Raw genomic sequence first — 144,179 nt, 5'->3', positions numbered from 1 at the left:
ATCTGTAGTTCGTGTCAAAGGTCCGATCGTAAGTGGAAGAGGCTGTGATACTTCATTAACAATAGGTTTTCCTGAAAAACCAAGGGAAACATTTTGAGAGCCTGAGAGGGGTGCCCCTGGAACTTCACTACGTTTTATAGTTGTTCGACTTGCCCCTGTATCGAGTAAGAATTTTCTATCTTGACCTAATAATTCACTATGTACATAAGGTCCTTCTTGATCTACAGGAATCTCGATAAGCGGTAAGTCAACTTCCCTCTCTAGGCTGGTTCATGCGTAACGCTGATACTCAGGATATTCATACTGTGCAGTCTGATACATTTGTCGTGTGGTGGTTTGTGTGGCAGTAACAGGCAACGGTGGTGCAGCTGGCACAAACTGTATTGGCTGTTGTGCGGCTGGCATGGCCTGGGAATGTGGCATAGCTCCTTGTTCATTCTGATCTTGTCTGAGTGGCCGTGATCTTTCTTGTGTTTTACCTATGGCGATATTGTGTTTTAAAACTGGACAATCGTGTACGTAATGACCTGGCTTTTTGCAATAATTGCATGTCCCTTTTACCGGTCCTGCTGAATCGGACTGTGTCATACCCTTTTTATGTCCTTCAGCCGGTACTGTCTGAGACACTAGCATTTTCATTTTTGTATCTTTCATACGTCTTTGTTCGTGTTCTTGTTCATCTCTAATTCTATTGTGATGATACTGTAACATTTGTAGCATTTGTGACGGAGTGTTACTTTGCCAGGTACTCTCGAATTTCAATATTCTATTCTTTACTGGAGGTAATGCATTTTCTACTAATTTTGTCACAAATAAATGTGGATACGACTCACTACTTGTTTTTATACCACTATTTATTCCAAAACATTTTTCAAATCGGGCATAATAGTCACTTGTGTCTTCATCATGCTTTTGTTTACAGGCCGTGATTGCACCCCAATCTTCCTTTTTCGTAGTTAATAAACGTGGCAGTACTTGTACTAGTAAACCTGGTAATGCTTTGACTTTATCCCCGAGCCCTGAACCTGCAGCTCGGGCCTTTTCTTCCGTTTCTAATGCTGTCCAATCTATCTTTTGGTCTCCCACTTCCCACTCTTTTTCTTTCAGTTTTTCATAAATGCCAGCAGGTAAGAGCACCTTTAATATCGTCATAATATCAGGATAGGTATACTCTCCCATCAGCAACATGTCCTTAATTTCTCGGTGGAAACCCGCTGGGTCTTTGTCATGACTTGGTACTACTTTCTTCATTTCTAACAATTCAATTTTTGATATGGGTGTGTATACAAATACACGGTGAAACTCATTGTCTTCGCCTTTTATTGGGTGCACTTCTCGTAAGGGATTTTGTCTATCCATATAATACGGCGTTCTTTCTCTGCGGGGCAGCGAGAAAGAATCCGGACTTACAAAAAGGACATACTGTTTACGTGACACTAATATTTCTTTAATTAACTTGTTACTAGAACCTCTCCATCTGTTCGTGAGTAGTTCCGTTAATATATCAGGTAAAGGACCAGGGTCAGCATGTTGGCTCTTATATAGTATAAGGAGTTGCTGAATCATATAGATTCCAGCTAAACGTTGTTCATCTGCACTAAGGTTAAAAAACGTGTGTGCTACGGTCTCATCACCGTATTTTTCAGGACTGTCAATCCAGTGAACGGCTGATCTGGCCAATTCTTGCTCATCCATGGAATCGAGGAGGTGGTAACCCCTTCGTTCTCGTAGTAGTTTATCTGCGGCTTGGAACAAATGTTCAGGAGACTTTAAATTTATTACAGGCGTCGGATACGTTCTGCTATTATTTGGACATACAGAGTGTATGGGATCAGAAAAGCATCTAGTATTATCACAGGATCTTCCTCTGCCTACGTATGCTATGGTTTCTGACTGTCTTGCGGAATTCCCTGATTCGGAGACTTCATCTTGCTCGAACTCGTCTGTTTCCAATCTTTCTTCGTGAATACGTTCTATTTCCCTACGGATTTTTCGGCACATGGCTATTATACAGTTTTTCTTATCGTGTCTCCCTTCTGATATATTCTGGCTCCATCTTGTAAGAATAAGCATTGTATTCGGGTCTACCCCCGGACGGTCTTGATTTCTGATCACGCAGTTTATGAGGAAACGTAACAGTTCCCCCTGTATCTCTACTTTCTGGAATTCCATAGCTCTGTTAATACATTCTGGGTCTCGCCCTGTTTGGACAAAATGATATATGTTATCTAGATGCGTAGTCATTCCTGGTAACCTCGCTAAATACTCTGCGGCTCGTCTGATACGTAATGATGCCAGGACCATTTCGTCCTCTTTACCGACCACCGGGTCATATCTACAATCTATAAGGAGTTCCTTAAGCGTACGTTCACTTACGAATTTGGGTGTACGTGAATGCGCTGATTCTTGAAAAACAAGTTTATTTATTCTAGGTGGCGTAAAAGTATTGCTTGTACCTCCCGTGGCCCCTTCAGGGGCGTCGGGTGTGAATGGATTCGTCGAACGTGACACAGCAACTATAGGTGTCGATACCACTGTAGAATCGATTGCGGGGACAGATGCGGAAACAGATGTGCTTGCCGGAGCTCGTGTCGGGACTTGCTGTTGCACGGGGACAGATACCTGATCCTGACGTTGAACCCCTCCGCCAGACGGTCTATGTGGTGTGGGGTTAGCATACTCGGGAGCTGCGTCATCTAGATATGAGGAGAGAAAAACATCTTCTGCGGTTCTGGGATGCCCTTTTGGATGTACCTTAATTGGAAATAATGGGGGTGGCAAGTCTTTTGGCATCTCTGGAACAGCCTTAGGTAGTCCTTCGGCTAGGAGGGGATACATACCACTCATAAGAGCGTTTCTTTGTCTATCTACTTGTTCTGATTTCACTCGGATACCTTCCTCAATTAATATATTTTCTTGAACTTCCTTTAAACTCTCTTTACTCCTCTCTTCTTGTCTACGTGCTTTTTCTGTACGTCTATGAGATTCTTTACGCCATAACTCAACAGCGTCTTTCTGTGACTGTCTGACTTTTCTTTTCCATAACTCTTCCTCCACTTTCATGATGCACTCTGCATCCCAGGTTCCCGCTGCGGGCCACCTTTGACTTTCCGGCAATCCCTTGGTATAATCTACCCATAGATCAAGAAACAATATGGCATCTAAGCCATGCTTGTGATACATAAAATGCCCTGGGGTGTCCCTAGGAGGAATAGGAACTGCTTCTTCGAGCACCCCTTTTCTGGTAGTAATCTGTCTTAACTTCGAGAAGAGCGGCATCTTGACAACTGATCTGATACTTACTCTTGAATTCACTTAATACGAAAAACACAATAATGAACGGTGAACAATGAACAATCATTCATACCACAATATGCAAGACATTTGAACACTTTAAACATTTAAACATTTTTAAAAATGACCGACGATGATGACAGTCTGCATAACTAATCACCAAGCTGAATTCTTGACAATAACTGAATACTTCGGAATACTTGATATACTGCTAAACAGTACATATACACTGCTAAACAGTGCAGACCGGATTTGTGTACCCAAATCCGTCTTGACCGGCACAACCTATGTGCGCGTCAACACGCCTCCCCGGCGATGGTACTCACCGGGTAGCTCCTTGAAACGGAAGGCCTCGGAGAATGGACGGGACTCGATGACTGCGGACAGCGGACCCTCTGGACATCGGGATTTCGAAAACCTGGTGGGCCTCTGTATACCTCGGATCTTGCTCTCTCAGCTAGGCTCTGGTCGGGATACTTCGCACTTCTCACCGCCTCGTCTGGGTTGATCGCAGCCTCAGTCGCCCCCGCTTGACCGGAGGGAGCTTACAGGAAATCCTGCTGGTACGCGTTTATGGTCCGTCCAGCTGTGGCAGGAGACCGGGCCTGCAACGCACCGCCGGCGCGTGAGATGAGAAAGTGTCCCTGTTCGGGCGCCATTATGTGGTAAATATTCTTTTTACCTTGACTGAATTTCATACTGAATCTGAAATAAGGTAGAATAGCTCAAAATAACAAGAGGCAGAATCCGTGGTATAAGAGATTTTCTGAATGGGCTTTATTCCAAAATGGCCGACTCGAGTGGCGGCCTTCAGGTTCCGTCACCACGAGGGTTCAGGAAGTGAAGTACAACACTTTATTGACAAGAAGTAACTTTTATAGGTCATACATTACAATGAAATGAATGCAAAAGGCGTAACAATTGATAAGAGAAATGACATAGTGGTACGTAATCGAAACTAGGCGTAATAAGGAGCAGAAAGAAACATGATTGGCTCTGATTATCATGCATAGGTGGATCTATAAGATAATACTTAACATAGATGCGCGCGCAGCAGCATGACGTGTGATTGACGTGCAACTAGGGGGTGAAGGGGATTTGACATTTAGCTCTACATGTGGAGACGAGAAGTCTGGGGGGTCAAGTCAACCTAATCCCAAATCATATCTAACATCCTATGTTTAGAGAACTATGTTATCCACAAGAAAAGACTCTCGGACAGAATCTATTCTATACTGACTGTGTGTGCGTGTACAAGCGTCTAAGTGTCTATATGAGATGCGAGGGGCAGAAAACTTTCCATGGCAACAGGGCTATGAATTACTTGCAGGAGGACGGAAAGGCCGAGTCCTTTGCTTGTGAGCTAAAGGAAATGTTTACCTAAATCACTGGACAGGAATGCATCGGCTGAAGAGCAAAGTAGATAATTCGAAGGTGAAATACAGCTTCTTGGCAGGCAGGCAAAACTGGCCGAGGCAGGCACCGTTAGCTGCACAGGGAGTAGGACAAAGTTCATGGATACAGATGCGAGCTCAAGCTGAAGCTGTCAGAGACAGAGAGCAGGGAAGACTTTAAGGACAGAATCGGGCCTACTTGCCTGAACTGTAAAAATGGAGTAACTTAGCCATATAAAGTCGGTGGCCTTTCATACTTAGGAATCGAATATCCAGCCCATTGATGGCGGATCTGACAGAGAACATGTTGACGGTGGACGCACATATGTTTGCGTTTTGGAAACCGGAACTGGAGGGAACATACATGTACTTGTGACATGCACATAGAACCGTTGGGGTCCAAGATAGGGGACATAACTGATCAGGAAAATCCACATTTCCACACCCCACTTTACATCATGACTGCCATAGACTTCAATCGGGTGGTCCTGATGATGCAGGATGCTGAAAGATGCTCTGGGTGCTGTACGGTCGATGGGGGTGTCCTTGTGGTTATTCCTCTGTCCATGGGCAAGGTGGGACAACTTTGGCCACATGAGTCGGTGTCCGTGGAAGTCTTTTTTTCAACCAGTAGAAGGTCAGCTGCGGCTAGGCGACCGTTCTCCATACACAGTGAGTCCAGCTGTATCCTTTGGTGAAGGCTGGTGTCCCTCTTTGGTGACCAAGCTGTATTCAGACGGCACTCCCGGATCGAGCAGACTCTTGACAGCTTTTGGCCAGCAAGGATCGGTCTCATGGGTTGCCCAGCAGCTCTCAGTGGTGAATCGAAGAATGTGGCTACTGACTTGCTGGTGTGGGCTTCTTCAGCTTTGATGGCCCTGGTGCTGGTTTCAGGGAGGCAGTCAACTGACCCTTGAGTCACTGCTCTGGTCAGGCGCTGATTGGCCGAAAACGACATGGAGGTCAGGGCTGGATCATGGAAGAAGAGGAACGAGAGCGACGAGAGGAGAGTCGAGGTGGGAGACGTCGGAGGATGGGGGAGTGCAGACGGAGGCCGTAGTCGTGAATGCGTCAAGAGAGGAAGCTGGAGTCCTGACGACGAAGCAATGGAGACTAGAGAACAGATAAGTGGAGGACCAAGTGACTACCTGGTTCGTGAAGCAATGCTGAGCGACCCTGAGGGAAGGCGTTCTGGATGAGGCATGATGTGACTCCGGTCTGGAGTCACAGCCTCAGGCAAGTGCACTATATGTGTGTCTTGTGGGAGTGAGACTCGCACTGTGGGTCATTAGGGCTCTGTGGGAAAAAATACTTGCATGCTCGCTTCACGGGTCTTCAAATTGAAGAGTCAGCTGGGCTAAAAAGTGGCACGTCTGTATCCCTCTCTTCCAGCTTCTCCCACAGAAGTAGGGTGTTTCTTGGACTGTATCCTATGGCTGAATTGACTCAGTGTGATGACTTTTCTTTTTGTGACTCACAGGGTTCTTCCTACAGTGCACAGAGGGGTATGGTGGAAGTCAGTTTGAGATTCAAAGGCAAAAACTAATAGCCTTATATTTATGTTTCCCTGAGGGTGTCATAAAAGAGAGAAAATAGACTGGCTATAAGGAGAAGAATCAGAAACCCTCACCCATTGAAGGAGTGACTTTTAACTCTTCCTCCCAGTTATTGTTTAATAATCGATGTGGATTCATCCTCCAAATGAAAACTGAAGTGACAAAGCATATTTTAGTGGTTATCGACTTTCTTGTCTTGTCACATGACATCAGGTCAATCGGCCCGCAAGCCGCAAGGAAGCTAGACAATGGAACAGATGTTCCCTGGGTCACTCCCACTGTCTCTCAGTCCCAGCTTTCATTAACTACTGTATTAAAGTCACCCCCAAAACTAGTATTCCTGGGGTAACTGTAGTAAAAGGGAGCCTATCTCTGGGATGGAGAGTGCTTGCAATTTTGGTGGGATGTATGCTGAGCATAGGTTTATTTTAGGGCCTCTCCTATGTCTCGTTTATAATGCATATCTGTCTTGTTGGTCTAACCATGTCTGTTGAGGAACCGATGGGAGCAATCTTTAGGTTTCACCTAGACAGCACATGCGCTGTCTCTGCGAGATATGTTGTTTACATACAGTGAGTTTACAGCCCGCCCATAGTTTACCATTTGTTAGCTTCAGCTTCGCTCTTGTTTCCTTTGTCCCTGTTTGTCATGGCATGCAAGAATCATGTTCTTTTCTTGTGTTTGGCCCTCCCCTGGAGCATGGACTAAGTTCTTGTGTCTATCCACTGCTCCTGTTTCTGGAGGTACTTTTTTCTTTGTGTTCAAGCACTCTATGTGAGAGCTTGTGAACTCTACTCCACTCTGCTCTTCTCTGTACCATTTTACTCTACATCACTGCACTCTATGCCACTGCTCTCTACCCTTTGCCACTGCACTCTGCATCACTCTACTCTAGGCCACTGCACTCTATGCCCCACTACTCTGCACCACTCCACTCTACTATACTTTACCCAATGGCACTTTATGCCACTGGACTCTACCATACAACTCTTCACCACTCTACTCCACGCTACTGCACTCTAGGCCCCACCATTCTACTCTAGGCCACTCTACTCTGCAACACTCCACTCCAGTGCATGTTATGCCACTGCACTCTACGCCACTCTACTCTGCATGACTCCACGCCACTGCACTCTGCGCCACTCTACTCTGCACCACTATACTTTACACCATTGCAATCTACTCTGCACCACGGTACTCAATGCAACTGCACTCTATACCACTCTATTCTGCACCACTGCACTTATTGGTCTTTCTGGTATGTTCAAGGTGTGCAATCCCCTTGGATTAGGTTGTTTCATAACCTGTGCTTGGTCTTCCCAGTAAGTTGTCAGCGTTCGGAGGGGGACAGTGGCAAAAGCTACCCATAATATGTCCTTTTGCCCAATGCATCAGTGCTTTTAGGGAGTCTCTGCCAGCGGCAAGTTGATTTCTTCACTTCCTTGTCTAAATGGTTGGTCCAAACATCTCAGATGTGATCGATCTCGGTGATGGGTCTTCTCGATATGTCCACTGCAGTGAACATCATCTTGTATTTAACCTCATTGGCTTTTAGTGCCTTTTTAAGATCTTCAAAGATGCATTGTTGTTTCTGGCCATTTAGGGGCCGATAACTATGCGTCCGGTAAAGGCTTCTACCGACGGTTGGAACATTATGAGCCGCATCGTAATCGGCCGCTCGGTTTACTTTCTGACCTCCACATTACAATGCTGCTGGTCAGAAAGTAAACCGGCCGGTCATGCTGGCTTCTGATGGGATCATGGAGCCAGTCGGCCGGCTCGTAATCCCAAAGGGCGGGCCTTTCCACCCTTGGGATTACGATGCCTGGTTTCTGACATGGTTTCCATGCTGGCCTGTCCGACATGGAAACCATGTCGGAAAGCGTGTTTGGGGGCCCCCAGCAGGGCCCCCTGGTGCATGCTGCCTCTGGTTGGGGGCCAAGGGGTGCCCCCCTGTTGATCCCTGCACCTTGTGACAGGCACCTAGAGGTGCCTGCCACGGGGTGCAGGGATGAACAACAACTCCCATTTCTCAATAGGAGCTTGTGTTAGGGCCGGTTTATGGCATAACACGAGCTCCCATTGACAAATGGGAGTATTCAACCGAACAGTGTTCGGTCGCATTGTAATTAGCCGGTCGGGACCGCTGATCAGAGGTCGGTCAGTCCCAGGACCAAGACGGTGTCAGGCGCTATCGTTAATCAGGCCCAAAGTGTGAATACCGGAAAAAACCTGATTGTGACATTTTTGGATTTGATATTGTCTTTGAGGCGCACAACTTAAGTGTAGCCTCTCTGTTGTGATTGTTGAAAATGCAAGCAGTTATCGTTCTAGGTGGGGCACCTGGGCAGGGTGGTGGCACAGGGGCCCTGTGTGCTCTCCAGATGGTGAAGAACTTTGAGAGTCTTTTGGGTTTCAATGTTTGCTTAATGAGGTCATCCAATATTAATTTCACTCTGGGTCCCTCTGCCCTTTCTGGGACCCCCCACTATTCTAATGTTCCGTCTCGCTCTTCATAATTGTAGGAAAGTGGGTTTCTGTTGCAGTAACTCCCCCACTTTTTGCCAGACTACTGGTGCATTTTGACTTGATGAGCCCTGGGTCCCTGTCAATCAGGTTCCCAGGGCCTGTGTTCTTTCCCCAAAACTAACCCAATTGGCCTCTCTAGCCACAGGTCAGCCCCTGGTAAATGGTACCACAGGTACCCAGGGCACTGAGACCAGGGAAGACCACTAAGGGCTGCAGCACTATTGTGCCACCGTTAGAGGTCCTGTACCTTTACACACACACACTCCCTTTGCAGGCAGCATGTTTTGGTGCAGAACAAAGTGAAGAGTCGACATGGCACACATCCCTGTGCACCATGCCTACAACCCTGGCATAGGTCAGTCACCCCTCTAAATGGGTGCACTATACCTGTGGTGAGGGTACAGGTGCATGAGCCCTGTACCCCTACAGTGTCTAAGTCCATTCTTAGACATTGTAAGTGCAGTGCTGCCATTAAGAGTATATGGTGCTGGGAGTTTGTCATTACGAACTTCACAGCACCATAATAGCTACACTGAAAACTGAGAAGTTTGGTATCAAACTTCTCAGCACATTAAACCCACTCTGATGCCAGCTCCAACGCCAATGACATCCCGCAGTCGCAAGCCCTGTGCGACTCCCTCGCCACCTTCTTCAACCGCAAGATCGCCGACATCCACGACAGCTTAAACCCCCGGACAACCCTAGCAGGCCCCAACACGCCTCACCCACCACACCCCACCGACCACGACCCCCTGACAACCTGGGCCAAAGTGAGCATCGAAGACACAATCAAGACCATGGGCACAATCCACTCCGGCTCGCCGTCTGACCCTTTTCCACACCACATCTTCAACAAAGCCGGCAGCTCCATCGCACCCCACCTGCGCAACATCATCAACCTCTCCTTCGAGACCACGACCTTCCCTGAGAGCTGCAAACACGCAGAGATCAACGCCCTACTGAAGTAACCCAAGGTGGACCCGAGCGAACTCAAAAACTTCCGGCCCATCTCCCTGCTTCCGTTCCCAGCTAAGCTCATCGAGAAGATAGTCAATATCCAGCTCACCCGCTACATCGAAGACAACAGCATCCTGGACCCCTCCCAGTCAGGATTCCGCAGCAACCACAGCACCGAGACCACCCTCATCGCAGCCACAGATGACATCAGGATCCTACTGGACAACGGCGAGATGGTGGCATCCTTCTGGACCTCTCCGCCGCCTTCGACACCATCTGCCACCGCACACTACGCACACAACTCCACGACGCAGGGATCCGAGACAAGGCCCTGGACTGGACCTCCTCCTTCCTCTCCGGCAGAACCCAGAGAGTCCGCCTCCCCCGTTCCGATCCGAAGCCTCCGAGATCATCTGCGGCGTCCCGCAGGGATCCTCCCTAAGCCCGATGCTGTTCAACGTCTACATGGCGCCTCTCGCACGCATCGAATGACATCATGACCTCAACATAATCTCCTGTGCCGACGACACGCAACTGATCCTCTCGCTCACCAAGGCCCCCTCACCACCAAATCCAACCTCCACCAGGGAATGAAGGACGTCGCCGACAGGATGGAGAATAGCCGCCTCAAGCTGAACACAGGCAAGACGGAGATCCTCATCCTTGGCCCAACTCCTGAGCATGGGATGACTCCTGGTGGCCCGCGTTGCTGGGGACACCCCCCGCACCCACCAACCACGCACGGCAACCTGGGAGTCATCCTCGATTCGAAACTCACCATGACCAAACAAGTCAACGCTGTCTCCTCCACCTGCTTCAACACCCTCTGTATGCTCCGCAAGATCTACAGATGGATCCCGACAGACACAAGGAAAATAGTCACCCAGGCCCTAGTCAGCAGCAGACTCGACTACGGAAACGCCCTCTACGCCGGAGCCCCGACCAAGCTCATCAACAGACTGCAAAGAATCCAGAATGCCTCTGCACGCCTAATCCTCAACGTCCCGCGCCGCGACCACATCACCCCCCACCTGAGGAACCTGCACTGGCTCCCTGTCGTCAAAAGAATCTCCTTCAAGCTCCTGATCCACGCACACAAGGCACTCCACAAGACCGGCCCAGTTTATCTCAACAGTCGACTCTCCTTCTACGTACCCAACAGGAAACTCCGCTCCGCAGACCTCTCCCTGGCTACTGTCCCACGCATCCGTAGAACCACAGCCGGAGGCAGATCCTTCTCCCACCGCGCCGCCAAGACCTGGAACACCCTCCCCCTCATCCTACGACAAACCGAAGACCTTCTAAACTTCAGGAGACAACTCAAGACCTGGCTGTTCGACCAGTAGCAACAGCACCCCCCCCCCCCCCGCCCCCTCCCAACCCTCAGCGCCTTGAAACCCTTGCGGGTATGTAGTGCGCTTTACAAATTATTTGATTGATTGAGTGTGGATTTAATGAAAAATGCACACAGAGGGCATCTTAGAGACTTTGTCCGCCCGCCCGCCATCCCGATGTGAAGAGGGACCGCCCGCCATAAGGGCGGGGGTCCCATGGGGGCAATCAGGATGCGCTCGCCACAGTGGCAGGCGCATCCCGCATATTTAACATTGCGGCGGGCGGTTCTAAAACCACCGCCCCCTGCAATGCTAAAAATGCATGTCGCACATTCCAATGCACAATGTGTCAGGCACCGCACGGTACCTGCCACATTGTCTATTGAAATGCCGGGGGGTACCATAGGTACCCCCCAGGTGCACCCCCCCAGAGTCCCTGGGGGCCCGTAACAGGCCCCCGCAAGCAATTCCTGCATGCCTTTCCATGGCGGCAATGCCGCCACGGAAAGGCATGTTTCGGCGCGCCCATAGTAATATGGCTGGCGGTGTCTCACAGACACCGCCACCATATTAAACTCTTTTCCGCCCGGTCGACTTGTTGACCGGGCGGAAAAGCGGCAGACGGTCTTTCCGTCCACCGCGGTCCCCCCGCCATAGTAATATGGCGGGAGGGAATGGGGGGCCGGCCGGGACAGATCTCGGGTGGATCGCCACCGCCATGCGGTCGGTGGCGAACCGCCCGAGATCCTAATGGGCCCCTAAGTGTGGAGTTTGAGAAACTAAAGAGATTCTTTAAAATTGCATAATCTAACAAAAATGATTTTACTTACCCTTTTCAGGAAATGTTCCAGAGTAATATCTAGGTATACTACTTTGTGTAAGCCTAGTAATCTCAAAGTTACTTACATGCTATTTTACTAAAAAGCCTATTCAAGTCTATGTACTGCATTTACTAAGTATTGCATCGCTCTGCATACATACTGTCAATCAAACCAAAGTGCATATACAATTATCATTCAAATTGTATTTCAATTGCAGTACTACTGTAAAGTATTTATTGCTTACCTGTGCCAGGCTTGCTTGGTTCTTGAAAATAAAATAACTAAAAGAATATTTGTATACAAAAACAATTGGTCTGAAGTTCAGTCTTTGAGTGTGTGAATTCATTTGCTGACTGAGTGTGTACAACAAATGCTTAACACTGTCCTTTGATACTGCCTTACTGCTCGACCACACTACCGCAAATGGAGAGTAAGGTTCTATCTAACTTTACCTCTGCCTACCTTTGGGGTTCCACTGGACTCTGTGCACACTATACCTCACTTTGGTAAAGTATATACAGAGCCAGCTTCCTACAATAATCCTCCAATGTAGCCTTTATTTGCTCATTCATTTTGGAGAGTTGGGTTACAGTGGCCTGGAGTGATTTGGTATCATCTTGAAGGGTGCTTAGGGTATATTCCATGTGTGTCACCCTCTCATTGATCCTTTGTGGATCTGCTCACAAGAGAGTGACCTCAATGGTCACTGAGTCAAATTTAGGTTCTTTTGTGCCCTTCATATCTTGCTTTGCTGTCATAATTTCTTTTAGTGATGGTTTTAGGTCACTTCCTCACACTCTAGGCTCAATGTTGGGTGTATTCATCCTGGTATGCTGGACTGATTTGGCTGCAAGCATGGTTACCGTGTTTTCGTCCAGTTTAGTTTGTTGGGTCGCCTTCTTGCATTTGCCACCTGCCATGTCTTCTGGGCCTGCTTTCGTGCATTTTGTAGAATGGGCCACAGCCCTGGGGCCTGCTGGCAGCAGGAGGGGCCATGTGTCTCTGCACCTCAGCCTCTGTGATGTGTGGTACTACTCGCTAACTGACTGGGGACCTATGGTGGTTGGTTATTTCGGTCCCCAACAACCTTTGGGTTTTCCCACAAGAGTGCTTCATTACTGAGCCCTATGTTGTCTCCCAAAGGAGGTGAGGGTTTGGTTTGAGAGGGAAGGCGCCGCCACTGGGATTCTGTAGTTTTGCTTCTGCTTGAGCTGGTCGCCAAGGGAGTAGGAGCCCCCACAGGAGAGAGGTGTTCCGGCGTTGAGGTAGAAATGCTGAGTTCCCCAGCAGTCCCCCTCAGTTTTGTGTCCTGTGCCCTTCAGGGTTGCCCAAGCACCATTGGGTATTTCCCAAAAGCATTCTTATCTCACTTGGGGTAAAATACCCCATCTAGTTTGCTGGTGCCGGCAGCAGTGGATCTGACTGTCTTCTTCCTCCGAGTGCTCGGGGCTCCCCCGTCATGATGATCACTGATGACAGTCCACCCACTATGGAGTCCTTCTCTCACACAGCCCCCACATGTTGTTGCAACCCCTTCCCTCACTGGTAGTTTCAGAGTGGATCCTCCCCCACCCTATCTCTACAGGCACTGCCTCAGCTTCCATATCTGATTCCACTCTTCCACGCCAGCCAAGTCTGGTCTCTTCACTACTCTGCACCGGGGATTCGTACGTGGCCCTGGGATGTGGAAGATCTTGTCCCGCCTTAACTTTTGTTGAGCCAGATCCTTGCGTCCCAGGTGTCCCAGAGCTTTGCACCCTTGTCAGGCATTGCAGCAGAGGCAGTGGGGCGTCTGATATTTCTATGGATTGGGGGGATTGTGCTGCTAGGGTAGTGGATGTACGTTAGTGGATGGCAATGTTCTTTGGGCGGTCGGCCACCAGAAAATAACAATTTTAAGGTATTGGACAGCAGCTTTTCAGGTTGTACTAGAATAGATGTGTCAAATAATCTAAATAAAAATAGTAAAAGTGTTGCACTTTGGAGGGGTAAGGTGTCTCCAACCTGCGCTGCAGTAAGGAATATATTGGACTTTGGAGGGGTCAAATTTACTATTCCTACTCCAAGTTAAGCAACAGTAGAGAAAGTGTTAGACTGTGGAGGTATCACATTTATTATTCCTACTTGAACCTGAGCAACTGTAGGAAAGACAATGGACTTTGGAAGGGTAGGATGTTTAGAGGGCTCAGATTTACTATTTCTCTCCAAACTGATCAACAGTATGGAAAAGTGCTGGAATTTTGGACTTTGGAGGGGTCATGACTCCCGGGCCAACCGAAGCAACAGTAGGCAAAGTGTTGGACTTCGGAGAGGTTAGATTTACTATACCCACTCCAGTCCTTTCAACAGTAGGGAAGATGTTAAACTTTGGTTGGATGATACTTACTATTACCAATTCACAAAGAGCAGCAGAGGAAAATGATTTCACTTCTTATTCCCAATTCTAGATATGGGGGAAAAGTACAATTACATGAAACCCAGCTAACTAACTTTAAAAATGTATAAAAAATAAAACAAATACTACCAAAATGTTATCAGACACAATATAGTAATTATTAAATATATACATTAATTATTCATAATGAAACTGTACATTTTAATTCATACAATAAATAAATATCAATACAAACTACTTGCAAATTATATTAAAAATTATTCAAAAGATGGAAACGTGGAGTTAAAAATAATACTTAGTTAAAGATATAAATAAACTAACTATAACAACAATAAGAGAAATATATGAACTCAATATAAAATATTTAAACACATAATTCACAAAATGAATACATGATTTCTTCAAAGAATAATTTATTTATTTATTTATTTTATTTATTTTTTTGAAACCGTTTATTACATGTTAAAAAGGGTTACAAGTATGGGCCTACAACCATCCGGCCGGCCGCTAGAGTGGCAGAAGCATATGACATACCTACAGTAAGAGTCTCTTGGCGGCGCAGATCGGTAAAGCAGGAGATATCCATAGCGCAGGCCACATAACTCCAAGCCCACAATACGGTTTCCTTTTTTCAAAACAGAACAACACAAAAAACCACACCCGCAAGGCAACCCGCCATCCAAAGTGACGGCACGTGCTCCTTAAGTGGGGGATCCCAACCAGCAGCCAAACTCTGAAGAGGGGAATGGGAATAAATCAGGGACAGGGGAACCACATGCCCGCGGCTGGGGGAGGGGGTCGGCTAGGGGGACGGAGCTGGTGAGGCGGCCGGTAGCAGTGGCGGCTCACAAATACCCCCGCGATAGGCGTTCCAGGGGCCCCAGATTTTCACCCACGCCCCAGGCTTACCCCTCGCCACATACACTACCTTTTCACGAAACATACACCAATCCATATGTTCTTTCCAGGCCAACACCGCTGGGGGCCACCGGGATCCCCACAATTGAGCAATGTCGCGCTTAGCTATCATGTATCCCAGAGTCACCCACCGCGTCTGCGGGACCGAATAGTCATTTGGTTCCCACACATTCAGCAAGCATCTCCTCGCTTCAGGCAACAGCGCAACACGCGTCACCACACGCAGGACCTCATGCACACCACGCCAGAATCGCTCCACCTGTGGGCATTCCCACAGAATATGCATGAAAGTTGCCAAGGCACCACAGCCACGCTTACACAATCCGTCACCAACAAAGCCCATACGTAGAAGCCTTGGCCCCGTCACGTAAACCCGGTGGAGGATCTTAAGCTGGACGAAGCGAAGGCGAGCCGGGATGGCCACCTCCTTCGGAGAGGCCACCGCGGAAATCCAGTCCTCGTCGTCCAGTTCCAGCCCGTCGGCAACCCAGGCCTCGCGGAGACTAGTCAGCAGGCACGATCTGTCGTTGATCAGTTTTTTATATATAAGGGAGATCGTGCTGTCTGGGACATGGCCATCCAGCACTCTGTCTTCCAGAGGGGAAGACTCCGGAATGGACGCGACATCAGGGAAGACGGAGCCCAGCGCGTGGCGGACCTGTAAGTACCGAAAGTACTCACTGCCTTGCAGCTGAAATTCCGTCCGCAGCGTCTCAAAAGTTTTGAATCCACCCCTTGTCCAGAGGTCTCCCACTGTGCTGATTCCGATCGTGTCCCACTTCTCGAAGCCCTTCGATGTCCACAGGGAGCCCAACCTCTCAGACGCATATAGCGGTGTCGCCCGGGTCAAACGGTCCTTCCACCCCATCGCTGCATTAGCCGCGTGCCAGACACGCACCATGACACGCGTCGGTCCCGTCAGACGGGAGTCGGGCGCGCCAGAGTAGAGCGCTCGATTGTAGTCGCCACCGGGCAGGAGCATCTTGTCCATTTCAAATGCCGGGTTCAGGGCGGGCCCGTAAAGGCCATGATTAATCGCAGCTAGCTGGGAGGCCCAGTAATACCGTTTAATGTCCGGGAGGGCAACCCCCCCATCGTACCACGGGAGCGTCAATTTAGCCAGAGCAATACGCGGCCTCCCGTCCCAGAACAGGCGCCGCTGCAGGCTCTCCACCTCACGGAAGTAGCGCGCCGGAACCAAGTCCATAGTGTTCTGAAGCGCATACAGAAAGCGCGGCAAGGACATCATCTTAAACAAGGCCGCTCGGCCAAGCGGCGAAAGCGGAAGACGCCGCCAGCGCGCAACGTCCTCCCGCAAGCGCTGAAGGGGGGGTAGTAAGTTCCGCTCGTAGCGGGCCTCCGGGTCAAGAGTAATATATATACCCAGGTACCGGAACCCCTGGGAGGCAATCTGGATCGGGCAGTCCCGTGGTAGGGCCGGAGCCTCCCCGGAGAGCACATACACGCAGGATTTCGCCCAGTTGATGACAAGGCCTGAGTTACGACCGAAGGAGCGCAAAACATCAACCAGGACAATCAGCGAGTTACGCGGGGAGGCGAGATACAAAAGGATATCATCGGCGTAGAGGGACACGCGGTCCTCATGCTCGGGGGTCCAGCGGAGACCACGGATGGAGGGGTGCCACCGCAGCCACTCCGCCAAGGGCTCCAAGGCCAATGCAAACAGGAGCGGTGACAAGGGGCAACCCTGACGCGTGCCCCGCCCCAGCGCGAAGGGGGCCGAGACTCGCCCATTCACCACCACCTGCGCCAATGGGCCCGAATACAACAATTTGACCCAGCTAATGAATCCCGGTCCAAATCCAAATTTCGCCAGCATCGCCCAGATGTATGGCCATTCAAGCGTGTCAAACGCCATGGTGGCATCTAAGGACGCCAAGATGGCCGGCTCCCGCACAAACGGGACACGCGCGAGCACCCCATGCAAGCGTCGCAGATTAAGAGCCGTGTTGCGATGGGGTATAAAGCCAGATTGGTCTTGGTGGACCAAATCGCCCACCACGCCAACCAGCCGGTTGGCCAGTACCTTGGCGAGGATTTTGGGCTCCGCGTTCAAGAGCGAGATAGGCCTATAGGATGTAACCCGCTCACGGGGTCTCCCCTCCTTGTGGATCACCACGATTGTGGCCAGACGCTGGTCCGGCGGGAGGGAACCCCGCGAGTGGGCCGCCAGGAACATGGCGCGCAGGTGGGGCGCCAGTACATCCGGTCGCAGCTTGTAGAGCTCGATGGGGATACCATTGGGGCCCATGGCCTTGCCGGATGCAACCGAGCGAATAGCCAGGGCAATTTCGTCCGAGGTGGGAGGAGCGTCCAGCAAATCCCTGTCCTCCACCGTAAGGGAGGGCAGCGCGATGTCCCGAAGCAGGGCATGGGAATCTTCCTCCGAGCAGGGAGAAACCGGGGAGTACACCTCGCGGAAGTAATCCGCGAAGCAGGAGACAATGGCTTCCGGCTCGGTGACAGGCACACCATCCATCCCCTCAAGCAAAGGAACCACACGACTCGCTCTCTCCCTCTTGTCCAACCACGCAATCAATTTACCAGCCTTATCACCCACATCATACAGTCGCCCCTGTTGCTCTCTACTGAGGCCCCTGGCCGCCTCCGTGACGAGGGCCCTATAGGCCGCCTGCTTGAGGTGCAGAACATGCAACTTGGCGTCTGTTACCCCGCTCCCCAGGTCACCCTCTAGTTCCGCAATTTCGGCCTCCACCCGGGTTACCTCCTCAAAGAATAATTTATTAATACATTTTTAAATAATTAGAAATATATATATAAACATTACTAATCTTAATTCCTCACAACCATAGTACACCAAAAAAGAAATAATTATAGAAAATTGTCAAACATAATAAACACAGACATAATATAATTTAAAATATTTGTAAACAAAAATAACACATAATAAAAACATATTTATTTACGTTTTTAAAACAACCAAATATTCATAATGTTTAATCAAATAATTGAAATGTACTTATTTGATAAAAAAAACAATTATAAATGAATCAAATAATAAATTAAAAATCTATGTATTTAAAACACTTTCCACCCTGCTCCCCTAGAGACCTAGCAACCTCTCAAAAAAGTGTTAATTTATAATATATAAAAGGTCCAAAGATTACTTTAAAAAGTACCAAATAATAAAAAAGTATCAAATATGTTAACAATACAGAAAGATAACAATTTGAATAATTGATGATCTAACTAATTAAGAATACAAAAGTAATTAACAATGTATTAAATGGTGAGAAACAATGTCCCGAGCACACGTAATTAGGATAAAGTTCTGGTTTAAAGAGTCTCGTGTTGTAACAATATCTGCGGTCCACACCAGTGTGATGATTAAATGTTTTTAATGATGCAAAAGCGAAAAACAAATGGTTTAAAATATAGTTTAATACACTTACAGTCCTACATATCCAACAACCCACCCACAAAACAAATTAAATGAAATACTATTTAAATATATTACCAAACCAAACAAAAGTATACAAAGCAAATTACAAATGAACAACAATAAAAGAAAAAAAGAAAACGTTTTTTAAAACTCAGTGCAGTATTTTATTCAACAATGTGAAATAAAACTATAATAAATACTTTTTAATATTTTTTAAAGTATATTCATAACTACAATATTATGTCCCACAATATTCCGGACATCACAATATTTTTTGCAATGATATTAGAGACCAATGATATTTTTGGAAATCTATTACTGTCAAACACAAGTATCAATGTGTGTTTCAGGAAGTCTTTAATTACGTTATGCCGAAATCATTAAAAGGAAGCATCCATTATGTTAACACTTGAAGTATAGTGGATAGTAATTTTCCAGCTTGTTTAATTAATTGAGAAAATATACTGTACAAAAATGAAGACTTTGGGGTTGGGAAACATTAGCCTCAATATTACGGGTGAATTGGTGTCTTACAAACACTCACAATTAAATTTTTGTGCTGGGGTCCCAATTACAAGAGGTATAGAATATAAAAATCTGCGCTCCTTGAATTTCCTTCTGTTAAATTTTGTAGTTCAAACCTTCTGAATTTCAATGGATGAAAAAACCCAGGAAATCCTGGGACATGTAAATGTTTGGTACAGAAATCACTGAAGAGCCAGGTATCAGATTTTACCCAGTACAATAATGATCAACAACCCTTCCAGGGCATGCCTAATCACTGCTGTAGACAGTATCATCATAGTTATTTTTGGGACCCCTGACAAGAAGTATTTTGGGGCACCCCTTTTTGGAACAACTTTGAATTTATTCCCAATTTTATGCTACTTCAAGCTCTCTTGATGCCAAGCAGTAAATGTTCAATTTTAATGCTAAGTTCTCTGAAACTCATGCACCCAAAACACCCAAAAGTTCAAGTTGCCCGTTGTCTGCTAGCCGATTATCACCAATAAAGAATATTCATAAGCTTTGATGAAGCCAATTCTTTTGGTGCTTGGATCTAGATTTGTTTTAGTCTTGCAACAATATTTTATGAAGAATTTAGTATCTAACTAGCCTATTTCTCCTATTAAAGCAAATAGATGGTCAGAGTAACTGTAGATGTCTAGTGGAGTGGTGCATGACATTAAAAGAAGACACATGCCCAACGTGCTTGAAGTGTAGCTTTCAGTTACTGATAGCAAAAACTATAGGTAAATTCCCCTTCACAACGAGCATGCTTGTTGCAGCAGTGAAAAAGCTGAACTCTGTAGATTTTTGACATTCTGTCTGACAGGCTGTAATCTAATAATTATCTCTTTAATTCTCTTCCTCTGCCTTGTCTCTCCTCTGGTGAATGGTGACTAGAGGACATAATGTAAAGTGAGACAGGTGAAGAAGAGAATGAAGGGATAAGGTAGCGGGATCAAGACGTAAGGAGAGAAATAAGGTAAAGACAGTACGTGAGGTAGCCAGAAAGAAACATACAGTGGAAGAAAGAGGAAGAGGTAAGTAGAAAAAGAGAGTAAGAAATAGGGGTATGATGTTGAAGTGAGTTAGAGAGAGCTAGAGATGGGTAGAATGAAAATTAGAGAGAGGGAGATAGGTGGGCTCCAATGAGAGGTGAGATATAGGTAAGGAAGAAAGATGTGCAAATTAAAGAGAGGTAGTGGTAGAGAGGTGAGCTAGTGAGAGAAGTATTGATAAATAAAAAGTGAAATTGAGAAAGGGGCACAATGATGAGAGGTACAAAATGACAGGTCAGTTAAAAACTTCCGAGGTAGATAAAAAGGTACAGAGGTGAAGGGTAGATAGAGATGAGGTGTAGAAAGAAAAATTTTGAAGTAGAGAGACAGAAGTGAGGAAAAGAAAGAGGTGAGGTCAGGTTTACATAGAGGTTGGAGAGAGAGGTAGTGGCTTAGAGATAGAGAAGAGAAGTAGCTGTATTAGGAGATGTAAGGTGGAGAGTGTGGAGTGATCATAGAGATGGTATAGAGAGAGATTAGAGAAAAGGTACTGATAGAGAAAAAAGGGTAGCACTAGAAAAAGATAGTGAGAAAGCAGTAAGGTAGAGAGAAGTGGGTAGAGGGAAGAGAGGTAAACAGAGGAGGTTGGAAGGTGAGGAAGTAAACATAGCGAGGTACATCAGGAGGTTAGGTAGGGAGCGAGAGAAAGGTGGTTTACGGTGAGATGATTAGGTGAAAGATATGAGGTAAATGGAGAGAGGAGTTAGAGGGAGGTAGGTAGAGCGTGTGGACGTACAGTGGTGATGGAGGAGAGGGCTGAAAGGCAGGTAAGGTATGAAGAGATGGAGAGATAGAAAAATGAGTTTGAGAGAGGTGAAGTAGCAGGAGGAGTGATAGAAGGAGATAGACAGAACGGAGAAATGAGGTGCAGAGATAGGTGGTAGGTGAGCGGGTTAAGTCAAAAGAGGGGGCTAGTAAGGTAGAGCGGCAGAGCTGTAGCGGTGGACACAGTGCATCCTAGCGATAGAAGTGAGACTGTGAGACTGAGAGGTAGAGGCAGGTGTGGGTAAAAGAGGTTTATTGTGAGCTAGGTGAGTTAGAGAGAGGTGGGGCACGTTCAAAGAGATGTAAACATTGGTAGACAGAGGCAAAGAGGGGTGTCAAGTAGAAAGGGTGAAATAAGGAGGGAGAGACCGAAATAGATTTTTAAATTTAATTGCAACAAAGGGTTACGTTTGGACAGACCGGAGATGGTGAGCTGTCAAATTAAAATAGACTATGTTTTTATACAAATAATTATCAGTTACGTGGGGCGCCCCTGGGTAATTGCCCACTTTTCCCCATGGTGCTGGCCATAGAGGGGAAAAGGCCTGGCAGAACGTATTTGGGGAAGACACAGTTCTGACAACATGTAGCAAATGTGCAGGTAACTAGTGAATCATCTACTCCTATGGCAGAGATAGAACTTGACTCGCAGAAAAGTGTTTGATCATGTGAATGTGGGATTATCGATCTCAGCTATTGAAGTGTATCAGGCTGGGTGAAAGGTTTATATTCGGAATCAGTTTAATGTATGATGTTCATTCACAGGGGTTGTTACAGGGGATTTCCATGTCGAGTTTGGCTCTAAACACCGGTGTCCACTGTTATTTCTATCATTAGATGCAGCGTAATCTTAAGGATTTTGGGGGCCCTGGGCAACACATACTTTTGGACCCCTGTTCGGAACAACTTTGTATGTTATTACCCATTTTCTGATCAGTCACGCCCCCATGATGCCACACAAAGTTGAATAGTAGGATAAAGGTTGAGATGGAAACATAGACTGGTGTGTGATAGAGAGAAAGTTCACATTTTCAGGGGCCCCTTGGAAAGTGGGTTCTGTGGGCAATTGCCCACTTTCCCCATGGGCCACTCACTTTTTTTTTTCTTTGCGCTGCTGCATACTAAAAAAATGGCTGTCAGCCATGTTTGAAAGTTAGATTAAAAAAGCAAAATGGCCACCAGTGCATTATAATGCATGCACATGGATGCCAATGCATCAGCAGCTGTCTTGGAATGGTTTCATTCACATGCGTGCATCCAGATGTAGGCGTCAGGACAGATGCAAACACATCACTGGCTATATTGGTATGCTTTTTCTTTAATCGAAAACCCATTCCAAGATTGCCACCCGTGTATCAACAAGTGTGCGCCTGCATCCTGGTGGATAAGTGTGCATGCCCAGTTCTTACATTGTACCAGAATGAGTGCTGGTGCCCAGGTTCTGCTCAGAAGCCCATGGCCGACGCTATTAAATGTCGGTGCGCCAAATACCAAGTCTGCATAGCACTGAATCCACCTCATGCCTCATTAATCCTCTACCAGACACTCCCTGCCCCTTTATCTCACTCTTTCAGGTTCCGTCTTTCTCCCTTTTTGACGGTTTTCCCGTCTTTTTCTTCCCTCTTTCCTTTTTGGGTTATACCCACTCTTGCTCTGCGGAAATGTTTGATGAGAAAAAAGAATTTCTGGTCCACAAAAATGAGTGCTGTGGCCCCACCACCAACCATCGGCACCAAGTAAGCACTGCGCCTGCGTCGTGATGCTGTGGCCATGTGGCAGTAGCTAATGGCATTACCAAGTATTACTGGCAAAGCCAGTAGCTCGATCCTTTTACATGTGAGAAGGCTTTGCCAGTGTTTGTTTTAATTTTGATATTTACATCCGTCCAATTTTGCTGATGATTTAGGCTAATCTTAGAGCCACAACAGTGGAAGACTTTTTTTCAGATGGTTCTCTGCTTTGTTTGTTGAGGGTGAGAAGCTGGTGTTATTCATTAACATCTCGCACGACAGCCTGCAGCTCCCCTGCTCTAGGATATCAAAAACCTCCTCCATCACTTGTTGCCTAATTCTTTATTTTGTTCCAGGGTTCAATCTCTTTTTCTCTTGTGTCCTCCGTTAGTTTATTTATTTCTTGTTCCCTCATTCCCACTCTGTTGATCCCTCCTCAGCTCTCTCCTGATTCATCCATCGCTCTGGAGCTGCCTGTTGGAGGCACACACAAGAAATCGACATTAGATAGGTGGATATAATCTTACATCATGAGGTTACTTGAATTGATCACACATTGTGTACAGGGACGAGGGGTGTGCGCGCGCCCCGTTCTCTGGCAGACCCTGTATTCTGCTGGCTGGCACACACAGGGCAGAAGCAGCTTGTCTGAGAGCTGGAGGCGGGCGGGACTTTCAGCTGGGTTTACTTACACCATTCATGGCACTGACTCGAAGACCTTGAGGTGGGCATGGAGGGGACCAAGTGCCCAACATATGAGCCCCAGGGACGAAAATAGCAGCAATTAACACACGGCATTAGATGTCACTGTACAGTACCTCACTCACACTGCAGATGTTCAGTGCATGTAACTGAGTTGCTGAAAGTGCTGCAGAGACGTGTTGATGCCTAGCCGAAAGGAATATTGGGGGGTCTGGGTGAAATGTAGCCTAATAAGCAGGCTTTTTTACAGGACCCAGTTGAAGCTTTGCTAGGAGAAGCAAACTCATAAGGATTGTTTAAAAAAATGATATCAACTTGTGAGTTTTTTTTATGTGTGTACAATGACTGCTTCATATAATTCTGTGTGTCTAAATTAGCAAAACATACAGAGTGAGTATCCTTAGATAAAATTTGACCAGTTGAACAACACGCATATGACAATATTTTGACAGCAAATACTGAGAAGACGTTGCGGTGTTATATAGTTAAATCTATGTGTCTGCCCAATAGGAGGAACTTTGGACCATGAATGGCAGTCTTTGGCAAACAGCTACCTTATTTTTGTATTTTTAAAGGGCAAATGCTGTAATATTATATCCGCGAGGTTCACACAAAATACCACACTGACAGATATCGCTTGTTGCGTGCCTTTATGGCCCGCCTCTCTTTTCCGTACTTGTTTGAAGACTGAGCTGCAACAAGAAACGCCGCGAGCCCCACCCTCTGCGCGAGCCAGGCAGGACGATCCATCGACAGACGGGGGTTTCTAGGAGGTGGGCCCCGAGGTGTGTGTGGGAAGCGCGCGCAGGCTCCAGCAACGACTCTTTCAGCTTTATTGATGAGGAGAACCTGGAAAAAGACAATAAAAACAACAACAAATCCAACGGGATCACGCGTTAGGAAACTCATTTACGGAGGTTTCGCGATTCTGGCGCGCGGTGAGTCATGAACGGAAAGTACTATAACTTTCTTAAAAAGTTTGCCGCCCTGTGCCTGTTCCTTTACTCAAATCAATGTATATTGTATTTGGGAAACATGTTACGGTTCTAGGTCCTTTACATTTTCTGCATAACAAGTGAGAGTTTTCATCATGTGCTTTGGATTAAACTGTGTTTTTTATGTTTCTGAATCACGCAGTATATTAGACATTCTTTCCTTTCAGTATTCCAGCGAAAAATGGAAACGACAGTTCCGGACTTGAGCAGCTCGGCTGCGTTTTGTTCTCTGCTTGTTTTGAATGCTGTTTGGCGTCAGTAAAAGGGACACGTTGCCTCCAGTGCCTTGTGCATTAAATATACATGTATTTAGTAGCTCCTATATAATGTGACTGCAGAAATTAGCTACTAATGTGACTGCAGAAAGAAGCTACCTGGAGTTGGCTGCTTCTGAGGTTGCCCTGGAGCCTTAAAGCTGTTTGTAGGTTAGCATGCTCTTTCCAAAAGTGTGCATCTCTCTATTGCCCCTGACAAGCGGTTGGATACCAACTGGCTTTGGAGGCTGTACAGAAATTACTTACTTAAAATAGTATAACATAATAGCATAATACGGCATAATATAGCATAACAACGTAACAGACCATCATAGCTTCATATTTTAATTTAGCATAGCCTAGCCAAATACTGTATAATATGGCATGCAGATAATCAAAGCATGGCAAGAATAAGTAGTTACGTTAGGATAATATACGGTCACCTAACCTAATATAGTGTAGTGTACTAATATAAGACAACATAACATCTTAAAGCAGGATGGTATAACAGCTGAGAATGGTGTAACACCATGGCATGGCATAACTGCTTGCTAAAGGTAACATACAATGGTGCCCAATAGAGCATAGCATATCAATATAACGTAATACATCACCACATACCCAAACAGAGCCATTACATATTTCAGGTGGCTCAAGGGGTCTCAGAAATCACAAAACCTTTCTTCTACTCCTAGATTCAAAACATTGGCTGTTCAGAAATGGCATTTGACAGTTCTGACAGGGGCAGTGGGCGGTGCAAGCTGCAGTTACATCCTTAGCCATACCTTGGGCCCTAGCACTATTTTTTTTTTAAATTAAGCACTCTTTAACTCCCAATCCCAGAACGTTGACCCCCTCTTAATGTTTCACATTAAACTCAAGACTCGCCTTTTCTGACATTTCCTAGGCTAAGATCTTTAAAGCAACCTTTTGAACTTTCAAAGCACTCTTGCTCTGGCTGTGTATATTAACTTTTTAGGGGCATATTATCAAGACAGGCGATAAAATTATCGCCGCTTTAGCGGCAGAAAACTGGCGCTAAAACGGCGATAATGGGCTTGATAATATCCTCTATGGAATTCCAATTGAAGCTCACGTTAGATGTCCTTCACATCTAACATGGGCTTCAATTGGAATTCCATAGAGTTTTCTGCCGCTAAAGCGGCGATAATTTTTTCGCCTGTCTTGATAATATGCCCCTAAATTGTTTCAATCTTCTCCTTGGCTCGATGGAAAACCAACATTTTAATATATTTGTAGTGTGAAGCCTCCTGATATCAGCCGGTGCTGGCACGCTATATAAACGGATCAGTAAAATATTAATATGCTGTAACAGGGTAGGGCTCAACAACAAAGAATGACATCACAGCATAGTTTAACATCAAATGGTATAGCAAGGTAGCTCGGTTCAGCATACCAAAGCGTAATAGCATAACACGGTATGACGTGGCATGTCATAACTGTATATTTAGGCATTTCGCCGTATAACACGGCATGGCATACGAGCATAGTTTTACATAAAATGCCATAATATAGAATAATATGTAAGACAGTACGGCATGGACTAGTATAACAAAGTGGTCAAAAATAACACGGCATAACGTAACTTCTCCTGGCATAGCATAGCATGGCATTACCTGCCATGCACTTAGCCCCATGAAGTACAACTTCACAGCGTAGTTTACCGCGTGTCATGTCAAGGGCCCACATAAAACCCCGTCCTCTGCGTGTTAGCAGAGGCCGCTTGATCCTCTGCTGGCACCAGCGTGGGCAGCGGCTGCTCACACGCCCTGCGGCTGTCTGAGGTGTGCAGCGTCGCATTACACTCTTACTAATAAATAGCCTTTATACCTATTTCCTTCTCAGTATATTCCTGGAAATCCCTTAAAAGATTCCCTTCAGCTCTGTGCGGTTTGTAACTTTACTATGTGCATTTCAGCCAAGACGTGCTTTGTAAAACAATGCAGAGTATGTGCAGGTGTTGTGGTTTGATGTCTGTCTGTCTCCAGGCTCCTATAGACACTTCTCCGCCGTAAGCAGGTCTGCACAGGCCTCTAAGAGCCGCGACGGGGAGGGGAGTGAGAGCCAGAACAAGGAGGCAGGTGGGATCATAGCTGGAGGCAGTGCTCTGTGTCACAAGCAGGCCAGTCCTCTGGGGGTTGATGGGATCTTCAGACCTCATATTACATACACAGAAATGGTTTCTAGGACAGGCCTGAGATGTTCGTTACACTTATGTTCTTGTGCAACCTGATATCTTTGGCAACACTGATCTATTGTGGAATGCTTTCTTTAAAACCACCCAGTTCTATTAGAATGCATTTCCATTCTTCAGTCCATACTTTGAGACTATGTAAAAGTATTTTTGAGTTAATCTTACCCCTACATTTATAAGACTTAAGAAGTCGATCATTTTTAGGAATCGCCGGGTCACCCTTTTTAGGTCTCGCGACCTGCGTTGCACTGCGCAACAGTGCTCGCGCAGGCGATAGTCCTTTTGTCCGGTGTCCAGAAAACGACCCTGGAATCGAACACGCTCGTGCGTGTGCGATTCCTTTTCAGCTCCCCCATTGCCTTTGCGTGCGTCTTCTTCTAAAAGACTGCACGCAATTGGCCTGAGGCGCGCGCCTAGCTCCTCCCATGGCCTATTTGTGTCTATTACGCGCACCAAGTGCGTAATAGACACCAATAGGCCATGGGAGGAGCTGTGATCGTGCCCAGACACAGGCGTGACGCGCGCGCCACTTGTCTTATTTTGTCTGTGTTCCACGTCTTGGTCTCTGATTTCCGTCTTCTGCAGCCCACACACTCGGCGCTCACGTTCTTAAACTGCACTGTCTTCCCTTCCACCTTGTCCCCAATTCAAGTTTATCCTACACCCTTTTACATCATTGTGTATGTGCCCTGGGCCATTTTACCGAGGGTCACTGACCGGCGCAAAGGCATGTTTTGCGCCGCTGTCTAGCCCGCACGCTTTAACCGTGTGCATTTTCCTCTGCTCTGTCTTGCCATCTTACCTACGTTTGGGCCGTTCTTCGATTCTCACTGAAAGAAAGGTGGAGAACGGCTCGGGCCACCTGGACTTGGGTGATTGGGGGCGGGCCGCAACCCGCAAGGATTTATTTTCCCGGTGTTTCCCTCGACTGTTGATGCCTCCGGAAGTGCCTCTGGAAACACCGTTCATTTCCGTGTCTGCGCCGCACCGCGGAATTTCACTTCGCAGCAGATGCAAACGGTTCAAAAACAGAACCATTAGACTTGGGGACAACGGGTTCCCTTTTTTTCCCCCCGCACCAACAAAAGGAGAAAAGGGACGTAAACAATCAAAAACGCTTGCAAAAGCGCGGCAGTCTGCAACGGATGGTGTTTCGCGGCAAAGGCACTTGTGTTTTGGACCAATTGTGCTATTATCTGCCAAACATTTTTCAGGGTTTTGCACAGGTTTGTAAAAAAAATTCCCAGTTTTCCGGCCATGAACGATGCCATCTATTTCGAGAACCTCGGGTAGAAACGAACATTTATCCCTTAAACAGAAAAAAAAAGAAATGGTGTGAAGTAACATACATGCTAATAGACCCGATTCCGGCTGGAGACTCCCGTTTTAAAGAAGGCTAATTAGCTTTATTTTATCTGTCTTTCGCGTGCGCTTTAAAAGTGCTGTCTACTGGGAGGTGAACATTCTTTTAGTGGCACCTCGTAGCTGCCACACAGCAGTAACATCCCCAGGACTCAGCAAGAGGCGCTGGCCCTTTAAAACCAGCCGCGTGCCTAATGCAATGTTTACTTTTCATTTGGTGGATAGCATTAGAGCTCTGGAGAACTGCACTTCTGAGTGTGCCTTTGGAGGTCTGAGTTACTGTAACTTTATATAGATTTAGGCCCCTCCCATCAGAAACATGACCACATGGAGTGAGCGCGCGCTCTAGTTGGGGGACACGAGATGGGCCTTCGCCCAGGGCACCTGATATCAGAGGGGTGCACTGAGCAGGCCTAGCACTCCTGTTATTCAGTTTTCCAGCACCTGTCCAGTCAGCCCAGGCTCTCATTCCCTTGCATGCCGTCCCGCCTGGGGTCTCACTTCAAATCTGGCATCAGTGCAAAGGTGCTCAGGTGTGGCACAGGTGAGGCGAAGAGGTGGAAGGGTGTCCTGGGGCTGGTCACTGCTGTCAGGGGGGGTCACTCAGCGCGACCCGACCTGTGGACACGAGGGAGCCCCCCTCTGAGATCACAGCAGGAGCGAGGAGGAAGATGAGGGGGATGGCAGCGAAGGTCGAAGGAGGATAGGCCCCCGACACTTCCCCTTTTGTAACCCAGGAAAGGTGAGGATAACCCGAGGGCTCTCCGGCGCAGGAAGGTAAATCCCTGCATGTCTGGGCCATTGGTATATTTTTCCAGAACAAATCCACGCTTTAAGATTTTATTTTCAGGAAACAAACCTCACAAAAAGATAGTGTCAAAGATGGCATCTGCTCCTTACAGGCTCAGAGCTTCCAGAGGAGCCGTCACAGATCAGAGGTGTGAACTACAGACCCGTGCCTCAACCATTTCATACTGCAAGTCTACCCGCCCCAGTGTCCCCTGTCACCTCTGAAGTGTGTACGACATTAACACAACCAGAGGGGGTATGGTGTTTAACACACAGACAATCAATAACCCGTTTCAGACAGAAACAACCTGTGACTTCATGTGCTGACAGTAACAGAACCACACCAGGGCAAATCAGAGACAAGGTCTCGCATTTACGGGAGTTTCAGCTATTGGCATTGTAAATGACAATGCCTTTTGTTTATCTTTTGGAACATAAATAAAACGCATTGTCATTTACAATGCCAATAGCTTAACCCCTTCAGCGCGGCGGTAATTCCCCCGCGGTGCTGAAGGGTTCGAGCGCGGGCGGGGCCATGACGGAACGGTTCCGTCATGAGCACAGCGCAACCGATGCTCATGACGGAACCGTTCCGTCATGGGCATGGAAGGGGTTAAACTCGTATAAATGCGAGACCTATTGCATTGCAAATGCTTGTTATATAAGTGCTTGGTAATGGCCCCTTTCCAATTCAAATGGTAAACACTTGTCAATGTAAATGTTTATATGCCTCTGAAAAGAATTTAGCCCACCAATCATAATTTGTTTTTTGTTATTATTGCTGATAGATGATCAGGGCTTGCTGCTCGAGTGAGCCTGGTTTTGGTCAATATATCTTTAGTTGAGGAAACAGAAAAGAGAGCTAAAACATAATTTCCTATAGGTCTAATAAGCCGTGGAGCAGCAACATCCTTTCCCACATACAGAGTTTATTATAAACTCTACTCATGATTCCTCGGGTACCAAATAATCTTTACTTTTAACATCACCTTTAGTGACAAATCTTACAAGCCTCCACCATCTTTTGAACATCTTTTGCTCGAATTACGGACATCATTTCCTCCCAGTTTTCTTTCAAAAAGATTGCCTTATTGCGCTTAATTCTTGCTTTACACTCTTCTAACAGCGCGTAATAAACCGTACTATCTTTTACTGGCTCCTGAGAACACTATGTAAGTTCCTTAGCTTTTGTTTCAACAATAAACATTAAGTGTCAAACCACCCTTTTGTCATGAAAGGTTTTACTTCCATAGATTTCTTCGGCCAACCCTCAACCAAACAAGCAGCCACCGACCTGATAGTATTCACATACTTATTATTAACCGGCTCATCATTGTGTGATTGCTTGGAGCATGGATAAATATTATCTGACTAGTAACCCCTAATGTATTGGCGCAAACTTTGGTCTACGCCAGAATTGTCAACCTACAGAGCTGAGCTCCAGGAGATCATGCGACTTGCCAATCCTGTGCAAATTCCTTGGCTCCGATACATTAAACAAATGTATGAGTCATTAGGCAGACCGGAAATTTGGTCTGATCCTAAAAATAACTGTTCCAGAATTTCGCGTAAGTCTCTCTCTAAGGTTTACTATGAGCACTGTCTATGTGTTTTAATCAAAAACGCTCAAGAGAGGTCCCTAACGGGAAATTTTTTGGGGTCTAAAGATTCATATAACCTAGAGCTTGTATTTGATAATATAGGCCCTCCGCTTATAAGGAAACTTTTTATGCAATGGCGGTACAGTACCCTCCCTCTTAAAGCGCATACTGCTTGCTGGACAAATTCTGAGACTACACTACAATGTCCAGCTTGTGCTTACCCAAGAGAGACTGACTTACACATTATATTCTTTTGTCCAGCCTATAGAAGAGCAAGGAATTACTGGCTTGTTCCACTTCTTAAAAGTCTGGGCTTCAGACGGTATCTTCCCGCATTCAGGATTTTAAAAAAAAGATCTGTCAGCACCAATTGTATTTGTAGTCGCAAAATTCTTAACAGCAATGTGGTTCAGACGCATCCAATGTATTAAGTCAATTTTAACTGTATGAATTTGTTTTTTATTTTGGACAATTGTTCTGTAATTGATTGTTTCATTTCTTGTAATATCTTTATTCTGTAACTCTTTTATGGTCCAAGAGACCGAAATAAAGATTGAAGAAGAAGAAGTAAGGCACCTCGAAAATTCGATATTCAGTGGTAATACTACATTTCTTCGTGTCATTTTTAATACAAGCTTTTCGCTTAAAGGAAAATACGCTCATTTGATATGGAATAACTTTAAAATCCTCAAACAAGAGGAAATACCAAGCTTGGGTAAAGACGTAATCTTTCGACCCTTCCATATTCCCTTGACTGAAGGTCTGGTGGGTAGTATGTCCGAACCAAAGCGACCGATAAGGCAGACAACACTCCAGCTCTGCCAAAAATATAATTTGACCGATAATTTTGCCTTTTTACATCGGGGAACAGATGCAAGAAGTATTTTAAAAGCTTTCAGTAGGTCCCTAGCATTTGCTTCTTCTTAGTAAGGTTTAAACACATATAAAAATCTCCCAAAATTAATATCAAGCTGTTCTGATACAGTGCTAGAATATGACCTAGATCATCTTTCAGCAATGCATATTAGTCTGAATTGTATTTATTTTCTCTCCAATTTACATACGTTTACTATTACCATGCTCCCTCTTAATTCAGTGAGATTGAATAGATCTATTTTAGCAGCATGCAGCCACTTGCTTTTAAGAGGTACCTCCGTTCTGCGTTTAGCTATTTGCGTAGAGATCAGAATGACTAATCCATCTGTTTTGCACCCTGAAAGATTTGGCTAGCTTCAGTGGCAGCTGCTAGGGACCAGAAGTGATGAGGCAGTTGGGGGCGGGGGCCGTTTAGAAAATAAAAGATCACTTACCAGACCCTCCAGGATTTCGAGATTACGCGGTTTGCCGCGAAATCGGCACTTTTGTAAAAATGCCGCAATTTTTACATAAGTGCCCGCGAAAATTAATGAATGCAGGGAAAAGGTTTTTACATTTCTGATATTTCATCATAAGAAATGCAGGAAATCAGGGTTCACATAAAATTATGAAGCAAAATATTTATAGATGAAGGCACCAAGTGTACTGGTGGACTTCCATGATGCCATTTACATTTTGGTAGTACAGGATGTATAAATGTAAACAAAACCACCAGAGAAATGCGTATGTGGGGAAAGTGATGGAATACGTTGGTGTAAGAAATTGGTACCACTTCACATCTGGTAAATGTAGAAAAAAAAGGTACATCCAGTGCTGAGAAGGCTTAGAGGGAAGATGATACAGAGTTGCCCCATCAACAAAATAACACTAGTGTACAGGGCGCAAACTATCTAGATATTTTTTTCTAAAGTGAAACACATCTCTTTATTAAGCCACACTGAGAACTATGTTTATTCAAGTACTATACTTTGAAGATTCTACACGGAAAGCACACCAGTTCTGATAAGCTTTAATTCACTGCATATCAAAATAAAATGAGTAGATAATTCACATTTACTAACTCGACAGCCAAAACTGTATTGCTGTAAAACCATAAAACGATGGTCCAAGCCATTCACTAGCAAAGTCTAACGCAGGCTTCTCCAACAAGTAGCTCATGAGCTACCAGTAGCTCTACAGCTACCTGTAAGTAGCTTTCCTCTGTGCAATGCAACATACTAAATTAGAAGATTTGCTAGACTGAATTAAAATGCACATACCAAAACTGAAAAGTATGTATTTGAAACGAAAATATGTGTATTTTCATAGCTCATAAGCTGATGTTTTGAGAAATGGTTCAATTTGCAAAATATATTTATTGATTGATATATGTTCGATAACACATCAAGCATTAGGCAGAATTATTAATATTATCACTTTGTGCCAGGGGTATTGCATTTATGGCTGGTATGTGTTAAACATGTCAAGGAATTCCAAATTGGCAAAGCCTTGTTACATTACTGCTGGAAACCCCTCCTGAAGCACTGAGGCCGACAACTAACTGCTGATAATCATAAATGGTGTGGCCACTAAAATAATCTTGTCTGATGTAGTCAGTATAAAAAACACTAATAATGTTAGCAGCTCTGTATGATTTTCATTGCACGGAAGTAGGTCTGCTTACAGAGAAGGTTAGAGACCCCTGGTCTAACGCAGCCCCCACCATTAATAAGGGTTCGCCTGCTTTAAGGGGACGTGGGGCCGACACTGATGTATGTCTGCAGCAGGTAGTGTGGATGTCGGATGGGTAGCTTATAGCAATGCATGGCAACACATGCATACACAAAGGGCTGGCTGGTTGAGCACCGCGCAGCGGCCTGCACTTTTACGTCCAGGCGCTCCAGGGAATCCGAACGATGTTGGATCCTTTACAGTGGACAGAACGGAGCAGAAGAGAGAAATATACGTAAAAGCTAAAATAGAAAGCCCTTTTTAATAAACCTTTCAAATTCAGAAGTTGCTTTAATATAAAAAGTATGAGTTGTCTCAGCGCATCAAGATATATTTTAAATACGGGCACATTGGACATGGAAGGTGAGGGGGTAACATGGCCAACTAGAGCATGGGCATCAATTTACTAAAATGCTAGGGGTAGTGGAAGGGACATCACAGGAAATGACATCACGTCAGGGCCTATTTCAAAGTGGAATACTCTGCTAAACGTTTCCATTGTTTTAAAGCTGCAAAAAAATGATTGAGTAAAATAAAGTGCCGCAAAAATGCCGCTAAATTTCCATATTTGTGCCGCTACATTTCCATATTTGTGCCGCTAAATTTGCTAATCCATGCCGCAATATCCTGGGGGGTCTGACTTACCCGTGTACGGCTGCCACCACACCTCTGTCCTCTTCTGCTCTTGACTCCCGGCAGCACACAGTCTCCTACACTACGATAAGCCAATCATGACACTGCTGTCATGCTGGCAGTAGCATAACTGTGTGTGCTGCGGCAATAATTGATGGACGGAATGCTGAATAAATCAAATATTCTCCCCAGTCAAGAGATCTGGGTTAAATCCAACGTTCTTTTGCTCACTGCGCCACCCCAGTTTGGAGGCAGCTCTAATCAAAACAGTCGTGACCCTGTCCTTCATGGAAACAGTCCAGTCCGAACTGCCAAGCCGGGTCCTCCCTGGACCAGAAACAAGCATCCTGAGACCAATTTCGGGGTGTATCAGCCATCCTCAGCCAGGCTAGCTTGAATCCAGTGGCACAGCGAACAAGGGACCCACGTCTGGGCATACCCGTCCCACTTGGGGCCAAAAGTGCTGCGGCAACGAATGATGGACGGAATGCTGCATAAATCAAACATTCTCCCCCAGTCAAGAGATCGGGATTAAATCTATTTAACTCACTGCGCCACACAGTTTGGACCAAGCCATATGTAAATCAGTCTTGACCGTGCTCCTCATGGGAAAAGTAATAGTATTACCAACATAACAGCAGCGTCATGATTGGTCTGAGTGGCCTAGTTTGCCGCTCAGATAGTGCCTGGGACTGTTCTCCGCCCAGCTGGTGCCCACCACTGCTTCTCCCTGCTGGCCGCTGCTGTCCGAAAGGATAGCACTGCCCCCTCCCCCGACTCCGTTCTGAAAAATAAAATGATGATAACATTGTGTTATTATCATTTTATTTTTCGTTTTTGCACTCCTCCGAGAGCAGTGGGCCACGCTCATCCGCCTTAACGGAGGAGCTGCCCCTGCGTAGCTTCACAATAAACCTGAATGAACCCTGGGAAAGACAAGTCCCCCCCCCCCCCCGAAAGCCAAGTCTCTTGAAAGCACACGATTTTATATTCTTCCATAATTCTTCCCATTTGATCATATTCAAGAATGCGTCTCAGCCCATGCACATTCCATACCAACAAGGAGAGGCTGTCGGGGGACGTTTTATCCTAATCAATGTCACTCAGCTTCGAGTATTCCTGCCAAAACGACTCATCTGGGTTTTTTGGGTCACAACTATTGTATCTATTCACTGCCAGAGTCATCCACAGATTATCTCCATTATTCCCCTCTCTTCCTTTTGATTCATTGTTGATGCATTCATCTAAAACCAGATTTACCTGTCTTGCATCTAGACCTGCATGACATTTTAAAAATAATTATGTGTGTGGGATTTTACCTTCTGGGCAGGATACCAAATTAATCCCTTTTGAGACCATTTCCTCTCTAGCAGCCTCTATAGCTTTCCTAATTAGTGTAGAAAATAATGTGGCCACTGTTCTTTCATTTGAGGAGATGGCAAACATGAAACTCACTTGTTTAATGTCTCTAGAGATGATGTGCTTTAAGGCTGGACATGCATAAATACTTCTAGTAACTTTGACCTATTTAAAAGTTTAATCTAGCCAGCCCTCTTTTATTGCTTAATGACATAAAGATAAAGTAGTAAGCGTTACTCCTGTGTAAGTAATCCCTCTGGATAAACAGGGTCCTTATTTTTGTGAATTTTAACATTGATTACCCTATTTCCTTTCCCTTGACCTTCCTGATGCTGATAGCGATACCTAGAATGATGGTACTGGTAAGATGTTAAAACTAACTTTTGACTCGGAGCACCTTTATTAGTGAAATCGTCATTTCCCCCTCCAGCATCCGCACCAACACGAGGTTCAGAAACTGCATTAAACTTCGATGCATGAGGTAGTTTTTCTTATTCTACTGTCTAGTGGGGTGATTTCATGTTAGGGAAGTTCTGAGCGGTATCTTTCTTTTTATTGACAGTTATAACTTTTCCTCTTGTTTGCAAACTATTAGCCTTGGGTTTTGCTATCCTTTTGCTTTTATTCTTTTCCCCCCTTTGCACCAAAACCCTTCTTCTGTGGAATATATAATCACCCCTTTTTTAGGTCGCAGCCTACGGTTTGCTAAACACATCCTGGGTTTATTCCGAAAGTTGACCTAGGAATGCATTCTACCTGTTGCTTGCTATGTGGTTTGTAACTTACATTTCCCGGCTTTCTATTTGCTGGCTTTATTTGCTTTAGGCTCTCCAGCTCGTTTTCATCCCGCCCATTGTCCCACCATCTGTAGTCTTCTATGAACTCGGTGTCTGTAAACAGGCCTTTAAACCTTGTTCTTATCTTGTCACATTTGCTGTGCATTCAAACACAGGGGTCAAATATCAGGTTGTGTCTTTCAGGGAGCTTGGTGTTTACTTTTCTCTCTGTGACTTCATAGTGAAAGTATTTATGTGACAATCATGCTGGCTCCTAGCACACAACAAAATGTAAATGTATGTAAATTAACTGAGCTGACGATCAAATCAATACACTAGGTGATATTTCCTCACATTTTGTGTGCTGTATACTTTTTATCAGTAAAATTGTTTGCGAATGCAAATGTAATGGTCATTTCAATTGAAGATGTGTTGTCTGTATGCTACCATACCATGCATACTCCACGTTACACCACTCCATGCCACGGCAGTCTACTCTTCACTACTCCACACTACGCTACTCCTCTCCAATCTGCGTCACTGCTCTCTTCTCTTCTCTGCACCACTCCACTCTATGCTTCTATACTCTACACCACTCCACTCTACTCCATGCCAATGCACTCTACCCCTCACTATTCTACTATGCACCACTGAACTTTACACCACTCCGCGCCACTCCACTCTGTCACTCTACGCCAAGGTGCTCAACTCTGTACAACTCCACTGTATGCCAGTGCACTTTATGCCAATCCCTTCTGCAGCACTCTAATATACTCTGCACCACTGGACTCTACTGTGAAACAATCTACTCGACGCCACTGCACTTGGTTCCACTGCAAGCAGCACTACTGCATTCTACACTGCACCATTTTATGCCACTGCACTCTATGACAATGCACTCTACACCGCTCTGCTCAAACCCAATGCACTATACACCAATCTACTCTGCAGCACTGCACTCTCTGCCACTCTACTTTATGCCACTCTACTGTATGATACTCTACTTCATGCCACTGAACTCTACACAACTGAACTCTGCATCGCTCTACTCTAAGCCACTGCACTCTACACCAAACCACTTTAAGCCACACAAATCTACTCTGCCTTACTGCACTCTGTGTCACCCTATTCTATACCAATGTACTGTATGCCACTATACTCTACAACACTGCACTCTACTCTACAACATTGCACTCTACATCACTTTACTGTGCACCACTGCACTCTATGCCACCCTACTCTGCAGCACTGAACTCTGCACCACTCTATGCCACTGCATTCTACTCTGCACCACTCTGTGCCAATGCACTGTATGCCACTCTAATCTACTGTGCACCTCTGCACTCTGAAACTACACTCTACACTACTTTACTCTACACATCTCTACTCTACACCACTCTACTCTATGCCAGTACCCTCTACCCCACTATACTATGCACCAATTGCACTTTTCGCCAGTGCAGTCTACACCACTCCAGTCTAGGCGACTCTACTCAACGCCAGTCCACTCTGCAGCACTGCACTCTATGACAATGCACTCTAAACCTCTACTCTATACAACTCCACTCTACCCTGCACCAATGCACTCTAAGCCTCTTCTCTCTACTCTGAAACAATTTACTATAGGCCACTGAACTCTGTCACTGCAATTTACACCACTCTGCGCCACTCCTCTCTATGCCACTGCAGTCAGCGCTGTGCTACTCTACCCCACTTCACTCTACGGCACAGCCCTCTTCGCCACAACTCTATGCTACTGCACTCTACCCTGCACCACTCCACTCCACTCCAGTTCACTGTACTCTGAAACAATCTACTCTACGCCTCGGCACTCTGTGCCACTGCACTTTACTCCACTCTGCGCCACTCCACTCTACCCCACTCCACTCTACACTGTGCCACTCTACACCACTGCACTCTGCGCTACACCACTCTACTCTAAACCACTGCATTTTACACCTATTCACTCTACACCACTTTACTCAAAACCAATACACCCTACACCACTGTACATATGGCAACTACTTTGGACCACTGCACTTTACACCAGTATACTCTACAACATTCTACTCTATGCCACTGTACCACTCCACTCTATGCCACTGCACTCTACCATGCACTCCACTCTACGCCATTGTACTCTGTCACTAAACTCTACGACACTCTATTCTACTGTGCATCACTGCACTCTACTCTGCACCACTCTACTCTGTGCCACTGCACTATACGGCACTCTATTCTGTGCCACTGCGCTCAATGCTACTGTCCTCTGTGCTCTCTGACACTCTACTGTATGCCATTCTACAGTATGCTACTCTACTTCATGCCTCTAACTCTACACAACTGAACTCCTCTTCGCTCTACTCTAAGCCACTACACTCTACACCAATCTACTCTAATCTACTCTGCACCACTGCACTCTGTGACACTCTATTCTATACCAATGTACTGTATGCCACTATAATCTACTCTATGACACTGCACTCTACTCTACACCTTTGCACCTTAAGTCACTTTACTGTGCACCACCGCGCTCTATGCCACTCTACTCTGCAGCACTGAACTCTGCGCCACTCTATGCCACTGCACTCTACTCTGCACCACTCTATGCCAATGCACTGTATGCCACTCTAATCTACTGTGCACCTCTGCACTCTACACTACTTTACTCTACGCATCTCTACTCTACTCCACTCTGTCAGTACCCTCTACCCCACTCTACTATGCACCACTGCACGCTACGCAAATGCACACTACACCACTACTCTATACAACTCCACTCTACCTTGCACCAATCCACTTTCCTCCACTTCTCTCAACTCTGAAACAATCTACTATATTCCACTGCACTCTGTGTCACTGCACTTTACAGCACTCAGCGCCACTCCTCTCTAAGCCACTGCAGTCAGCCCTGCGCTACTCTACCCCACTCTACTCTATGGCACTGCCCTCTTTGCCACAACTCTGTGCTACTGCACTCTACCCTGTACCACTCCACTCCAGTTCACTGTACTCTGAAATAATCTTGTCTACGCCTTGACACTCCTTGCCACTGCACTTTTCTCCACTCTGCGTCACTCCACTCTACGTCAGTCCACTCTACCCCACTGCACTCTGCCCTACACCTCTTAATGCCAATTCACTCTACACCACTTTACTCAAAACCAATGCACCCTACACCACTGTACATATGGAAACTACTTTGGACCACTGCACTTTACGCCACTATACTCTACAACATTCAAATCTATACCACTGCGCCAAACTACTTTATGCCAATGCACTCTATGCAACTCTACTCTGCATCACTCCACTCTATGCCACAGGACTCTACCCTGCACCACTCCACTCTACTTCACTTAATGCCAATTTACTCTGTGTCACTCTACTCTACTTCACTCTACTCTGCAATACTGATCTCTCTGCCACTGAACTCTATGCCACTCTACATCTCTCCATTCTACGCCAATAAATTGTAAGCCACTCTAATCTACTCTGCACCTCTGCACTGTATGACACTCTACTCTATACCACTGCACTCTACGCCACTTCACGCCACTCTGAAACAATCTACTCTATGCCACTGCAGTCTGCACCACTCTATTCTACACCGCTCCACTCTATGCCACTGCAATCTACACTAATGCTCTCTACACCACTTTACTCAAAACCAATACACTCTACACCAATCTACTCTGCAGCACTGCACGCTGTCACTGAACTCTATGCCACTTTACTCAGCTTTCAACCACTGTACTGCACTCTACGTCAATGCACTCTATGCCACTCTGATCTACTGTGCACCACTGCATTCTGTGCCACTTCAATCTGCGCCCCTCTACTCTACTCTGCACCACTCTGCTTTATGCCAGTGCAGTCTACCATGCACCACTGTAGTCTTCACCACTGCATTCTACACCACCCCAGGCTAGGCCACTCCACTCTGCACCACTTCACTCTACGCCACTCCTCTTTGCAACACTGCGCTCTCTGCCAATGTACCCTGCACCACTACTTTATACCACTCCACTCTACCCTGAACTACTCGACTCTACTCTGAAACAATCTACTCTGCACCACTCCACTCTATACCGCTGCGCCACTACACCACTCTACTCTAGTCCACTGCGCTCTTTCCTGCACAACTATACTCTACCCTGCTCTACGCCTTTGCAGTCTACACTATGCCACTGTACTCTAAACCACTGCACAGTACGCCAATGCACTCTACACCACTTTACTCAAAACCAATGCACCCTGCACCACTGCAACTACACCAACTACTTTACACCACTATACTCTACAACATTCTGCTCTATGCCACTGCACACTATGTCACCCTATTCTACTCTGCACCATTTTAGTCTACATCACTGCTTTCTGCACAACTCTACAACTCTGCACTCTACGAACGTGCACTCTACAGTCCTTCACTCTTACACTCTGCTTCGCATGACTAGACTCTATGCCACTGCACTCTACTCTGCACCATTCAGCTACATGCCACTCTACACCACTGCACCCCTATGCCACTGCACTCTGTCACTGCACTGTACCCTGCACTACTCACCTCTACCCTGCCCCACTCCACTCTATGCCACTTTACTCTGTTCCACTTTACTCCACTCTGTGCCATTGCACTCTACACCACTGCAGTCCACTCTACTCTATGCCACTGCACTCTATGCTACTCTACGTCACTGCATTCTACACCAATCTATTCCGCACCACTGTACTTTGCGCTACTATATTCTAGGCCAGTCTACTCCACTCTACTGCACTCCACTCCACGATGCTCCACTCTATGATGCTCTACTCCATTAAACTCTACTCTACTGACACTCTACTCCACTCTATACTACTCCACTCTACATCACTCTACTCCACTCAATGCCACTACACTGTACAGCACTCTACGCCACTCAATGCCATTCTACAACACTACTCCACTCTACCACGCTCCACGCAACTCCCTCTATGCCACACCATGCCACTTTACTCCCCTCTACTCTATGACACACCACTCCACTCCATTCTATGACAATCTACTACGCTCTACGCCACTCTATTCTACGCCACTCTATTCTACGCCACTCCATTCCACTCTACGCAACGCCCTCTACGTCACTCTTCTCTACAACATTCCACAACACTTTATGCCACTCCACTCTATGACACTTTACTCAACTACACACTGTACTCCACTTATGCCACTCAATTCTACGCCCTTCTGCTCAACAACACTCTACTCCCTCCACAACACTCCATAACACTATGCTACTCCATAACACTCCACTTCACTCCTCTCCACATCATTTAACTCTACTGTACGGCACTCCACAACAATGCACTCCACTCTATTCCACCTTACAACAAGCCACGCCACTCTCCTTTACCCCACTAATTTTAGCCATGCTGAACAGCAGCCACGCTGGTGTAGAACATGGCTAAAACATATTGGCAAAGCCAATAGCTCTTGCACGGGCGAGTCCTATTGGCTTTGCCAGTGCTTGTTTTTTAACTAGAATTGAAACCAAAATATTTGGAGCAGAGTGCGCTCCTGTTTCATTTCTCGGGTGACCTATTCATATAATGTCTTCATTCATAGCCCCCACCGGTCGCACTAACGAGGACATAGACTCATTAATCACTTTCAGCTCCATTGAAATACAGTTCAGGAGACCAGTATGTTTTTTTGGATCCATCATTATTTACAACTGCTGCCTCGAGGATCCTGTGCAGAGGTGTCTGCATCAGTAGCAGTACCTCCTCTAGAGATCCCCCGGAGCGGCTGATATGTCAAGATTTGAGGAGAGAGTCTGATTTGACTGGTCAAACAGAGGATGGTTTTCGTTGCTGATGACTGCTTCCATATTTCCAGCCCTCTTTGCTTTTGATAATAACTGATCCTCCGGAGTCAGTGTTGCCCTGAATGGAGAATTTGTGCCTCCTCATAAATCTTCTCCACATTGAGGTGTGATGTACTTCCCTGCCTAATTCCTGGGGGAAGAGGAAAGCCTCAGTGCCATCAAATATGCTGAATCCACCTCTTGCTGGGAGAGCAGAGGGGCTGATGTACGACTGTTTTTTGCGGTCGCAAACAGGAATTCGGCCCGTTTGCAACCGCAAAAAAGGTTAGCCCCATGTACAAACCATATTTTGTGAGTTGCTAAACTATTAGTGACTCGCAAAATATGATTTGCGACCTGCTATTAGGAGGGGCATGCCAAGGGCGTCCCTTCCTAATAGCGAGTGCAAATGGCATGTACCATTGTTTTGCAAATGTGCAAAACACTCGCAGTTTACCACCCTTTACAAAAGGGTGGTAAACCATTTGCAAACGGGACAAGGTCCCCAGAAGACCCCATCCCATTTGTAAATGGGTGCGAAAATATTTTTTAAGAGCAGGCAGTGGTCCCAGGGACCAGTGCCTGCCCTTAAAAAAATGAAACTGAAAAGTTCTTTTTTTAAATGCATCCGGTTTTCCTTTAAGGAAAACCATAGCATTAAAAAAAAAAACTGCTTTAGTAAAAAAGCAGTCACCGACATGGTGGTCTGCTGACCCCAGCAGGCCACCATCCCTGTGAGAGTGAGCCACTCCCAATGGGGTCGCAAATTGCGACAGCCTCATGAATATTAATGAGGCATGCAATTTGCGACCCCATTGGGAATCGCAAACAGTATCTGAGACACTGTTGTACATTCATTATTGTGAGTCGCAATTTGCGTGTCTCACAAAATAAATGGCCGTCTAGCCCAGAGTGTTTTCCTCTAGACTGAGGTCGCTAATTGCGAATTCCATGCGCAAGTGCCCAAATGTTGCTTCTGGCAGGGAGTTGACACTCCCTTGGGTTATTTCTTAAAGTGCTTCCTTCCCCACAAAGTCTTTTATTTATAGGACCATCGGTGTTATGTCTCTGGAAAAAGGAGAAGGCAGATTGATATTTGCTGAAGGCGTTTATAGGCAGGGCACTGCCTGCTCATCACATCCCTCCACCTGCACATGGACAGCCATTGATGTCCCCTTTTCACTCAGGGCTTCCACCATTTTTCTTTTCACCGAAGGTGACTGGGGCTTCTTATATAGCTTCCGCCTTGCCCCAGGCATAGTGCCTTGAGGAGGGAGAGGGTAAGGAAATGAAGGTAAGAACAAATTTACTAATCATATCAGAAGAAAAAGGGGAGCTCATAGCTCTACTCACCACATTCCTGTCGAGTTGATGGGGGTCGCTTTTTCCCTCTGAACTGCTTAGATGTGCAATAAGAGATCCAGCTTCTCACCAGCCAAAGGTCCTCGCCTTGTACAAATTATACCCGCGGAAGGAACCCCGGCAAACACTCGCTGCCCTATTGCCAAGATCACCAAAACCACCCAGAGAGGTTTGAAGGGTCAGCACTATGTAACGAAAAAAAGGCAACAAGCTAAGCCAAATTAGGCCACGGTCAGGTAGAAAAGCTACTGATGCGCCATGCCGTTCTCCACTGCCCAGAAATACAATGCCCTGCTGGCCCGGCTGTGGTAGACCATTCGCTGGTAGGACCCGTTCACATGTTCATGTTCAGACACATGACTCCCTCCCTCGGGGTACACCCAGGACGGGGGATCTGGGAACCAAGAAGCAGCAAACCACCCACCAGAATAGAGTGTTGGGCGGCAGAGCGTTTTAAACCTGCGGCGCTGAAGACACACAAAGCCGCGTTTTGACGCAGCCGGCAAATGCAAGATTAGAATGAAATCCAGGTCCGTGAACCCCTACACCCTGTGCATATAGAAAAGCGGGACTGCACTGCACAGGCTGATCTCTGGGAGGAAGCACTCCACCCCATCAGAGAAACTAACTCTGAGCTGCCGTGCCGACGTCCAGACGTTCAGAGAGAGAGGCACCGGCCACACACACGTTGAAATCAATGCATTTTTAACAGGGTATAGCGAAGGATTTATTTTAAAATGGGCGTTATGCAAACATTTGAACAAAGCTTCAATATCTAATGAGACATAGGCATGGTCAAATAGAACACAAGATGTATGCTTGGATGTAGGTCACTTCATAGAATGCCACCACATTGAGTACCGCTTCTTAAAAGCCACTACATCGAACAGGCACATATAATTATCAACCAAATTGATATTACTGCTTCAACAGCACCTCTATATTGACCCTACACCTAACACTAGCCGTTAATCTAAGCCAGCTCTAACTCCATCTCTCACAATAAGGCTCATTTTAAATCTAGCATTAAGTCTAACAAGTACAAATTTGATATAGTTGAATTGCACAATTGAATCATATTCCTACTAGGTGAATAAAGAGAATGTTGGGTTGGTGACCACATTCTCTTTTTAAAATATTTTTCTTCATGTTTTAAAACTTTAGTTTCACTGCTGAAGTGAAGTCATGTTTGTATTGCAATATTCTCAGACTCGGACATATTTAATCTTTTTGCATGTTATAAGAACTATTCATTTCTTTATGTGCACTTTGTCAAATGCATTGAGGTCAGTGTATATTGCACATGCACAAAACCTGTGAATTGGCGCACAACGTTCAACAACAATTTTCCTTGTGTGTTTTCATTGCATATGTTTTGTTTTTGAATGGATGGTAAATGAATTTTAATGAGAATGTTTGGTTTTGCAGACACTTAAACATTCATTTTCTTTAAACATTTGTTTATTTGCATTTCCAAAATTATCATATACTCTGACAGAATATATGCATTGCAATTCCAACCTTTCAGTTATGCTTTTTACATTCCAAGTTTTGACTCTTTATTTACATCAGGGGTGTATTACTCTATTGCATTTTTACTCAGTGTCCGATAGGTTACACTTTTGTTTTTCTTTTAAACATAGTAGCTCTGTGCTTTTTCCCCTGGGAGTTTACATGCACATTTTTAGTTAACATCGTGTTTCTTCATTTTGTTCTCATTCTACGCTTGTGTTCATGCGTTCGCATTTTTAGTCTATGCCTGTTGCTAACTTAACTGAAAAACTTTGGGGCACATGTACATGGAGTTAACGCCCCCGTAGCGTCAATTTGCGATTTCCAGATCGTCAATTCTGTTAGCGGGACTTAACGAAAATTATATGCACAGTGGACGTTCCCATGAAAAAATTGCCGCTAAGCCCACTTCACAATATTTACAATTAATCCTCTGTCTGGTGATAGTCCCAAAAAAATGCAGCTAAGGCCAGTTAGCGGCTGGTTTTTAAGACCAGAAAAAAGCTGGTCTGAAAAATGGAGCTAAAAAAATAGAATATAAGGGAGACAAAGCCAGAGCCTCATTTGCACACCAAATGATGCCATGGAGGTACTACTCCTGCAGCTTTGAGCCCCAAGAAGACCACAACCACCACTGCCACCGCCACCAGGACCATCACAGAGGCAGTGCCAAAGAAGAGAGCGGGTCTCCTGCCAATGCATCACCGTGATAGATCTCTGGCCAGAGGACGTGATAGCACACTACAGGCTCAAGAGGAACTCCATCTTACGCATACCCACACAGATAGCACCAACACTGCAGGCAAGATACCAGCGCGGCACCAACATCCCTCCGCAGACAAAGCTACTTGCAGTGCTGCACATGTTGGCCTCTGGTACCTTCCAACCAACCACTGCCAGAGTAGGTGGAGTCTCACAGTCATCCTTCTCCAGGTTCCTACCCAAAGATTTGGATGCCATCATCAGCCTGACGCCAAATCATCTACACTTCCAAAACACTGCACTGGAAAATCTGGAGAACAAACAAGGCTTCTATGACATTGCTGGTTTTCTGCATGTGTTGGCGGCCATTGACTGCACCCATGTCCTACTTGTGCCTCCTGTGGACACTGCACACACATACAGGAACAGGAAGCACACACACTCCATCAACGTTCAGGCAATTGTGGACCACCTGGGCCTGTTCATCAGTGAAATTGCCAAGTTCCCTGGGAGTGTGCATGACTCATATATATTTCGCCAATCGGTCATCAACCAGCGGTTTGAGAATAGGACTTATGGAAATGGACTGTTTGGTAAGTATAAACTGAACACACCATGCACCTCAAGTACACAAGCCCGTAGCTCAAATATGAGACAATGCCAGGGCCGGACTGCCTACCGGGCGTTTTGGCATGCTGCCGAGCTGGGAGCTGATGTCACTGCGGTGGGGGCTAATTTCATTGATGGAGACCTGCGTGTGCTTCGAAATAAACAAAGCAAAACGAATTTCGTTCATCACACGCAAGTCCCCATCAACAAATTCAGTCCCCAGCTCGGCAGCATGCCAAAACGCCGGGTAGGCAGTCCGGCCCTGCACAATGCACATGTAGCAAATGTAATACGACATATCTTGGAACAGGTCGTACAATGCACGCAACCACACACTGCACATCAATCAAGACATGTGTAACACAGCCGAACAAGGGAAGAGCCATGAAAATATCACACAAACCACTATGGCATGCTTGAATCATAAACTTCGCAGAACACATCAGACACAAATTTCAATCATCCAATGCAGTACATGATACAGAACATATGATACTGCTGTGCCACATACATGTTGAATACAACAACATGCACCAGATGTACAAATAGATGACAGATCACCCTGCCCTCACTTGTGAAAGTGCACAATTTGGTGACATGCAAAAACACAGTCAGCCATGCCCCATGTAGTGGGTGTACATGCATCATGGCTCTGCAAGTAGTTACAAATTAAGGGAGCACCAACTGACCACAAATTAATCTAAAGTTGTTTTGTACATCAGTCTGTGTTGTAGCTGAATGGAGCATGCATAGGAAGAGCATACAAACTATCCAAATCACATCCTTAACATGTCATACACACACGTCTCCCCTTGTGAGGTGTAGCAATCTGATGGCCAAATTCCAATTCCAGAATGTGTGTTGTCTGTGAACAGACACACACATGTGTACATTGACATGTTGTACCACAACATGCATACATGCAGAGTCCAAGACAAACCATGCCCAAGTACATCAAGGCCAATTTATGTTGTCCATAATTGTCACAGTAAGTCAAGTGCACCATGTAGCAGTGCCACTGTCAACTACGCTCTGTCTCACATTAGTGGCAAGGTTGATGTAAAGAGAACCCAATAATTCAAATCTTAAGCAGACAAGATGTAGACTCTCAGGCACTCTCAGCACAATGACTAACAATGAGGTACCCTGATGATGTCCCAACATAGTAGTCATCCAAAACTCCAGGTTGATGCCTAACATGGCACATGTGCCAATGGTGCACCCTCCACAACATATGCACAGTAGATCCATGTTCATTTACATTGGCCCATACATCATGACACTCACAACATGGAGTCAATACACAGGATACGGACAATGGCAACATGGTGATGTATGGTCTCTCAAGTATAGGCAAGTCAATTCCAATTATGCTGGTAAAATGTAGCAAAATCAACCTGTCACACCAGAAAGTACAAACTTGCACAATGCACACACACCTAAGAAGGCACTCTGCAAAAACAGCACGCACATGTACTAATGTCCACATATCTCTTCAGTCTGTCTCAGGTGATCAAGGATATGCCCTCACTCCATGGCTGATGATGCCCCTCAGAGTGACACACACACAGCCCCAGAGAGACTACAACGTTGCACTGGGACGCACAAGGGCCATAGTTGAACGGACATTTGGAGTCCTCAAATCCAGGTTCCAGTGCCTTGATGTTTCGGGGGGCCGACTCCTGTATAGTCCTGAACTTGTGTGCAAGATCATAATAGCCTGTTGCTTACTACACAATATATGTGTACGCACAAACACACGATTGGATGAAGTGCAGGAGGATTACCACAACCCATCTGATGGCCAGGATGAAGAGGCAGATGCGAGACTCACACCAGCCTCTGCTGCTGGAACAGCAAAAAGAGAACAAATGATCTTGAATGTTTTTGCCTAATCACAGGACAAAATATCACATTACATGTATATTAATCCAAAATATTTAAACATTGTAACTCAGTACAATAAAATATCACCACACCAAAGTCCTGTATGCTTGTTTCATCATTTCACAAGTTCACATATCTGTCAAGTGAAAGTAAAATCATAATATGTGCAACACACCTATCACATATAGCACTGGATCCAACATCAATCACCCATGTGAATATGACATCTATCAAAGTGATCACCAACATGTGTTGATGATAGGATGCAACATATATCTGTCCTCTGAATGGCAACATCTGCAAGCAGATCAAATGGACAATGTTGTCATTTCTAAAATGTTAGGCACAAGTAGGCTTTTCCATGGATGAACTGCTGATACAACCTCTGGTCCTCCTATCACTCACTCACAACCATTACTAGCAACTCAATACTACAGCAGGGGTCAATATACAACACTCTCTCTGGTTCACTGACTAAGCAAGCAGAACCCTTTGTGAGCACAACTGAATAGAGGGTACAGCATGGAATGCAAACAATGCAATTAAAAATAACAGATGCAGGGGATGGGAGTGGGAATGGACACTCCAATTTGCCTCATCACATGTCCACAGCATCACAAGTCCAGCAGAGCCGATGTACCTCCTCCTCGACAGTGATGGTCTGTGCAACATACTCTTGCTTACATACGTTAAGAGCACATTCGAAGAGATCGGCTGGCTACCCTGCAACATCAGTGTACTCATGGTGTGTGTACTGCAATGTACACTAACATTTGTACACAACCAGTACCATCCCTCAATTATGAACACAAGTTGCAACATGCATACTTCACATGTGAGTGTTGTCAAAATTAGAACATGACAAGACTTGACATCAGGTAATGTTAATTGTACATGCAATAATTCCAAGGAAATGGGACCACCAGTCCACGTACAATGCAGGCAATGTCATATGTTTCAATCTGCTGTAAGTCAGCAGCATCTGTGTCTATGCACCAGGGTCTCATACAAAGGCACAGCATGATCCACAGGACATGTGGACAGTACGTGCTAACAGGCATTGTCACTTTTGCTTTTGCAAGTACTGTGACAAGCAACGTGCATCCATGACATTACAAAGTGACAATGACATGTAGGCCTGCAAAGACTAATGGATGCAACTGCTGAGTATTCTATACGGAACGAGCTTCAGATAAATAACAAAAAAACTAAAATCTTGGCGGTGCGTCCTGGTAGGCCCCGGAAGACGGCTTGGTTTTCAAACATGGAGAGAATTGAAGAAGCACCTTGTCAAAAATATTTAGGTGTCTTTTTTAACAACAACGGCGGCTACAAAACTCAGCTAGAAGAGCAAAAAAAGAAGGGAGTAGCACTTTCTTTTGCTCTCAGCTCCATCTATAAAAAACTGTTCGGACCAACTTTTACCCCTATTTTGCAGACAGCCCAGGCAAAAGTTATTCTCACCCTATCATATGGAAGCGAGGTTCTAAAGGGGCGGGACAGTGGCAACTTGAACACAATTATTGCAAAAATCTTTAGAACAGTGTTTAAGCTTCCAAAAAACACCTCATCAGCACAGATCAGGCTTGAATTGGGCATCAGCAATCAATCTCTGGCGAGACTAATGAGTTTTTTAATAATCTGTCATAAACTAAGGTCATCAAAAGCCGGGAGTCTGGTACAATATCTTTGGTCTAATATATCCACAAACCAATGGCATTCGGGGCATGCATACTGGGCCAAAGGCCTGGCAACTTTGAACTTAATTGAAGCATGGGATTTGCAAATCAGCCAAGTCCAATTTAAAAGATTGGCAAAAATAAGTATGAAAAAACTCTCTATAGTAGAGGACAAATCAAGCCTTGCAAAAAGGTCACACGGCTGGCTAACTCTCAACACGTTCTCCAATCTGTCTCCCCAGGGGTACCTATCTTTACCATTCTCTGCACATACCAAACTTCGTTTTCTAAGATTAAGACTGGGAGTGTCCAACCTGCTTTGTCATCTGCCGAAGTGGAAAAGAGACCAAACACAGCAGCTATGCCGCCTTTGTGGGAAACACAAAGAAGATATGATCCACATTCTCTGTTTATGTACAAGCCTGATGCAGGAAAGAAGGTCCCTCCTAATGAAAACTTGGAACAAAATGGAAATCAGATCCTGCAGAGCTGCAGTTTTAGCAAGTTTTAATTCACAATACCCGGAGTTAAATTATGCCTTAGTAAGGTTCATGGAGCAGGCCACCAAAAGAATAATGAAAGGGTCAAAAAAATTGAAATCATGATCATGGACCTAGTTGGTATGCTGCCCCTGAGTGGTGAGGTCAAACGTACTTTAAATCAGCCCATACCAAGACCTTGCAAAATTAATTTTATAGAAATTTGAAATTGTTTGAGCAAGAGCGAATGGAGAATGGACTCCTAACCTGATAGGCCGTACTTTTAAGCTACTCAATGCACTTTATTGGTTGTACAGAATGCCATTTTAGAACCTGTACTGTCTCATGGTAACATCGCAACTTTTTAACGTATTTAATCAAATCTTTTAAACAAAATGTGTTGCTTATCTACCTGGGTTTATGTCACTGTACAATGTAGTGGATTGCAAAGGTTTTTATTAAACTAAGCAATAAAGTTTACTTACTATGTACACATGTGCAGATGTGTCTGCAACATGCTTCCTCATGGCTCAGTGTGTCATGTAGAGCTATGCATAAATCTGAGGATGCTACTCCCTAATGTCATCTGTAACACACATCTAAGTATGCATAATCTGATCTGTGTCTGTAGGATTTTGTAGTCCATTGGGTACTATTGATATGTGTAGAGACAACACCAAAACTAACTTACAATGTCAACTGTGCACCCAATACATTTTGGAACATACTCAATAGCATCAGCTTGTTGCTGACATGCATGTATTTTCATGTGACGTTGTGTGCACAAGAACAGACCCACAACATATAATGTTTGGGCTAGCATTTCAGGTAATGTTGTCAATGGAGATGGCCATTGCACACTGAGCAGAGACCATGTAATGGCCAGCAATGCAGGAGAAGCATACACATATCTAGTCACAATGAATCTATGAGTGCCATACCGTAGACTGTCATCAGTGTCCCCCTTTGGGTCCACAGATATTCATACACTCCAATGTGAATGTTCAGCCATATATGTGCATTGCATGTGGATCTGCCAATTTTATAGACAAGTAGTGACTGCCTGTTGATCCAGTACATATGTGTAACAAGACCACCAGTCTTGGAACAAAAATCACAGCAATGCGTGATGTCAGAGGCTCACATGTAGTGACACATGCCACCAATGCCAACCGTAATGTGTGACACCCTGGCAAAAGGATCTACGTACACACATGTCCAATCCGGAACCGACACCAATGTGATAAAATAGTGCGTCATAATGACTCAGGACCACTAACAAATGTACAGAACAGATACACTGCACAAAATGAAAACACACAGATCACATCAGTAATACATAATGTACTGTTATTTCAGACTAAATGCATGAAATGTAACATATATTGTTCATGTGTACATTAGCGATCAAAAAATAAACGCTATTACGCCTTTGGGGCAATTTTTTCCATTTCCGGTACAAAAAATACTCGCACAATACACATATATACATGAACTATTTCCGCTCAGCACTTGGTGTTTGAAAAATCGTGGCATAATGAAAAAATGGGCCGCAAAATGACAGGAAATTATGTCAGTCTGCTTCCTGGCACATGGAGGTGTACAGTACACTTTCACTTTCTCTTTCAGCCACGCTGTTACTGTGTTTTGAGGGTTGTGGAGGTTTTTGAAGGTGTCTGCTGTTCTTGGTGTGTTTGAGAGAGTTTTGTGTGTTGTGTCCTGTCCATACGGTCCTAGTCAAGTCCTGTATCACTGTCCCTATGTGTTAATTTCAATTGTCTGATTGTTTTGTCGGGTGTACGTATCTGGGGTATTTTTGTATGGTTAAGTAGTTATTAGGTTTTCACTGTTGGAATTTATTTTGCTTACCTGGGGGAAGTATTGTATTGGGGTATGTTAGGGCAGGGTAGACAGGGCAGGATGTCAGTGGGGGCCTTCCTCTGGCTGGTAAAATGTTACCTGCCCAGGATGGTTGAGGCTGGGGGACCCATCCTCATGGGGTGTGATGTGAAGGTACGGAAGGTGAGATGGGAGCACATCCGTGAAAAGATGCTGGACAGGACTATCCAGCAGTGCAAGCACCAGTGGCAGGACTTTGTTGGACGTGAGGGTGACATATTGGATCATCTCGGACTGATCATCGGGATGCAAGGTGGTAAGTACATGAACAACATTGTATCACATTAGAGGATGAATGCCTAGGACACAAATTATGTCGTGCACAAGATAGACGCACACATCATGTGAATAGCCATTTGGCAAAATAGCTTGCCTGTCATGACATACTGTGCCACACTTAGAGCCTTGATAATTTTGTACACTTCACATGATCAACTGGCTGCAAATTAACACAAGATACATATTGTGGCTCACAACAAGTCCTGAGCATGTGACATACCTGTGTGAATCTAAATGACTGATTTGACCCTCAAATGTCACGCATATTGATGTGTGAGAGTAGATTTAACATCCATGTAGAATTGGGACAGGTTGTAGTCTGTTATGTCAATCAGATCATGGCATGGATGTCCATTATGGCACCAGTCTGACCCTGACATGTGTTGTGTGTAAGACCAGCTCAACAGATTGCAACATGTATGTAACGTGGCAACACACCTGACTATTCCAATGACTGTCTTTTTCCATGCATATATCAATGATCTAGTTATCTTGCAAAACATGATATTAATGGAATTAATTGTAACTTTAACATTTTTCCAACAGCAGGCAGACCCTTGATCACACAAGGAGACGTGGATGCATTTATGGACCCACATGCCACAGGTGAGTGTGTTGTCATTAGCTATAAATAATGTGTCGACATATGCAAGCAATGCCACAGGCCATGTATGTTGTAGTACACATTGTGTATGTGCATCACACGACAATCAGCTCTTGTGTGATGATGATGCATCAAGTCAAGTATTGCGCATCAGCATCATGTGATGCAGGAGGACATAATTGACATTTCTAACTTGGTGTTGCAACAGAGTCAGATGAGTTACAACACCGTATCTATGTCCAAGCACAGAATTCATGATATGGGTGATGTCAAAGCCATGTCATGGAGTCAATCACACAGCATCCCAAACCTCTATGTGCCCTGACATTATTGTGCAATGTTTCCAGATCTGCATACCCCAATTTAAAATGGAGTGAGTCATATATGATGATAATCTGTTACAACAAACATGTCACAACTGTTGTTGATCATTATAAAGTGATGTGTCATTCAGACATGAACTATTGACAGATGACCACATACAAACTTATTGAGAAATTACTAGAATGTACTACCGTCACCATATGGTATTTTCCCCCATGCCATCAACTGTCACCAATAGACAGTGTGGCATATGCACAATCCCCTATGGCCACCACAATGTAATTTTCTTCTACTCAGTGATGGCAATGGTGTGTGCATTATTTACAAGTCAGCATTAAGCCACTTAATGCATTGTATCTACTCGTATCAGTCTCCTTCCATGTGTGCTGCCTTGTGCAGCACACATGGAAAATGAAAATTGCCCTTCTTTCTCCATGTACAGGAAGGTGTCCATTACTTGGACATAAACACACTTTAATGTTTATGCCATTTTGTCACCTTCATGTGTGCTGCATGAAGCAGCACACATGAAAGTGATTTCATGGCATTCCAAGATTGTGTATGTGCATTTTGGTGCACCTTCCCACACATGAACAATACTTCACTGCAAGCAGCCCCCCAGCACCATGCCTGCATTGGCGCTAACTTGGTAAAGTTAGCCCCATTGCAGGGTTAAACACAAGGCTGCTCCACATTCTTCTCAATGTGGTGCAGGTTTGCATGTAAGATGTGATGGAGAGAGGCATTAAGCCAGGAATGACAACACATCTCTCAGCCACTTCCTTGTGCATATCCCTCCATGATTAAGTGTCACAGAGGGGTGAATGACATGATGGATCATCAACAAGTTTCGCAGGAACAGTCACAAGATGTGGAATATATTGTCGTTACATGAATCGGTCATATCAAATAGTTGTGTATTTGGAGGAGCCTAGCGTGCAACCAAGATGGCCGCGTAGGTGCGAGGCTCCCTAGGACCTCTGCAATCTCCTACGTTTATCCTGTCTTCATCCTGCATCGGTTGAGGGGACTGTGTCGGCGAGCCTGAGCCGAGGTGGTACCCGTTTCCCGTTTTCGAATCGGACCTCGGGTGCCGGAGTGAGCACCGATTGAAGTTTGCGGCCTACTTCTCTCCTGACCCCGGATTCGCGTTTGGGGGTGACCCAGTGGCAAAGTGAACAACAACGGCGGGCTGGGCCTGGCGAGTCGCGTGCCCCACACTTTCACTTTCACGCCCCCTTGCCGTTTTCGCAAGTGGGATCACGGCGCTCTTTGTGTTGGGGTGGCCTCGCTGGGAGACCCTGCCTGCCTGCCTGCTGTGGCCCGTTCTGCCGTCCTGGGGTGGCCCCCCGGAGCTCGTGGCCTTGATTGCTTGCTCTTCACTGCGTGACTGGTGCGGGTGTGAGACCCGCGACGATGGCCACGAAGCAGGATGGGGATCGGTTGAAGGCCAAGTCAACCCGGCGTGGCGCCGCACATCAGGCCAACATCACGGACCGCTGCACCCTCCCGAAGGGGTCTCCCGGCGGATCGCACAAGTCCTCTGAGTGCCCCCCGGATGCCCCGGACTTGCCCACGGATCTGTCTTTGCAAGACGTCATGAGCGCCATTGCTGAGATGAAGGCCTCGGTGGGCCAGCAGTTCGACACTTTAGCGCACAAAATCGACGCGGTCCTCATTGATGTCAACCTTGTGAGAGCTGATCTCTCTAAGACTAACGACCGGGTCGACTCTTTGGCCCACACCGCGTCGGGCCTCACGACTGAGGTGGCGGCCCTTCAAACGGAGGTGCACCGGCTCCGTCAGGCGAGTGCGCTCATGGATCGGCGCCTGGAGGACTCCGAGAGCCGGGCCCGGAGGAATAATATCCGCATCATCGGAGTGCCCGAGGGACGGGAGGAGTCGGCGGCGGATCTCTTCGTGGAGGACCTGATCACTACCCATCTCCAGCCTCGAGGGCTGAGTAAATTCTTTGCCGTGGAGAGGGCCCATAGAGTTCCCGGGGGCAGACCGAAGGTTGGAGCCCCTCCGCGGCCTCTTATTGCCCGTATCTTTAACTTTCGGGACAGGGATGCGATTTTGCAAGCTTCCAGACTGCAAGGGCCGATTAAGCTGGAGAACATGGAGGTGAACTTTTATCCTGACTTCACCCAAGCGGTCCAGAAGCAGAGACTGAGTTTCCTGGGCGTCAAGCGGCGGCTTCGAGGCATGAACTTAAAATACGCTATGCTCTTCCCGGCCAGGCTGCGGGTGGAGGTGGATGGTCGCACTCACTTTTTTGACCGTCCTGAAATGGCCGGGGACTGGCTGGACACTTTGTCTGGGGGTCATGATCGGGATGGCGGGGGGGGGGGGGGGGGCTGCGGGAGGAGATTGCCCACCGGACCGGGTCTGAGGTACTGATGCCGGGGCTCACTCCGGATGACGCGGCCACTTTCGGCCAAGCTTAGGGTCTTTTGTTTGTTGTACTTGTCTCCCCTCATTTGGAGGCTGTGCGGGGTCTTGAGGGGGTACTCTTTCCTCCTCTAGGGGGTCTAGCTAGTTCCACTTATATAGGGGCGACAGGCACACTGCAAGTTGGGGGGGCTGTCTGGGCTCATGCAGGGGTGCAGGGAGGGGGGAGTTTTGTTGGGGCGGTTGGGTTGGGGTGGGGTATTGTTCATTTGTACCACAAGGCAAAAGTATTGTTGTGCTATTCCTAAAGTGCTCTCGGGGGGACGATTGATCGCTTTCGGCTATGATGGGGGGTAGGGGACTGAGTCTTTTGTCCTGGAATGTTAATGGACTGGGGGACAGGATAAAACGGGGTGTGGTCCTGCAGTTTCTGAAACGAATTTCACCTGATATAGTTTTTCTGCAGGAGACGCACCTCATTGGCAACTCCTTTCGTGCTATGAATCGACGAGGCTACCGCCTTCTGGCCCATTTGGGCTTCACGTCTGGTTCCAGGGGTGTGGGCATCATGGCTAAAACCTCGCTCCCATTGGAAGTTGATGAGGTGCTCCATGATGACAGGGGACGTTATGCGGTTCTGGTGGGTAGAATGGAGGGCAGAGTGATTGTTTTTGTTTCTGTCTATGTCCCGCCAGGGCTGCAAACGACTACTTTTGCGGATCTGGGGCGCCTCCTCCTTGGCCTTCCGGAGGGGATTCTAGTGGTTGGGGGGGATTTCAACGCGGTGGTTTCCGGAACTGAGGACCGTCACCCCCCTAGGGATCTCCCCCGTGCCCAAGCGTGGTTATCTGGCCTCTTGGATACTTTGGGGTTGGTGGATTGTTGGCGTTTGAAACACCCTACGCAGAAACAGTATTCCTTTCATTCCGGGGCCCATGGCAGTCTCTCAAGGCTAGATTATGTCCTGGTGCCGGCGGCGCATGCGGGGACGATCGGGGAGGTGCGCCATTTGGCGCGGGGTATTTCAGACCACTCCCCGCTCCTGTCGCACTTCGACATTCTCCCGAGGGGGGAGGGTAGGGTGGTCCCGATTAATCCCTGGTACCTGCGTGACCCCACCATTCGCGCAGAGTTGGTTAAATCCCTTAAGCGATATTTTGACGATAATGTGGGGTCAGTGTCATCGGCGGTCTCCCTGTGGGAGGCTTTCAAGACGGTACTCCGGGGGGAGGCCCTGTCCCTTATTTCCCATTCCCGGAAGCGCGAGCGGGAGGAGGTGACCCGTGTTGAAACTGAGATAACCGAGTTGGAGGGTGACCTAGAATGTGGGGTGACGGATGACAAACTACATGTTCTCCGACTCAAGCAGGCGGCCTATAAGGCCCTCGTCACGGAGGCGGCCAGGGGCCTCAGTAGAGAGCAACAGGGGAGACTGTATGATGTGGGTGATAAGGCTGGGAAACTGATTGCGTGGCTGGATAAAAAGGAGAGAGAGAGTCGAGTTGTCCCGTCGATTGAGAAACTGGATGGTGTGTGTGTCACTGAACCGGAAGAAATTGTTGATTGCTTTGCAGAATATTTCCGTGGGGTGTATTCCCCGGTGTCCTCCCGCTCGGAAGATGATTCCCATGCCCTGCTCAGGGATATCGCGCTGCCTTCCCTTTCGGAGGAGGACAGGGTGTCGTTGGACGCCGCCCCAACATCTGAGGAAATTGCCCTCGCCATACGTTCGGTCGCTCCCGGCAAGGCCATGGGTCCTAATGGTCTTCCTATCGAATTGTACAAGCTGCGACCGGATACGCTGGCGCCGCATCTCCGTGCTATGTTCCTCGCGGCCCGTTCGGCGGGTTCCCTCCCGCTAGACCAGCGTCTGGCTACTATCGTGGTTATTCACAAGGAGGGGAGGCCGCGAGACCGGGTCACGTCCTACAGGCCCATTTCGCTACTTAATGCGGAACCCAAAATTCTCGCCAAGGTGTTGGCCAATCGGCTGGTTGGCGTGGTGTGCGATCTGATTCACCAGGATCAGTCCGGTTTTATCCCTCATCGCAACACTGCGCTCAACCTGCGGCGCTTGCATGGGGTGCTCGCGCGTGTCCCGTTCATACGGGAGCCGGCCATTTTGGCGTCCCTGGACGCCACTATGGCGTTTGACACACTTGAGTGGCCATATATTTGGGCGACGCTGGCGAAGTTTGGGTTTGGCCCGGGATTCATCGGCTGGGTGAAATTGTTGTATTCCGGACCGCTGGCGCAGGTGGCTGTAAACGGTAGAGTGTCGGCTCCGTTTGAGCTGGGCAGGGGCACGCGGCAGGGCTGCCCGTTATCGCTGCTCCTCTTGGCGCTTTTCTTGGAGCCCCTGGCGGAGTGGCTGCGGTGGCATCCTTCTATCCGTGGTCTCCGATGGACCCCCGAGTATGAGGACCGCGTATCTCTTTACGCTGATGATATTCTTTTGTACCTGGCTTCCCCGCGTAAATCGCTGATAGTGCTGGTTGATGTATTGCACTCATTTGGCCTCAACTCCGGCCTAGTCATCAATTGGGCAAAATCTTGTGTGTATGTCCTCTCTGGGGAGGCTCCTATCCTTCCGCGGGGTTGTCCTATCCAGATTGCCCCGCGGGGATTTAGGTACCTGGGTATCTTCATTACCCTGGACGCGGAGGCCCGGTATAAACAGAACTTGCTTCCCCCCCTCCAGCGCCTGAAGGACGATGTCGCGCGTTGGAGGCGCTTGCCGCTCTCGCCGCTCGGCCGGGCGGCATTGTTTAAGATGATGTCGCTGCCACGTTTCCTGTACGCCTTACAGAACACAATGGACGTTGTCCCGGCGCGCTACTTTCGCGAGGTGGAGAGTTTGCAGCGCCGCCTGTTCTGGGAGGGTAGACCGCGTATCGCCCTGGCGAAGCTGACGCTCCCGTGGTACGACGGGGGGGTTGCCCTCCCAGACATCAAGCGATATTACTGGGCCTCCCAGCTGGCTGCGATAAATCACGGCCTTTACGGGCCCGCTCTAAACCCGGCCTTTGAGATGGATAAAATGTTACTGCCGGGCGGCGACTATAATCGGGCGCTTTATTCTAGCTCGCTCGACGCACGTCTGACGGGCCCCACGCGGGTCATGGTGCGAGTGTGGCACGCGGCTAACTTGCCGATGGGGTGGAAGGACCGTTTGACCCGGGCGACGCCACTATACGCATCTGAGCGGCTGGGCTCCCTGTGGACCTCGAAGGGCTTTGAGAAGTGGGACATGATAGGCATCAGCAGGGTGGGCGATCTCTGGACGAGGGGGGGATTCAAAACGTTCGATGTGCTGCAGACGGAATTCCAGTTTCAGGACAGGGAGTACTTTCGATATATGCAGATCTGTCATGCGTTGTGCTCCGTATTCCCGGACGTTGCCTCCATCCCGGAGTACTCCCCTCTGGAGGATAGAGTGCTAGATGGGCATGTACCGGACGCCACGATTTCATTAATTTACAAAAAACTCATCAATGATCGCTCGGGACTGCTGACTGGCCTTCGTGAGGCGTGGGGGGCTGATGGATTGGAGCTGGATGACGAGGACTGGGTGTCTGCGGTGGCCTCCCCGAAAGAGGTGGCCATACCGGCTCGCTTCGCTTCGTCCAGCTCAAGATACTCCATAGGGTCTATGTTACGGGGCCGAGTCTGATGCGTATGGGCTATGCTGTGGACGGGTTGTGTAAGCGTGGGTGTGGTTCTTTGGGGACCTTTCTCCATATATTGTGGGAATGCCCGGAGGTGGCGCGATTCTGGCGTGGTGTGCACGAGGTCTTGCAGGCAGTTACACATGTGCCGCTGCTGCCCGAGGCGAGGAGATGTCACCTGAATGTGTGGGAGCCAACCGACTACTCAGTGCCGCAGACGTGGTGGGTGACTCTGGGATATATGGTGGCCAAGCGTGATATTGCGCAATTGTGGGGTTCCCAGAGGTCACCGACTGTCTCGGCGTGGAAGGACAACATGGATTGGTGTATGTTTCGGGAAAAGGTGGTGTATGTTGCGAGAGGTAAGCCTGGGAAATGGGTGAAAGTGTGGGGCCCCTGGAACGCCTACCGTGGGGAAATCTGTACCCCGCCGCTGATGCCTGATCCGTCACCGGCCCCGTCTCCTTAGCCTGCTTGTCTTCCTGGTTCTGGGCTTGAATTCACTTTGTCTCCGTCCCGACCTATCCCCCCCTTGATATTCCTGTGGACCGGTAGGGTCCCCCCCAGGGGAGCACATGCTATTGTTTCCGATTGTGGGTTGCCTTGTGGACTTGTTTTCTTCGTTATTTATATAAAAATGAAACCGTTGTGTGGGGTCCGGATGGTGTGGCTGCCAACGCTTCTTTCAACTCCTGTGATCTCTTTTCTGCCGCAGCGTGTGTTCTACTGTTTGTATTATATGCTTTTTCTGTCTGCTAGCGGCCGGCCTGAAGGTTGTAGGCCCATCTTTGTATATTTTTTGGATTCTGTAATAAACGGTTTAAAAAAAAAATTAAAAAAAAAAAATAGTTGTGTATTTGATGATGAATAAGGCCAATCAATTCAATGCTGAGTGATATAAGCAAGCCTCTGTAGCCAATAGGAAAGCTTGTACTCACAACATAGTCTTGGACAGACTAATGCAGAGTCCGTGTGGAAGCTTGCATTGTGAAATCAGGGTAGGACAATCTCAAAACAGGCATCCTTGCAGACCGCATTTACTTGATGATTGTTGGACATTGATACACTGCTTAGAGCAATCATCATGCCACATTCCCATTCACACATGGTCACCTACGACTCCGTGTAGTGACTGTTTCTCATACTATGTGCCTTTAATGTGGAAAACATGCTGTTGACGCTGACATACTCAACGCTTCTGCCATTTCACATGTTACAATTTGTCCATCTGGATGTGTCACACATAAAATACAGATCAGTTCACTGATGGACCAGGGGCATGTTGGGGATCCTTGCGTAACCTTGACTAACATGTGCTCAGACCAGACAACTGAGCACCTTTGGGCAAGGCAGTTTGCCTTGGCAATACCATAATTGTGTTCACACTGCCACTGTAATGTGAACAGTGCAGAAAAATGTGGGGGTCACATGCAGCATCTTTGCTGTCCCATTGGTTCATGGCACATACATGTTCAGAGATGGTTAATACTTGTATACACAGCTGCATGCAACATATGCCCTTTCTCCTTGCATACCTGTCAAACTTTTAAGCATTGTCCCACAAATTGACAATAACCGGTGTACATGACCTAATCTGGTTGTGTACCTGTGGTGACACCCCCAAGGGCTCACTCATACATTGTTTTGAAATTTGCTCTAATATATCACATGACTGGCACTGTTGTGAATAGTCACCAGACTTGATCACAAACTGTTTAGCCTACTGTAGTTGGTCAATTGTAATAACAGGGTCTGCTATGGGCCTGTAATACTACATACTTGCTGTACTCCCCCTATTGTACTTGATTGCTGTTAATTTACAAGGCCAAATTGCCAGCAGATATCTACAAATTGTTGTCACTGCACTCTGTGTCTGGCTTGTCCTAGCACATTACTAATGATGTTGTCATGACGGATAGGATACTTTACCCCGCATGCGTTACTCAGCAGTGCCATTGCCCTGCAGAATTTACCCCGCTAAATCTATTTACAACGCTGGTCTGTGCACCGCAAACTATTATAACACATTCCCCATTACAATACAATTTAGTTTTCAAACTCCAACGTTGCGTTGTAATGGGGAAAGCGTTGTAATAGTTTGAGGTGCACTGCTCTGCGTTGTAATATATTTAGCGTGGTAGAAACTGCAGGGCAATGGCACTGCGGAGTAACGCATGCGGGGTAAAGGATGTTTCCCTGTCAGGACCATCCAATTCGGAATACGGCTATGATGTGTTCATGATTCATCAGGTCATGTGTCTATGTGCATGTTGTTTTTGATGATGTTCACGTAATCTATTGCTAATTATTGATTGGTGTGTCAAATATGCTTTATGCCAGCATGGTATTGGAGTCAGGAAATATGACAATTATCATTTCATTTTTTCAGATAACATGTCCCCTGAGGAGCAGCGTCAGTTCCTCCTGCGAAAGGAACGTTATCAACATATCAGGCGTGTGGCTAAGGGGTACAGGTCAATGGCCAAGTGGTACCTGGGATGAATGGGCTGTAGGCAGATGGAAGTCGATCCCGGACAGTGCAATGATTTCTGGGAAAAAACAAACTACACTGCCTGCATCGTCAAACAGAGCAGAACCAGACCCAGCCAATCCCTAGACCATCGGCAACTCATCAGCCCACTCACAGGAGAAGGTCTGCTGTCCAGGCGGGATCAGGGGCTGCTCCCCATGCAGCTGCCACATCCTCACGCATGACTCTTCCCCGCTCACAGAGTGTTCAACCAGGGATATCCTCCAGAGCTCATTCCCACAGTGATAGGTCTGTCCTCACCAGAAGCGAGAGGAGGTTGATGTTCAGTCTGAACATAAGAGTTGCCCGACTTGAACGGGACGAGGATGACATTAAGGGCCCCCTCATGGACATTAGGGGCCCTGGGGCTCCCTTACTAATGGACGATGCACATTTTGTTTCCCACCCTGTCCATCCCACGTTTACCCCCTCCTATTTATCATCCTGTTGACATATTTAGTAGTTAGTTAGTGTAAGTGTAGATTTAGTGTGGGGATAATGTAGTGATAGGTTTAGGTAGCTTTTAAATATAGGATTTTATCTTCATAGTACTTTGGTTTAAGTTCCCGTTACCTTTGGGGGGGGGTGTTGATGTGTTGTTTGACTTGGTAATAAAAAATAAAAAAATATATATATATATATTTGTTTAGTATGTATATCTGGTAAGTTGATGTATAGGATAAGGTGTCTTTGTGCCGTCAACAATGTGCCATAAGGGGGGTGGTGGTGGGTTGATGTTTAAGATATGCTGTTCTGTGTATAGTCTTAGGTAAGCTAGTTTTTTTAGTGTAGTTAGATGTTAGTACAAGTTAGCTTAATGTAGTGTAGGCTTAGTTAGGATAATTTGTACTTTTATAAGAAGCTTTTTGTTACAAATACATTTGAAATGTTTGAAGCTTTGTGCTCCCATCATCTTATTGTGTGTTGACCGGTACTGTAGGCTTGGTAGTGGATCACGACAGATGCATCCCCCACAAATCATATTTTGCTGTCTACAATTGTGATTAGAGCTTCTTCAAGGGACAGGCCACCAACAAACCTCATTGGAAAATTGTTTTTGACAAACTTATTGATGTTTTGGTGAACAAAGTCCACATTGGAAAAGAGTCCTTGATTGGGCTGACAAATATTTAACCATATGTGGTGATTAAGCAAGGACAGATTTACACAGAATGCATGGTGGCCATTGTGCGAGGCACAGCATTGTATTAATGCTGTACGTATGGAGTCTGGACACTTTTTGGGATCTTTGGTTACATCTGTCTCCACAACAGCTTCGCTTTAAACGTGGGGCTGCAGGGGATGTATGCTTAGCATGAGTCACAGTTCCTTCTGATGCCTCATTAAAGGTTTCTGCACAGCCTTGTCAATTTAGAACAGTGTGAACAATTGGTAGAATGTTGTGGGAGGGATGCAGTGATGGGCGTTACAGCTAAACTTGGCACGTCTTGGACCCATTAGCAGATTCCGAGCTATGCTTTTCTACACCATTCCTCCTCTTCCTGCTTGATCGAATTATATTCCATATGTGACGTGTTAGGTGATGGGAATTTACATGTGTCATGCCATGACACACATCTTTTCACACATTGTCCAACAGATTGACTATGGATAGTTCTTCAGTGTATGTATTAATGAAGTATTGTTAGTAAACACTGCAGGCATATGTAAGAGTAGATGGCAGAGTGAGGCGTTAGCCGTCATGGATTAACAAATCACTCCGCCACTTCGGGTACACAGTGCTGCAACATGTATACAACATTATAGAGCAGCCTTGCGTTTCCCTCCTGTGCTGGTGCGCAGTGTAGCAGCAACGCAGGCACCCTTGCACCATAGTGCAAGGGTGTCTGTTTTTAGGGTATGATTGTTTATGTGTAGGAAGGTATCACTTCCTGAACATTGACAATCCTAAAATGTCTTTATCTCACTTTTATGTGTGCTGCTTCCTGCAACACACATGTTAGTCACTAAATGGCATTGTTTTTACATGGCATTTATGTTCAGGAAGGAACACCTTCCTATATATAAACAATCAATGCCAGATAGCTTTTTCCATGTGTGCTTCACAAGGCAGCACACATATGAGAAGCAGATAAGTGGCGGTAAGATGAATTTCAAATTTTTTTAGCCCTGTTTAGAGCAGGTTTACCATGATCAAAATGTATGCACTGCCTCCTATGTACGCTGCCCTTGTACACAGGGGGCTGAGTCAAAATGAATGGGTGTTGCACTGGAACGCCCACCACAACACACAATGACAATCCCTTTCACTCTAACCGTGGTGTGAAAGGGTGCCTTCTCAACAAGTTACCGTTAAGCCAGGTTAAGTGGCTTAACACTGCCTTGTAACTAAGTCCATTACCCTATCGCCCCCACAACGTCACAAATAGTGAGCTTGTGTTGGCAATATGGCCCTTCATGTGTCTGTACACTGACGTGAGCATTATTACAAACATGCATTGTTGACACATTTCAGACATGATTGGTCACAGGCAACACACATCTTCGTGACTCAACGATTTTTATTTACATGTGCAGTGACTGTTGTGGGAGGCAGGCCCAGTTATTTGTGCAACAACAAACATTTGTGAATGCGCGGGGGAGGGCAGACAGAGTCCAGGGGGAAACATGTGCAGAGACAAGTTGAGGAAGAGGCAGAGTACAGTCAGCAGGGTGATTGCGGTGTCATTGGGAACCACACAAATAATGGCAATCCATATTGTGTCCAAGATGAGTGTCATAGAGTGATTCAGGGGACAGTGGAAGCTGATGTTCTGGGGCATGATGCTATGCATAGATACAGACAGAAACAGTCCATTTGACAGAGATGACTGCTACTGCTGACTACTTCGAAAGATAGTTGATTCGTCCACATCTTCCTCCTCTGATGTGTCATGTGCCTCCCGTGTGCATGATGGAAGATTGTCTGGGGCACTGTGAAGCAGTGACACATCAGGGGGATGAGATGTGGCTGTTGAAGTTGCAGCAGCAGTCATCTGTGCCAAAGGTTGAGGGAGCACTGCTGTGATGCCATTGTGCACAGGTGTCTGAGTTGAGTTGAAGATTGTACATGTGCATGAAGGGGGAGCTTACTGCTCATACACATTCTTGCGCACAACTCAGACACCCCTGCACAATGGTGCATGTGTGCTGCCAACGGTGGCGGCATGCTAACTTCTGACCATCATCAGTCTCGTTCGTGCTGCATCATCATATTGTTGTCAAAGAGATGCAGCTCTGTGTAGACAATTTGTATGTTTGTAGTGTTGAGGCAAGGAGGTCAATGTGACACTCTGCCGCCTCTACAGTCAATGTGCCCCTTTGCTTGTTCATGTTGCCCTTATTTTGTAGTCTGAAGTAAATATTTATTTTTCTATATTTTTGATTACTTTTCTGTGCAGATTTTCAAGTCTGTGACACCACCAATATGTGTCTTGCAATATATTTCTTGACTTTGGTGATATGTGGCTATACCCCCAGGTACAATAGTATCTGGGACAAGATCTGCAGTCATTGTAGGTGCGCACTGAGTGATATTTATTTGGGCATGAGTGACAGTGGTCACATCCCCCCAGACCCTGTTGCTGATGAAGCTGGTCATTTTCAGGACTATCCTGTACCTGTACTCCAACCACCAACTCCTCGCAGGTGACTGCGGACACCTGTTCCTCCAGGGCATCGAGCTCCTCCTGTGGCGCTGGACTCCCACCTCCGGTCTGCAGTGCTGCCTGGCGATTGTTGGCCAGTTTCTGCTTGGTCTTGCGCTTCGCATCATACCAGCGCTTCTTCAGTCGGTCACTGTCCTCTTGACCTCTGCGACAGCATTCACATTGGCTACGATGAACTGCCATATTGCATTTTTGGTCCCCAATGACACAGTGGAGCTGACAAAAAGCTGGTGTTGTTTGTCTGTCACCTCCGCAATCAGGATCTAATTTTCCTGCTGACTGAACCTGGTTTTCCTCTTCTCCTGGGTCTCTGGCTGGGCCTCCTGGTTGTTGGTGATGTTGAGGGTGTTGTTCTCTCCTGCATTACTGGGTCCAGCTTCCTCCATGGTTCTGCAGGTATGTTTTTCTTTTGGTGGTGATTTGTGTACTTCGCGGACGTTTTGTTGTTGACCTTCCCGAGTAACGTGAAAAAAGTGGCGTCATGCCAGCCGCCACTTTTTTCACGTTAGCGGCACGATTTTTATCACCGTAAAGCAGAGGTTCATGTAGTAAATTACTTGTCTACTATTCTCCACAGTACTGCAGTAAATTACTTGTCTACTATTCTCCACAGTACTGCTCTATCAGAGTGTTCCATGACATCATAGAATGCCTGAGTGCCTCTCTGTGTTAGAGTGTCAGTTAGTCAACTCAGGCTGAGCTGTTAGGAACCTGCTCCTGGTGGGGCTGTCTTTGTACCATCTATCTTCTCCTAGTATCCTGATCTCCTATACTGGAACCAAGCTACTAATAAAGAAGTATCCTACATGTACAGATGGACCCTGTATCTTCCTTTACAACAATTTTGGCGACGATCTTAAGAACTCACGCGTGGAGTAAGGAGTAAAGACAACTAAGATCCAAGGAACTAAAAGAAAAAGAATCAAGAACATTGAAGACTTTCAAAACGTCAATTGAAACTCAAAGGTAACGCCCTGGCCAGCCCCACCAGTGTCCTGTACCATCTGGACAGCCTGCAGCCTGGGCGTTTGTCTTCACATTACTGAGGAGCCTGCTGTCACCTGTAAGACCTCAACAGTGAACCGTCCCTCTGCCAACAAGCCTGCGGTGTTCTCTGGCTTTCCCCATCAGTGTCCTGTACTATCTGGAGCCTGCAACCTGGGCGCTAGTTATCCTGTCACTAAAGACTCTGCTGTTATCTCTCCAGCAACAAACGTCCCTGAGGCACAACAGGTTTGCGCACCCTGCTGTGTTTCACTACCCTATCTGGGTCCTGCGTGGGAAGCGTCACAGTCTGACTGCAAGTTCTGTCTGTTTTCTCAGTGATTTGCCCATCTACCTGGTGGTGGAATTTGCTTTCGGCAGTGTCTGGCATTGTGTTTTGATCAGCGACCTCATCAACTGAGAGCGGGGTGTATTTTAGGGAAAACAAGGACTTTGTGTGACTTTCTTCACAGCGAGCACCTTTTATTGTTCATTTGGCGAGATGCTTTGACGGAGACAGTGACAGCTTTAACGGACTTGAGAAACTTTGCCAGAAGAACTGTCTGAGTGATTCATTGCATCAGGAGCACCTTTTTGCGTGAGTCCGTGTGTTTTCCAGTCTGTGGGTGTGCTTTATTTTTGGTGAATAGCTCCTAAAAGTGGACTCTCCACCTTGGCTAACAGTAGCGCATCGTTTAAATTCAAAGATCAAGCACGTGCATCTCACCGTTTTCTTAGCGTCGCGAGGAGGCAGGATGAATCCTTGGTGATGGTGATGTCTTTCTCTCTTCGATACCGAATGACGTTTTCTCTCTCTTCATGTCTCTCACCTGCCCAGTGACGCCCGCCTGCAGCAGCGCGCCGTGAGCCACCCGGCGTAGCATTAGAAACGTGCCGCCATCTTAAGCTTGGCTTTAGCACATTGTTTTGAAGGATTGCTTACAGTTCCTGTCTGCCAGCCTTGTTTTTATTTTGTGTTCACCGTGACTCTCGCTGCTGTGAACGCGCGCCGCGCAAACTTCCTATAGTTTATCAGCTGAGTACCGGAGATGTCCGCACTTAGTAACGCCGTCGAGCTGACCAACAATATGGTACGGGCTAGAGCATTCCTTGACCAGCACCAGGAGTATAAGGATGAAATCGATGCCCCTGATGATAACTTCATATCCGCTGAGGTGCTCGGACTGGCCGTCCTGGTCTTGCATGCTGCTGTTCACTACGCTCCTGACGAAGTCCACGAGGAGTTGCCTATCTAAGCAGGGGGCAAGAACAATGTTCCTGCAGCTGTGATGGTTGTGCGGACAGCAGAACAGACAATACATAGACCCGCAGCTCTTCTACCAGGACACAGAGCAAGTTCACATAATACATGTCCTGTTTGGTATATAGTCTATCCTGGCAGGGGCAAGTACTGCGCTCCTGGATATGTGGGACTGCGCAGACAACAATATGAAATATGCATTGACGTGTGGAGGTTTTAGTGGCACTCAATTCCCCTTTTATGTTAGCGCAGCGTGTACCCTTTTCTTTGGGGAAATTGTGGGTGTGTTGACTCCTCTAATTTAGTTTTAACTCAAGTGTGTTGTGAGACAGTGAGTGTTACGTACAGCTCACAATTGTAGTATGCCATTAGACGGTGTGTGTCCTGATTTTGTCTTCGTACATAGAGTGTACCCATTTCTTTGGGGAGGTTGTGGGGTTAGTCAATGCCTCTAATTTAGTTTTCAGTGTTCCAGGGTGAGTACCCTGCGATGTACCCTATTTAGGGGAGGTCGTAGTTTTTGTTTTCCAGGGTGAGTACCCTGTGGTGTACCCTACTTAGGGAAGGTTGTGTTATTTTCCAGAGTTATTACTCTGTGGTGTACCCTAGTTAGGGGAGGTGATGTTGTTTTCCAGGGTGTCTACCCTATGGTGTACCCTATCTAGGGGAGGTTTTCTTATTCCCAAGGGTTAGTACCCTGTGTTTTTGGTGGAGGTTGTTTGGTTAATTCCTAGCGTTACCAAGGGTTTTCCTTTCTTGTTGACACTATGCTCCGGTCGAAGTCCACCTGCATGGAACTCCTGGCCAAAGGTTTCACGCTTGTACGACTTTGAGTGAGAAGCTTCTCTCTAGTGTTTAGACCTCTTCCGTTACTCTTAACGGATTTTAAGTGTCAGCATGCTTTCTTCCAGGAGAACTTGCATTTTTTCCAGAGCGTTTTCTCTCTGGTGTATCTTTGTTGTTGAGGTTGCACTCTTCCTGTTATCTAGAGTGAATCTAACCCCTATTGTACCTATCTATTGGGGATGTTGGTTTCTCCCAAGGGTCAGTGTCTGCACCCACCTTTGTTTAACAGGGTGTCTACCCTGTGGTGTACCCGCTTATGGGGAGGTTGTGTGGGTGACCACCCTTCCCTGTTGCATTGTTTTTTTTTAAATCTAAGCCATGCATTGTTTTTCCCTAAGGGAGAGGGATGGGGCGTGTAGTAATGTTATTTGCAATTTTAATGTTTTCTCTTATTTTTGCATCTTAACACATTTCTGTTCATGCCAGTGGAATTTCCGATACCTCATGCAACACACCTGTGGATATGTGCATCTCATTGTTGTACCTTCTTGCTGATGATATATTGAGGTATCTTATTTGTCTTTATCTTTACTTCTGCTGTTGTTCCCTAAGGAAGGAGGATGTGTAGTAAATTACTTGTCTACTATTCTCCACAGTACTGCTCTATCAGAGTGTTCCATGACATCATAGAATGCCTGAGTGCCTCTCTGTGTTAGAGAGTCAGTTAGTCAACTCAGGCTGAGCTGTTAGGAACCTGCTCCTGGTGGGGCTGTCTTTGTACCATCTATCTTCTCCTACTATCCTGATATCCTATACTGGAACCAAGCTACTAATAAAGAAGTATCCTACATGTACAGATGGACCCTGTATCTTCCTTTACAACAGTTCACGTCGACAATTCCTCCTGCGATGAGAAACTATCGCCATGTAGTGACGTATTGTGAATACGTCAGTACCATGGTAATAGTTTTCAGCAGTACAGAGCGGTAGGAATATTGCCTCTAACTATAGCTAACGTTAGTTAGTGGCAATTCTTGTACATATACCCCTTTGTGCCTTACAACTTGTTATCGCATGTGGTCTCATCTTCGCTAATCAGTGCTGCGGGTGGTCAGGCAATGTATACAGGTTCTGAGCTGGGTGTGCTGAACCTGCTGTGTTAGTCTCTGCAGCAGTATCTCGGGATTCTAGGTAATACATGTCTGTCATTCCACGTGTGAGTGTTACGTATCTGGTTGGGCTCCCTCCCCTTCTTTATGTTGGGTCAGGTGCTCCATATTTCCGTCATTTTCTGCCTCGTCGTTTTCAATGTCTAGGGTTTGCCAGGCTTTCACCAGCTCCTTCCATTGGTCTCTAAGGAGTGCACTCGTCTCTGCCTCCTCCCAGCTCGTGAGATCCCTCTTCCAGTTATCTATTTGGGGTCCAGTGTTGGCTTTCCAGGTCATCGCTACTCGTCTCTTGGCAAGGGCCATAGGCAGGTCGACAAATCTGTTTCCCACCTTATACTTCCCCGGACGGGGAAAAAGGCCCAGGAGGCATGCCTCTCAAGACACTTAAACAATCATCTTGTACAGTATTTTGGTGTCATATTTATCTTGGATCATGCCATAACCTGAGATCATGCATATAGAAACACTTTACTCTGCTGCCATGTTTGGCTTAGTGATCTGATCATGGCATAAGATCCAGGTGGCACATTTATATTGACACATTCTGCCAGTATATTTATAATGGCAACATATATATTCAGATGGCACATTTGTCAAGGCACTTTACTCTAGGAATACATGGATAGAGGTGTGCAGTGCAGCGCTGGAAACCAATTTACCTTGATGAGATGTCTGCCTCGAAGAAGAAGGCACAATGAGAATTCACCAAAACGTAGGTTTAATATTCTTTTCAAAGATGATGCAAATGTTTTCAGGCAGTGCTTTTCATAGGTGGGGTCCTTGGATTGCACAGTCTACTGCCTCTTCATCTGCAGAGTTGTCAAGGTGTGTTAAGTAGGGTTTGGTTTGAATGTGGTAAGGGTTCACAAGAGTTGTATTTTTGCTGTATTTCCGACTTCCCGATGGGTGCATGCGTAAACTAGGTGTAAACTAGGTCCTGATGAATGCCACTGGATCTCTTTAGGGTGCCAAATACATGGCAGAAACATGTTGACCTACATCTAGGGATATAGGGATATATTTGTTCAAACCCTAGTCCTCACTCTTTTTACTGTGTCCTTGAGGCCACCCAATAAAGTTTTAGTGGACCCAAAGAGAAACTTTTAAATCAGTATTTCACCTTGTACTCTGCCCCTCATTCACCTCTTATCTATCGCTCATCTTGAGAAAAAGACTTCAGCTCCTCCCTTCAGGGAGTTGTAGCCCACACCTCGGTGTGAGGAGGGAACACAAAAATGAAGCATGTCACCTAACGGTGAGTGAGGGTTCTCGCCCTGAAAGGAATTTCTCCTTCTTGCTCTCATTTTCCTGACACTACACCTTCCTGTCCTATCCCCCTGATATACAGCCAGACATACTTTGTGTGATATATACACATATTTATAAGGCCATGAAAAGCCACGTAACATGGCTTTACGCAGCCTTATAAATATGCCAGTGGCACATTGCTCCACCAGAAGGTCAAAAAAGTGGCGTTCATGTGGCACAATAGTGGCGGTAGGGCGTCATAAAATAGGCCCATAGTTTCTTCCAAGATCATGGTATTTGGGCTGGTGCATGGGGTAGTTTCTACTCCTTTACACATGCGGTCATGCCAGAGGACAAAATGGAGCTCAGAAAGATGTAAAAAAGGAGGGCAACACTAGTTCCCCCACTTTAACAAAAGTTGGTGGAATCTGTTCTAACACACTGCTCAGCAGTAGAGCCAATAACGGGAAAGGAGGAAGGCTGATTTGTCTTTCTACAGCATGAATGCAGACCTGAGGCCACAAGCACTTCCCAGGACGGTTTGGTTCCTCTCCTGCGAATCCAGCACTGCACGATCCTCTCATCAGAGCAGTAGGTGGGAAGAATCACCTGAAAATTCCCGGATCCCAATAGCACGAAACAACAAACACAAGAATAGATATTGATTAAGAAGAACTGATGTTGCAAGGGATTGAGGCTTTCCTTTGCTATCCAGCCATACTGAAGGCTTAACAACCAGGCTCTACCTGGGATTTTTTTAAGAGTTCTGAAAAGGTTAAAGGGTCACAGGTGCCCCTCCCTTATGTAATGTTAGTTTTAATGAATAACCTATATGGTTTACCAAATATCCATCTACTCCTAACGTCTCAGAGGTTTCTGAGATAACCCATGGTTAACATTAGCGTTTACATTGTTCATATTGCTCTTTCACAAATATATGTGAGGTTATGTTCATTCTCCCTTCATCCCCCAATACCACACTTGCGTTGGGTCCTCCTCGCCCTGAGGAAGCGGATTAACTATAATTTTTTAGATGTGCTAATAATGTTGAATATGTTTCTTTTTCCAGAGGTTATATTGATTGGAAAATGTGGGAGTGGTGCCTTGTATTCTTTTGCTTGGAGGATCAGGCAATGCCAAGTGTATGATTGCAATAAATATTCTTTAAAACTAACAAAAAAAACAGCTTCTAGAGATATGTCTTCTGCGTAGACTACTGGCTCATAAAATTGAAAGTGTTTGCAGCAGGAGAATCTGCCGAAAAGGAGTAAATATGCAACAGTAGGAGTTTCAAAATAGTAAGGACTTTCCATCACAGTCCATGATAGACCTTCATGTTCTCTCTCAACGATCTTTAAAATCTGGTGTGTGCAATCTTGAACAAATAATCTGGCAGGTAGGTCAAGGTAATGTTATTATTGTAGTTTTTTTGTTGATTATATCATGAAAACCCCATATACAATTTAGGTCAGTTAAAACCTAATTATTACATGTTATTTATATAAATGAATAAATTAACTTAAGAAACTCGATCTATTAATTAAGTTAAAATGTAGTAACTAAACGGAACTTGGAGTAATTGGTTACCTCTTTAAAATATTTGCTAATATATTCACATCACTGATAAAACAATGCTTTGTACAATTTCCCAACAAAAGCAGCGCCATTGTGCATGCTTCGGAATTGCATACCATGGACCAATGGCTTCTAAGCACAAAATATGGCCAAATTTGATGCGCGTAATCATCTGCTTTGCTGGGTGATCCCTAATATTAGAGCTCCCATTACATATGGAATACTATGTAGATAGTTTGTTTTAGCTGACAGGAGTTCAGCTCTTATAGAGCATACCATCAATGTCTTCTTTATATTGTATTCAAACTTAAAGTAGTGGTTGTTTCTTAAAACAAGTGCTGAAGTACCAAACAAATAAGCCATGGAGTCTGAAACAAGCCATAAAGTGTAAAGGCACCCTTGTACGTCTTAGAGATTTCAACTTTTACTAATTCGGACCTTGTTCAGTAGAGAAACCCTCTATATGCAGTCTAAATCAAGAGTGCCATATGTAAGTCCAGGAGTGTTGGATCCTTGCCAGATATGTAGGCTAACAACTTACTATGGTGTTATTTTATTTTCACATTAGCTGAATTTAAATCCATCTTTTAAGAATAACCTGAAAATTTGCCATTGATCTGGCCTCTCTGAATTTGCGTTAGAGACCTGCTGTATTAAGAAGTTATTATTATATTTGGTACTAAAAGTATGTATACTTTGCTTTTCATAGTTTCTTTGCAAGATACATTTATACTGAATTATGCTGCCAAATAGTTACATATTTTTTATTTTGGCAAGGAAAGTTTCCCCTGCAGATAGGTACCTCCTGAACTCAGAATTTGGAAAGGTAATAATTTGACTTTTATCAAAATGTATCTTCTGTGTGTACTGGTTGACATGACTTGCAAGTGCGTTCGACACTCACCGTAAGTCTACTAAGACATGATCAATCGATTAATGATCACCTCTATAGCATCACAGTCAATAATATAGATGTTGAACAGATAAGTTGCCAGTACCAATTCTTGTTGGAGTCCCAATGCACATTGAATTCCTTTAGGAATGTGGCATTCTTTAAACAACTAACCATAGCACAAGGCCTGCATATAACTTTCTTGCCATACTTGACGGACAGCAAGGAGCACCCCAAATCAGCATTTCGTTCCACAGTAGAACACGGTCAATTCAAAGAAAGGCTATGAAGAAGTCAACGAATACACAATACAATGTAAGCACCCCAGGGCAGTTATAACTGCCAGTGCCATAGCATTATGCATCTTTGGCATACTTTGAGCTGGTGGAACACTTTCACTTCCAATGAGTTCAGCCATCATCAATCATTCCAATATATTGCAGGCTCAGCATGTGCATTTGACACTAAATAGATGGACTAAGTTTACCACGTTCTTTAGAACTGGGATTAATATTGCTCCTTTCTATAATTCTGAAATTTTCCATTCCTCCAATTATACGTTGATAGAAATAGGTGCAGCCACCATCAACCCTCTTGGTCTTCCACATCAGATGCCTCTTTCGGTTGCATATGCTTTAGGGAGATTACCTTACACCTAATGGCGGGGGCTTTTAAATGTACATGTCCATAGTGACTCGTTATGTAATTGACCATCTACCTTCATTTATGCTACTATGGATCCAGTCTTCTTTTTTTACGTATGAACCTTCATCCCACTAATGGCCAGATCTGCACCTCACTTTTTCGTGTGGATTTATCTATATGAATATATTCTTTAACGCTGTATATATATACGGCTAAAATATATTTCGAATGTGTCTGCTACCTGACATCTTCGCACCAGCCTTGCCAAAGTATGCCGCTGTCTGCTGTTATATCTTTTATCAACATGAAATTGCCTGAAGTGTAACCACTTTCCTCCTGTGCTGACTGTTTGTGATGGATATGGGTTTTACATCGGTGCTGCATTGTTTTGAATCTGCTTAAGGTGATTGCATGCGTCCTTCCTAATCGTTTTCTCTTGTCAAAATGACTCACTTATAGTGCAAAATACATGCATAGCTGAAAAATACTATAATTAGTTTCTTTGGCAATGGAATGCAAAGAGGAATGTATCCAGCAATCCATGGGCAGGTGTTTGGTTGATTTTGCAGCTCTGTGGAAAGTGATCACACTTCCATGACTTAAACGCATTGAACATGCACAGGTCACTAGATGTTTTGGTCACCCTACAGGAATCCCAAATAATTTTGGAGAGATCACCTAACCCACAACTTATTGTGGCTTGCTTCATCATAGGTGACTTTCACACTTTGGTAGGTAGGTACCATGGCGGACTCGACCATTGTTGGGAGTTCTTAAATAAGTAAACACTGGATTGTAGCAGGGATCCAGATAAAAGTTAAACAATATCTTGGTGTATACCCAAGAATTATCGTTTATTGTTGGGTACACCAGTTATGATTAAAATATTGTCAATTCGGATATCAGACGAGGTGTAATGGCTCATTCACCCGTATAATCATGCAACATGTTTCGACTTTGGGAAAGCTCATCCAGGTCTCCGGCGTTCGTCATAACTCTTATAATCCCGTGCCTTACTACACAGTCATACTATGCAGTTATAATAAGGCCTAATGCTGTCATCTTCATGGATCTATTCTGTAAGAGAGGGACCTGTAGAAATACATATTATAACAGGGGGAAACAGGGGGAACCATGAGATTACTTTAATCACGAAAGTAAGGCCTTCATCCAAAATGCTTAGACACTGCAGAACTCTCTTTTAACTCGTTGAATTATCATACGCAGCAGGATAACCAATCCAAGTCTCTGTTGAATTAACTTTGTGCAATTGAGAGTAAGGTGCAAGTTACTGCAAATACACTGCATAAACTTGTGAGCATGTTTGTGTTCATTCACATACAAGTCTGTGTTAACATTCAACTAACTTACCCTAAACTTAAGGTGGTTCAGGATTCTACAGGTCAGATCACAGAGACAGTCCCCTGTAGTCATCCATTTAAGGTTAGAGAGAAGAGAAAGTACAGATAAAGATATACAGTGATCTTTCTTGTTATCTTCTCATTGGGTAATATCCAGCGAGAAGTATACCACTGGTTATACCCAATACTCTGAAAAAAGTATTTTTTCTCTATTCAATAAAATATATCCCCATTTCAATCTGTTTAGTGCTCTGAGGCTTACTACATGTAAGCAAACATTTCGACATGTTACACAGACACGCAAGTTAGTACTCAGGGCACTTCTGTTGTTGAGACATCTTCTAAGAAATGCATATGATGGATACAAAGAATTGTCATGCTTTTCAGCCAGGAAATGAGATGAATCCTTTGTGAAAAGGTTAAAATCTTAGTACACTGGCCGCGTTGAGTACGGTTCTCAAGACATCCAATCCCCTGCTAACTTCATCATTGGGAACGGCCTGTGTGTCATTTTTTATATACAGTATAGCCGTGAGATTAATCCAGTGAGTGTGGCGTGCCTGACTTCAAAAGAGTGCCCGTAGTTCATCCAAGCAATCAGTGTTTCAGTGCCCCATCTGTCCTAACCAAACTGAAGCCACCTCGAATGAAACCCTCACATGGGACCCTTGTGTGATGAAGTAATGCAAGAGTTCTGTGGATCCACTCCAGCAGATACTGTGAGGAAGGGAGGGGTGGAAGCCACCCCTGCATTTTCTGAAGACCAGCAGCAATTAGAATTGCGCATGCCAAAATCAATGAACTGTATTTATGAAGGATGAATTTTGTTAACTGCAGCTGATGAAAGTACATAACTAAGGGCCTAATTTTTATGTTGGTGGTATGTATACTCTACCGCAACTGCGATGGAGTACACATACTGCCAATATAATGGTCTGCTCGCCCAATTTAGATGTTGGCAGAGCCATAGGTTTGACTTCGGTGGTGACTACTCCAGCACCGCCATAGCCAAACCTCTCCAGTGGTCGGATGGACTATGGCCATCAGACAAATAGCTATATGTCCACCTACCCAATTAGGATGGTGCGGACATATAGCCATTTTGGTACTGTCCATCACCACAAGGCAATCCCTGGCGGAGAGGAACAGTAAAATGGTAATAATGTTCCCCTTGCCATGGGAGCAGAATCCCGTTTGGCGATTTTGAAAATAAAAAAGAAAACTGTTTGGTGCAGGGCTTCGTTGGCATTTTTTAAATACATTTGTTGGGCTGTCCCTCCACCCGGGGGGTGGAGTAATTTACTATGTCCCCTTGGCGGAACAACAGGTCATTCATCCACAATTAAATTAGACTATAAGATTAATGGGTTTAGGCTTTTTCCAAACATGTTGTTTATGTTGAGCTTTAACTACATGAGTAAAATTCTGCATGTAGTTTAAATGAGCCTAACCATTAATTCTGTCGATTTAATTTAAATCATAGGTAACTTCATGTCATTTGTTGAAATAGAATGTGGTTAAGATAGTCTCTTTATTTAGCAAAATGCAGAAGTAAATTGTGTGTGCTGCTAATAATCCAAATATATCACTGGAGAAAAGGCAATCTACTGTTTGTTTTACAGTGTAAAGGAAATTGAAGCTACCTGTGCACTGAATGTGGACTGAAAATGGCTGCGTTGTTAGCAGAAAATTTCAAATTCCTGTCCTTGTTCTTCAAAAGCAAAGATGTGGTGATCTTCAACGGTTTGGTGGCTCTGGGGACTGTTTGCAGCCAGGAAGTGTTTTCGGTGGTCGCTTTTCACTGCCCCTGCTCTCCAGAGAGAAACTACCTTTACGGGTTGGCTGCTATCGGGGTACCTGCTCTGGTCCTCTTCCTTATTGGAGTGATCCTGAACAACTACACGTGGAACCTGGTGGCAGAGTGTCGGGGTCGCGGGGTGAAGAACTGCACAGCGCCAGCCACATACTTACTGTTTGGTAGCATTGTGGGAAGGGCTATCGTGGCTCCCATTACGTGGTCTGTTATTTCTCTTCTGCGCGGTGAGGCCTATGTTTGTGCCCGCAGTGAATTTATCAAACCTGAGAGCCTACCAGGCTTCCCATTTGAACATGGACCTCAGACATTGGCGCGGTTCCCATGCAAAGATACTCCAGTGGAAGTTTTGATGTTCAAGGACGAAGTCATCAGAAGATTGAAATATGAATCTCAGGTACTTCTTGCATTACATTTTGGAGGCATAATGTTGTTAGAGGGTATATTATTAATCCAGTTTTCCTAACCTATACTAACTAAATGCCGTTTAACACTAAAGTAATATGATCTTGATTAGGATAACTCAGATCTGTTTTTTGAATAAAAAATCAGTTTGGATGTCAAAATAATTTGCCATAGAGCTAGAGAGATAATGGAACATACAAAGGAGACACACACCTAGCCACTGCAACAAAATACACTCATTCCTGACCATTACCGGGGCACATATCTCTTTTCTGGAGTGCTCTTGATTCCAGGAATGGTGTCCCGGGCAGGTATACTCCAACGGCTACTCAGCCTATGACCGAAGAGCGGCTATATGGATCCCTGCAGGGGTCCAATTTATATCACACTCAACAGTCACAGAACCTGAGGGTGGATTTGTGTTCATGGAGCGCTCACTGGATGGCACATCTCTAGTTCTAGGAAGCATATATGCCAACATTTCGGACTTACTAGCTGTTCTCACTAGACTCTCTAGGTTCCTATCCTCCTGTGCCCATCTCTCTTGAATCCTGGGTGGGGACTTCAATGCAGTCTTAGACATAACCCTAGACTGATCATACCCCACATCGCCACAAACCCCCAACGACAACTAATACTCACTCTTTGATGGTCTAGCTGTACCATTGGAAAGTAACTGATATTTGGAGGCAACGTAATCATATCCGCTTATATTCTTACTGCTCACCTCCACAATAGCTTCATGTGCGGCTCGGCCATATTGTCTGCTCCTCACATCTCTGCCTGTCCTTTTCCCAATCTCATTACTTGGGTAGTCCTATATCAGACCACAGTTATCTTGTGTCTTCCCTGCATTGGGGGTGAAAGCTGTCTCCTATTCCAACTTGACGACTTGAGGGTAATACCATGAAAGACACCCCCCCCCCCACTTTCAAGGTCTCACTGGCTTCCTGCATAACTGACTACTTCAAGACAAATGCCAGGTCCACCATGTCTTGCTCCATAGAATGGCATCCCCTCGACGTGGTCCTCAGGGTCCACTACTTACATGAATTCTCCCATACTCGCACATTGACAGAGAAAGAACTCTCTAGCATAGAAGACACCACTAGAGCCCTGGAGAAGCAGTTCGTAGCAGAATCAGTATTCAGGGATGCACTCGCAGAGATGCAAACCCAAGAAGTGACCCTATGGGAAACACTCCGGCACTTCAATTACAGGCAATAGATTGCCCGTGTCCATGAGGAGGGTTACAGAACAGGGGGAATATTAAGCCTGGGTCATCTTATTAGAAACTTCCCAAACTCCTATCACCAAACTTAGGAAACCTGCTGGAACCTCCAGACATTAAAAGAATCCTGGCCATGTCAGTCTCCAAGAGGGAAGCAAAGATCTTTCTAATGAACAAAGTCCTACCATGATCAACTGTGGATCGAATGCATTGCTGTCAGTTAGCTTGCCTAGACCTTCTGGGTATTGAATCAGCTCTCTCCAGAATGATCCCAAGATGTATCCTAACAGACCTCTCCACTTATCAGGGAGTTATTTACTAGTGATCAGACAGATGCTCATGACCCATTACACCACTAATGTGTATAGCGGCAGACCTTACGAATTATATGTGAGTGAACTTATTCTTTACCTTCCTATACTCAATCGATCCATGTGTTATATTTGGATGGAATTGTTTTATTCATGTTATCAATTCATACATTTTATTTGTCTTATGATGCCTCCTTACCGTGTTTTGTGCAACTATAGACGCCTTGTAATTGTGAAGCGCTCTGATACCCAACAGGTAATATTTGTGCTATAGGAAACACTGAATAAACAAATAAATAAATAGCACTCAAGAACTCTCGGAAAGGAATTCTCAGAGGCTTACGAGACTTCTGCGCTGGTCTTTACACCGAACCAGCAGGCAACCTACCTCCACTTTTCTGTCAGAGCTGCAGCTTCCTCGTGAAGACTTATAAGAGCCAATCTCCTCCCAGGACATCCAAACCAATTCTATTTAACTGACCTCTGATAGCACTGGGAGTCTATAAGCATTCTAAAAATGATTAGGCAGATTCATGACTCGCTAACTTAGCTCAAATCCTTTCAAAGATAGCGGTCGCTTCACACTGGAAACCCAAAGTCAGCAGTGGCCCGGGCAGGTAAGAGTGATGGGGCCGGGGAAGCAGGGGGTAAGGGGGAAGGGATGATTTTGACAGACAACAACCACGAGGGTAAATTAATTATTTATTTAATTTTCCCTCGTGGTCGTCTGTCGAATCGCCCCCACAACCTTGTCCCACTGCTCTTACCTGCTTTGGCCGCACCTGCCCAAAGTCCCTCCCTCTCTGTCAACCTGGTTTTGAAACCTGCTTAACTGGTTACGTCAGAGAGTTTTGTACTGCGAAGAGAAGAGGTCAGAGGGCTTAGAAAAGCATCTTGACGGCGACTTGGGAATCGTTCGTAGAACACTTAGCAGCCATTATGGCTGAGACTGCTCCCTGCTAAAGCTTCCCCCTCCAGCATAACTTAGTAAGGCAATAACACCTGCCTCCCTTAGGCGTCTTGATGCTTGTGATGCTACTGACAACAACTTGGTGCTACAGTATTTTCAATTTACTCCTAATTTGATAGAGCGATGGAGCCTCTGTCTACTCAACCTATTTGCTAAATAGCACTACCAGGCTCCATCCAGACAGTGCCCCCCCTTCCCCTCCCCATTCCCTTCTCCACCATTGTTCACTTTTGCTAGTCTATTGTTTCTACCCAGCTACGCTTAGCGAACCAGACACATTTTATAATGTAAGCTTTCTCATTGCAATGAACTTAAAAACAGTACTGTTTGTATTGATATGCCAGAGGTCTCATGTATCATAATGTTAAACCTACATGGCTAGAAGCTCTGTTTGAAATGCTGCTCTTCGAATATGACCAACAGTAATGTCTGCTAAACTGTTCAAAGCTCAAAATGTCAATAATGTTTAAAAAAATAACGACGTTAGAGAGATTAATAAATCACAACTACAATGTGCTGCAGTTGAATGTCTGATCTGAAAGAAACATGTAGTGATAGATTCCTTACCTTAGAATTACCCCCAGGCGTCAGACTGGATCCGGAAAGTTTTCGTCAGCAGTACCCCTGGGCGTCAGTAGGCGTCCTCATGCGGCTCCGCGTGCGTCGTTGGCATCGTTGGCGCCGGGATGACGGCGCTGGAGCTACTTAGACGTGCCCATGCGCGCTGACGTCAGTTCTTTCTTTTTCTGTGACAGCAAGCGGAGATCTGGGAAGAGCAAGTACCCTCAGTCACTTTTTGACTGAGTTTTTTCGAGGCCTTTTGTCTCAATTTCTTTGAGTCGATCGACTCCTGGTGTCATAGGGATGCCCGGCTTTAAGAACTGTGGGTACTGTCACCGCATGATGTCGGTGACGGCCCCACACCGCATGTGTCTCTACTGCCTGGGGCGCGACCACGACTCCAAGTCGTGCCCCGACTGCCGGGTCATGACGCCGAAGACTTTGCGAGAGCGGTCCCTAAAGTTGCTGGAAGTCTGGCAGTCGGCTCCGCGCCGCTCAAGGTCCTGGTCCCGTGGGAGGTCGAGGGACTGGTTGTGGAGCCGTCACCATCGTTCCTTTGGATCTAAGTCTTCGCACTCGGGGTCAGGTAAGTCGAAGCATTCCAAAAAGAAGTCGAAGATGCGTCGTCACTCCTTGACTTCCTGTCGCGGGTGGTGCCATCCCCGCGGCTCCGGCGGAGCCTGCAACGTCCTCGACGGACCCACAAATGGTGGGTAGGCCTGCTCAGGTGCAAGAGTTTCTTGCTGCCATGGCCCGACTCTTTGAGCCGTCTGGCCCCGCCGGTGCGCCTACGGGCCCTGCGGGCCCAACTGGAGGTCCTGCCCTTCCATCGCCGGCTGCTCCGGCTCCGGCTCTGCCGCTGCAGAACCTCCCGGGATCGGACCCCAGACGATGCCGGTTGACCTTATAACGCCTCCACCGATGTCGACCCCACTGGCACCATCTCCGACATCGCCTGCTCCTCGGTACCACGTAGTCCCCAGTTTCAGCCCTGAACCGGACACGGTGCTGGATCGGCGTTGCTCGACGCTGATTCCGACGCTGATGGGGCCATTTTTTCCCTATGTCCGTCCTCCTTATTTTCAGCCTGTTTCACAGACTTCGGAGGAAGGGGAGGACTGGGAGGGGTCTGAGGACCCTCGCACACAACAGTGTGATTATGACCCGGACTGGGCAGAGGATTTGGGGGATGCCAGTGGTCTTGACACCTCACCTGACCTTGGCATGCTGTCTCCTCCTACCGTGGCTACGAAGGAGGGAGCCGGGTGCGCAGTGGTAGTACGCCGGGCGATCCCCTCTTTCTCTCCCAACACCCCACTGCCAAGAGCTTGGTTGTCCAAGCCTCTGCTTCCCAGAGCGCGTTCCCTTCCGCACCTCCGCATAGGGAATCCAAGAAGCTGGAGCAGCTTGGCAAGAAGCTCTTTTGATCTGCCAGCTTAGGGATGTGGTCAGGGAACACCGCATGCCTCTTGGGCCGTTATTCCCACTCTCTGTGGGAAACGGTTGCGCAGGTGCTGCCCAACTGTCCGGAGGAGGCACAGACAGTACTCTCCCAAGCTATGGCAGCTGGCAGAGACGCAGCAAAGTTCACTATTCGTTGTGGGCTGGATACTGCTGACTCACTGGGCAGGGCGATTTCCACGACGGTGGCGCTTCGGCGGCATGCTTGACTGAGGACAACTGTCTTTTCAGGGGATGTCCAGAACACCTTGATGGACAAGCTATTTGATGGCATTCACCTTTTTGGCAATAAGGCGGATAGTGCGTTGGAGTGTTTTAAGGACTCACGGGCTACGGCCAAGTCCTTTGGCCTGTCGGCCACTCGCCCTCCGCCGCCTTCTGCTTTTCGCTCCTTTTGTGGCCACGGAAGGGGTGCCCCAGCGCGTTTGTTCCAGAGCCACAGGCCTGCACAGCAACATCCTCAGCGCAGCCACGGACGTGGGAACCGTCGAGGCGGTTCTGGGGGCCAGCGGCCAGGTCAGTCCACCTCACCCCTGCAGCATCCACTGCAAAGCCTACCTAGTCCGACCTTTCAGGCCCATCAAACGCCAGTGGGCGGCAGAATTCGCCATCATCTCCCCCACTGGCGCAACATCACATCAGACAAGTGGGTGCTGCAAATTGTTCGAGGGGGCTATTCTCTCCCCTTCGAGACTTCCCCTCCAGTCATGCTACCTCAGTACCACCGCATGTCGGGGGACCATCTTGCGCTTCTTCAACAGGAAGTCAGGGCAAGGGCCTGCGTCCTATCTTAGGCCTTCGGAACGTCAATTGCTTCCTCTGGAAGGAGAAGTTCAAGATGCTCACACTTGCTCAGGTCTTGTCTGCCCTAGACCCGCAAGACTGGATGGTAGCGTTGGACTTGCAGGATGCTTACTTTCATATCTCCTTCTTGCCAGCCCACCGGCGTTATCTGCGGTTCACGGTAGGCCATGAGCACTTTTAGTTCACCGTGCTACCCTTTGGCCTTGCCAGCGCCCCTTGGGTGTTCACGAAAGTGATTGAGGTGGTCGCAGCTCATCTGCGCAGATCAGGGGTTCCAATCTTCCCCTATCTCGACGACTGGTTGTTGAAGGCGGGTTCGCCCCAGGCAGTTGTCTCTCACCTCCAGACTACGGCCGACTTCCTGCATTTGCTGGGGTTCTCCATCAACATGCCGAAGTCGCACCTGATTCCCTCTCAGAAGCTCCTCTTCATCGGAGTGGTTCTGGACTCTGCGCAGTTTTGGGTTTATCCTCCCGAGCAGCGAGTCCGGGATATTCAGGCGATGATTCTGATCTTTCAGCCTTTATCCCAGGTTTCGGTCAGGATGACCCTCCGGCTACTGGGCCTGATGGCCTCCTGCATCCTGTTAGTGGATCATAACAGATGGCATATGCAGGCTCTGCAGTGAGACCTGAAGTTCCAGTGGGCACAGCTTCAGGGCACCCTGTTCGATCACGTCCAGATCTCGGCGGGCACTGCACGACATTTGCAGTGGTGGCTCACGAATCGCAATTGGGTCAACGGCAGATCTCTCTCCCTTCCCCTACCGGAACACACAGTTGTGATGGACGCGTCCCTTCTGGGATGGGGCGGGCACCTGGGAGAGGCGGAGATCAGAGGACTCTTGTCTCCGGCGGAGTCCCAGCTCCATATCAACCTTCTGGAGCTTTGGTCGATCCGACGTGCACTGAAGGCATTCCTTCCCTCTGTCAAGGGTAGAGTAGTGCAGGTGTTCACAGACAACACCACAGCCATGTGGTACTGCAACAAACAGGGCGGGGTGGGGTTGTGGACCCTATGTCAGGAGGCTCTGCGCCTCTGGTCATGGCTGGAACACCAGGGTATTTCCCTGGTGGTTCAATACCTGGCAGTTTCTCTAAACGCCAGGGCGGACAAACTCAGCCGCCGGTGCATGATGGATCACGAATGGCGTCTGAACTCGGACGTGGCGTAAGGTCTCTTTCAGCAGTGGGGAGAGCCTTGGTTAGATCTATTCGCCACCGAAGAGAACGCGCAATGTCATCAGTTCTGCGCATTGGAATTTTCAAGGCGGTACTCGCTAGGCGACGCTTTTCGTCCCGAGTGGAGTTGCGGTTTACTATACGCCTTTCCGCCTATACCACTTCTACCCAGAGTGCTGAAGAAGATCAAGTGCGACTGGGCCCTCGTCATTTTGGTGGCTCCGGACTGGGCTAGAAGAGTATGGTATCCCGAGCTACTCAGCATGGCTATCGATCCCCCGATCCGACTGCCTCTTCGGGAGGATCTTCTGTTGCAGCACCAGGGGACAGTCCTCCACCCATAGCTGTCCAGCCTCCACCTCCTTGCATGGAGATTGAGTGGCGGCAGTTGACGTCTTTTGGCCTGCCTCCCGAAGTTTGTGATGTAATCTTGGCAGTCAGACGCCCCTCCACTAAGACGGTATACGCCTGCAGGTGGAATAAGTTTGTGGCATGGTGCATATCAAAGGCTGCTGATCCCCTTTCTGCTCCTCTTTCAGAGGTCCTTCAATTCCTTCTTTCTTTGGCCCAGCAGGGCTCTGCTCTGGGCACTATCAAGGTCTATCTTTTGGCCATTTCAGCCTTTTTACGGCTTCCAGATCAACCTTCCCTTTTAAAGTCCCCAGTTGTAAATAGATTCTTGAAAGGAATTACTCATCTTTTCCCTGTTCCATTCATAATGCCTCAGTGGGACTTGAATCTGGTTCTAACATATCTGATGTGTGCTCCCTTTGAGCCGCTTCACAACTGTCCTCTACGTCTTCTCACTTTAAAGACAGCTTTCCTGGTGGCCATCACTTCTGCCAGAAGAGTGAGTGAGCGCCAGGCTCTTTCATTTTTCATCCTTTTCTCTCTCTCCATCTGGACAAAGTGGTTCTAAGGACAAGTCCATCTTTTCTGCCAAAGGTTGTCACCGCCTTTCATATCGGGCAGACCTTCACTTTGCCCACCTTCTTCCCACCTCCGCATCCCTCAAAGAGGAAGAGAGGCTCCACCGTCTGGACCCAAAACGTGCGCTCTCATTCTACCTGAACCGCACACATCAGTTCCGGGTGGATGACCAGCTTCGTGGGTGCCAAGAAATGTCAGGCCGTGCACAAGCTGACCATCTCTCAGTGGGTCGTTCTGTGCATAAAGGCTAAGAACAAGCCTCCGCTTGGGCTGCGCGTCTATTCTACCAGGGCGACGGCAGCCACTACTGCATTGGGACGGGGAGTTCCCTTGCATGACATCTGTCAGGCAGCTACGTGGGCCTCTCTGCACACGTTTACCAAGCATTACTGCTTGGACAGCCAAGTCCGGAGAGACGGCTTCTTTGGCCGTTCTGTTCTCCAGGACTTTCTGGTGTGATCTTGGTTTGCAGATCCACCTCCGGGGTTGGTATTGCTGGGGTATCTATTCTAAGGTAAGGAATCTATCACTACGTGTTTCTTTCAGATGCACAAGTTTCTTACCTTCGGTAACGATATATCTGTAAGAAACATTAGTAGTGATAAATTCCTTACCGCCCCACCCATCCTCCCCGTTCTGCAAACTGATTTCTAGGGTAAAGGTCATCCCTTTTAGGGCCCTAGTTTCATGGCACCAGTGGTCATTTTCTTGCATGGCTCTGCGTTCCTGGCGCAGAAAGTCGTGTATAGAACTGACGTCAGGGCGCGTGGGTGCATCTAAGTTGCTCCAGCGATGTCATCCCAGCACCAACGACGCCAATGACACACGCGGAGCCGCACGACAACGCCTATGGACGCGCAGGGGTAGGCAGGGGTACTGCTGACGAAAACTTTCCGGATCCAGTCTGCTGCCTGGGGGTAATTCTAAGGTAAGGAATCTGTCACTACTAATGTTTCTTACAGATATATCGTTACCGAAAGTAAGTGACTTGTGCTTATGTTACAAACTATTAAATTACATCATGATCATTACATCGGGGTAGCTTTACGTTGCATACTTTGCAACACAAGTACTTTACTTCGCAGGTAAAGATGTTAGTATAGTTTCATAAATAAATAGATGTGTATAAATATGTACGTGTATATTTTAACACCTATATGCATACACAAATATAGATACATGGGAACATATATATGTACAATCCAATGTCATGTTCAATAATTTAATAAAATAATTTTCAGGTAATCTTATTTTAAAAGCTGCTCTAATATTTCATTTTTAATTTATATTTACATTAAATTAAATTTAACCCTTTGAAATACCAATCCATGATCCCTAAAAAAAACTCCTTACTACTACTATACTTTACCCATTCCTGAAACCTAAAACCTACTTACCACCCTATTCACTACACATGCCTGAACCCTAAAAACTCCATGAGGAACAGCGTCAAGACTGATTTGCATATGGGTCTGAACTGGGGTGGAGAAGTGAGCTAAAGAACGATGATGGAGTCAACCCAGATCTGTGACTTGGGGTAAGTGTCTGAAAAGTTTCAGCTCTCAGTTCATCATCTCCTTGTGTTTGCTTTGTTTGCTCTAAGTTAGCAGGGTATGCCCAGACGTGGGTCCCTTGCTCACTTTGCCACTGGATTCAAGATAGCCTGGCTGATGAGGGGTGTTACCCCGAAACCAGTCCCAGGATGCGTGTTTCCAGTCCAGGGAAGACCTGGCTTGGCAGTTCGGGCTGGACTGTTCCCATGAGGAACAGGGTCAAGATTGATTTGCATATGGCTGGGTCTGAACTTGCGTGGCAAAGTGAGCTAAACAAAGATGATGAGTTCAACCCAGATCTGTGACTTCGGGTGGGTGTCTGAAAAGTTTCAGCGCTCCGTCCATGATCTCTTTGTGTTTGCTCCTTACCACCCTTATAGACTACCCATCCCTCAACCCCTAAAATTCCTTACTTCCCCTACACACTACTGATCCCTGAGCCCGAAAAACGTATTTGTATTGCACCTATCCCATAACTGTTAAAACTCCTTACTACCCATCCATGCACCCTAAAAACTCCTAATTACCCCTATTTACTACCCATCTGACCCCCAAAAAACAATATATATATATATATGTATGTATATATATATATATTCACTTAAAAAACCATAGGTTTCACACATGTTATAGTTAGGTGGATATTTCACTCGTAAAAAACCAATGAAATTCCCCCGTTATAGTTAGTTGAGATAACTATAACTCACGCGCCCGCAATCCTCTGCTCATGACGTCACATATTACATCACTCATGACATGGTCAGTGGGATCACTCATGACATCACTGATGACATCATCCTTGTGATAGAGTGGCGGTCGCGCGAGTTATAGTTATCTCAACTAACTATAACGGGGGAATTTCATTGGTTTTTTACGAGTGAAATATCCACCTAACTATAACATGTGTGAAACCTATGGTTTTTTAAGTGAATTGGCAAGGTTTTGTAAATGCTAATTCCTAACTATAACGTGTGTGAAACCTATGGTTTTTTCAGTGAATTTCTATGGTTTTTTAAATGCTAAGTTATGTATGTCTTATTTTTTTTTTTATATATTTATTTTTCAATAAACTACGTTTTCAATTTTTTTTTTTTTATAATGGTTTTTCACCATGCGCGCACCCCCGCGATTTAAAAAATAAATAAAATTTAAATGTTTTTTTCTGCCTTAGAGGTCCTTCAGGGACCCCCTGACCAAGGCTAGGGGGTCAGGAACTCTCTACCCTGCCCCCTTTTCACGTTCACCACCTTCCTTTTCCACTCTCGCACTGAAAACAAACAAAATTGCGGCCGACACTTCCTGATTTCGACCGATTCGAACATTGACTGACATGTAACAACCAATCAGAATTACGCTCGTGCACGTAAGGGTGCGCGCACGGTGCACGCACGGTGCGCGGCTGTAGATATGTATGTGCTTTTAAATGCAATTTTCTCAGGAACTACTGAACAGATTGACTCCATATATGCAAAAGGCACTTCCCTGACCTGAGGACTACCTCTCTGCCAAATTTCAAGTAATTCTGTTCAGCCGTTCGGGCTCTACCTTCGACTAAAGGTCCTATGGAAAAATGCATGGGGAAAACGCGTTTTGGAACCCCCCTTTTTTTTCGGCCCCCGCTTGACGAATCACCCCGAGACTTTCAGGGTAGGAGCTGAGCGGAGCACCCCATTAGTTTTGAAAATTTCGCGAAGATTCGTTAACCGGCGCCAAAGTTATTCAAAATAGAATTTTGAAATTTAATATGGAAACACGGTCCTAACTATAACTATCTACTGGCGACCGCCAGTAGATAATATGTATGTATGTATAAAATGGGCTCATTTTATTTTACTGACTGTCTGTGAGCAAGGGCGGATGCCCGAAACGCGTCAGATTTTGTGAAGACTCGGCTTTGAAATAAATCAACTATTGTGCCTTACTTTGGATCTGCGTGGTTTCTATCTTCTCCGTGGATACGGATTTTTGTTGAGACTGCAAACGTGGGATTTAAATGTCGGAAGGTGATTGCGTCCGAGGCATTTCCACTCCCTGAAAGCTGGCTGCTGTGTTCAATCAACTCGTGTTATTTTCCTTCAAAGGGATTTCTTCAACAGCAGCCCCCATGATCATTGGGTTCGTTAAACTCAGGCGGAGGTGATTTACGAGCAGTGTCTGTTTTCAGCATCAAGCAGCATACTGCAACAAAAGTAACCTTTGCGGTGAGTGAACCGGGACTACTGGCACGGTTGGGAGGTTGTTTGGCACAGAGCGTTCAAAACCTGGAGGCGAATTCTTTGCTCAGGTGAATACAACGTTTTAAAACTTTTAAGCAATTCGAGTGTTTCACTATGTCAGAAGAAATTCTCCGTGGTAGAGAAGCGGCGGTGGCTGCACTCTATTCCAGTTTACCTAAAATTATAACTAATTCAGCTAATAAGAATGTTTCTGAACAAGTTGAAAGTGACAATTCTGATGAAATTCAAATTAAAGCGGCGTTAAAAAGGTTGGAAAAATGCATGTATCAAGAAATGTCAAAGTGGTGGGAGCACAAATCATTAACAATGTATTTGGAAGAGAACCGTGTGCCTCGGGGGCTTCGAATACTGTTGGCGCCGAGCTCTGAGAAACCTAATCCAAATATGCTAAAGGAATGGGGCCATGCCAATTTGGAATCTTCGGCTAAGCTACTACATATTCTTGTCAAATATGCGGTTATCGATAGAGAAGCGCTAATGGGAGAAATCCAAGAAATTAATGACCTGTTGGGGAAATTCGAGCCTAATGCTTTAATCACTGAAACACGCAAACTGATTAATGAAAGGCTTGCTAAACAGGAGGACAAAATTAAAGCGCGTAAAGTATATAAATTCGCCCGTGACAAGGAGGACTATGCTCAGGGTCGTATTTATACCTTTGCCAGAAAATTCGATAACGCTAAAAGAACAAAGTTTGCGCAACAGTTACTACAGACAAAATCTACAAGGCCCATAGATTGTGCTACAACATCGAGTTCTGCAGTATCTAATGAAGAAATCAATATCAATCAGGAATCAAGTGATATTGAATCATTAACAAGTGGGCCCTCTTCGGACGAGGAAGGCTGCAGCTCATGGGATCCCAATACATGTGTTCTAAATTTAGGAGAAGAGGTGGATTTTTTAGTGTCAGACAGGCTCCAGACACTTCGACCACGCACCAAACCACCGCAAAAGACTCATCAGCAAAAAGAACAAGATGTAATAAAAGGAGGAGTGAACGTCGGAAAAAGTACAAAATCGCCCAAAAAACAAAAAAAGCAATATTGGCGAAAAAAATATTAATAAACAATGAAATTATAAACTTATCCACAGTCACTCTAACTGAAGCCGAGAAACAACTTCTAAGTCTTGGATTAACATACTGTCCGGTTTCAGACTTCAACTACACGAGAACGAGAGTTGATGTCTATTTATACATCAGAAAATTGAAACTACAGAAGTTCTTTTGTGTTAAGGAGGGTCAAAATGAAAATGAGAAAGAATCAACCACTAGCACCGCTGTGGCCATGAATACTTTGAACTTACATGCTAAGGATACTAGAACCTTTTTGACTATGCATCAACTGGCTATTAATGACACAATTGATCTTGATACAACTTCCACTCAGGAGGAGCTCAGAATGGCCACGGTTGAACAATTGGGAGCCAACCTAAGCCCATTCAAGCCCAAATCAAAATTTATCCCCACAATGCCGAGGGATTCTATTGATGTTTTTCAAGACATAATTGTGAACGACCTTAAAAAGCTATACCACAGGATAAAGCACAAAAAAAGATACAAAAGCCAACATGAAAAGGATTATTCATTGTTAACTAAAAAATTAAGTGAAGATCATAGGATTATTGTGGCCACTGCGGACAAAGGAGGTAACGTGGTTATCTGGCCACAAGAAGCCTATATCAAAGAAGCAATGAACCAACTCAATAATCCATCATGCTACTCTAAGAGTACTATCAAGGATTTCAATGAAGCTAGAGAAGTACTGAGAAAGCTTCTGTTGAAATGGAAAAGAGAAGGCATGATTTCGAAACATGAATTTGAGTTTCTACATGTTGAGCATCCTCTACTGCCAAAATTGTATCTTTTGCCCAAGGTCCACAAACAGGTTGTTCCAGTGCCTGGTAGGCCCATTATCTCGGCCATTGCAGGAGTAGCGGAACATGTGACTGAATATATCGATTACTTCCTGCAGGATTTGGTGAAGGGTCTTCCCACTTATATTAGAGACACTGAGGACTTTATTGGTAAAATTGAGAATGCATGTTGGGGCGAAGATGTGCTATTTATTACATTAGATATCGAGTCGCTATATACAAGTATTGACCATGCATCTGGGCTTAAAGCTTTGGAATTTTTCCTTGGCAAAAGGCCTATTAACTGTTATAATCATAACAAGTTACTAATGGAACTTACCAGTTGGTGCCTCAATAATAATTTTTTCTTATTTGGGAACGACATTTACATTCAAAAACGTGGTGTAGCGATGGGGGCATGCTTCTCTCCCAGCTATGCATGTTTACATGTTGGCTGGTGGGAGGAGCATGTCCTCAGACTGGTACATCACGATATATACAATGAACATGTGGTACTTTGGATGCGATTTATTGATGATGTTTTTGTCCTATGGCGTGGTGATTATGCCAGTGCGACTAATTTTGTTACTTCTTTAAATACCAATCAGGAAAATTTTAGATTCACTTCTTCTATCAGTGAATGTGAAGCTGAATTTTTAGATGTTAAAGTGTTTATACATCAGAATCATTTGGCCACTAAACTTTATCGCAAAAGCACTGCTGGCAATAACACTCTTCATGCCAGCAGTGCACATCCTAGACATGTCATAGATAATATTCCGTTTGGAGAACTTTTGAGGCTCAAACGGATTTGTAGTGAAGCCAATGATTTTGAAATTTGCAAAACTGAAGCCCTGGAAAGATTCAGACAAAGGGGTTACAGGGAATCCATCTTGAGGGGGGCAGTTCTTAAAATAGAAGCTAGAACTCGCGAATCACTATTTTTACCAACATCCAAAATTTCTCCAGATAGTGATTGCGCAAATAACAATCAATCGCCCAGACTCATTATAGCCTATAGTAAACAGGCAAGACAAATCAGATCCATTATTCAAGAAAGATGGCCAATATTAAAAACTGATTTAGTCTTAAAACCAAGAATATCAGATGGACCCACGATAACCTATCGGAGGGGACCCTCTTTGAGAACCCAGATTTGTCATGATTTCCCTGAACTCAGAAAACAAGAAGAGTGGTTGAAATCCCGGCCGGGGTTTAAGCGTTGTTTTACATGTAGAGCGTGCAAATTTGGTAAGAATACAACCCAATATTGCACGCCATTCAGCCCAGATCCATTTGATATACGTGGATCCTTTACTTGCAAAACTGAATTTGCCATCTATGTACTAACTTGTACGTGTGATCTTAGATATGTTGGGAGTACCCGACAGCCTGTACACGTTAGAATTCTTCAGCATTTACGTGCCATTGTAAATAATGATACATCGTATCCGGTGGCGAGGCATTTTAGAGCTTGTCACAACAATAATTTACAATGCCTCAATTATTTTGTAATCGCCTCAGTTCCAAAAACCAAGAGAGGCGGTGATCGTGACAAAACGCTTAGAAGATTGGAATCGGAATTCATTTTAAAATTAGATAGCAGATTTCCAAATGGGCTTAATACAACGGAGGACCTACATGTATTTCTTTAACATCTTACTATATATTAACTATGATCAGTTTTTCTTAGAGTGTTATGCCTTGCCGCTTTCCATGTTAATATATTATGAATTTTGATTATTGCCCCATTTTTTCTTCTTTTTTCAAACACAGTTTAAAAAAATTTCTTTCCCCACATGTTTGATTACATGGTTTAGGGATACATAAATTGTGTTTTTTTCACTTAACCTATTTGACATAGACTCAATAATATATCTGTTCAGACCATAATATTTATTTTAACAATATTGTGGAATTAAACATTCAGGCGTGAAATAGAATTATATTACTATTCTAATATTGAAAAATGCATTTTATGCTGTTAGGCGCATCGTGTCTTGTCATATATGGTTTGGTATCCGTATCCACAAATCTGGATTATTGACATAATTGCATTATTTGCACAATTTATTGTGTTTACATTTTTTGCGTAATTTGCACAGTATAGAAAAAAGTCTTTTTATATGATAGAATGAATTTTAATCCATAATATTTGCACTGTATTGCGTGATTTGCACAGTCAATTGAGATTGGATACCATTATGACATTTACTAAATATATCAAATGCATTTTATGCGAGACAGCTACATATGTATGTATATATGTTTTCAACTGTTCTACAATATTTGATTTACGCCTGAGTGGTTTTTTGGATTTTAGCCTGTTATTTATTTATGAATTTTGTGCCATTTGGTCTGACACGAATTTGTTTGGAAAACAGACTATATATCAATGAGTAGTGTGTCTTCACTTTTTAAATATCACATGGTGAAAAAAATGGTGAAAAAAGTGCAGCCAATTGAAAGTCTCAATGTATAAAATGGGCTCATTTTATTTTACTGACTGTCTGTGAGCAAGGGCGGATGCCCGAAACGCGTCAGATTTTGTGAAGACTCGGCTTTGAAATAAATCAACTATTGTGCCTTACTTTGGATCTGCGTGGTTTCTATCTTCTCCGTGGATACGGATTTTTGTTGAGACTGCAAACGTGGGATATATATATCTATCTATATATATATATATATATATATAATTCACTTAAAAAACCATAGGTTTCACACATGTTATAGTTAGCTGGGCATTTCACTCGTGAAAAACCAATGAAATTCCCCCGTTATAGTTAGGTCAGATAACTATAACTCGCGCGACTGCCACTCTATCACAAGGATGATGTCATCGGTGATGTCATGAGTAATGCCACTGACCATGTTATGAGTGATGTAATATGTGACGTCATGAGCACTGGATTGCGGGCGCGCGAGTTATAGTTATCTGACCTAACTATAACGGGGGAATTTCATTGGTTTTTCACCATGGTTTTTTAAGTGAATTTGCAAGGTTTTTTAAATGCTAATTCCTAACTATAACGTGTGTGAAACCTATGGTTTTTTCAGTGAATTTGTAAGTTTTTTTAAATGCTAATTTATGTATTTATTTATTTTTTTAAAGTTTTTTCACCGTGCGCGTACCGTGCACGCACAGGGCGCTTTGCGCACCGCGCGCGCGCTGTGGGCGCACGGTGCGCTTCATGCACTGCGCGCCCACGTTGCGTAGTTCGCGGAATTTTTCAGTTTCTACCGTGCGCGTACGCTACGCGCACTCCGCGATTTTTCGTAAAAAAATTAAAATACATTTTTGCCCTTGGGGGTCCTTCTGGGACCCCCTGACCAAGGCTAGGGGGTCAGGAACTGTCCGGCCTGCCCCCTTTTCACGTTATCCACCTTTGTTTTTCACCCCCTCAGACTGCGAGAGACAAAATGGCGGCCGACACTTCCTGGTTTCGTCCGATTCGAATGTTTACTAAGATCTAACAACCAATCAGAATCGCGCTCGCGCACGGCAGCGTGCGCGTACGGTAAGCTTACGGTACGCGCTCGGAGCGCGCCTATAGATATATATATATTGATTTAAATGCTATTTTCTCAGGAAATACTGAACAGATTTACACCATCCCTGACCTGAGGACTACCTCTCTGCCAAATTTCAAGTAATTCTGTTCAGCCGTTCGGGCTGCAGCTTGGACTAAAGGTCCTATGGAAAAATGCATGGGGAAAACGCGTTTTGGGACCCCCCCTTTTTCTCAGTCCCCGCTTGACGAATCCCCCCGAGACTTTCAGGGAAGGAGCGGAGCGCCCCACCTATTTTGAAAATTTCGCGAGGATTTGTCAATCGGCGCCAAAGTTATTCAAAATAGAATGTTGCGGATTTCCTATGGAAACACGGTCCTAACTATAACTATCTACTGGCGACCGCCAGTAGATAATATATATATACACAAGATCCTCCTTTCGGTGCCCTCAATCCTTTTAGGGGTGGCGCGAGACCGGCGGAGCAGAACCGGTAATGTCACATAATCCAAAAACGAAGTACCACTCGCGCTCTCAGACAGCCAGTAATGCAGAAACAACGAACTTCAATCCATAAGAAACTGGGGGTTTATTCAAATCATAGACCCACCGTGACGCGTTTTGCCACCAGAGTGGCTTGTTCACACAGCGTTGCGAAACCAGAAACACCATTACATACAGCTTGTCATGAAAACAGAAAGAGGACTTACGTTACAGATTAGTAAAATCAACGGATACATATTGAACGCCATCTTGGCAAGTGCAAATGCTGCTACGTTTCCATTGACACAACATCGTTACTCTAGATTCTTTTGTGATAAATTTTATAACTGACGAAAATTAACACGTATCAGTTCTCCACATTATTTAAACAATTACGGTATGGCAATGCTCGAAAATCGGACATAGCACATGCTTATGTCCGAACCCTACTACGGTAAGTAACCCCATCGGTGTACCTGGGGGGGGGGGGGGGGATTGATGCTTATATATATATATTCCCAAAATAGTGGGTAATGACAGAATCTGCATGGGACTCATAATATCTTGTATCTAATTCATAAACATATAGCGAATTTCACGTTTAAATAATGCACAGTGCTTTCCCATAATTCATATCAAGGGATAACTGCTTCCCAATGCAGTTATACTAGTTCAACCTACAGAACCATAAATAACTGTTACACGTGTATCACTCCTGTCAAAAAATCTCTGACCCTTGTTAGTGGGTAATGACAAACATCTTGAATTGCACAACTTCTTTTGTCATTTATGTGTTGGAGTGCCCGTGCAAACTTCGGTATGTAGGCAGTACTACACATATGGCAAAAAAACGCGTGATGGAGCACATGCGGGCAATCACAAATAATGACAAACAGTATCCGATTGCGCGACATTTTGCTAGTCATCATTTTTCAGATTACTCTAAACTCACATATTTTACCATTGAGCAGATATTACCTAGAGCTAGAGGTGGCAACAGAGTTTTAACCCCTTCAGCGCTGCGCGGATTCCCCCGCGGTGCTGAAGGGTTCTAGCGCGGGCGTGGTCATGACGGAACGGTTCCGTCATGAGCACAGCTCAACCGATGCTCATGACGGAACTATTCCGTCATGAGCATCGAAGGGGTTAAGACTAAGACAGCGAGAATCGAGGCACATAATAGGTATGTGCACGCTCTTCCCTAATGGACATAATTGTGACGAGGAAATGGCCATACATTTACAAAATGAATAACAATGTTTTTATTTGAAATGTCCTACTATAAGGGCGAATGCTAATATTTATTATTATATATTTTTTCTACAGGAAGAAAAGGAAGGGAATAATTGGCTGTCCTAAATGAGATCCCTACCCTTTTCTTCAGATCATCCGACGTCTGTGTGAGATAAGATTTAACTGATATTTGTATAGTCTATTGGTATTCACAATATGGTGAGGTATGGGGGTGAATGAGACACTAGACAAAGGCAACATTATGATAATTACAGATTTGACTTCCGATGTTTGTCATTACCCACTAACAAGGGTCAGAGATTTTTTGACAGGAGTGATACACGTGTAACAGTTATTTATGGTTATGTAGGTTGAACTAGTATAACTGCACTGGGAAGCAGTTATCCCTTGATATGAATTATGGGAAAGCACTGTGCATTATTTAAACGCAAAATTCGCTATATGTTTATGAATTAGATACAAGATATTATGAGTCCCATGCAGATTCTGTTATTACCCACTATTTTGGGAATATATATATAAGCATCAACCCCCCCCCCCCCCAGGTACTCTGATGGGGTTACTTACCGTAATAGGGTTCGGACATAAGCATGTGCTATGTCCGATTTTCGAGCATTGCCATACCGTAATTGTTTAAATAATGTGGAGAACTGATACGTGTTAATTTTTGTAAGTTATAAAATGTATCACGAAAGAATCTAGAATAACGATGTTGTGTCAATGGAAACGTAGCAGCATTTGCACTTGCCAAGATGGCGTTCAATATGTATCCGTTGATTTTACTAATCTGTAACGTAAGTCCTCTTTCTGTTTTCATGACAAGCTGTATGTAATGGTGTTTCTGGTTTCGCAACGCTGTGTGAACAAGCCACTCTGGTGGCGAAACGCGTCACGGTGGGTCTATGATTTGAATAAACCCCCAGTTTCTTATGGATTGAAGTTCGTTGTTTCTGCATTACTGGCTGTCTGAGAGCGCGAGTGGTACTTCGTTTCTGGATTATATATATATATATATATATATATGTGTATATATATGTATGTATATTTATATATATATATATTCACTGAAAAAACCATAGGTTTCACACATGTTACAGTTAGCTGGACATTTCACTCGTACAAAACCATTGAAATTCCCCCGTTATAGTTAGTTCAGCTAACTATAACTCGCGCGACCGCAATCCACTGCTGATGACGTCACATATTACATCACTCATGACATGGTCAGTGACATCACTCATGACATCACTGATGACATCTCAAATGACATCACTGATGACATCATCCAGTGAATATGTGTCTTTCTGAAAAATAAATATTTTTTATATATGTATATCTAAAGGTTAATGGAAGAATAAATGGGTAAATAAGTGTCTAAATGGATGGTTTTTTTTTTTAATTAATTGTATAACTGACTTATTAACAGTATCTTAGTGAATACAAGTATTAGTGAGTTATGTTTAAATATTTAAATATCTGTATCAGTGTCTCACTTTGTGTATAAGTGGCTGCATGGGTTGGTGAGTAGCTACATGAGTGTGTATATGGGTTATTAGTTTGTTTTTAGAGTATCAGTATGAGTGTCTGTATGGTTCAGTGGGGGATGTTACTTAGCGTATAGATGCATGAATGAGTGACTTACTGTTTGTATGTGTTTTGAAGACAGTATGTGAGCAGGACAGTATGGGTGGATGAGTGTGTGTATGGGTGAGTAAGAGAATGAATGACTGTCTCAATAGTGTCTTTATGAGTAAGTCCATATGTTTTAAAGTAGTATATGTGAGTATTGATGTATATAAGTGAGGATATATGAGAGTGAGAGATTGGAAGAGTTCCTGTATAAATAAGTATGTGTTTCTATAAGTGATTGTTTAAGAGAGTAAGTATGTGTACGTTTCTGTAGAAGTAAGTGTAGTGGTGTGTGTATAGCTGTATATGCAAGTAAATGGATGTTTATTTGCATGTGTGAGTATGTGTGTGAGTAACTCTATGTATGAGTGTAGGTGTATAACAGGATGTATAGGTGTATGAGTACATAAGATGACTGAGTACATGTATAAGTGACTATATAGAAGTGTTGATGAATGAGTGGATGCGTATGTAGATTTTGGAATTACTGAATAGGTTGTTCTAACTGGTATTGGTATCTCTATAGTTTTCGAAACTTTAGTTTGTATTTTTCAATGTGTGTATCAAAGTTTATATTAGGATAAGAGGAGGTCTGCCACTCTTACACAAGGATGATGTCATCAGTGATGTAATTTGAGATGTCATCAGTGATGTCATGAGTGATGTCACTGACCATGTCATGAGTGATGTAATATGTGACGTCATCAGCAGTGGATTGCGGTCGCGCGAGTTATAGTCAGCTGAACTAACTATAACGGGGGAATTTCAATGGTTTTGTACGAGTGAAATGTCCAGCTAACTATAACATGTGTGAAACCTATGGTTTTTTCAGTGAATTTGCAAGGTTTTTAAAATGCTAATTCCTAACTATAACGTGTGTGAAACCTATGGTTTTTCAGTGAATTTGCAAGGTTTTTTAAATGCTAATTCCTAACTATAACGTGTGTGAAACCTATGGTTTTTTCAGTGAATTTGCAAGGTTTTTTAAATGCTAATTCCTAACTATAACGTGTGTGAAACCTATGGTTTTTTAAGTGAATTTCCAAGGTTTTTTAAATGCTAATTTCCAACTATAACGTGTGTGAAACCTATGGTTTTTTTTGTGAATTTGTAAGGTTTTTTAAATGCTAATTTATGTATGTATTATTATATTTTGTATATATTTATTTTACAATAAACTACCTATGTATATAGTTATAGATTGACTGTATCCTGTAATATGGAATGGCTCAGCTCTTTTTTTTTTATTTGGATAAAGTTGAACAGCATAGTTAATATCTTCTATAAACTTATAAACAGTTTAAAATGTTATTTTTTTTAAAGGGTTTTTCACGGTGCAATTTTTTTTATTAAAGGAAATGTTTTTTTTTTTATTTACGAGGTCCTTTAGGGACCCCCTGAGAATGTCTAGGGGGTCAGGGAGTGTCTTCCCTGCCTCCTGTTCATGTTTTAGAAATCGGGTTAAAAGTAATTAATTTCTGATGCGTGCGAGCACCGTGCGCGCACCGGCAATTTTTTTAATTAAACAAAATGTTTTTTTTTTATTTACGAGGTCCTTTAGGGACCCCCTGAGAAGGTCTAAGGGGTCAGGGAGTGTCTTCCCTGCCCCTTTTTCATGTTTTAGAAAGCGGGTTAAAAGTAATTCATTTCTGATCCGTGTTATGCACCGTGCGCGCATGCGTGCGCGCGTGGTGCGAGCACCGTGCGCGCAAGGCAAGTCATGTGATTACGAAACAACACTTTTCATTGGTTCATAGTAGTTTCTGTTCCAGAATTTTCAAACACCACACCCACTCCCCTCACTATTTCTTCTTATTTCCTGGGACAAGGAGCTGAACAGCTACTCTAGTAAAATCTTACTTGAAAATGGCAGAACAGCAGTCTACTTCAGGGAGTGAGGAGGAGACCTTTGTGGTACCACCAAGGAAGACCAAACAGAAAGACTCTGTCATCTGGATATTCTTCACCTTTCCAGAGGGCCAAAAGAAGGTCAATGCCCGAAGGTGACATGCACTATTTGTGGAGCTGTCTTATCCAGAGGAGATCCCAGAAAGAAATACTCGTTTAGTATTTATTCAATGCTGAGACACTTCAAGACAGTGCATCCTGTACCTTATGCTCGAGAGACAACTAGAGCCCTAAGGGACAACCCTCCACCTGCTCAGCCGAGCACATCATCTGCGGCCGCAGATTCTTCGTGTCCCAGGCCACTGGACATCCGCCCACTTTTCCAGAAGGTGCACATACATTGTAATGTGTGCAATGCTGTTCTTTGCTACGGTGAGAGCAGTATTAACTTGATTGAAAACAAAATACAGCAGCACACATGCTCCAGCCCATAATTTTTTTCATTTATTGATTTTGTTCCTGTTGAACAGTTTTTCATTACCAGTTTTTTTTTTGGTGCTCTAAAAAAAAAAAAAATACAATATTGTTAAAAAACTAAAAAAAAATACAAAACAAAAAAGACAAAAAAAACAGTTCTTTTCAGAACTCACTTCACTTCTCCAAGAAGAGCTATATTCCTAATATACTGTGTTGTAATTTTATTGAATGAATGTGTAGTGTATACATGAATGATTGAAATGATTGAAACGACTGAGTGAAGAGGAGGAAAGGACAGACAGAATGAGTGAGAAAAGGAAAGTATGATCAGTCATGAAAGGGAAGTGAAAGACTGACTGCAACAAAAGGACTAAGGGTAGAGGATACAGGTAAGAAGAGTGAATGAGTAAGGGAATGGCAGTGAGTAATGGAGAGTGATGGGGGGTAGTAAGAAAAGGGGAGTAAGGGACGGAGATAGGAAAAGGGAGTAACAGATGAAGCGGATGAAGTACAGCAGGGTAAAGGGATTGAAAGTAAGAGAAGTGGAGTGATGGTGAGATAAGGGGTATGAGGATTAGAAAAGGGGGTAAGGGAAAGTGAGAGATGGGGAGTGAGGGGATGGAGGGATTTAGGAAACTGGAGTGAGAGACAGGGAGTCAGGATTTCAATGAGCAAAGGAGAGTGAGGGAGAGTGAAGGAAAGAATGCGAAAAGATGAAGGGGTGTGAGATACAGACAAGAGGAAGTGAAGTAGGAGAATAGGAGTGACTGAGTAAAGGATAGTGACAGTTAGGGAAGGTGAGGGAAGGAGAATGACGGAGAAGGTTAAAAAATTAACATAGATGGAAAATGAGTGATGGAGAGAGGAGGAGTGGTAGAAACAGAGATGTTAAGGAAATTAAGGGTAAGACAGACAAAGGGAGAGAGACAGAAACAGAGACAGAGAGCAAGGAACTGAGAAGGAGTAAGGCAGTTAGAATGACTGAGACATATGGAGACAGGGAGAGAAACATGGTTGAAAAAATAGTGATGGAGGCAGTAAACCTAGGGGAGTAGTAGAGAAGGAGTGATGGAGTGACGAAAGAGCAGTAAAGGAAGAAGAGAGAGGGAAGGGGAATGAGAAAAGCAGAGTGAGGAGAAGTGAAGAAAAGGGAGCATGAAAGTGAAGGGGTGAGAAATACAGATATTTTAAACTTACCTGACCAACAAAATAACTTAATTAGAAATAAATGGGTTTTTTTAATTACAAGAAAAATGGATTCAATTTCCTAAATTTTCTTTCTAGATCTGAAAAAAAGTAGTAATATTTAACAATACATTCTAGAATACAGTACACATATTTTCATATTTAACAAAGTAATTTTTTGCCCTTTTTTTGCTGTTTTCAGAATATATTGAATTTCACTGAAAATAGTGATATCAATTGTATTCATCACTTAATAGTGGGCAAAAAAATAAACAATCTGAAAGATTGTTTAAAAAAGCCCTGAATCTATCCTCAGTAAAACATACCTTGATAGAAATGTAACATATATATTAAAAATATCTTCTAAGAACAATAACTATTTGCAATAAATAACGTCTGTAAATCTTGTTGCTTAAGCCCATACACCAAAATAATATCTGTCAAAGAAGTCCACAATAGAAACATTTACCTTTCCAAGAGGCCAAATGGTAATTTTTAAATCCTTTTTAGGTGAAATATCCAATGGTAATCCTATAAAATCAAAATAATGGTTTCTTCAGATGCTGCAATTTGTATCTAAAATTTTGGTTTTAGAAAAATTAAGTAGGAATTTGGTAATTCTGCAGGCAAATGTTGCTTGAAAATCAATTGAGAATCATTACACAGTGTCCAGCCTTTTTCACATTTTAGATAAACTGTGTAATGACCAGAAGTTATAGAAGGTCCATCATGGAAAATTATTGCAACTGCAACAAAAGTCTTTCCTGATATTGATAATTGATTTCCTACAAACTTCTTTATTAAAGTGTCCAATTTTGTTCCATCAGCTCTACAACGTTGCATCATTAAAATTATATACTGTCCATATTTCTTTAAAAATAACGTTGATAACATTTCTGATTTACATTGAGAACATTCCATGTTGTGATTTGCATCTTTAACTAATTTACTAAAAGTCACTGATTTACTCTCTGGTAATGTTAAATGTATGAACCTTTCAGAATCAACATAAGTGCTGCATGTGTTCATACAGTTTTCACAACAATGTTCCCATTTATAAGAGAGACCAAACATATTTTCTATTTCTACCCCTTCATCTTCCAATACCATAAGCATTTACATTAAGAATTCCTGTGCATCTTGCTGGACATTTTGTGTAAACTGTGTACATCCAGAACATACATCTAAAAGATTTCTAACATCAGAAGCACTTTCTATTTTAGTTTTATCATTACTCAACTTCTCATAAAGGAAACTCAGCAGAGAACAAAATCTTTTTTCATGATTTACTATTATCTGCTCTTGCAAACTTTCAAGATAAAATCCAACATTCAGCACTACATTAGCGTAGCAGTTGACACCAGAGCTATTTTCAAAATGACAACCAACAACCTCTTCAACATTGTCCTTTTTCTTTTTGCTTGCAATCACATCACTCTCCTTTTGTTTTCTCTTCTGTACATCCTCATTACAGATATTCTCAATTCTCCATTTCCGACAAACAACACGTTTTTCAAACACAGGATACTGACCTAAATGAGGAGCATAGCTTCTTCTTAATCTATTATTCTCCTTTACACAATTTGCATCAGCACTAACTTTTGAGTCATCAAAGTCTATCATGAATAAACCAGATAATTTTTTCACTCGTGACAAAGCAACATATGCCATACCTTCTTTAAACACACTAGATCCAATGTTTACAAAAGCACTATCTACAGTTAATCCTTGAGATTTGTGAATAGTTACAGCATATGCTAGAGAAAACGGAAACTGCTTCCTACGTACATATAAGTCTTTCACAAGCAAAAAACGAACTGAACAACGACTAATGTCTTTAACCTCTTCAATCTGATCAAATTTTATTTTTAAAAATTCAATTCCATCTTTTTTCTGGTAATTAACAAAACCCACAACTTTACCCATAGCTCCATTCACTAAACCTTTTTCTACATTCAAAATACGTCTTAAAATTACTCGACAGTTCATACATACATAAAGATTCTTTTCTAAACCAGCTGTTTTCGATATGTTTTTCTCTAGAGAATCCAATTTAGTTTTCAATTTGCCTGTCAATATAATAGTTATTCCTTCATGCTATATTTTATCCACGGCTTCCATTTTCATAATCTCTTCATTTTCCAATTTCAAAAGTTCTTCATTGAATATAGAGCATTCATGTAGTGTTGGCATTAAGCAGATTACAGTATTTTTTTCTGCAATTTTCTTGTATATTTTCTCTGGAACTATTTGTTCTGTTGGAAACAAATTACATAGCAATCGACTCTTTAAAGCTTTTCTGCCATGTTCTGTGAGTAGTCCAATTCTGATATCTTTGAGAATACTTGCATAATCATCATCATTTGCTTGCCGCATATTGGTAATGAGTTCTTTGTACTCAAAGTCTGACCAAATATTCACATTACCTATACTTCCTAAGGACTTTTTCGTGTCTTCATGTGCAAAAGTATTAAATACTGGTTGTCCTTTAACTGGAGTGAGCTGCAGTAGATCCCCAAAAACTATAACATGTTTTCCTCCAAATAACACGTCATAGTCTGTCTTTAGAATTTGCTGCATTCTTAAATGCACAAAGGCAAGCATTAAGTTTGATACCATGCTTACCTCATCAATAATGAGAACTTTCATTTTCTTCAACACTCTTGAAACTTCAAAACATGCTTCTCCTGTTAGCTTGTGGTATTCTATTTTGTTCTCATGCTCTACTGGTAACATTAGCAAACAATGTAAGGTAATTCCTTTTATGTTATATGCTGCTAACCCAGTTGGAGCAGTAACAACACAAGACAAAGTTGAATCAGTTTTTTTCTGTAGGGAGCTTCTAATTACTTTAATTAAGAAACTTTTTCCAGTTCCAGCTTGTCCACTCACCTACATTCTGATTGGTTCAAATGATGTGCCTGAGCACTCTTTATTTTCATGTAGTAATCCATGATCAATTTGTTTTGTGACTTCTTCATAAATTTGTTGTTGTTCATCATTCAGTTGTTGTTCCAAATTTGGTAAGTCTATTAAATCTTCGTGAGCTTGATTCATAGCTGTTTCCACTTCAGTCATGGCTATTGCAGCTTCATTTTCTACGATTGGTTGTCCTAGGGGATCTTGACTGAGCGTACCAGAACTTTGACTGTCTTGAGAACTGTCTCTAGCTACTTCAGCTACAATTGTAGCTTCTTGTTCAATTTCTTCATTTAACATTTGTACATAATTTGTGAAAGTACTGCATTCTATGCTATCTTTACATGCATTAATGGAATCTTCATAGCTCTGAAAATCTCCAAGTAATTCATCCTCTGAACGCCATGGTTTAAACAGCTGTAAAAGTGCTAAGTAGTAAAATTCCTTTTTGTCAGTAGTGTCGCAACTCAGCTTCCTGTGATTAATCAAACTTCCTTTTGTTTGTTTCACCAAACATCCTTCCTCACCAATGACTTTATATTTTCCATTGTTGATGTCTTCTGTGGCATTCCGTGTAAAAATGTAGTTCTGCAGCACTTCATAGAGACACATGTTCTCAAGATGATGACTTCTGTTTGGGTAATATGTGTCTAACATATTTGTTTTCAAAATGTCTGTACTTTCTGGTTCGTTCTCTGCTAAATATTCAATTTCTCGAATAGATTTCAGTACCCGATTTCGCATTCCTGCAAGGCCTAAACTTACCCAAATTATTCTTCTGGATGTCTAGTACAGACTTGCAGATGATAACCTATCTGAGCATTCGTATGACCCGATTTCTCGATGCGATAACATCTTTAAACTGAAACTGTATAGCTTTTTACTGACAGTCTTCTCGTGAGAAATCTCTTCCCACATTTCTTTCAATTCCGTTTTCTCAGATTTAGTGATGTAAGATGTGACATACCGAGCAACAGCAATAGAATTGTCAGCTACATACTGAATATCCATGTTAGCATTCCACATGGATAAAATGACTGGGTTGTAGTCATTGATATATTTTGACTCTTCTTTTCTTCTTAGGTTGTAGGTATTTTTCGGAGATTTTCTTGTAATGGTATGTCGCACAGCTGACATAAAACTGTTTACTCTTCCTTTTGAAAGAACAGGTCGTGGAAATCCAAATCAACATTTTGTGTAGAATTTATCTTTACTCTTGTACTTTCGTCGACAGTATTTTCCACACCGATGACTTTGGAAACGTACAACTTGCTCTTTTAAGTTTTTTTCTTCTGTGCTTTTAGGTATAGCACATGTTGCATATTATTCAATGAAAGATAAAACTGCATCATCAGAATCTGTTCCAAATTTTGGGGCATCCTTGATCCACAACAGCATATGAATATGAGGAGCACCTCTTGCTTGGTACTCTTTTCTCCAAAAGAAATCCACAACTTCTCCAAGAGGTGGATTTTTTTTTATTGCAGATGAAGGACATCATAGCCTCAAATCTATGATTGAAATATCTGCAAACATTAACCGGATCCAATGAGCACAATTCTCCTGCTGTCTTGTATTGGATGTTTTCAATATTTGAATTTGCCTCTCGAAGAAAATCCAGTAAATCATCCCAAGCGTACTCAGCACAGCTTTGGGTAAGGAACCATGTAGGAGTTCCTAAATTCCGTAACATACATTTCAATTCTCCATGGCGTCGGTACCAATATTCATTAGTTCCACGCTGACAAGCCATCAGATTAATCAATTGAGATTCCAAATGATCATCTCGCTGTTGCACTTTGTTCATAAAATCCTTTGCAGACACATTATGTAGATGTACTCCACTTTTTAAAAAGTGATTTACTGCATAAGATAGTGCAGACAAGTCACTTTCAAATAAAAGATGGAACAAATAAGGAATACTTTGACGAAATCTTGGATCTTCTGCATATAATCTTGTAGTCCGGTACTCAGAAGCAGGAATCTGTACTGGACGTTCATCATATCGTCCACCTTTTCCTGTAGGAAACAGCTGGGGAAAACAACGAGCTTCCAAGCTCTCCTCCCATACACTCACGGGAGTTCCTTTTGCTTTTTTCATCTGAAACAGATCAATAGTGTTTTCTATAACTTCTTTAGAATGAAGAGGATGTATGCTGAAATGTTCATAAATTTCTTCTTCTTTTGACTTATCCACTTTTTCAATTTGCCCAGTTGGTATTCCTGTGTCTGCTAGTAAAACTTCTTCATCTTCATCCATATAAATTGATTCATAGTACTTATTATTTATTTTCAAATATAAATTTGCTCTTTGTACTTTTCGTACATCTACTAGCTCCTGCCAAATTTTCTTATTCTTTGTAGGTACACCATTAACCAGAATAACTAATGGTTCAGTTTCCAAACTATCTGCATCAATTGTTTCAATATTTCTTTTCAAATCTAATGGCAAATAGACAACTCTTCCTTTTAAACCGCTTTGTAAATCTGAAGGAGGTAATTTACCTGTTTTGGGCTCCATACGAACTATAGTCTGAAACGGATGGACACATTGAATGAGTATAGACTCATACGTATTTAAATCACTAAGTTCTGCAGGAATATCAACCAATTCTAAATTATTATGTACAGCTCTAGCTGGCATTTTATTTTCTTCTAACTTGTTATAACAGTATTTACAAATACGCTGATCTTCACCCAAATCAAAACAATTTTCCAGAAACAAATATGTAGCAAAATCCTTTCACTCAATTATTTTCTTTTTCACTTTTTTTTATAGAGATCAACATTCCTTGTTTGAGTTTTATAATGGCTTCTCCGGCAACAAATACAAGTAATATTTGGTCTTTCATTAGAGATGATAGTAAATTTTGTCATTTGATCTTCAAAATTTTTACTAACAGTGGGTTCTCATTCTCTTCCACATTTTCTTCAATAACTGTGTCATTTCCTGCACTTTCTTGTTCTGGACCAAAGTAACAAAACTGAATATCATCAGTAACCTTCTCTACATCTGATACAGATCCACGCAACAGAGCACTATTCAACTCATTTAACTTTAGTGCGGGACTTTTAGCAAAATACAATCTTCTCACAAACTTTCTCATTTCAGTATGATGTACTGCCAGCATCCTAAAATGGTGAAAAACACTTTGACAAACTTTCCTAGAAAGTCAAGCCAGAGAATGTCCTTGCAAACCAGTATTCTTTCTCACTCTGCATGGATCTAGTCTTTGAAGCACCTTAATCTTCTGTTTAACACTTTTTTTTACTATATTCTCTTAGAAAGTCACGTAATTTATCAATAGATTCTTGTCGTACAGTACAAATACTACTACAATTCCAAGTGTACACTAGGGCTTTAGGACGTTTCCCCATAACCTCATCAGCTAACACTTCTTCCTCATTTCTTGGAACCATTTTCTCCTTTTCCATTACACAACCATCTTTAACTTCATAACTTCATAACTTCGACCACTGGTGTCAACTGCATGCAGCAAACTATTACTTTGAAGATAACTCTCTTCATTAAAAAATGGTTCAGTACTTGAACTATGCTTCCATTCTCCTAAGAACACATTACAAAAGTTATTTTTTTTCACTACTCTTTTCCTTTTGCTTTTTGACTTCATTACATTGACTATTTTACCTAATGTACGGATCTTGTTCAAAATTAAAATGAATAGTTTTCTTTTTAATTCCAAAGCCTTTGCAACAATTGATTCAATATGTTTCTTTTTCTTCCTATATTTTTTCACATCCTTTAGCAAATTGATCACCACTCTTCTCTGAAACATTTTTTTACGAATGTTTTGAAATTCTGTTTTTCTTTTTAAGTCATTCTTTCTTGCTTCTGATTGTACATTAGCATTTAGTATTTTCCTTCTATTGTCTTGTTGTTTTCTTCTTGACACACTATTTGCAGTGGATATACTTTGTACATTTTTTCTATGTTTGAGGATATTTTTTTAAAAATCCTTGGTCTGCTTACCAGAAGAGTTTTTCTTTTTTCCAACACGAGGTTCTTCAACTAATTTCTGTTGCCCAGTTGTCTTCAAATATAGATGTTTTTGCTGTTCTTTTCTCTTTCTTGATTTTATAGGCATGTTTAATTTATTTCAGTGTTGTTCAGCAATACCTAAAGGAAACTAAAAAAAAAATACCTTTATGTAATTTAAATATATTACTATATTTTTTTTGAGCTTTTCAAATCCTATCATATGAGCTGCCCCTTTCCTACGAGTGCAAGTCTTACAGAACAAGAGCAACACAAATTAAATCTCTGACAACAATTCCTGTGTGCAGACAGACTCATGGTGTGATTCTAGGCAGAAAACGATATTTGATTGGCAATTTCAAAGCACATTTACTACTGTGGTAGAGTAAGTGATAATTACTGTAACAGCCTGACACATTTTCCTTATAGTTTAGAGAGACAGACAAGAGCACATGTCCTAACAGCTACTTGAAACCATGAGCATGTGGAACCTGGGTGAGTGATTAGGCTAGAGCAAAGGAAATGAGCCTTGGTGATGTTGAATGTGTTAGCGTTACACACTGCTATCTGAAATACCACACAGTGCTGAATAGTAAGCATGGGAATGCAGGAGAAGCAGCTGCCTGTGTGCTAAGAGTGTGTTTCTGGAGACTGTGTATTGTCAGGTGCAAGGGAGATCTGCATGGACGCTTACACAACTGCATGAAGAATGCAGAGATGTAAGTAAGATAACCTGTGGTAAGGGTTAATTGGAGTTTTGAACATGTAGGAACTACCTCACCCATTGCAGGAGTGGAAGGAAAATCTACCCTGTTGTTTTCAAATGTGTTACCATTTGCCTCTCATCTGTGAGATAGTGATTTGTGCTGAATGCTAACCATCACAGTTCAAGGAAACAAGCTGCCCCTTTCCTATGAGTGCAAGCCTTACAGAACAAGAGCAACACAAATTAAATCTCTGACAACAATTCCTGTGTGCACACAGACTCATGGTGTGATTCTAGGCAGAAAACGATATTTGATTGGCAATTTCAAAGCACATTTACTACTGTGGTAGAGCAAGTGATAATTACTGTAACAGCCTGACACATTTTCCTTATAGTTTAGAGAGGCAGAAAAGAGCACATGTCCTAACAGCTACTTGAAACCATGAGCATGTGGAACCTGGGTGAGTGATTAGGCTAGAGCAAAGGAAATGAGCCTTGGTGATGTTGAATGTGTTAGCGTTACACACTGCTATCTGAAATACCACACAGTGCTGAATAGTAAGCATGGGAATGCAGGAGAAGCAGCTGCCTGTGTGCTAAGAGTGTGTTTCTGGAGACTGTGTATTGTCAGGTGCAAGAGAGATCTGCATGGACGCTTGCACAACTGCATGAAGACTGCAGAGATGTATGTAAGATCACATGTGGTAAGGGTTAATTGGAGTTTTGAACATGTAGGAACTACCTCACCCATTGCAGGAGTGGAAGGAAAATGTACCCTGTTGTTTTCAAATGTGTTACCATTTGCCTCTCATCTGTGAGATAGTAATTTCTGCTGAATACTAACCATCACAGTTCAAGAAAACAAGCTGCCCCTTTCCTACGAGTGCAAGTCTTACAGAACAAGAGCAACACAAATTAAATCTCTGACAACAATTCCTGTGTGCACACAGACTCATGGTGTGATTCTAGGCAGAAAACGATATTTGATTGGCAATTTCAAAGCACATTTACTACTGTGGTAGAGCAAGTGATAATTACTGTAACAGCCTGACACATTTTCCATATAGTTTAGAGAGGCAGAAAAGAGCACATGTCCTAACAGCTACTTGAGACCATGAGCATGTGGAACCTGGGTGAATGATTAGACTAGAGCCAAGGAAATGAGCCTTGGTGATGTTGAATGTGTTAGCGTTACACACTGCTATCTGAAATACCACACAGTGCTGAATAGTAAGCATGGGAATGCAGGAGAAGCAGCTGCCTGTGTGCTAAGAGTGTGTTTCTGGAGACTGTGTATTGTCAGGTGCAAGAGAGATCTGCATGGACGCTTGCACAACTGCATGAAGACTGCAGAGATGTATGTAAGATCACCTGTGGTAAGGGTTAATTGGAGTTTTGAACATGTAGGAACTACCTCACCCATTGCAGGAGTGGAAGGAATATCTACCCTGTTGTTTTCAAATGTGTTACCATTTGCCTCTCATCTGTGAGATAGTGATTTGTGCTGAATGCTAACCATCACAGTTCAAGAAAACAAGCTGCCCCTTTCCTACGAGTGCAAGTCTTACAGAACAAGAGCAACACAAATTAAATCTCTGACAACAATTCCTGTGTGCACACAGACTCATGGTGTGATTCTAGGCAGAAAACGATATTTGATTGGCAATTTCAAAGCACATTTACTACTGTGGTAGAGCAAGTGATAATTACTGTAACAGCCTGACACATTTTCCTTATAGTTTAGAGAGGCAGAAAAGAGCACATGTCCTAACAGCTACTTGAGACCATGAGCATGTGGAACCTGGGTGAGTGATTAGACTAGAGCAAAGGAAATGAGCCTTGGTGATGTTGAATGTGTTAGCGTTACACACTGCTATCTGAAATACCACACAGTGCTGAATAGTAAGCATGGGAGTGTAGGAGAAGCAGCTGGCTGTGTGCTAAGAGTGTGTTTCTGGAGACTGTGTATTGTCAGGTGCAAGAGAGATCTGCATGGACGCTTGCACAACTGTATGAACACTGCAGAGATGTATGTAAGATCACCTGTGGTAAGGGTTAATTGGAGTTTTGAACATGTAGGAGCTACCTCACCCATTGCAGGAGTGGAAGGAAAATCTACCCTGTTGTTTTCAAATGTGTTAGCATTTGCCTCTCATCTGTGAGATAGTGATTTCTGCTGAATGCTAACCATCACAGTTCAAAAAAACAAGCTGCCCCTTTCCTACGAGTGCAAGTCTTACAGAACAAGAGCAACACAAATTAAATCTCTGACAACAATTCCTGTGTGCACACAGACTCATGATGTGATTCTAGGCACAAAACAGTATTCCTGGGTGATACCAGTACACCTTAACTTATGGTGAAGACATACTCCATAATATCTTACAAGTTCAAGGCAGTTAAATATCTTCCAAAACATAAAATGTAAAACACAACTTTAAAAGAAGAAACAAATTTGTATTATTTATATCAAAATACACCACATACATCCCCTCTCAAATTCATAACTCACCTTTAAAAGTAGTTAGTTGAGAAATAAATGTGCCACTCACACAGCAGATTATCAGAGCCAGAATCTCTGAGCTGTACTCCTCTCACCAGAACCACTAAATGGCAAAATTTCCCTCTCTTTTTTCACACCTATACATGTTAACTTCAAATCACATTGCTTCCCACATTTTTTTAATGGAAACACACATTTCTATTGGTTGCAAATTTCAACCCTTTCCAAATGATTCCTACCCCCAACATGACTTCTGCCTGCTACCATAGCAACAGATCAGCACACAATGTTTCTAATCCAAAGAGCAAGAGTACTTGACTTTTCAAAACCTAACAGCATATCCAAAGTAATCTTCTGTGGGAACACATTTTTCTGAACCAATACAAAACATGCTTTTAAAAATTTAAACATACAGCCTAGTTTTTAGTGTTGAATGGTCTGAAACAGCCAATGAGTTCTTTTTATTAAAAAAAAGTATGTAAGCCTCCATTTTACAACTATCTTTCTTTTCATATTGCCATTCTACTGAAAGATACCTTCTGAGTGCATCCAGATCTCCTTGAAAGATGTTCACAGTGTGGATTGTAGGTCATAGCTATGTCTACTGGAGTGAAAAGTATGCAGAAAAAAGAGGTATTGTGAAAGACCTTGCTTTGCCAAATGTAGACATTAAATGGATTGGTCAGAGAGGGTTAAAGTGGCACCAATTAATGCCTTTGGTGAAATCCTTTCTACATCTCCCACAGCCTGACCTTATAATTGTGCACTGTGGTGGAAATGACCTAGGCACTTTAACTGGGGTAGGTCTGGAAATGCTTGTTAAGGACACCTTTGTGCAATTGATGTCACTTTTTCCACAAACTACCTTTGTATATTCTAATATATGCCAAAGGCAAAAGTGGAACTGGTCCAACCAATATTGTCCGCAGATTGAGAAAGCAAAAAAGCACGTCAATAAGTCTGTTTATGCTTTCCTCAGAGACTATGGTATGGGTTCTATATACCACAACAACTTGCGTTACAACATGCAAGGCATTTATAGAGGAGACGGTGTACATTTCACAGATGAAGGGAACAGAGTCTTCCTCTTGAACTTTAGACTCTGCATCGCTACTTACTAGTAGGTACAAAAAAACACTCAATGAACACAACAGCTCTTTTTAGAGCCAACCAACATCTAAACACTTCAACTTGATTTTTGATTCTATTTTTTTTATGGATTTTTTGCCGCCGTGCGCGCACCGCGCAATATTTATAAAATTATTATTGTTTTTTTTGGGACCTTAGGGGTCTTTCATTGTCCCCCTGAGACGGCCTAGGGGGTCAGGGACTCTCTACCCTGCCCCCTTTTCACGTTCTCCACTTGTGTTTTTAGCTCTCTTCTGCCTCTAAAATGGCGGCTGGGGGGTGCGCGCACCGTGCGTGCACCCCGCGATTTTTTGAAAAAAAATACAATGTTTGTTTCACCCTTCGGGGTCCTTCAGGGACCCCCTGACAAAGGCTAGGGGGTCAGGAACTCTCTACCCTGCCCCCTTTCACGTTCTCCACCTTTCTTTTTTACTGTCACACACAAAATGGCATCCGACACTTCCTGATTTCGACCGATTGGAATGTTGACTGACATCTAACCACCAATCAGAATTACGCTCGCGGACATTTGGTGGGCGCACGGTGCGCGCATATAGATATTTATGTACTTTTAACTGCAATTTTCTCAGGAACTACTGAACAGATTGACACCATATATGCAAAAGGCACATGCCTGACCTGAGGACTACCTCTTTGCCAAATTTCAAGTAATTCTGTTCAGCCGTTCGGGCTGTACCTTCGACTAAAGGTCCTATGGGAAAATGCATGGGGAAAACGCGTTTTGGGACCCCCCTTTTTTCTCAGCCCCCGCTTGACGAATCACCCCGAGACTTTCAGGATAGGAGCTGAGCGGAGCGCCCCATTAGTTTTGAAAATTTCACGAAGATAAGTCAACCGGCGCCTAAGTTATTCAAAATAGAATTTTCAGATTTCCTATGGGAACTCGGTCCTAACTATAACTATCTACTGGCGACCGCCAGTAGATTATATATATATATATATATATATATATATATATATATATATATATATAGATAGATAGATAGATAGATAGATAGATAGATAGATAGATAGATAGATAGATAGATAGATAGATAGATAGATAGATAGATAGATATTCAAGCTCCGTTTTGCCCCCAGGCAGAGATGCACTCTAGAGAAGACTTGTAGCGTGTGGCATTTATTCAGGTAAATAAAGCTCAGCTCCCCATCGTGAACACAGCCAGGAAGCCGATTGTAGCCTGACGCGTTTCAGAGCTTAAAGCTCCTTCCTCAGAGGCTCGGCATGACCAAGTGCTTGCTGACACACCCACTTTTATACGCCCTCCAATGGGCTACTCCAATGAGCCAAACGCATAGTCTTTGTGGTTTGTGCCTTCGCTAAAATCCTAAATGGATGCACATTGAAATTTTAAAAAACCATAGGTTTCACACGTTATAGTTAGGTGGATATTTCACTCGTAAAAAAACCAATGAAATTCCCCCGTTATAGTTACTTCAGATAACTATAACTCGCGCGCCCGCAATCCTGTGCTCATGACGTCACATATTACATCACTCATGACATGGTCAGTGGCATCACTCTTGACATCACTGATGACATCATCCTTGTGATAGAGTGGCGGTCGCGCGAGTTATAGTTATCTGAAGTAACTATAACGGGGGAATTTCATTGGTGTTTTACGGGTGAAATATCCACCTAACTATAACATGTGTGAAACCTATGGTTTTTTAAGTGAATTTGCAAGGTTTTTTAAATGCTAATTCCTAACTATAACCTGTGTGAAACCTATGGTTTTTTCAGTGAATTTGTACGGTTTTTTAAATGCTAAGTTATGTATGTATTATTTTTTTTATATATATTTATTTTACAATAAACTACGTATTAACAGTTTTTTTATTTTTTTTTAATGGTTTTTCACCGTGTGGGCACGCGCACCCCCGCGATTGGAAAAAAAAAATGTAAATGTTTTTTTCTGCCTTCGGGGTCCTTCAGGGACCCCCTGACAAAGGCTAGGGGGTCAGGAACTCTCTACCCTGCCCCCTTTTCACGTTCGCCACCTTCCTTTTCCACTCTCGCACTGATAACAAACAAAATGGCGGCTGACACTTCCTGATTTTGACCGATTCGAACGTTGACTGACATGTAAACACCAATCAGAATTACGCTTGCGCACGTTAGGGTGCGCGCCTATAGATATGTATGTGCTTTTTACTGTAATTTTCTCTGGAACTACTGAACAGATTGACTCCATATATGCAAAAGGCACATCCCTGACCTGAGGACTACCTCTCTGCCAAATTTCAAGTAATTCTGTTCAGCCGTTCGGGCTGTACCTTCGACTAAAGATCCTATGGGAAAATGCATGGGGAAAACGCGGAGCGCCCCATTAGTTTTGAAAATTTCGCGAAGATTCGTCAACCGGCGCCAAAGTTATTCAAAATAGAATTTTGAGATTTCCTATGGAAACACGGTCCTAACTATAACTATCTACTGGCGATCGTATTACCTACTGGCGGTCGCCAGTAGGTAGTTATAGTTAGGACCCTCTTACCATAGGAAATCCGCAACATTCTATTTGGAATAACTTTGGCGCCGGTCGACGAATCCTCGCGAAATTTTCAAAATAGGTGGGGCGCTACGCTCCGCTCCTACCCTGAAAGTCTCGGGGGGATTCGTCAAGCGGGGGCTGAGAAAAAAGGGGGGTCCCAAAACACGTTTTTCCCATGCATTTTTCCATAGGACCTTTAGACACAGCTACAGCCTGAACGGCTGAACAGAGTTACTTGAAATTTGGCAGAGAGGTAGTCCTCAGGTCAAGGAAGTGCCTTTTGTAGGTCTGGTGTAAATCTGTTCAGTAGTTCCTGAGAAAATAGCATTTAAATCAATATATATATATCTGAGCCAGCTTACGGTGCGCTTACCGTGCGCTTACGGTAAGCTTACCGTACGTGTACGGTGCCGTGCGCGAGCGCGAATCTGATTGGCTGTTAGATCTTAGTAAACATTCGAATCGGTCGAAACCAGGAAGCGGCGGCCGCCATTTTCTCTCTCGCACTCTGAGGGGGGGTGGAAAAACAAAGGCAAAAAACATGTAAAGGGGCTGTTTAGACAGCTCCTAACCACCTAGCCTTGATGAAGGTGTCCCCAAAGATCCCCCAAGGCCAAAAAGTAAATTTTTTTTTTTTTTTTAATTTCGCCGATTACGCTTACGGTAAAAAAACAATTTTTAAAAAAAATTATCCACACTCTCCCCACCCCGTGTGCAAATGGTGCCCGAAGGCCACCATTTGTGCCTGGCATATTTTTGTAGTAGAAATTCTAAAGATTACCTTTCACAACGAAGCGCATAATATGTCCTCCATGTGCGCACGGTGCGCGAAGCGCATCGTGCGTACATGGCCCATGTAGCGTAACGTGGGCACGCGGTGCGCGTAGCGCACCGCGTGCCCACCGTGCGTGCACGGCACTAACTGCGTAAAGTGGGCGCGCGGTGCGCTTCACTGTGCGCGCACGGAACGAACTGCGTTAAGTGGGCGCGCACGCCACGAATGGCGTAAAGTAACTTAGCATTTAAAAAACCGTACAAATTCACTGAAAAAACCATAGGTTTCAGACACGTTATAGTTAGGAATTAGCATTTAAAAAACCTTGCAAATTCACTGAAAAAACCATAGGTTTCACACATGTTATAGTTAGCTGGACATTTTACTGATAAAAAACCATTGAAATTCCCCCGTTATAGTTAGTGCAGGCAACTATAACTCACGCGACCGCAATCCTCTGCTGATGACATATGTGTCTTTATGAAAAAAAAACATTTGTAATATATGTATAGCTAAAATTTAATGGAAGAAGACATGGGCAAATAAGTGTCTAAATACAGTATTAGCATCAGCAGAGGATTGCGGTCGCGTGAGTTATAGTTGCCTGCACTAACTATAACGGGGGAATTTCAATGGTTTTTTATCAGTAAAATGTCCAGCTAACTATAACATGTGTGAAACCTATGGTTTTTTCAGTGAATATATATATATATACGATTCACCAAATGGAGACGCTGCACTCCCAGAGGTTTTGGCACACTTCTTTATTCAATTCGCTGGTCCCACGAGAGTGAAGTCGCGCAAGACTATGAAATCGGCGGGGAGGTACTAATCTCTTGCACGTGTACTTGAAACACTGGAAGACAGAAGTCAAAATTACTTCCAAAGTGCCTTGCGCGACTTCACTCTCGTGGGACCAGCTCCTTAACACAATATGGGGAACTGTGGTCCCTTGCAACTGGAAACACCGATGCGGCCCGTTATTGTGTTTGGAGAAAGGGTCCGGGGGCCAGTAGCACATTCTATGAACAGCGCAATATGGAATAAAGAAATGACTATTATCTTCAACTAAAAGCACTTAGCTAAAAAACTACATATCCCATAAAGCCTGTGCACCAATATAAAGAAAGAGGAAAAGACGATTATCAGAGACCACACCCACTTGAGGAAGACTGTTGTCGAAACGCGTCGTGGGGTCTAAAGGAGTGCGAATTGAATAAAGAAGTGTGCCAAAACCTCTGGGAGTGCAGCGTCTCCATTTTGTGAATCATTGTTTGGGGTCCGTGGTCTGACATCCCAACGCTGCACCAGCAGTAAGAGTGCGCCGCTTAGAGACCACATTTGATGGGAAATGTTTTTGTAAGCAGCGGCAACCGGTGTATGACTGTCATCGCAATACAAGACTATGAAATCGGCGGGGAGGTACTAATCTCTCGCACGTGTACTTGAAACACTGGTAGACAGAAGTCAAAATTACTTCCAAAGTGCCTTGCGCGACTTCACTCTCGTGGGACCAGCTCCTTAACACAATATGGGGAACTGTGGTCCCTTGCAACTGGAAACACCGATGCGGCCCGTTATTGTGTTTGGAGAAAGGGTCCGGGGGCCAGTAGCACATTCTATGAACAGCGCAATATGGAATAAAGAAATGACTATCATCTTCAACTAAAAGCACTTAGCTAAAAAACTACATATCCCATAAAGCCTGTGCACCAATATAAAGAAAGAGGAAAATACGTCTCCATTTGGTGAATCATTGTTTGGGGTCCGTGGTCTGACATCCCAACACTGCACCGGCAGTAAGAGTGCCCCGCTTAGAGACCACATTTGATGGGAAATATATATATATATATATAATTTTTTGGGGGGGTTCAGATGGGTAGTGAATAGGGGTAATTAGGAGTTTTTAGGGTGCATGGATTAAAAGTTATGCTATTGATTCTTCAAGCAGGGGCCAAGAGAAAATGCAATTTCCCATGTTAATTCCCCTAGGAAAGTTTGCTCTCCAATACGGAAAAAAAGGTGAACGGAATTACCCCAAGTTGACAAAAATCTTGAATTTTACTCAGAAGTCGTACTTTAAAAATAATTTGGTTTAAATCCGTTGAGCCACTTTAAAAGAAATTAGCATTTAAAAAGGTGTTCAGGGTGGGTGATAAAATACTACATATATCTGGACCATTGGCACCCAAATATGCTTGGATTGGCCTACTTGATGTGGATGGGCATTGCGAGATTGGCTGGATACACCAACATGGAGAAAATGTTGTGGCAGCCATCACAGGGCTTAGTTCTGAAAAAGAAACATCAAAAGTCACATAATGGGGCATGGAGGGCAGGCAGAGTAACCCCATTAGTGATGTGGTACTGGTGCTGAAAAATCGAAGGGTCTGGGGTCACAGATCAGACCCTGTAGCTAACCACTATTTTGCAGGCCATATGCTGTTCACAATGACATAACCCACCACCATCACCACTGTATGCCGTGAAGGCTGTGCAGATCGGGAGGGGTTGGGTGCCCATGGGAGGGTGGGAACAGAGTTGTCCGCAGGCCTGGCTTTGTGGCCAACCCTCTAAAGGCAGTGCAGGAAATAGGCAGTGTGCACTGGGCTTGACTGTCTACAGTGTTTTGGGCGCAGGCCAAACCAATGCTGTGCATGGCTGAAGGCCATGCACAGCAGGGAGTTGGGTGCCTGTGGGGTTTGGACACAAGGCCTGGCTAGGGGCCCAGGTCCTACAGCCAGCCCCCTGGCCAAAGACAGTGTGCAGTGGGGGTGGGAACAGGTTGTCTGTGGGGTGGGTGTATGCTCTACTAATCACAATTGTAGAGTTGTGAGACTATGTGTGCTAGGACCCTTACAGTTATGGGCGGACTCAAGAGAAGTTATGTTACGTGCTAGGAGGTGTTAAAGTGTGGGTATAAATGGTTATGACATAATCAGAAGAGTTGTTTGACATTGTTATGTTATGTTATATGAATTTGTGACGCGCACAGCTACTCATGAGTGTCCCAGCGCGGTGCCTAGCGGGGTATGGACAGTGAACTGTAAGTGGAGGAATAAATACATACAATCCAGAGCTGTGTGGCATATTTCATTTGCATGTTCCCGTGTTTGGGAGGAAGTTATAAAAATAACATAGATTCACTGAGAAAACCAAGGGTTACAGTGACACTATAGGTAGGTGTTGAAGTGAGATAAGAACTAACAATTGAAAACCAAAGAAACACCGAAATTCACCTGGTATAGTTTAGTGAATTAACTTTAACTTGTGCCATTCGGCACTTCTTATGACCTCACTCACATATTACATCACTCACAACATTTTAAATTGCTTCATTGATAAAATCACACATGACATCAGTGATGATGTTACTGATGATACTGCTATTCACATTACTCCATAAAATCTTATATCATTTTAAAAATAAAAGTTGTTAGTAAAGGGACTATGGTCATATGCAGCATAGAGTTACTGTGTGTACATGTGTGGGTGCATAAATTGGAGATAACTTAAGCCATGGACGCAAGTAACATGCTGCATAGTGTAAAAACCAGTGCAATTAATACTCAATGTTAAACAGGATAAAATCTGAGCACACTTGATTGTGACTTAAAGCAAAAGCCTGTTGCAAAAGCTTCTGTTGGCAAGTTTATCCACGCTTAGGTATTTGGGCAAATAGGTTTAATACAGTGCTATTGACAAATTCGAAATTCTTTGTAACAAGGACATTTATAAGGTGTGAATGTTTATTTCTAGAACTTCACTGAAGATGGGATTGTAAGCATGGCTCTAAGATTTTATGGCGTTGTGCTCATCTCAGGAATGTGTGCAGTGGATTTTATCAAATTATGGAGGGTTGTGGCAAATATATACCTGTCAACCACTGGACTCAACAATGCGAGTTCTGAAACATCTTTAAGATAGTAATCCTGTTAAGATGAATAGAGCGCAAACTCTTTTTTGGAAGGTGTTTGAGGTGTAAAAAGGATGCGACTCCCATTAAAGTCTATGGAGGCATTTTGTTAATTGTGTGAATACTAGAAAACGGGGGTTCCATCCGGCAATGTTGGTTAGAGTTGCTAAGTGTTCCGGGTGGGACTGGGGCATCTGAACGACAAAAAAATGTATGACCACCTACTCCGCTCATGTCATAGTCACTGCTACCATCAGGGAACACCCCATAATGCTCAGCGAGGGCTTTTTATTTATATTTGTTGTTCCTCGTGGTGCCCCAAGAAGGGTCAGTGCAACACCAACCATATGAATTAATGGGGGTCAGATTTACTATTCTAATTCCAGTGCTACAAACATTGGATAAAGTGATTATATGGGGGGGGCAGATTTACTACACTAATTCCAATCCCACAAACATATGGGTTCCAGACCCAGGGCCTGATATGCTACCACACGGTGCCTTGTCTTCTCCACAAGTACGCCTCGTTCCTTTCTCTCAATTGACCCCTTAGTGACTGTGCCTAATTATTGCATATGCATTGCCATTTACCGCGGTACCTTATCTTCTCTATGAGTATGCCTCGTTCCTCCTTTTGATTGGCCCTTCAGTGACTGAGCCAGGCCTGTGACCTTTCGAATTGCTCACCCCTTGTCACTGTATTGTGGAGCTGCATCAAGTCATAACTCCTTTTGCAGCCTCGGTCAGATGCACGTACCACAGCCTATCAGGCGCATCAGTTTGACGTCCACTTCTTGTGATTAATTGTGTCTGTTAGTCCCCTCTAGCTACGGGGTCTACTACGGTCGTAATCAGATGTATGTGGCACCAATTATTAGAATACTTCTTTTTAATGGCATAATTTATGCTGTCATTGTTTGTTAAGCAGGACTCACGCTTGCCTCTCTAATTACCTGCGTCCATTTACTTTCTAGACCACAACCACCTAGTGTAGGTCTGCTATCCACAACTGGATTTTCCCACTCACCCAACAGGACCTCACGGCCTGTACATCCGTGTGGCTGTCTACATTTGTCTATCCACACTCCTTGTCCTGATGAAGACCCGAGTGTGACGCAGAATAAGTTGCGCTCTGACCTAGGGTCGAAATGTCGACGTTGCAACCAGACAAATCCATGCAGCTTCCCTGACTTAATCATAAAAATCATACGGACGTGTATTCATGCTTGAAATAATGGACAGTTCAACATAACCCTTTTTTATGTTATCCATTTCATGTAGTATATGTACAGCACTTTTTTCACCTATCACCACAAGTCACTTTTCTTGCACTTCAATCACCTTATTGTTGTGTATTGTATTGTTTTATTGACAGTCTTTTGCAATAATATTAATACAATACAATTTTCAGTTGTTGACTATAAATTGCTGGTCTTTGTGGTGTGTTCTAAGTATTACGATTAGGTTCTTAAAAAAATATTGTTTAACCTGTGTATCAGTTGTCTGTAATATTGGTTATTACTAAAGTGAACAGTCATACTGTATTTTATACATTGTACAAAAGAAATTGCCTCTTTCTGTTAAAATGTAGCATTTTAAACTTTAAAAAACACTGGAATTCACTGGTTATGGATAACTAAACTAGAACTCATGCCATGAACTTGCCATGCACTACTTATGACCTCACATAGTACTTCTCTCATGACATATTCCATGACATCATTGATAACATTAATGATGACATCATGGATGACAATACTGCATAGTATGGGTGCAACTTATAGTTGCTTCAGTTAACTTAAAAAAGTGAATTCTAGTTTTTTTTTTTTTTTAAATGTTATGTTTTAACTGACATTTTCACCTAACTGTAACGTTATTTTAACCTTTGTTTTTTTCACTGATATATTTTGCATAGTGTGGTCAGCACTGTGTATTTATACATAAGTAAGAGTTTCCATAGGAAGAGCGTTTTTTGTTTTGCTCATAACTTTGTTGTTGTTTGACAAATCTTCATAAACTTTACAAACAATTTTCCAGCCAGGGCTGAGAAAAGAGGGGGTCCAAAAACACTTCTCTCCCATGAATTTCCGTAGAGAAAATTAAACAAAGATACACAAAAAAAGCTAAACAAGAGCACACCAACTTGCTCAGAAAGCTAGATATTTACCTAGAAAGTGTCCTTTTTGCAAAGTGGTGTAAATCTTTTCACCCGTTTTAGAGAGATTAAGGGTTAAAAGATAGCAATCTCACTTGTTGCGGGACTCCTGTGAGGAAAAGACATTAAAAACAAGCATTCTGATGGGTCACTCGAGCGTGAGCACAGGTGCTGTTGTGGGACTGAGTGCTCTGATTGAGCATGAGAAATTTTGTGGCCTCCATTATTGGGCTCGGGGACTTGATCCCAGAGTCCTAAACACAAATAAACAATACAAGGGGGCAATCCTTCTCTTTGCTCATGACATGTGGCCGTACTTGGCAGGGTATTGGCCGTAGATATATGATAATCAGATTTTACATTACATTTTTTTTAAAACAGAGAAATATACCGAAACAAACAAAAGGTTAAAGTGGAGTTTAACACACGTAAGGTAGTAAGAATTTATCTCATGTTAAAAAAAAGTATCTTGGAAATGTACTGAAAAAAACACTACTGTTTTAAAACTAAGAACACCACTGAAATTCACAAGTTATATGTAACTGATCTAAATACAACTTGCATTGCCATAGATTATATATGTAACTTCTGTGTCGTACCTGTGACATACTGCAGCAGTGCCCAAAGGTTTCCCTTGGCAACAGTTCGATTAGAAAAAATCCCTTATTTCCCTCCTTCATGGGGAAGCCCCACTATTGCCGCAAGACTGCAGGGCTAAAGTTGCAGTCAGGGGGTTCCGATATTTAGGGATCAGCATTACAGCAGACCCAGAGACTTTCTTAGGAAAAAACCTGGAGCCACCTCTGAAGCGACATACAACACTGGAGGACTCTGCCCTTGTCACTCTTGGGGAAAGTCACCCTGTTTAAAATCATGGCACTGCTCTGCTTTTATATGTACTTCACAACACACTTTACCTGGTCCTGTCCTCCTTTTTTCATGCCGTTGACAAGGAAATCCGTACACTACTTTGAAATGGGGACCTGCTCGTATTGCTCTCCAAAAATTGACAAGGGGATGGTACAATGGTGGCATCGCCCTCCCTGATATATAAAAGTACTACTGGGCAGCGCAGCTTATCACAGTTAAACAGTGGGCCTATCTCCTGGTGGGGGAATCAGCCTGTCATCTTGACCATACATCCAGAAGGGTTACCTCAGGGCATTATACGGCATGTAATGCCCCAAAACCTTTCCAATCATTACAGCAACCACACTCACCATCTGGCACTTGGTGCTCCAGGCCTTAGGATGGAGAGGCAAACTTACATCGGCTTCCCCCTCTGGGGTGACGCATTGCTAAAGATGCTGGGAAAGCAACAGGAATTTAATGGGATTTCATTGGTCTCTTCAAAGTGGCCAACCTATGCAAACAGGGGTTCATCCCATTCGCGGAGCTACAACAGGAATACCAAATGGCACCAACAGAGTCATATAGGTACCTGCAAATCCATCAAACGCTCCAAACAATGGTGCCAAGAGGGGAGGAGCTCCCTGAAACCTCCCTGTTTGAGATCGTCTTCAAGACAAATACATGCCTAAGGAATCCATTTCCCTCACATATTGTAAATTGCTCAACAATCAGCCCGATGCCCTGGCTAGGCTACAAGAGCAGTGGGACAGAGATCCAAAGGGGATAGAAGTTGAGGAATGGTTGGAGTCACTGGTGTCCCCATGGGAAGTGGCTATTAGAGTCAGGTTCCGCCCCGTACAATTAAAAATCCAACATCGCAGCTACTTTGCAAATACCACCATGGCATGGATGGGCACGGCATCAACCTCATCGTGTCACCGTAGTTGCAACCTAGAGGGGACGTTTTTCCACAGGGTCTGGGAGTGCTCTGCCATTCAACACACCTAGAGTACTGTGATTGCATGCCTGAAAGAACTGTTTGGGGGCAATGAGGAGGCCTCCACGAAATGATGCCTACTCAATGTTTGGGAGGCCACGGATCTCTGCCACATGAACCAAATCTATATGACATTCGGGTTAATAGTGGTGAAGCACAACTTCATGCATGCATGGAATGCCACCCTGGTGCCCCGTCTGAGCGCCTAGGGAAAAGATATGGATTGGTGCATGTTGGCAGAGAGGGATATCTGTGAAGGAAGTGGCCGTCCCAAAAAATGGGCCAAAATTTGGGGGAAATGGAACGACTTCAGAGGTGGTATTTGTACATTGACTGCTCCAACTGACTCTGGTTTCCTTTGTTTGGGGCTGCCTACTGGTGATGGTCTCTGATGTCTTGCTGCAGGGTCGGGTGGAGGGAGGGGAAGAGTTCCAAGACTCATTGTACATCAGTGGATACTTTATAGTGCTGTGATGCTACTATGGTTGCAATTCAATGTTCATGTTTTATTGCTTTTTTTCCATAAAAAAGATTTACAAAAATAGGTTTCCTTTTCTGAAAAAAACAAAAATACATATTTTATAGTGATAAAAATGTATGTTACATTAATTTATACATTTTTTTATTCAAAGAAATGTGTTAAACTTTTTGATAAATAATAAATATTAATGTTTTATATTATTTTAACATTAAGTTATATTAATTTGTATATACTATGACAGGGTGTTGAAGTACCAGTAGATGGCCATGTGCGGTGCTGGCCTTAATCCAGCTCTGAGCTGGAGTAATTTGCTACTGTTTTCCTTCCCACATTTACTACTAAAAAGTAAACTTACAAGTGTGAGGATCTCCCCACTGTGGAGTAGCTACCATTGGTGCAGTATGTGCAATGGTACCGCGGCCCAGAGCCCTGAGGAGGCCATTGAACCATGATAATTGTTGTATTTTACTATTTCAACAACAGTCGAAGGGATATTTTCCTTCCTTGCTCGAGAGCCCACAACATTTCTGCTATTCTACTGTCTCATTATAGCACAGATGGGGGAGGTGGAGATTTACACTCAGATTTGTGATTAGCATTTTGGAGTACTATATTAGTCATATTGTACTAAAAAATGCAGTTTGATAATAGGCCCTTTAGTATCTATGATAGTCTGTGGGTGTACCCCTACAAGTAAATTCCGAATACATTTCAAATAATGATGGTGCTAGGCCATGAGAAAGAACCTAGGTTTTTTGCATAAAAATGTAATCTTTAACTCATAAGTGTTCCATTGTACTCACTAGTCTCCTAGCCGTCAAGAGAAGAAATAATCATCTTCTCACAAATAGAGTTGGAAAGGGTATCCTGCATGGCTAATGATAGAATGCTGGTGCTTTGGATCCATGTATTGCACATAAGACACTCTAGTATTTAATGTGGTTGTAAACTCCTCAATACATTACCTCTGATAGGGACAGTACAAGCATCCAAAATCCATATTTATACAAATGCAAACTTGAATCATATATAGAAAGACTGATTAAGGATCATTTGGAGAAAAACTAAGTAGAAAATTGACGCTTTAACACTAATTATTGCACTTTGCAAAAAAGAATCCTAGTAATAAAGCTGCTATTCACGATGTAGTTCAGTAGGAGAGGATGTTTAGATGACAAGAATGATTTGGAGAGATTTTCGTTTATCTAACCGAATATGTGGTTGTTCCTCTTACAGCTCATTGGATGGATGCTTCTTGCAGCGGTTGCAGTTGCGGTCTTCCTTGTTAAGTGCTTGCAGCGGTGTTCTTCTCCGCTGGGCTACCATCAGGAAGCTTATTGGTCGCAGTATCGCTCTACTGAGAGTGAGCTGTTCAGTCGCACGGCCAATGTGCATGCGAAGATCCTAGCTGCCAGTAACGTCAAGCAGTTCTTTGGCTTTGTGGCTCTGGATAAAGATGAGAAGGAGCTGATCCAAGAAAATCCACTGAACGAGGTCCAATCAAGCCCGCAATGGAACGCCATCACTGGAGTTTACCTCTACAGAGAAAAAAATGGCATCCCACTGTACAGCCGACTCCATAAGTGGGCAAAAGGGCTCATGGGAAATGGGACAGACCTAGAGTACAAGGAAACTGCACTCCTTGCCGTATGAAAAAACCTATAACAGTGCGGATCCACCACTGAAAATTAACAATATACTCGGTACACTTTCCAGGAATTGCCATGTGCAGCAAATCCAACACTTGATTCTAAATTAAGGTTTAACAAAATTGCACCACAATCCTCGGCAACGGAATCAGATGAGAATAGATCAAGAGTCAAAATAAATCAAACAAGTCAGGTTTCATGTTTATGTTCGATTGTTAAGAATTTGGCATTCATTATTTAATGTTCTTGAAGCCCAGTCGCATACAGAGGTTGTTTCCGCCATGAGCGCTAATGACAAGTCTGAAATCAGTGTCTGTGTTATCAATCAGGGATACATGGCAAAAAGTCAAGAATGAATGTCCCTTTCCTTTCTACATACAGTTGACAGCCATAGAGATGAAAAATAGACAACGTACGACAAAGAAATTATTATAGCATATATTTTGAATTCAAACAATGCAAGTTTTAGAACTGCCTGAACTATACTTTAAGAAATTAGTTGCTGTTCTCAGTAGGAATAGACACATCTTTTTTGGTTTACCATAAAATTTAATTGCAAAAATCTTTTTTTTTTCTTAGTGAATTCTCACGGAGCAGCACGGCTTCTCACCATTTCAAATAGAAAGTACGTGCCTTGTTCACAAAAAGGCATTACTTTGGACTTTTATGCTCCCTACATATGTCCATTACAAAGATATTTACACAAAAAGAGATATTGAAGTGGTGAAGGAAGATAGGTGCTAATGGGCCATTTTTTACTTTCATGTTTGTAGTTTTAAATCTTGTCGCGAGGATCCCAATTTTGGGATTTTATTTTTGCTTGTGGTCCTCTATGATACATGTATGAAAAATGCACTGAACCCGATTAAAAAAAAAACACTTTTGATAATGTTTGTATTAAAAAGCCAATAAAGAAATAGCGTTCTTTTTGAAGAGTTGGAGAGACTGTAAGATCGTATTTTCCCATACTGTAAATGACAAAGCACAGATATAGAGCAATTCTGACAGCTTGCAAAACATATCAGTTCTCCCCCTTCCTGGTCCGGCCTTGAGTTTTAATCAGTTTACAATATTTGGCCACTTGAACCTTTTTTTGTAATTTCGTAGGTTTACTTTAAATTTCCACATATAGGCACATAAATCTGGTATGTTCTCAATTTGAAATGAATTAAACTTGCATTTACACGTAAGGTGCTTCTCCATATCAATTATACAATTTACAATGAAAAGGGAATTTGAATCTACGTAAAAATGCCTTTCTCAAAGCACATGCACTTTGAGCCGCTCCATGGATTGATACGAGAGTGGAATTTTAGAAAAGTATCCTTATTCACATTGTATTGACTTAAATGTGCATTGCTTTGTGTAAATTTAATTGTTTGTCATCATTCTAGCTTATCTAAATTGTCAGTGTTGCAATTTTGTAACAAATTGAGTAACAGTGTATTAGTGTCATTCATTGAAGTGAATTGATCTGATACTCTTTTTTAATGTAATTCAGTGATTATTTAGTACAAAAAGCACAGCACATATGAACAATCGTTTTATACCGTCTAACAAAGGTAATTTCCACATGAGATCTCACTGCCTGAAATTTGGTATTAATTGAGGCAGAAATATTTTTGTTACTATTGAGCAGATCAGTGGAAAGGCAATGAAATATTAATCGTTTGTGTCCACTCTTACATTAACTATAAAACAACTTGGATGCTCACCGAAAAACACTTGGCATGCCTTAAGGCCCTGACACACAAGACAGATATTTCCATAGCATTTTGCAAAATATTATTAAAAAAAGACTCACTCGACTGATTTCTCCTCTTGCACAATTGTGTCACCCATCTAATGGACTGTGTCAAAACTATTAAGCTGCCAAACTTTTCGACAATCCATTCCCCTTGCAACTGCCTGAAAAATATTGGTTATCACTAGATTTGATGCTTTCACTTGGAACAACAACTATTCTATCAAAATGGAAATCCACATCATAAATCCCATTCAATAAATGGTGGAATATGTTATGCTTTACCAGAAGTGCCAACAACATGATGTATAAAAATTACACAACATGTCTAGCTCATGCCGGTTATGGGATTCATTTGATGTTTATCTACAGAAATCCAAACCAACCTAAGGGGTGTTCCAATGTACAGTTCTATGAAGAGGTTGTTTCCCTGATGAATTATACCACTTTTATCGTGCTTTCGCCATTGTACCTGTCAATCTACCTAAACCGGTCCACTTTCTTACCTTCCCCCTTCCATATATCTTCTTTCATCTCTTGTTTTCACACTATGCACTTCTCTCCTTACTATTTCTGTTCATCTATCCTAGTTATTACACAATACACTTAAGTACGGAGACTTATTTGAAAACCTTTCAAAGAGCTACTCACTCAGCATTGTTATCCTTCATAATTGTTCTTACGACTCCTCATACGAATGTATTCAGCCTTCCTGCATATATGTTATGCAATATTATTTATCTCTTATTGTCATAGCTCATTCACTCCTCAATATTTGCTGTTGAATCTAACAGAAATTGCATTATCTATTTTCTGTTTTATTTAAAATTTCAATAAAACTGGTTGAAATAAAAAATTATTAAGCTGCAAATTATGATAGAAAGACACCTTAAGGTTCTTGTGGAGTTTGTATTTAGTATCTCTTTTACAACAATGCTTATTTCGTCCTTAAAAAACTTGGGATGCAGCTTTCCTGCTGTGCACTATTCGTCACAGGACATTTTCTAGCTTGTAACTCATTGCAGAACAAAAAAGCACAGCAGATGTAGGCTTAGAAATGGCTGAGAGAATGTAAAACAAACATTTGCAATGCAATAGGTCTCACATTACTGAAAGTTGGAGCTATTGCCCATGGATTATTATTTGCAACGCCAGTAGCTCAAACTTTTAGTTTCGTTTTTTTTATATATAATGCTTCTATTAGAGGACGTTATTCAATTGCAACATTTTTTGCGTCAGCCCTCACCATCCCACCCCATAACAAGTTTGCTTTTTGAGGTTATCTCAGGTGTGCCATTTCTCATACTGTCATTAAGTAATTTTTGGAATTACTGATTGCATCATAGTATTAATATATTTTTCCTTTCCGTTTCTGTGCCGTTTTCCTCTTTCTTTGGTTATGTCTTTTATAGGTAGGTTATGTCTAAATGTGCACCTTGTGTTTATTAATTTTTCTTGTATTCTTTTCAATTTCATTACTCAAGGACACATGTATTTTTGGTAGGCACGGGGAGATTAAGTGATTTGCCCAGAATCACAGGATGTTAAGCCGATGCCGATATTCAAACCTGGTTCCCCAGCTCTACCAAAGCCGATACTCGAACCTGGTTGACCCAGCTCCAAAGTTGGCAGCTCTGGCCATTACACCACAGCAGTCAAGGCCTCGTATATGAAAGAAAAATGCATTCAAGTCTGGGAAGGGTTGTAAATGCTTTATGAAGAGCTAGGGGCAATTAAAAGAACAGCCAGCCCCTGTGTACCACTACAGTGAAACTGCACCCTGGGCCCACCCCTTTCCATTAAATAGTTGAATGCGAGGAGGCATCTTCCTGCTGTGACACCCCATTTCCCATGACAGGGAAATTTGAAGTCAGCGTACCAGGCAGAGCTTTGGTCTTGGAAAAGCACTCAGCGGGGAAAGGTTTGATTGATGCAGGAAGGGAGGCTCCTTTGAAGCTGTGGTGTGTCTGATCGTAAAGGACAAAGTAGTGACAGCCCCCGCCCCCTCTCCTTTGGATAGAATGCCACATCCAATCAGAGATAAGCAGCAGCTGCCCCATGTGGCCAAGACCGTCTCCATGAGAGGTGAGGGGCACTTACTGGATATAAAAAGGTGTGCAGTCACCATTGGCTGCTTCTCCAGGCAAAAAAATAGGTGCATGGCCGCTATAGTTAAAGCGTGCTGCGCTACCAAATAAAAAAAATAATGTAGATGTAAAGGTGCAAGCTGGCCGCCATTGGTAATAAAAATGTAAAAGCGGCCACTGTGCTGAAACCTAAAGCGCGGCACCTGGGGGCAAAGCGGGCTCCCTTGTAGGAAAGCATGTAGTGCCTACAATAGGAGGAAACCATTAGAGAAAATAGTGCTCGCAAACTGTAAACAAAACATAACGTGTGACAACACATGTAAAATGGCCAGTCCTCATGAGAGGTTACAAATGTTGAAACGGCACTACTAAAGCGGGACTGCTAAGCCTGTTCATGAATCAAAAGCAACCATTTAGAAAGGACAGTAACAGGAGCTAATGGAAAAGATGGGTGGAAAATGAGCAGAGCTTCAAGTCCCTACCTGTATACAGCATGCCTAGCAGACTAGCACATGCGCTGCCCAGTCTTGACCTAAAAAGAATGGCATAATACAGCAAGGGGCACCACAGTCTCCACCCGTAAGAAAAAAAAAAGAAGCAAGCTAATGGGAAATTCTAGTAAATAACTTTAGAAAGAAATTAAAAAGGACGGAGATGGGCTACGTAGACAACAACAAAAACATCTGGCTTGCAACTCACCCCTTCCAAAGACATTGTGCCACTCAGCACACCATTTTTGCCAAAACATAAAGAAAAGAGGCAGAGAGGCACAGAAGTACCAAAATAAAAAAGAATAAAAAAGGTAAAAAGAAATTAGACAGGTACCTCACAGCATAACAAACTCTGGCAAAAACATTCAGTGTTGCAGCATAGTGAAAGACCTTAGAACAACAAAACTGTTCATGTAGACAGTTCACATGGAATTCTAATACATGACTGATCATCCCTAAACAGAAATTGTATTTACAATGTTACCTCAAAGTATGTAAATGCTTTCTAATGTATGTTTATTGGTGTTATTCGAGTAGTTTGAGTGATGCAGTTGCAAAGGGTCTGTGTGATGAGCTGAATTTCAACGTGGCAACACTGACAAATTGTCATTTTCTTGTGATTCTGTTCTATTAATTAAAGCTATTTGAAAGGCTCTAGTTACGCTGGTGGCCCAACCCAAACTCAGGATTCACGTCATGGACGAGAGTGACCTGCCCGGATTTCAGTAAGGCCTTTGACAAGGTCCCACACAGAAGACTGACAGACAAGACAAGCAACGTTGGTGTAGTTCCCCTGGGAGCAACTTCACTACATTAAGAATCACACAAAACATGGCAAACGCTTGACGCTTCGGGCTCAGGGTTTCCATATCAAATATCGTGCAGATCCATGATGGGTGGGTAGAGTTATTAGTGGTCTTCTGAAAATAGTGTTCTTGGCATGTAAGCCTCTAAGGAATATTGGCTCCCTGATAACAGCAAGAACCGCAGAAATAAATGACTTAAAATTTGGCATGGCGATAGAGCTTTAATCAGAATAGGTATGTTTTGTGGTTAGCTGTAAAATCTGTTGAGCAATGTTCGATGTATTTGCCCTAAAAAGAATAAGCTTCCATGGCGGAGCTCGGTCTGTTCAGCCAAGGTTCTTTGTTTCAAAATACATGCAGATTGGTAAATATTGGGGAGAACCAATAAATAAAGGTTTCCCATATTAAGCCTCACAGTACCCACTGTCGTACATTATAAGTATTTTGCACGTCACCAAGGAGTTCCATGACCATATAGAGGAACAAGACTGAATTATTTTACAAAGTCATGGAACTCTAAAGTGACTTGCAATATCCTCATCATGTACGGCGGAATTACTTTATTACTTATAATAAATGAATAGTCACACCATCATCTTTCCCACAAGCACTTAAATCTTTTGTACATGGATCTTTCATATAAATGAGAGGGCATGTTTGCAAACATGAAGAATAATAATATAATCTCTAGTGCAAAATTAAACGCATCATAAAGCTGTGAGACATTTGTTGCAAGAAGATTCTAGAATTAGATCAATACAGGTCAGCGTTATTTTTTCATTAAAAATAAGGCGCAGTAGCTTGTTATATATAGAAATATGCTGAAAGATTCTAACTTTTCTATAATGCTCTAAGGAGTGCAAAAAATAAACACGTTGGCGTACATATCTCCTTTCTGGTTGTCACTGTACAGCCAGAAAAACAGAGCAGAAGAAAGAAGTCAAGTTTCGTTTTAGCTCTTTAAACAGCAGCTTTAGTTACACTCCATGTCCTGACCTTTTCCCTCAGCTGCTGGCTGTGACAGCAGGCATTGTGACGTCAGAATGCAACTGTAATAACTTACTGCAGTTGAGTTCTTATGTCATATCTATCTATATATGCCAGTAGGTAGTTATAGTTAGGACCTATTTTCCATAGGAAATCCGCAACATTCTATTCCCAATAACTTTGGTGCTGGTTGACAAATCTTCGTGAAATTTTCAAAACTTTTGGCCAGCTCCGGTCCGCTCCTATCCTGAAAGTTTGGGGGTGATTCGTCAAGCGGGGGCTGAGAAAAAAGGGGGTCCCAAAACATGTTTTCCCAATGCAATTTTCCATAGGAACCTTTAGTCGCAGCTACAGCTCGAACTGCTGAACGGAATTACACCAAATTTGGCAAAGAGGTAGTCCTTGTTTCAGACTTGTGCCTTTTTGTTAAATGGCGTAAATCTGTTCAGTAGTTTTTTAGATATTAAAGGAAAAAAATATATATATATCTGGGCGGAGCCTAACCACACATCTCATCGTGAGATCTGATTGGCTGTCAGCACTTCATCCAAGAAGTGTTGGCAGCCATCTTGGGACCACTATACATGATAGCACCTCATTAAAAAGCATTGCAGTTAATAAAGGTTTTAAGACTTTAGTTACATTATAAATCATTTGTTGATGGTACCATACTCATTTTAGGAATTGTGCTGTGTTCTAAGGTAATTTTATCATGTGAAAAAGCCTTCTGCTGTGATATCATGAATCATGTTTGAGAGAAAACTATTTTCTCATGCTTTTCCCACAGAGGTTTGGAAGGTGATCTATAAGCTAAATTGAGAGCATATTTTCTGTAAATTCACATTATCTTTCTCAGTCATGTGAGAATGAAGTCTGACATTCTCAGTAAAACATGTACATCCAACAAGGGCAAAGACTGTCAGTTGGTTCTAAAGAACAACTAGAGCGCTAACAGTCCTACTTATGACAAACGTATGGCACACCTGAAGCCATCTTGATTGGAATAAAGTGGTAACTCTTAAAACATTTAATTTAAAAAGGAACAAAATGAGGGGGTTCATTTTGTCATAGAAAGTATGATTAGTGCTGCAGAAAGAAAAATGAGGGCACATTTTGAGTGACTTCTCAAAACCTCTTCTATTTCATTAAAAAATTCTGACAAGCAGACTGAAACATCCACTTTCAATACCAGCAGCAGACTTCCCAGGTGAGCAGTAGCTTTACTACATTGATCTAATAAGCAACTAGAGTGCTAACATTCTGAATTTATGGAAAATGTGTGACACATCTGAATGCCTTCTTTATGGAATCAAAGTAAAAAACTGAAAGTATTTCTTACTGAGGAGACTGTAGTAAATGAGTAAATTAGGAAACTTAATAACAAATAAATCTCCCAAGATGGCAACCAGAGACAAAAGAGCCAAAATGTAGCACAAATATCACCCAGATGTAGCCCAAGTATAGCCCAATGACAGAATGTCCCAGAGTGTTCTAAAGAACAACTAGAGCGCTAACAGTCTTACTTATGACAAAAGTATGGCACACCTGAAGCCATCTTGACTGGAATAAAGTGGTAACACTTAAAACATTTAATTTGCAAAGGAACAAAATGAGGGGGTTCATTTTGCCATAGAAATTATGATTAGTGCTGCAGAAAGAAAAATTAGGGCACATTTTGACTTCTCAAATCCTCTTCTATTTCATTAAAAAATTCTGACATGCAGACTGAAACATGCACTTTGAATACCAGCAGCAGACTTCCCTGGTGAGCATTATATTTACTACAGTGATCTAATGAGCAACTAGAGTGCTAACATTCAGAATTTATGGCAAATGTGTAACACATCTGAATGCCTCCTTGATGGAACCAAAGTAAACAAGCATTGAAAATGCAATAGGTCTCGCCCTCGTTTACGTTAAAGCAATTCTGTTTGTAATTAGGTGGCTTTTTAGCTTTGCTTTTATTAGTGTTTTTCAAACTTTCACGTACATAACATGCATATGTATGCATATATGTATATGTATGCATGCATTTATATTTGTATTTATATTGATATGCAGATTATATATATGTTTATATATGTATGTATATATTCACTGAAAAAAACATAGGTTTCAGACATCTTATAGTTAGGAATTAGCATTTAAAAAACCTTAGAAATTCACTGAAAAATCCATAGGTTTCAGGGCTGTTATAGTTAACTGGACATTTCACTCGTACAAAACCATTGAAATTCCACTACTGATGATTTCACATATTACATCATTCATGACATGGTCAGTGACATCACTGATGACATCTCAAATGACATCACGGATGACATCATCCAGTGAATATGGTTTGGTTCGTTATTTAAATATGTATTATATATATAGCAACCTGCATTGAAGAATGAGTGAATATATAAATATAAATATCTGGATGGAGGATTTAGTAGCAGTGTGATTGACTGTTTACTTGACTAATTTATAGTGTCTCGCTAAATATATTGGATAGTGACTAAACTGTGTGAATATCTGTATCACTTTGTAAGTTGTTGTGTAAACTGCTGCACCAGTTGGTTACTAGCTATGTGAAAGTCTATATTAGTTATTGATTAGTTAACTGAGTATTTGTATGGGAGAGTGAATGTGTGTGTGGTTCGGTCGGGGGGGTGTGACTGCCCAAAGATGTATAAATAGTTGATTCAGTAGGTATAGGAGGTTAAGACTACATGTTATAACAGTTGTTTGGGTATATATATATATTTCGTCCCAGATAACAACAAATGGAGCAGACTCAAATGCGGGCAATCAACTTCAGTTGAATCCATCAGCCATAACGCGTTTCAGCCGCTTCAACGGCCTTGGTCACATGACAGGTATGCATTGTTTACTGCTTTTTACGTGCGGCAGTCAAGATCAACATAAAAGAAAGGCGTTTACCTCTTATAAGTACTTTTTGTGCAACAATTTCAATTCATTGTTGTATTGATCAAACAACTCTTCTTTCGATTTATAATTCGTAAAGTGACTCATGGTAGCAGTTAATTATCAATCAATTCATTTTGGCATTGCAATATAGACATTGGGGTGCAGAGTTCATTGAATAATAGCAGACCAGAGTCCTATTACATTTAGCATTATTTGGACACAGTGTGCATAGGTATCTACACAAACAGTGCTTAAGTGCAAAAAAAAATCTCTGATATCCTTTGGCAAGTGCAAATGTAATCAGCCATACTTATATACATGAAAAAAGTGTTCAAATGCAAAAAAATATGATACCATCGGCAAGTGCCAATGTGTTCTGACATGCTCACACCAAGAAAATCTTAAAATGTATATGTGGCATATTGAGCCTTTATGCCCTCTGTGTTAGTTTAGCTTGCGCTATGGGGGCAGGGGTGGAGTTTGGGATTGTGTGGCCATGGGTGAGTCGTCTAGTGTTGTCTCTTGTGCAAACTAGAACAGAAGTTGTACCCATTCCATGGAGATGGGATGTTTACGTATCCCTTTCACCTCCTCGTCTCTCAGTGTTTCTTCATCTGTTGCCCCCCACTTTTTAATGGTGCCTATCCAGGCTGCCTCAGGAGGTCCTGTCGGGGCCCTCCAATGCATGGCTATTCCTCGTTTCACTAGGAGCATAGCCAGGGATGCAAACCTGCATCGCACCTTTTCTGTCTTCCGCTTGCGGATGACCCCCAGGGCGCACGCCTCCCACGTAGAAATATTCATGAGGTTGACTGTCGTCCTCAGGGTCCGATGTACCCTACCCCAATACGGTTGGATTGTGGGACAGTCCCAGAACATGTGTTTGAAGTTCGCCTCGGGTGTTTGGCATCTGGGGCATGCGAAATGTGTATCGGGGTAAAATCGGTGAAGCCGGTCAGGTGTTAAGTATGCACGATGTAAAATATTGAATTGAATGTTTTTGAAGCGTGCGTTCCTTGAAACCTTTTTTGGGTACTCTAGTGCCTTTTCCCACTCTTTGTCATCGAGCACCCGTCCTATCTCGTCCTCCCATTTCTGGCGTAAGGCTTGTAGAGGGGCCGTGATCAGTTCCCGGATCGCTTTGTAGTGCCAAGTGACTGTCTCCCCATGCCCATACGCAGAATTGTGTGCAGTACCGGGTGTGTCGGTGGCTCTCCCTCAGTGAGGTCCCAGCAGTGTTGGGCGCTGTCTACTAATTGTCTGTGTACCAGGAATTGTCCCGGGGGGAGATCATAGCCTTCCCTCATTTGAGTTTTCAGCTGCCCATCCTCGACCTCTGTCACCTCGTGCTCAGTCCATATCCGGAGGGTGCTGGAGGTGTAATAGTTCTCCCGTTGAGGGAATCCTACCAATGGGAGCAGCGGGGAGTAGAGGGGCTGACCCCTCGACATACGCTGTATGCGCATTATGCATTTGCGGGCTATCGATAACTGTAGGGAGTGTGTACGCGTAGGCTTGGTACCTGGCATCAGTAGTCTCCGGATGGCCAAGAGAGGTATCCAGCTGTCGTTAGAGAATGTCTCCTCTATGTGGCGCTCTGCTGTCCGATGGGACAGCCACTGAAGCTGCGCTGCTAGGAAGTAAGCCTCAAAGGAGTAGGCCCGTAGACCCCCTTGTGTTGTGGGTAAGTAGAGGGTTTGTAAGGCTACCCTGTGTCTACCACCCCCCCATATCAAAGTGGTAAGTAATGTGTCTAGTTCTTGAAAAAAGGAGCGAGGCGGTATCACCAGATTAGTAAAGGAGGAGAGCAGTCTGGGTACCATAATCATCTTCGCTAGGGATACACGCCCTATGGGAGCCACGGGCAGGGTCTTCCAGAAGGCAACCGCCACACGTAGCCTGGCTAATGTCTTGCGGTGGTTCCCCTCATAAAGGCTCTCGGGTGAGTAATACAGTCTCACCCCCAGGTATTAGGGTGCCGCAGCACTCCAACCGAGTGTCTGGGGCCCAATCGTTATCTCCGAGGGAGCTAGGTGAGGGCTGAGGGGAAATATCGTTGATTTTTCCCAATTTTCTTTAAGTCCGGAGGCCTCTGCAAAGCCTTGTAAGATTGTCCATATCGGCGTAAGGTCGCTTGTGATATCCCGCACATAGATCAGGAGATCATTGGCGTATAACGATACACAATGTACTGTGTCTGCAATTGGAATGCCCCAGGTTTCACCCCCCCCCCCCCCCGGGGACACAAACAAATGGCCAGAGGTTCCACTGCCAAGGTGAAGAGGAGGGGAGACAAGGGGCACCCCTGCCTCGTCCTCCGCTCCACCCGGAATTGAGTTGAAATGTACTTTCCCACTCTCACCCTAGTTGTGAGGCCCTTGTAGAGGAGTTGTGTGTATGCCAACAGGGTCGGGCCAATGCGTACTTTAAGGAGGACTGCGAATAAGTATGGCCATAGTAGTGTATCAAAGGACTTTTCAAGGTCTAGAATTAGGCATGCGGCTTGTGGGAAGTGATCTTTTGCTCGATCTTGTATATGGAAGAGTCTACGTATATTCTGTGACACGTTGCGTCTGGGGAGAAAACCGTTTTGGTTTGAGTACCACTCTGCTGATGAAATAATTCTCCCCCAAATAGGAAAAAATTGCTTTCAAACATCTTTTGGCCATTGTAATCAACATTTGGATATGATTGTAAAGACCTGCTGGTCTATCTTTGAGAAAATGTTGCAAAGCTCTCAAGCCGGCCTTGTGGGCAATGCTGATATATAGAGTTGTTATGTCCAGCGCCATTAGTACATAATCATGTTCAATGGGTATGTCGTAAATCATTTTCAAGAAATCACTACTATCTCTTATGTAAGATGGAAAGCCTTTCACATATTTTTGCAAAACAAAGTCTATGTACTTGGATGTGGTTTCCATCATACTGCCAATCGCCAAAATGATCAGACGTCCAGGATGACAGCTGGCATTTTTGTAGAATTTGGGAATCAGAAAAAAAAACCTGGAGTTTTAGGAGTGTCATTTCTATATAATAAGTACTCATCGTGGGATAGTAGGCCTTCATTCATCCTTTGTTCCAGTTCTTGCTTATATTCAGTGTGAGCCTTGATTAATATCATCTGATTGCATTTTTTGTAGCACTCTCTCTGTCCCAGTTGAACATGGGCTTCATGTAAATACATGTCCAAAGGCCATAGCACAATATTGCATCCTTTGTCGGAGTTTCTTACGTCAGCCGTTGGTCTAGCCAAAAAAATCCAATTCGACCGAGATAGTCATCACTTTGACTGATGTAGCACCACTTGGCCCTTTGCTTCTGTTAGGTTATTCACTGTCAGTCTCTATTTCAGAGCTTAACTCAGTTTCAGTATCTATTTGCTTCATCTCCTCCTGTTTCTTTCTTCCTGTTGCTGTCTCCTGAGGCAGTCAAATTTTCCGGCAAATTCTGCAGGTCTGCGATGGTGCGGCATGTAGGCAGAACGCTGGGGTGCAGAGAAACGCCCGCATCTGGGTGTATTCAAACAAATCCAATCCTCCAGTCACAGTAAGTAACGGAACAACACTCCCAGTAGCTGTTTCAAAATGTAGTTTATTTCAGGTTGGCAGAGAGAAATTTAAAGACGCATTTCGGTGTTTCGGCAGATAGCTTTTCTCACTCTTTCTTACTGCTGTTGAGTTCTTCTGTCATTTCCTTATAATGGGCAACTGGGTGCGTAATAAGTCACCAACTATAAAAAAATGAGAGACGGGTTTTATACAGGGATTGCAGATTCCGATGTATGACGTATATATATATTTATGTATATATATATATATATATATATATATATATATATATATATATATATATATATATATATATATATATATATAAATTCACTGAAAAAACCATAGGTTTCAGGGGAGTTATAGTTAGCTGGACATGTCCCTTGTACAAAACCCTAGAAATTCCCCCGTTATAGTGCACTGCTGATGACGTCACATATTACATCACTCATGACATCACAGATGACATCTCAAATGACATCACTGATGACATCACTGATGACGTCATCCAGTGTCTGTGTGTTTCTATAAACTTTAAATATGTTTATTATATATAGGGAAAGGCATATTGAAGAATGAGTGAGTGTATAACTGTGTGAATGGATGATTTTGTAGGTGCGTGACTGACTCTATAAGTGAGTCATTAAATGTATCTTACTGAATGCATGAGTTAAGGACAAAACTGTGTGAATGACTGTATGCGTATGTCTGTTGGTGTGTAAGTGGATGCATGGTTTTGTGAATAGGTACATGAATGTCTATATAAGTTATTGATTGGTTGTCTGAGTATCTGTATGGGTACCTGAGTGTTTGTGTGGGTGGGATGTGTGTGACTGTGCATAGATGTGTCAGTGGGTGGTTCACAGGGTGCATGGTTTCAACACTAGGTCTGTAATGGACTGTATGGGTGGGTGAATATCTGTATGGTTGTGTTAGTGTGTGAATATATATTTCATTAGTACATGTGAAATTTACTACATATGTGAACGGCAATATATATGTATGTTGGAGTACAGAAATTACTATAACTGAGAGTGTATGATAGTGTTGGTGGCTGTATGGATGAGTGTGTGCTTGTATCATTGATTGTATAAGACCATAAGAATGTGCTAGTATTTGTATGAGTAATTGACCTTGTGTTTGTATAACTGTATAGGTGAGTAAATGGCAGTGTGATTAATTACTTGCATGACTGAGTATGTGTTTGAGTAGCTCTATGGATGAGTAGCGGTGTGGGAGTGTCTAGGTGTATGAGTGCATATGATAGTCCTGTACTGAGTGACCATAAGTATGAGTGACTGTACGGGTGAGTGAGTGGATGGGTGTTTAGACGTAAGACTGTGATGGGGTATGTACTTATTGGTGTTGGAGTGTCTATGGTTTTGAGAGTGGCAGTATGTAATTTAGAGTGGGTGTATCAAAGGTTATAATAGGGTGTGACAAGAAGCATCAAATGATCACATGAATGACGTCATCAGTGATGTCATTTGAGATGTCATCAGTGATGTCATCAGTGATGTCACTGACCATGTCATGAGTGATGTAATATGTGACGTCATTAGCAGTGCATTGCGGGGGCGCAAGTTATAGTTAGCTGAACTAACTATAACGGGGGAATTGCTAAGGTTTTGTACAAGGGAAATGTCCAACTAACTATAACGCCCCTGAAACCTATGGTTTTTTCAGGGAATTTCAAAGGTTTTTTAGATGCTATTTCCTAACTATAACATACCTGAAACCTATGGTTTTTTAAGTGAATTTCAAAGGTTTTTTAAATGCTAATTCCTATCTATAACTTATCTCTAAAGCTATGATGTTTAATGATTTTCATAGGATTTCTAAATCTTTATATTTCAGTGTATCAATTCCTTTAATTATGTTTTTTTAATATTGTTTTTTACCATTTTTTAAAGTTTCTTTTTCAATTAATTCTTTAAAAAATTAAAAAATATTATTTGTTTTTAATGATTTAAAAAAATTGTACATTTTATTAAAACTATTTTTTATATATTTTTAAATATTTTTTAAACCATATTTTTAATACTTTGTTATTTTTTTTGTTTTTACTATTTTTTGGGGATTTGCGCACCCTATGCGCACTTTTCTCGATCCCTGTGCGGAACATAGTCTCCATTTTATGATTGTAGTGTAGGATCCGCGCACGGTATGCGTTGGGTACGTATTTTCGTGCGCGATTGCTATGCGACCGGTACGCGACTCCAAGCCCATACGCGACACGTATGAAGTACGTTACGTGACGCTCGCGCCCTTCCGCGAAACGTCATGTGCGTGTTTGACGCGGTGGGTGCGCGAGTCCCGCGAAATATTTTAAATGTCAAAAAACATATATATATGTATTTCATGTAAATATTAATTGAAGACATAATCTAAACTACTCATAAAATTAATATATTTTTACTTCTAATCCTATATTCCTTTTAAATGCAATTTCGCTGATTCGTGCTCGGTGCGTGCTGCCTATGCGCACGGTGCGCAGATCCCATGTGACTTTAGAGCCACTCAAGAACAAAACACTTAAGCTTGATGTTTATCTCCCAAAAATTCAGTTTTTTTTCCTTGGAGCCGCGCACCCTACACAAGAGAAATCGTGCACCCAACGGTTCCAGCCGGCTTCCCGCGTCCTTCGGGAGCCGGCATTGCTTTTCCACATGAGGAGCTGCTGACATGCAGCTCCCCGTGTGGAAAAGCAATATGGTTTGGATTTTGAAAGAGAGAGCAGGTTCCCCTGCTCTCTCTTTCAAAATCCAAACAAAGTTTGCTATGGGAGGGCGGGAGACTCCCGCCCTCTCATAGCAAACAACAGTGTCCTGGGGGTGGGCACCCCAGGACACTGTAGGAGCCGGCCCTGGGAGGTGGCGGTCCCCAGGGCCCTTGAAGGCTCCAGGAGGGGGGCCATGCAGCCCCCCTCCCTCAATAAATAAAGCCCCGGGGGTGGTGGTCCCCGGGGCTTGGGGGGGCCGTTCAGCCCCCCCACCCTATTTCTTTTCTAGCCCCGGGGGGTAGCGGTCCCCGGGGCTGGGGGACCCCCCTTTTAATTTTTTACGCATTTTGCCCCCGGGATTTGGCACCCCGGGGGCTAATTATTAAGGAAGCGTGAAAGCCCACGCTTCGTTTTTTTTATTTTACAGCCGGATCTGCACACCCTGCACGCATTTTGCCATTAAAAAAAAAAAGGGGGGGCCCTGGGAGCCCCTCTGGGACCCCCTAAGCAACACTAGAGGGTCAGAGTATTCCTACCCTGCCCCCTTTACATCTTTCACACTCTTATTTCCCTTACTTCTTCAGCCTCGCTTCTACCGAGGCACAAAATGGCTGCCAACAGTTCCTGGTTTCGAATGTTGACAGACACTTGACAGCCAATTAGCATTCAGCGCGTGATCGGGAGGGTGCGCGCACGGTTCGCAGAGGGTGCGCTTAGGGTACGCATAGGGTGCCATAGATATATATGTACATTTAACTCTAATTTTCTCAGGAACTACTGAACGGATTTACACCATTTAAGCAAAAGGCACGAGTCTGAACTGAGGACTACCTTTTTGCCAAATTTGGTGTAATTCCATTCAGCAGTTCGGGTTGTAGCTGCGTCAAAAGGTCCTATGGGAAATTGCATGGGGAAAATGTGTTTTGCCCCCGCTTGACGAATCACCCCGAAACTTTCAGGATAGAACCGGACCGGAGCTGGCCAAAAGTTTGGAAAATTTTGCGAAGATTTAAGAACTGGTGCCAGACTTATTGGGAATAGAATGTTGCAGATTTCCTATGGAAAATAGGTCCTAACTATAACTACCTACTGGCGACCGCCAGTAGGTAATATACATATATATATACATATATATATAGATATAGCTATAGATATATATATATTACCTACTGGCGGTCGCCAGTAGGTAGTTATAGTTAGGACCTATTTTCCATAGGAAATCCGCAACATTCTATTCCCAATAAGTCTGGCGCCGGTTGACGAATCCTCGCAAAATGTTCCAAACTTTTGGCCAGCTCCGCTATGCTCCTTCCCTGAAAGTTTCGTGGTGATTCGTCAAGCGGGGGCAGGGAAAAAAGGGGGGGTCCCAAAACACGTTTTCCCTATGCAATTTCCCATAGGATCTGTTGTCGCAGCTACAGCCCGAACCGCTGAACGGAATGACACCAAATTTGGCAAAGAGGTAGTCCTCAGTTCAGACTCGTGCCTTTTGCATAAATGGTGTGAATCCGTTCAGTAGTTCCTGAGAAAATTAGGGTTAAAAGTACATAAATATCTATGGCCGGGGAGGATCCGCTGACCCTACCGGCACCATGAGCGCACCCTCCCCGAACCGAGCACGCACCCTCCCGGTCGCTAGCTGAATGCTAATTGGCTGTCGAGTGTCTCTCTACATTCGAAACCAGGAACTGTTGGCGGACATTTTCTGCCTCGGTAGAAGCGAGGCTGAAGAAGCAAGGGGAATAAGTATGTAAAACATATAAAGGGGGCAGAGTGGAAATACTCTGACCCTCTAGAGGTGCTTAGAGGGTCCCAGAAGGACCCCTTTTTTTTTTTTCAAACAGCGAAATGCGAGCACGGTGCGCGCATCCTATCGCGTTGGGTGCACGGAGCCACGGATTATTTTTTTTAAAAAGACAAGAAATCATTGGTTGTATGACTACTTTGTACACTGAAAGGTAGGGTGTATATTTCTGTTTTTTAAAGGTATGATTCTTATTGGTTAACAAAAACAGATTGTAAGGAACATTATATATGACTAGCTGATATGTTGAAAAGTGAAGCACACTCCCTCTCTTGTGTAGCAACATTGTGTGCTGAACTTCTGACCTGTGTGCTCAGTGCAGTGTTTCATGACCTGTTTCTATGGTAACAGGCAGAAGGCAGATTGGGGGAAGGGTTGAAATGTATTTCAGTTGGAAAGGGTTGAAATGTTTAACCAATAGAAATGTGTGTTTGCTTTTGAGTTTATGTGTGAAGGATTGTGATTTGATGTTTACATGTATATGTGTGGAAAATGAAAGGGAAACTTTTCCATTCTTTGTTTTTGCTGAGAGGTGCACAGTGCAGAGATTCTGTAAAAGAAAATATGGTGAGTGACTGATATACTTCTTAATCTACAAAAGAACTTGAAAGATGAGTTATTTAATTGTGAGGGGAAGTATGTAGACTATTTTGATTTTAATCAGACTAATGTATTTCTCCTGCTAAAGTGTAGGGAGTACTTTTTTTCTCTACAATCTTATTGACAGTGTGTGTGCATGTAGAAACCATTCTGTGATAAGCATTTGTGTTTTTCATGTGTTTGCAGACAGATAACTGTGCTGTTTTTATATTTTGGTAGAATTAGAAACCAGTCATAGTTTATGAATTTGTGAAATGAGTTATGTTATGTTTGTATACTAAAATGTAGTACTTCTTCTAGATGAAGAAATGTGTTTTGGTACAGTGCAAGGGATAGTTGTTTGTCTAGAATCACACAGTGAGTATGTGTGTATTTGGGATCACTGTGAGAGAAGCATTTGGTAACATCATGTATTTGCTGACAGATAACTGTTTTAAAACCTGTCATGTTGTGAAGTTTTAGTAGCATTAGAATCCAGTCTTTGCTTATGCGTTGATTAAATGAGTCATGCTTTGATACTGATGTGCTGTACTTAAATATGTAGATTGTGTGCAGTACCATTAACTCTTCTAGACCAGTGAATGAGTTTTGGTAAACTCCTAGGATAGTGTTGCTTGTCTAAAATCACACTGTGAGTCTGTGTGCATTTGGGTAAGGATTGTGAGAGAAGCATTTGGTAACATCGTGTATTTGCTGACAGATAACTGTTTTAAAACCGGTCATGTTGTCAAGTTTTAGTAGCATTAGAAGCCAGTCTTTGCTTATGCTTTGATTAAATGAGTCAGGCTTTGACACAAAAAGTGCAGTCCTGAAATATGAAGATTGTGTGCAGTTCCCTTACCACTTCCACAGTAGTGAATGAT

General features: G+C 43.7%; 1 protein-coding gene across 1 annotated transcript; it reads left to right on the top strand.

Moving 5' to 3' along the window:
* Positions 1-24,043: 24,043 nt before the first annotated feature.
* Positions 24,044-126,549, top strand: LOC146867688 (calcium homeostasis modulator protein 2-like). The gene is made up of 3 exons (XM_085606691.1): positions 24,044-24,322; positions 76,943-77,530; positions 125,199-126,549. The coding sequence occupies exons 2-3, from the start codon at positions 76,988-76,990 to the stop codon at positions 125,613-125,615; spliced, it is 960 nt and encodes a 319-aa protein (XP_085462817.1). The 5' UTR covers positions 24,044-24,322; positions 76,943-76,987; the 3' UTR covers positions 125,616-126,549.
* Positions 126,550-144,179: the final 17,630 nt, after the last annotated feature.

Source organism: Triturus cristatus, chromosome 1_2, assembly GCF_964204655.1.
Source record: "Triturus cristatus chromosome 1_2, aTriCri1.1, whole genome shotgun sequence".
In the NCBI taxonomy this organism is placed as follows: domain Eukaryota; kingdom Metazoa; phylum Chordata; class Amphibia; order Caudata; family Salamandridae; genus Triturus; species Triturus cristatus.
This window is presented reverse-complemented; position numbering and strand designations above follow the sequence as displayed.

Bases quoted from the DNA above. Each gene is read 5' to 3' on its own strand.
- LOC146867688 (XM_085606691.1), top strand. From the start codon at position 76,988: ATGGCTGCGTTGTTAGCAGAAAATTTCAAATTCCTGTCCTTGTTCTTC. The intron at 77,531-125,198 runs GTACTTCTTGCA...TTCCTCTTACAG, and splicing joins GATTGAAATATGAATCTCAG to CTCATTGGATGGATGCTTCT.